We start from the raw sequence: 141,647 nt of genomic DNA, 5'->3' as shown, positions 1-141,647 counted from the left end.
TCTTCCAGCTTGAAGAACTTCCTTTAGCATTTCTTGTAAGGCAGGTCTGATGGTAACAAATTGCCAGTTTTTAAATTTTTTTATTTACTTATTTTGAGGTGCTGGGGATTGAATCAGGACCTTGCATGTACTAGACAAACACTCCAACATTTAACAATACCCCCTGTCCTTTTTATATTTTATTTTGAGATAGAATCTCCATGAGTTGCTCAGGCTGGCCTCAAATGTGCAGTTCTTCTAACTCAGCCTCCCAAGAAGCTGGGATCACAGGTGTGAGTGTGAGCCAATGCACCTTGCTATATTTATTTTAATTGACACATAAATGTATGTATTAATAAGATACAGTGGGATATTTTTATAAGAGTCAATGATCAAATCAGGGTAATTGGCATATCATCACCTCATATATCTATTTTCCCTCAGTTTTTGTCTGAAGTTTGTTTTGAATGTTTGTCTCCTCTCCAAAATTCATGCAAAAACTTAATCTCCAATGCAACCAGTATTGAAAGGTGGCCCATTGGGCTGGGGATGTGGCTCAAGTGGTAGCGCGCTCGCCTGGCATGCGTGCGGCCCGGGTTCGATCCTCAGCACCACATACAAACAAAGATGTTGTGCCTGCCGAAAACTAAAAAATAAAGATTAAAAAATTCTCTCTCTCTCTCTGTCTCTCTCTCTCTCTGTCTCTCACTCTCTCTTTAAAAAAAAAAAAAAAGAAAGGTGGCCCATTTAGGAGGTAGGTTGGTCAAGAGAACACCTCCCCCATAAATGGGATGAAGGTGCTTCCTGTCCTTTTGTCCTCTTCCATGCAAGGATGCAGCAACATGGTGCCATCTGGGAAGCAGAGACCAGTACTCACAGACTGAACACACTCGTGTCATGATCTTGGCCTTCCAGCCTCCAGAATTATCAGAAATAAATTTCTGGTGAAAATCAATTTGTATCCAGTCTCAGATATGTTGTTATAGCAGCGTAAACAGGCTAAGATAGCATCCTGTTTTCTCCTGGTCTATAAGGTTTCTCTAGCCCTTTGCCAGCCTTATTGGAACTCTCTCTTTTTTTTTTTTTTGAATTTTTTTTAATATTTATTTTTTTTTTAGTTCTCAGTGAACACAACATCTTTGTTGGTATGTGGTGCTGAGGATCGAACCCGGGCCGCATGCATGCCAGGCGAGCGCGCTACCGCTTGAGCCACATCCCCAGCCCCTGGAACTCTCTATATGAGAGCTTCAATAGCAGACTAGATCAAGCAGAAGAATTTTTGAACCTGAAGACGGGTCTTGGCTGTCTTCAGAATCCTTTTTATTTTTGATTTTTGACAATTTGATTATAATATGTCCCAGTGTATTCTTGTTTGGGTTGAATTTGATCAGTGATCTTGAATATTCCAATACCTGAATTTTACATCTTCCCCCAGATTTGAAAGTTTTCTGCTACTATTTCTAATTTGCCCTTTATCTCCCTCATCACCTTTAGGACCACTTGTATTTCAAATATTTGTTCCTAGGTTGCTGTCCTTTAAATTCCATAAACTATCTTCATTATCTTTCATTTCCCTCTGATCTGTTTCTCCTCCTCTGATTGTGTATTTTCAGGTAACTTATCTTTGGGTTGACAGTTTCCTTCTTTTTCTAGACATCCATATCTCTTCTAAGACCTGAGAAAACTTCTACAGTTTTTTTTTTGTTGTTGTTGTTAAATAAGTTTTCTGTGCTTTTCTCCATTTCTCCTCCCTCTGACAATCTCATAATGTGAAATTTTGTTCTCTTATTGGTGTGCTATAAGAAGTATAGAATAGTTTCTTCATTCTTTTCTCATTGTTTTTTCTTTCCCCCTGACTACGTTATTTCCAAAGACCTATCTTCAGGTTTGTAAATTCTTTTTTTTTTTTTTCTGCTTGATCTAGTCTGCTGTTGAAGTTTCAATTGAATATTTTATTTCATTCATTGAGTTCTTCAGCTCAAAAATTTTTTAAAAATATTTTTTAATTGTCAAGGGATCTTTTATTTAATTAATTTATTTATATGTGACGCTGAGGATCAAACCCAGGGCCTCACGCATGCCAGGCAAGTGGCTCAGCCCTCAAAGATTTTTTTTTAATATTTATTTATTTATTAGTTATTGGCGGACACAACATCTTTGTTTGTATGTGGTGCTGGAGGATCGAACCTGGGCCGCACGCATTCCAGGCGGGCGCGCTACCGCTTGAGCCACATCCCAGGCCCCTCAAAGATTTTTTAAAATGATATGTATCTCTGTCAAATGTCTCATCCAGATCATTAATTGTTTTCTTGATTTCATTGAATTGTTTCTGTATTCTCTTGTACCTTGCTGAGTTACCTCAAAATCATTATTTTGATTTATCAGGCAATTCATAAATTCCATTCCTTTGGGGTCAGTTATTTTATTCCTTTGAAAACAGGATGGATCTTAGTCTGCTTACACTGCTATAAAAGTGTCATGCTTCTTTCCTTTCATGTTTCTTGTGTTCCTGTAATGACTTCTGCACATCTGGTGAAACAGTTGTCTCTTCCAGTTTTAGAGTGGCTTTCATAGGGAATGAATTTCAGCTGCAGTTGGGTCCCAGGGAGTTTGTTGGGTGGTGTGTGTGCTCTGGAATAGTGTAGCCTTGGTGCAACTTTTTAATCAATGTCTCCAATGATGTGAAAGCCCCAGCAGCCTAGGGTCCAGAATTTTGTGACAACTCTGGTGGCAAGGTTTTTCCACAATGGAAAGAGACTTAGCCGAAGGACTCTGTCTTTGTGATGAAACTGATAAGATGCACACTTAGCTAAGGCAGCACTGTTCCAGGCCTTAGGTGCTTGAAGTGGCTATGGAGCTCAGGTCCAGGGTTCGGTGTCTTGTTGATCTACTGAGACTGCTGTGATATGGATACAGGCTCACTCTTTAAGGCATGAATGGATGCAATTCTCCCACAGAGCCAAGATTGTGACTCTGAGGAACTTTCCAGTAGCTTAAGGACATAATTGTGACTCTGATGCTGGGGTCAGGACCCAGCACTGGCATGGCTTCAGGCAGGAAGGTGTGCTACAGAGGCTCAGACCTTGAGGAGCAGGGCACATCTGCAATTTGGGTTCCAAAGCCAATAGGGCACAGTGGAAACTTGAGCACCAGAACAAAGCTTACTATATAGTGGTGACTATGGGACACAGCAGTGGCACAGGCTCTGTGAAGCTCCATGTAATGGCAGTGATGTACCAGGAATGGTGAAGCACAGTTGTGGCTTGCTCTTTGAGACGGGAAGAAATGCAACATTGCCTTCACTCCCTGTGACAGTGAGGTGCCTCAGCAGCATGGACTCTGAAGGGTAGGTCCAGACCCTTAGAGGTGGATGCTGTGCCTATTCAGTCCTGAGGGTGGGGACACAGGTCAGCCAAGGTCATGTTTTCCATGGGGGGGGGGGTATTGTGAGAGGATGGTTGCTATGCTAGTTCAAGCATCAAGGTTATGGTTGTTCCCATGGGCCAAAGATCCATTTCCCTGGGGTCAGGGCAACAGATTGGATGAGGCACTGAGGGGTCATGGCCGCTTCACTAGCTTGAATGTAGCTTTTCCACTGGGTCTGTCCATTCCTTGAGGGATAGGACACCACATGGGCTCAAGAGCTGGGGTCTCAGCTGTTCTGATGGGCCTGTGCTCCAAATAGCCAAAGGCAGGATGCAGCAGCAACTGGGATGGGTAGATGGAGCGTTTCCTAGGCAGCTTGTTACCAAGGCATGGGACAGCTGCAGGAACTTGGCTGGGGAACAATGTACTACCATATTGAGCATGGTGCAACAATTGCAGAACCTCAGGGATAGAGGTGCAGTGGCTCCTGTTTTCCAGTAGCAGTTTAGGTCCTTGAAGCTTCAGACTAGGATCTGGAGTATGGTTAAATGCAATGAATTGTCTCAGCAGCCTAGAGTGCAAACTAGCTCTTTGCTGGTAGCTGTGATATCTGAGATACAGGCTATCTGAATGCACCCACAAAGCTTGAGTATGTAGTACAGATATTTTAAGAGGGATTGCATCTCTGGCATCAGGGTCTATGAAGGGTTTGGAGACATGGCAGCTCTTTCCCCAAAGCAGCTCAACAGTACAGACAACTTCTGAGGGTGCAGTGAGGAATGTACAGCTTTGTCTCCCTCTCTAGGGTTCTCTGGCAGAAAAAGCTGTTGGGTACCCAGGAGCAAGAGATGCAGGTGTCCAATAAGGAGCAATACACCGGGAATACAATGGCTCCTGCTGAATGGCTAATGCAGATAGCCTATTCCTTTTTTAAATTTCTAGCTCCCCACCCTTGCTCTCTCTGGGCATTTTGTGAAAAACTGTGAGCGCGCGTGCGCGCGCACACACACACACACACACACCAGTGTTTATTAACTGCAAAATAATAACTTTAAAATAAAGCTATAGGTACAAAATCAGAATGAGTATGTCATTATGTTGGCCATACATAGGTGAGGGCATCTTCCTGAACTCTGATATTAAATTATTAACATCATCAAGTGCAAGGTCTTGGGTTTAAGCCCCAACAATGGGTAGGGGGGTCATCATAAATTAGAATGTGTTACCAGAGGCTGGGAGGAAACAGGAAGTGGGGAGTTCTATTTAATGGGTATACAGTGTTAAGTTTTATAAGATAAAAAGAGGAAGCCCATGCCTGTATTCCCAGTGACCTGGGAGACTAAGGGAGGAGAATCACAAGTTCTAGGCCAGCCTGAACAATTTAGCAAGATACTGTCTTAAAATAAAAAGGATTATGATATAGTTCAGTGGTAAAATACCACAAGAAAAAAGAATTCTGGAGATGGATGGTGGTGATGATTGTAAAACATTTTGCAGATTTTTAATATCACTAAACTGTACACTTTAAAACGGCTGATAGTAAACTTTATTTAGCAGGTCATATACATATATTTATTATGCATATTTTACACTACAATGAAAAAATGAGGAACAAATAAACAACATGAATGAGACAAAGCAAAATTCACTTTAAAGACAATATTTCAGGCCAGGTAAGACCTGGCTAAGAGTCTAATTAGTGATACTAACAGTAGAAATAGGCAATGTGAAAACACAGAAAAAGAAAACTTATACCAGAGATGGTGAAGGAGATTATTAATCTGGAACCAGAGGATTCTAGTCACTGAGAATCATTTTGTTACAGAGCAAGGATGGTTTACCAACTTCACCATGATCTAGAATATAAACACATCTCTCCACTCCAAAGCTGTTACTCTGACAAAAAAACTCATGCTGAAACCTCTGGACAGGTGAACTGACATGCAGAGTGTTTTGTTTAGAAGATACTGTAAAACAGGTAGGTATAATTTCCATCACTGAAAAGAAAGACTGCCCTTTGTAATTTAACGAGATGGCATCCTAATTTACTCATATTCTTCCTGATCTGGTGGTCAGAAGTCAGTTTCCCTTTCTGATCAACTCAAGATTGACTGGATGAATATGAAAAATTAACAGCAAAAAGTCCCTTAACAATGATGACCCACCAATAACCAATTGCAGTTAAGAGAACTGTATTATTGAAATATCACTCTCCCTTCCCCATAACCAAAACAGGACAAAATTCACTGATAAATAGCAAAAAGCATCAACAGAATACCAAATATTTTTAGAGATCTACTTTGTCAGTTTTCAAAGGAATAACAAAAAAAGTCAAGAGATCTCATTAAAAGTATTTAGACAGATCATAATTTGAGGATTCCAAACTACTTATTTTTCTTTTTTCTAAAAAATATTTATTTATTTATTTATTTTGGCGGACACAACATCTTTGTTGGTATATGGTGCTGAGGATCAAACCCAGGCCGCACGCATGCCAGACGAGCGCGCTACCGCTTGAGCCACATCCCCAGCCCCCAAACTACTTATTTTTCAAAGAAATATCCCAGACTTTAAAAGAAGAAAAATCATAAACAAAAATTAAAAAAAAATTCTTAAAAAGGTGAAGAGAAGTCACAATTTGGTTTCATTTTATTTGAAGCAGATTTTTAAATAAGACCATGACTACATCCATGGAAACTTTCTGAAAGAACAAAATTTTGTCTTACTGCAAAGATTAAAGCAGTTTCAGGAATCTGAAAAACACTCATTCTTTTATGACCACCTTTGCTTGCTCTTAATGTATTCCAAATTCCTGTTCCATATTGTACTTCAATGTAGAAACATAACGTTGGCAATAAAGTTCCATTAGATACTTCATGATAGTTCTGCTGGAGCAGGTTGGGGGACTCTCTGTTTTAGAAAATACAGATAGAGTCAAATGCTGCCTTAGAAGTTCTAGTTGAAACATGGTCCTCTGTATTAGACTCTTGAAGAAATCAATCAGCTCCCTCTACAGCTGTTGTAGCCACAGGTTTCACATAGTATGGACCTTCACTCAGGTAAGTTCTCAGTCTCAAATAATTTGGGTTCCCAAAGATTTCTGCAATTGTCTTGGAATTGGCAAGTGCTTTCACCAGTTCATATTTGGCATCCTTGGAAGCTTTATCATGCTCCACAGACCGGTCCACCAGATATTCTACAAAACCCGGACTGTTAAACATAAGTTTCTGAGCCCAGGGTTGGTTTGCAATGGCCTGAAATAGAAGACAGAAAAAAATACCTTTCTCTGGGCCTTGAAAAATTAAGTTTGTTAATGGGATGGAGTAGTATTTAGGAAGAAGTGTAGTAGAATGAACCTTTAAAATGTTACCTTTCAGATTTGGAGATTAAAATGAAGCAAATTATGTTACACATACTTACGAATACTGCAAAACAAACACCACTATTATACTATATGACTACAATGCACTAACAAGAAAATTTCAAAAATTACCTTTTCCTCCAAAGTAAATTACCTCCTGATAAACAAATGTAAGAAACCAATTCTAAATACCTGAAAGCTTAGTATACAAAGATGTTCATCACAGTGTGAAAGCTACAATATAAATGTGTAATAATGGAAGAATGATTAAGTAATTTATGTAGAAATAAAAGAAAACACCAAGACTGTTTACAGGGCTGGGGATGTGGCTCAAGTAGTAGCGCGCTCGCCTGGCATGCGTGTGGCCCGGGTTCGATCCTCAGCACCACATACCAACAAAGATGTTGTGTCCGCTGAGAACTAAAAAAAAATAAAAATATTAAAAATTCCCTCTCACTCTCTCCTCTCTCACTCTTTAAAAAAAAAAAAAAAAAAAAAAAAAAGACTGTTTACAAAGAATAGGCAAAAAGACATGGGTTGATGTGTTACATGACAAATGCAGATCCCAGTTATACACAAGGCATGATTACAACAGTGGAAAAACAAAAGCAAACTTAGAAGACTACCCTAAAAACATTCATACACATACCCAAAATATTTTTGAGAATGTTTATTATAGTACCACTTGTAACAGATGCTTTGGAATAATGCTTCATTTGGAGAATGATACATTGTGGATTTGTAATGAAACACTGACTTCTAATTTCCTCTTTTAAAATGTAAATACACACACACAGAAGCACTTTTTTTTTTTTTTTGTACTGGGGATTGAACCAGGGATGCGGTATCACTGAGTTGTATCCTCAGCCCCTTTTATTTTTTACTTTAGTTGCCTAGGCTGACCCTGAACTTGTGATTCCACTGCCTTAGCCTCCCAAGTAGCTGGGATTACAGGCATGCACCACTGTGCCCAGATCACTGATATAACATATTAAAGAGAAAAAGCAAACTGTAGAATGATATGACTAGTGTGATACCATTTACAAAATTTAAGAATATATAAAACACTATAATGTATTTTGTTTATATAGGCAACATGTAGTAGAAATATGAAATGACATACGGGCCTGGAAATCCTGAATTTGTGATCGTGATTACATCTAGGGAAGAAGGGGAATGAGATTGGGCAGAGGTAGTAAGGTATGACTGTTTGAAATACTTCAACCAAAATACATACATACATACATACTAAAACTAGATTGAAATACAACAATCAAACAACTTCATTTGATTTGAAAAATCTGTACTTCTCAGTATTTTCCAAATTTTAAATAAGCAACTTTTATGTTTATTAAAACTTCACCATTACATTTTAGTGAAGAACAAGTATTAAGCTTATAGTTTCTTTCTTTCAAACTTATTCTACAGACCAGCAGCATTAGCACAACCTGGAGCTTACTAGAAATTCAGGCTCTTAAGCTCCATCTCAGAACTACCATGCATCTACATTTCAACAAGATCCCTAAAGTTAATATTTAAGAAATACTGACCTAGATAACAATAACTAAGGATGAAAAGTGGACTTAAATAGCTATCCCAAAGAGAAAATTTTAAAAATTATCTCTACAGTCATGGCAAACTAAGTAGAGGAGGATAAGGTAGAATAGCAAAATCAAAATAAACTGATAATGAGATACCAATGGAGAAGCCAAATGCCCTTCTCATACAATGATTATAAGGGTGAAGTGGTCTCTAAAAGCAGATGTTCTTGAAGATGATAGGAATATCTGTGTCTTTCAAGACTCAGATCACAAAACACATCCTCAGGAAGCCTTCCCTCTCTAATCCCATCCTAGTTTAGGCCTAGTATGCTGTGTGAATCCCATTATAATAGGATTACCAAAGACATGACTACATTTCTATGAGCCCAGGCACCATGGCAAGTGCTGGGATTACAAAGACAAATCAGATATGGTCCTTCTCTTCACAAACTGCTTAATGGGGGAAGAGATTAAGTATGCAGAGACAGGTAATAAGTACCTTTACAATTACAAGAAACTTTTTTTTTTACTGCCTGGTTCTCTCAACAGACAAAAAGCTTCAAGAAACTTTTTTTTTTTTAGATGTTGATGGATCTTTATTTTGCTTATTTATATGTGGTGCTGAGAATCGAACCCAGGGCCTCACACATGGTAGAGCACTGAGCCACAACTTCAGTCCCAAGAAACTTTTAATCTATTTTATTCAGTGTTGTACCCCTCACACTTAGTAAAAGAAAAAGAGAGATATTTTCTGAATGAATGAATAAATGCAATGTATGAAAGCCAACATTAATGTTTTGTTTAAAATTTGCTTAAATTTTTTAAAATGTATTTAAAATTTAACACTGAGTTAATCATCAGTTTGGGCAAACTGTGCTAAAAAGATAACCTGAACTAGGTCTTAAAGAATAAATAAGAGGATAACAAGCAAAGTTAGGGAAGAGTGTCAGATACAGAAAGCACAGCAAAATACAGAGATTTGAAATAAGCAGGTCGGCATCCCTAGAGCATTAAGTGCCAAAAGAAGAATGTCAGAAAATAAGGCTCAGGAAGAAGCTGAGGGCTGGGTCAATTGAGTATGGTAGATAAGGAATTTGGAATTAATTCTGTGATCTCATAGCACCCTGTTCAAACTTCAAACAGAACCTAGCACATTTTTGTTTTGGGGGTGAGGGGGATTTAACCCCCCAGGGCCTCATACATGCCAGACAAGCACTCCACCATGGAGCCACATCCCTAGAAGCTAATACCTTTTACTGTTAATATCTTCCTCTTTGGTCTCTGAAGCAGCAGAGAGCAGAACCTGTGCTCTACACTGTGCATCCACAGGGCAAGGCACAGGATATGAATTCTAGGTAATCGTGGGTCAAATGAGCAGTCCCAGAAGGACAGATGGAGAAGAAAATACCTACCGTGAACACTTTTAAGGCAGCACAGTGTAGTTCAGGGAAGGGTTGATTACTGATACCACGAAAGAGGTCCAGTGAGTCACGGGATAAAGAGGAAAACCATGATTCTGTCATCCTCAGGAGATCATCAGTCTGCTGCTCCGGCTATAGGACAGAAAAGGAAAATTTCACAAGATTACTGTATCTGGAGAAAACCATGCATTTCAAAGCCAGAAAACCTGGGTTTACACATTCATTAATTTGCTGTGTGTTCTTAGTTTAGTCTGAAGCATTCATCTTCAAATCCAGCCCAGATTCTTCCCAGTTTGTTTGTTTGTTTATTTATTTTTAAGTTGTAGTTGGACACAATACCTTTATTTCACTTATTTATTTTTATACTGAGGGTCGAACCCAGGGTCTTGCACGTGTAAGGCGAGGGCTCTCCTGCTGAGCCACAACCCCAGCCCCATCTTCCCAGTTTTTGATGGATAGGATTCACCAATATCTATGGCCTATTTACTTCTGATATTGTATGATTCCACTTTAACTAAAAATGTTACTAGTCATATTATGAAGGTTCTCTTCTTTTACTAGAAGTGAGACAGACAACATTTACTTAGTCAGTGTTTACATTAACTAATGTTATGTTGACTTATACAGATAGATTTACTCTCCCAAACATATGACACTGTCCTTCATTAATTTCCCAGTCCACTTACTGGTAAATATAGAAGAGATGAAACTGCTTCCAAACATCTGATTTTTAGCTCTGTGGAGGCATTTTTTGCTTGATGTCCAATCCTCATGAGCAAGCGTTCAAAGCGAGTTCCTTTGAAGGTAACAATGAGATTTCGAATTTTTTTTAATATGGTAAAGTATACAAAACTTAAAATTTACCATTTTAACTATACATTTCATTGTCATTACAAGTACATTCATATTGTTGCAGAACTTTTCAACAACTCAGCTATAATTCTGTGCATATTAGCAATAATTCCCATTCCTCCCTACCCTCATCCCCTGATAACCACTATTCTTCTTTGTTTCTAAGAATTTGACTATTCTATGTACCTCATCTAAGCAGAATCTTATAGTATCTGCTTTCCATGCCTGGCCTATTTCATTAGCATAATGTCTTCCCACTTCCTTTGTGCTGTGACACATATCACATACTTTAATAAAGCTGAGTAAGATTCCACTGTAGACTTATTAACATTTTGTTCATTTTGTTTGCCCATTTATCCATCAATGAATATTGGGTTGCTTCTACTAGTTTGGGCTGCCATGAACATAGGTATACAAATCTGTTTAGGTCCTTGTTTTCAATACTTCTTAGAATATACTTAGAAGTAAAATTCTGGACCATACAGTACTTGGTTCATTTTTTTGTGGAACTTGCATATTATTTTCCACAGGGGTTGCAACATTTCACACTCCCATCAGTAAACAGGATTGTGCCTTTGCCACATCCTAACATCTGTTACTTTATAATTTTGTAATTTAAAAAAATTGATAGCATCCTAATGGATATGAAGTATACTTTCATACATTATGACCCCTACCAACCTAAATCACATAAAAATAGGCATCTAGTCAGAAACCAAATGACAGATCTAAAGCACACAATTATATGCAATGTAGCACATATAAGGCAAAGTGTATAGGATTGGAATCAAAGGACCTGGATTTGAGTAGCAGCTGCCCCAGTCTGTATGATCTTAGAAAATTTTCTTAACTTCTCTGAGTTTCAGCTACCTTATCTGTAAAATGAGAATGACAATGGTATGTTCTTTGCAGGACTGTAAAAGGATTATATGTCATAGGTACAAGCACTTAGACAAGTACATGCAGCAGGGATATTAGCTGCAATACATACGGCATATTAATGTTCAATATATACTTCAAAAGGGTTTTCATAACAGTGCTGCATATTTTATTTTTTGTGAAGAATTTGTTGTGCTGTTAAGATAATCACCGATGTGTCATAAAAGTATTTTCCTTAACATAAAAGCTTATAAGTATTTGTTTCCTTTCTGACATTACAAATAAAATTCATTAAATATTCACAACAATCCTGATAAGTCAATTGTTATGCCTTTTTTATAAATAAGGCCCAGAGAAGTGAGGTAAGTGATATTCAAAAAGCTAATGTTAATGCATGGGGTTGTGGCTCAGTAGTAGAGTACCTGACTAATACGTGTGAGGCACTGGGTTCAATCCTCAGTGCCATATTAAAAAAAATAAATAAATACATAAATAAAATAAAATTATTAAAAAAAAAGCTGTTAGTGTGGTCTTTGTATCATGAATACTATTCAAAGAAGACATACAGGAAAGAGTACTTGGTCCTAATTGGTTGGTAGAACACTGAACATTGAGAAGTAAGAAATAAAAGAGTTTTAGACTTTAAATTATGAGACTTTGAGAGATGAGTCCATAGTCATGGTGAAGACTACTACCAACAAAATTAGTTTCTACAATGCAATTAACCCACCAGCAAAAGAACTTGAGTTATTGCACCATTATGAAAAATAAGACACAACTAAAGAAAGTCAAGACAAGTTATACCAACCTGTTTTCTGTAAAACCTGTTTGCCTTCAACATTGGATCCCAAGATTCCAATTGTGTCTACAGCTACGCCAATCATGGTGGGGTCCTGACTTTCTGTCATTTCAAATACCTTTTCCACAAAGACAGGATAACGCTCACAGATCTGTTGAGGACTATCCATGATAGCCAGGTTTCCAAAAAATTTCACAAATCCTAAAGATATTTAGAAAAATACATCTTAATAAAAGAGTTAAACAGTACAAATTGTGGGCTCTATGTTTTCAAAGGAACAGTAATAAACTACAGGCCAGAAAGAGAAAGACTATAGAGTTGCCTGGAAACCTGAGACTATTCAGATATCCAAATGACTGGTGATATGTGGTCCTGAGAGAATAGAAACCTCAGGGTACCAATGGTGCAGAGGAAGAAGAACAAGGACAAACGGATTCAATTTGGAGTAAGGCAAGGTTAGAGTCATTATTGGGAAGACACTTTTAAATAAAATAAGGTAGTTACATAAGGAAGCAGTAAATCCCCAACTTCTGGGGAGTGCTAAGGATTAATTAATCAAGCCCTAAAACAGAATGGCTAGAGCAGATCCTGTATCATACAGATTCCAACTCACAGATGTGATCAATCTGTGATATATACTGTAAATGTTAGTATAATTATTTTTATTTACATTTCTTTTAATTGAGCTTCTAAAGAAAATAACCTTCATGCTTTAAAAAGCACTAATATTTCAAGAAAAGCAGTCAACAGTGCATGCATGGCTCTCAGAGCAATGGATTCTACCTACAAAGGGACTGTGGGTATCATTTTTTAAAATTAACTTTTTGAATTAACAAATTGCATTATGTATTAAGTGAACATATTTTGAATTACACATACATTACAGAATGACTAAATTGAACAAATTAACATCTTATCTAATACCCTTTTTTTTTAAATCTTTTTTTTTTTTTAAAGAGAGAGAGAGAGAATTTTTTTAATATTTATTTTTTAGTTCTCGGCGGACACAACATCTTTGTTGGTATGTGGTGCTGAGGATCGAACCCGGGCCGCACGCATGCCAGGCGAGCGCGCTACCACTTGAGCCACATCCCCAGCCCCTCTAATACCCTTTTTATGGTGAAAAATTTAAAATATATTCTTAATGATTTTAAAGAACATGATACATTGTTATCAACTAGTGTATATTTCTCCTAAATGAAATTGGTATTTTTTTTTAAACATCAAATTGTACACTTTATTTATTTTTATGTGGTACTGAAAGTTGAACCCAGTGCCTTGCACATGCCAGGCAAGCACTCTACTACTCAGCCACAACCCCAGTTCTGAAATCTGTATCTTTTGAAATTTGTTATCTATCCAACCCTGCCTCACCAACCCCTGTAATCACAATTCTATTCTCTACTTCTGTAAATTTGACTCCTTTAGTTCGTGTACTGTTGAGATCGTGTGGTATTATCTTTTTATGCCTTGCTTTTTCCACTTAACATAATGTTCTCTATCCATGTTGCTGAATCTAACAGGATTCTTTCTTTTTAAGGTTAAAGAGTAGTCTGTTGTGGATGTGATCCACATTTTCTTTCCTTTATTTTGTTCTGTGATGTGGGGATCAAAACCAGGGTCTCCTGCATGCTAAGCAAGTGCTCTTATCACAGAGCTATATTTATAACCTCTTATTTTCTTTATCTGTTATCTACTGGCAGTCACTTAGGTTGATCCCATATCTTGACTATTGTCAATGCTGCAAAGAACAAGGGAATGTAGGTATCTCTTCCACATATTGACTTTACATCCTTTGGATACATACCCAGTAAGATTGCCAGTTCATCTTCTAGTTCTCATTTTAGTGTTCTGAGGACACATACTGTTTCCCATTATGGTCATATACTAATTGGCATTCCCACCAACAGTGTGCAAGGGTTTCCTCTGCTCCCTGTCTTTGTCAACACTTGCTACCTTTCATCTTTTTAAATATAAGCCACTCTTAAATAGGTGTGAGATGATTTCTCACTGTGGTTCTATTTTGCATTTCCCTGATGACAAGTAATGTTGAACATTTTTTCATATACCTGACAGGCATTTTAAAAAAATTATTATATTTATATATATACATTTTTTTAGTTGTTTATGGACCATTTCCTTGCTACTAAATCATTTGCATTCCTTATATATTTTGGATACTCACCCCTTACCAGATACATGGCTTACAAACATCTCTCCCATTCCATAGGCTGCCTTTTCATTCTGTTGTTTCCTTGGCTATGCAAAAATCTTTTGGTTTGATACAATCCCATTTGTCTCTTTTAGCTTTTGTTGCTTGTACTTTTAAGGGGTCATGTTCAAAAACTCTTGGTCTAGAACAGTGTCATGGAGTTTTCTCCTATTTTTGTTTTGGCAGTTCCAGTTTCAAGTCTTAAATATTTAAGTCTTTAAAACAGTATGGGTTAATTTTTGCATATGGAGTGAAATACAAATCTAATTTCATTCTCTGCTTATATACATCTGGTGCCTTGACACCATTTATTGAGAAGGCTGTCCTTTCCTCATTGAATGTTCTTGGCATGTTTGTTGAAACTCAAATGGCCACAAATGCATGGTTTATTTCTGGATTCTATCTCACTTGTCTATGTGCCTGTTTCATGGCAGTACCATATTGTTTAGATTCTTATAACTTTGCAGTATATTTTGAAGTCAGGGAAGCATTGCTTTAAACTACTTTGGCTACATTGTGTTTCTATATGAATTTTAGGATTTTATCCCCCTAAAAACACCATTGGAATTTGGATAGAAATTATATTCAATCTGTAAATCGCTCTGGGTAATAGTATAGAAATTGAAACAATATCATTCTTTCTGATCCATATATCTGGGATATCACTCCATTTGTGTCTTTAATTTTCTTCACTAGTTATTTTACAGTTTTCAGAGTGCAGATCTTTCATCTTCTTAATGAAATTCATTCCTAATTTTATTTTATTTCTATGAACACTATCAAAATGGAATTATTCTATTTTCTAGTACTGGAGATTGAATCTAGAGCTTGAAGCATGCTAGGAAGTTTTCTGCAAATAAGCTACATCCCTATCCCATGAGAATATTTCCTTTTTCATATAGTTGCTAGAGTATGGAAATGCTACTGATTTTGTATGTTACTATTGTATTCTGCAACTTTGCTAAATTCATTCAGGCTTTTTTGGCAGAGTCTGTATTCTATATATAAGAACATGTGGGGCTGGGGATAGGGCTCAAGTAGTAGCACGCTCGCCTAGCATGCATGAGGCACTGAGTTTGATCCTCAGCACCACATAAAAATAAAATAATGTCTTCTTTTCAGATTTGGATACCTTTTATTTTTTTCTTTTACATAATTGTTCTAGTTAGGACTTCAAGTACTATGTTAAGCAGAAGTAGTACCAACACTTGTCTTGTTCCTGATCAAAGAGAAAAATTTTTAACTTTTCACTGTTGTGTAAGTTACTCCTTCTACACCTTTTAATAAGAGATTTATGAAAGAATGTTGAATGTGTCAAAATGCCTTTTCTGTTTCTACAAGCACAATCATATGAGTTTGCATCCTTCATCTGTTAATTTGTTGTACAACATTTATTGATTTGCATATTTAATCATCCTTGCATCTCTGGGATAAATCCTACTTGTGAATAATGATGCTGCTAAATTTGGTGGCCATGAGTATCCTCTAAAAGGAACTGGCTCAAAGTAAAATAATTCCTGGCCTCTTCTAGCCAATATAACTCAGAAGCAAAATATGCACTGTCACTTCCACAGGCACCACTATTTCTTACCTGGCAAATAGAAGCTAGAGAAAGGGTCAGAATCTGCCCCAACAATTATGTTAGAAATCTGGTCAATTACTCCTTCTTGAGCAAGGTATTGTCGTCCATGATGGGTATATGCTAGAGATGTCACCATCTCTATACAGGTGGCTCTATAAAGAAAGAACAAAAACAAGGAGTTTGTGCACATGAATAGGCTGATTTTAAAACTGTTTTCATACAGGTTATCTTAATCTTTTCACCAAATCTGAAAGGTTAATACCCTTGACTCTTCTTAGATAAGGACACAACACTTACAAGGTGAAAATGACATATTTGGAATATCACTTGTTGTTACAAGATAGAATTTATACTTAAATCTTGACTTTTTGACTTGAGGCCCACTATTGTTTCCACTATAACACAGTTGTTTCCTAAGAGATTTTTAGCTTTTATTTTGAAATGTCAAATACACACAAAAGTAAAGTGATTAGTACATTAAACTACCATGCATTCATAACCCTGATTTAATAACTATCAAGATTTTGCTTTACTTACTTCATCTTTCTTTCCCATTTTTTGCTGAACTATTTTAAAGATAATCCTAGTTATCGTGCCATTTACCCCTACACACTTCAGTATGCATCTGTAAAAAACATGAACACACCTGACTAGCACATCCTCACCAGTCAGCTCTCTCAGAAGCTGGGTTACCAATCCACTTGTGGTACAGTAGTTTAAAGATTCTGATGACACAGAAGAAATCTCCACAATTAGCTGGAAAAAAAAAAAAAAAAAGACAGAAAATGGAAAAACGTCAAAACAGCCACAAGCCTATTAGGTCTCATTTTAAATTAAATGCAGAACTGGGTACTTTATATGATTTGAGTTTTTAAAACTCCATTAATTTGTCCCTAGGAAAACTTCACTGAACACATAAGAAATCACTATGGCACCAAAATATTCCACTATATCTGTGTGTATCCGCACCCCCTTATCATCAATCTTGGCATAAAAGCCTAAATTAGCAAAAATAAGCAGATTATTTAAAACATTCATTCATGAGCTAGGAATGTAGCTTAATGGTAGAGCACTTGCATGGCAGTATGAAGAACTGAGTTTGATCCCCAGCACCTCAAAGGAAAAAATAGTTCATCAATTCAGTTACTTCTTCATTTAACAAGTGTGCCCTAAGGGCTTACTGAGAGAAAAATGACACTGAAGACTTTGAGAAGTGACAGAAACAGATATAAATTTTTTTTTTTTTAATGGCTGTGTTTGGTTTTAACTGTCTTTGCTAAGTGTTTAAGATGAAGCAGTCAATCTGACTTTTGTTTCTGTCTATTGTTAACAGTCAGCTGAATTTTTTATTTATTTATTTATTTTTTTTAGTGAGGGGGGGAAAGAGAGAGAGAGAGAGAGAGAGAGAGAGAGAGAGAGAGAATTTTAATGTTTATTTTTAGATTTTGGCGGACACAACATCTTTGTTGGTATGTGGTGCTAAGGATCGAACCCGGGCCGCATGCATGCCAGGCAAGCGCGCTACCGCTTGAGCCACATCCCCAGCCCCAGATATAAATTTTTAAAAGATCTTTTTTTTTTTTTTTTTTTGGTGCTGGTGGGGTGTACCAGAGAATGAACCCAGGGGCACTCAGCCACTGACCTGCATTCCCAGCCCTATTTTGTATTTTATATAGAGAAAGGATTTCACTAAGCTGCTTAGCTCCTTGCTGTTGCTGAGGCTGGCTCTGAACTCGAAATCCTCATGTCTCAGCTTCCTGAGCTGCTGGGATTACAGGCATGCACCACTGCATGGGCTAAAAGATTATTCTTATATACACTTCAAAACATCTTGCTATACATGATAAGTACATACAACTACATGTCAATTAAAAAACAGCATTCTGACTGCATGTAAGATAGATGAGAGATGAATGACAATAACAGATGAGGTAAGCTGCAGTGCTAAATTATCATAGGGTAGGGTGTGGGGATATACCAATGAAGAGAAATACACAAGTTTAGGTAAAACCAACACATAAGGCCTTATAAGAATGAACTCAAGGTCTAATACACAACTCTGTAAACTTTGGGGCAGGGCCAGTTTGTTACTGCTGTATTTTACTACAGCCATGGGGTAGATCAGGATTCAATTTGAGCATGAGTATGAGGGGCCTGGAATATGTCCACTGGGGCAATAGTTAGTGAGCAGTTGGATGTGAAGATCTTACTTCAAAAGAAAGGCCTGGGATGGAAATTTACATTTGAGTCATCATCACATAGGTGGGAACTGAAATCACAAGATAAATCAAACTAAGCTGTAGTCCCAGCATTTAGGAAGCTGAGGTGGGATGATCCCTAGAAACCAGGAGTTTGAGGCTAAACGGGGCAACGAAGCGAGGCTGTTATCAAAACAAAAAACAAAAAAACACCAACAACAACCTAGAAATGAGTACAGGGTACAATAAAATCTGGGGTTGAGACTTTGCCTTCATGAATGCAAACAATTAAAGCTTCTTGGAGAATAAAGAACTGGGAGATTAAGAAGAAATAGAGATGCAAAAGGAAAACCAGAGTAGTGTGGTATCAGGGCATGTAAAGTAAGAAAGTTTTGTAAAGAAGGAATTAAGATTGTACAGGGTTCCATTTTGAGTATGCAGCCTATTAAGTTTGTCTTTAGGTCAATTACTCCTTTGTTGAGCCTGGTGGTGCAGGCTTGTAATCCCAGTGATTTGAGTGGCTAACACAAGAGGACTGCGAGTTCAAAACCAGCCTCAGCAATTTAGCAAGGCACTAAGCAACTCAGTGAGACCCTGTCTCTAAATAAAATACAAAAAAGGGCTGGAGATATGGCTCAGTGGTTAAGTGCCCCTGGATTCAATCCCCGGTACCGCCCTCCCAAAAGTACTCCTTTACTAGTGAGATAATATTTCAGACCAGTTTCAATGCTATCTCCTCTAATAGAGTAATTATACTACACCATTTTTTGTATGACTCTCCCACACACCAGCTGGGAATTAATCCCTATATTCCTAGCACCTTGGAATAGGGCCTAACACAGATTATATATCCAATAAACACACATTAAATGAACCATCTTGCCTTCCATTTCAAGTTTACTATATTTTGCTTTGTAAATGTCCCATAGTTTTTAGTCTTACCTCATACACCCTGTATCGAACAATATCATTTGTTTTCATTACATTTTTCAAATCATCCAGTAGATTGCTTTCAAATAAAGCCTCAAGTCCAGCTTGAGTTAGTGATATTCTTGACAGGGATTTGATAGCCTTACAAGGAAAGAAAATATCTCTTAAGTCACAAAAATACAAAATATTTATATCTACTTCTTGACACTGATGTGAAAATCAGTGCACAAAATGTACTTGCCCAATGAGCAGTCATTACATTTTAGCTATTGTTATTTGTAAATAACTGGAAAAGATCAAGTAACCCAATGTAAACCCAATAATGTAAATATATGTATCACAGAAAAGAAAAGGAGTTCACTACTATGTATTTGATAACCATTTATTTATCTGATACCAGCTACATGAGGCTATAAATTCAGTTCCATCAATCATCAATTTTAACCCTTCACCTCTCAATTCATAAGGCCTTTTTTGACTTTAAGTCACTAATGTCTCTACATGTTAGTTGATGTGTTCTAGTAAACTCACCGCTTTAGCTACAGATAGATTCTCTCCACCAATGCAATACACAATTTGTCTTAGTAGATCAGCATTATTTAGAATCTCAGTAACAGCATCAGAATTTTCAACAATTCTTCCAATCTGAGAGGAAAAAAAAAAAAAACAGAAATACTCTTTCAAGGTATAGTAACGTGAATAAATGACAGTCTAATTTCCTTAGTGTGTAATTATTTTAGAAGTTACAGCTATAGGACAGGTCACTAAAAATTCATAATGACCCAAATTCATTAAAATGGTGTAGTAATATATTTAGCACCTTTTTTTTTTTAAAAAAAAAATATTTTTTAGTTGTCAATAGACCTTTATTTTATTTATTTATATGTGGTGCTGAGAATCAAACTCAGTGCCTCACACAAGCTAGGCAAGTGCTCTACCACTGGAGCCACCACCCCAGCCCCCACCATCTTTAGCACCTTTAAATGAAAAGGAAAAAAACGAACAAGACACCATGGGTACAGAGCATTGATAAGTTAGTGAATGTAAACAACTCCTATCAATTTTTAGTTGCACTGACTTTGGACAAATTAAATAACTTTTGAGCCTAATATCTTACTTGAAAAGTGGAAATAATGACACTTAATTCCAGGGTAGTTTTGAAGATTAAATGAGACTAAATAGGCAAAGTACCTACTGTGGTGTCTGGCACATACATGGTCAATGAATAAATTGATATCATCTCCCTTTTTTATTGAATAACACCTTAGAGAAGAAAAGGAAGAGCAGTAGAGTATTAACTAGACAACTGCTTAGTTCCTAACATTTCAATAACATAATCTTTAGCAGAAGCTCTTTATTCATATAGTAGGATTTTCTGGTTACCAAGATGGTAAGAGTTACTGTCTTAATTTTTTGGCTTACTGACCTTTAGGATAGCACTTATTTCATGTCACTACAATGTTAGGCAGAGCAGCTATTTAAACACCCAAGGATCTTTTTCTCTAGACTAGAAGCCTCTTATAAAAAAACAAAACAAACAAACAAAAACCCACGATAGATTTATGTGATAACTCCAACAGCACATGGCACAATGCCTGGCATGTCAAAGGAATTCAGTCATTATTTGGTGAGTGAATGATTAAGATAGTACTAAGTGAATCTTTTTTACTTCAGCTTCTATTTCTCAGGTTATAATTCATTAGGCACAACAGAATAGACTAGACATACCCTAGGAATACAGAGAGATTAAAACCCAGCATAGAACCTGCCCCAGAGAAGTTGGTTAATGTTGGTTCTTCTTATATAGTAAAGTTTCATACCTGGGACAGAGTGAGAATTTTAACAGAATCATCAGGGTGATTAAGTCCCCTTTGTAGGTCAACCTTGAGGTTCCTAGCCACGTGAACTGGTTCCACAGCTTGAAGCAATCTCTCCAGAATGGATACACACAAAGTAGTCTGTTCCCTAAAGGAGACACCATAGATCTCATTAGTTCATGTCCTGCCAGATTGGAAGCAACAGGCTAATAATAGTGAAGCTTGGCTCACTAATTTGTGCCATAAATACGTTTTTTTTTTTTTTTTTTTTTTAAATAGCAACTTCTATTTGCTCATTGAACATTTAGTAAGTACCTGTTATCTGCTTTGCATGTTTTGGGGCTACAACAAGGATTACGATATATTATTTAGTCTAAAGAAGTTCAGTCTAATGGAATATACAGAAAAATAAAAGGCAACTACAATCCAGGTAGATAAATGACATAACCTAGGACTAGAAGCTATGGGAGCTTTAAGAACACAAAGTATAGGGAAGGCTTCCCAGTTGGGTGACACCTGAACTAAGTTAAAAAAAAAAAAAAGTAGGAATGATCTAGAAGAAAGGTACTCTTAAGAAGAGGGAGTAGATGGAACTGCGGTTTTGGCTCAGCGGTAGAGTACTTGCCTAGCACATGTGAGATGCTGGGTTTGATCCTCAGCACCACATAATATAAATAAATAAAATCAAGGTATTGTGTCCATCTACAACTAAAACTATTAAAAAAAAGAAGAAGAAGAAGAGGGAGTAGAAGCACACGAGAAACAGAGGAAGAAAACACCTTGTTATACTTTCAAGGAACCACATGGGGCTTGGTATGACTAGGGTCAAAATAGGGAACAGATGTGGAGAAGGCAAAAGAGTGACATGAATAGCAAGAAATGAAACTGGAGAGATGCACAGAAGCCAGATTCTCAGAGATCCAGACTTTTTCCAGAAAAGCAATGGTAAGTCATGAGATGGCTTTGACAGAGAAGTAACAATGAGATCTAACTTATAGAAATCACCCTGGGCCTGGGTGGCTCAGTTGTACAGCATGTACTTAGCATGTACAAGGTCCTGGATTCAATCACCAGAAGAGATTAGAAATGAAAAACAAAACAAAAAACCCAAAATCCTTCATCCGCATTAAAGAAAGAATTTTCAACATGAAGGCAGTTCATGTGGGAGGTGATAAAGAAGTGGATCAGGGAAATAGCAGTGGAGATAGAAGAGGGGGGAAAGATACAAAAGGAAAAGATCCTGTTTCAAGATCAATTTTCTGTCTTTTAATAAACAATATAAATAATGGGCCAACATATTGCTAATAGGAGACTACAATTAAACTAGTATAACTTTTCTACATGACAACTAAGGAATACAAATCAAAAGTCTTAAAAATACATACACTTCCTTTAACTTAGGGATTCTACCTTGCATAACTGGGTCTAAAGGAGTACTTAAGAATGTTTTCATAGCTAAGAAAATTAAAAATATGCTTAGATGAAAACCTACATATTAATTCTCAAAGCAGTAGAAACAACCCAAACGTTGATAATGGATAAATACAGTGTGGTATAGCCATACAATATTCCATTTACCAATAAAATGGGAGGAAGTACTCATAATGCTATAATATGAACAAACCTTCAAGTATTATGTGCTAAAACAGACACAAAAAGCTTTTTTTTTTTTTTGGCGTGAGCCACATCTCCAGCCCTTTTTGTATTTTATTCTAAATAAAATACCCTATCTCTAAGATAGGGTATCACTGAGTTGCTTACTGCCTTGTTTTGCTGAGCCTGGCTTTGAACTTGATTAGCAATAATCGCGCCTCGGATAAACCTCATTGGCTACGATACTGCCACTGCGCAAAGCTTGGCTTTGAACTTGAGATCCTCCTCCCTCAGCCTCTGAGCCATTGGGAGTGCATGTGCCACTACACCCGGTAAAAGGCTTCTTTTGATGATAGGATTCTATTTACATAAAATGTTCAGAATAGACAAAACAATAGAAACAGAAAATAGGTTCCTGGTTGCCTGAAGGACAAGAATACAAGAGAAATGGGGAGTAACTACTTCTAGATTTGGGCTTCTTCTCCTTTAAAAAAATTGCTGACAAATTGGGAGGCTGAGATAGGAGGATCACTTAAGCCCAGAAAGAGTTCAAGGTCAGCCTAGGCAATATAGCAAGAATCCATCTCATTAAAAAAAAAGTTGTGATTACATATAAGATAAAATTCAACAATTCACCATTTTAACAATTTCTAACATACAGTTCTGTGGCAGTAAGTATAATTACACATTGTTTTTGCAACTATTACCATCATCCATCTCCGGATTATTTTTTTTATCTTCCCAACCTGAAACACTGTACCCACTGAACATTTTCCATCCTTTCTTCTCCCAGTCCTTTGAAACTACAGTCTTACTTTCTGTGTCTCTAAATTTATGTATTCTAGAGATTTCACATAAATGGAATCACACAAGATTGGTCCTTTTGTGTCCGCTTATTTCACTTAGTAGAAAGCCTTCAAAGTTCTTCTGTCAGAAATTCCTTCCTTTTGAAGGCTGCACATAAATACCCCTTTGTATTTATCTGCCACATTTTGGTTGGCCTTTCATCCTTTTTTTTACTTTAGCAATCTAGCAGATGTACAGTAAAATCTCACTGTGGTTTTAACTTGTATTTCCCTAATGACTAATAATGACATGACTCTTCATTTGCATATTTGCCATCCATACTTCTTCCTAATTTTGCCCAATTTTTGAGTATTTCATCTACTGCTATTGAATTTTTAATGCTTTATATATATCCTGAGTGTCATTCACCAGATATAGTCTTAGCAAAGACCTTTTATTTCCTCCACTGTCTTGTCTTTTCATTCTCTTTAACTGTGACCTTTGAAGAGCAAAATGTTTAATTCTGATGAATTCCAATTTATTCTTTTCTCTACCTGCAGTAGTAGGGATTAAAAGGGCCTCAAGCATGTTGGTGAGAGCACTACCTTTTTAAATTTTTGAGACATGGTCTAAATTGCCCAGATTGGCCTTGAATTTGCGATCCTCCTGCTTCAGCTTCTTGAGTATCTGGGATTACAGGTGTGTGCCACTGTGCCTGGCTTTGTTCTTCTGGTATCTTCTTGAAGAAATCCATTAAACTCAAGGTCACAAAAAGTTTTTCATATACTTTCTTGTAGAACTTTTAGAGTTTCAGGTTTTATTTTTAGGCCTATCATCTACTCTCCTACACTGCGGACAGGAATATAAAACGGTATAACCGCTTTGGAAAACAATTTGGCAGTTTCTTAAAAAGTTAAATATATATCTTCTACACACTATCCAACCATTCCATTCCTGGCAAAGACTTGTACATGAATGTTCACAGCAGTGTTATTTATAATATCCCCAAACCAAAAACAACTCAACGTTCATCAACAAGGGATGGAAATCTCAACTTGGGTACACTCATATTGTGGACTACTACTTCCCAGTAAAAGGGATAAATTACTCATTCATGCCACATGTATAAATCTCAAAATAATTACACTGTGCAAAAAGATATCAAACAAGACTACATACTAGGGCCGGGGCTGTGGCTCAGTGGTGGAACGCTCGCCTAGCATGTGTGAGGCACTGGGTTCAATCCTCGGCACCACATAAAAATAAAATATATTGTGTTCACCTAAAAAACTAAAAAATAAATATTACAAAAAAAAAAAAAAGACTACATACTACACGACTCCTGTAAATAAAACACCTTTTCTTCCACATTACCAAAATTCCAGCAAACTCATCCATAATGATGGAAAGTAGATCAGTGGTTGCCTGCCTGAGGTGGGGAGAGATTACCAAGGGGAATAAAGAAACTTCTGGGAGTGAAAGATATCTTCACTATCTTGATTGTGGTGATGGTTTCAAGTTTTATATCAAAACTTGTCAAATTCTACATTTTATTATATGCAGGTTCATTGTATGTAAATTATTCCTCAATAAAGCTGTTTTTAAAAAAGCAGTGTTAAGTTAAACTGCATAGTGTGTCAATTTCAGGTCACATGGGGCCCTCTGGTACCCAAAACCAAAGAGTTAATAACTTATAATCAGTCTTGTTTGACATCCATTTTATAAAGCAGTGATCTTAGGACTTAATTTCACTCACAAAAATACCTGTCAAGATTCTAGGATTAGCGGGGAAGGGAGGGGAGGATGGGAATGGGAAAGAGTAGAATGAATTGGACATAAATTTCCTATGTTTATGTTTGAATATATAACAAGTATAATTCTACATCATGTGCAAACACAAAAATGGGAAGTTATATTCCACCTCCATATGTCAAAATACATTCTGTCATGTGTAACTAAAAAGAATAAAAAAATTAAAAACCAAAAAGATTCAAGGTTTACATCTACAAGATCATACAACCTGAACCAATGTTCAGGATAATAGCAATGTATTTGGAGACTGCCAATATATTATCCAGAAAAGAATTATTCCCATAAACTGCAATTGGTATCTATTGTGTAACCAGTTCTGAACTGTTCTTAAAATTTCCATTAAAATTATTTCCTAAAATACTAGTCTATCATTCAAGGACTGTCTTCCCCATGGACATTATTCCTTAAACTCTCTGTCTTTTCAGTTTCAGCTGCTTCTCTATTGCCAACTTGTGGCATAATCTTTGAAAATCTCTTCATCTATAATATGAAGAAGTTAGCCTAGGGGCCCCTCTCTAAACTCTATTAACCTCACTTTGTATCAGGTTTACATACAGTATTGTATGTTGAGCCACAGATGAACAAAATATGACCTCTGCCTTAAAAATACTTACAAACTAGAAACACATACGTGGAGAAACATAACAAAGCAATTATATCAAGTGTCATTAACAGAAATGAAGTTGCCCTTTAGGATATCTTGAGTAACTGAGACTTTCTGGTAGGATGGCATTTTCGCTGGGCCTTAAGCAGCTGACAGAATCTGTAGAGAGGAGACGGTGTTTTAGTCAGAAGGATTGGATGAATTAAGTTAGAAAAGTGCAAGTCATGCTCTAGGAACATTAATGCCACATGGTAGATGGAACAGATGAAATATAGGTGGAATGAAAGAAAAAGATAAGACTGGAAAAGTAGGATGGAAATATATTATCCAGATGGTAGGATGGCATTTTCACTGGGCCTTAAAAGCTGACAAAATCTGTAGAGAGGAGACAGTGTTTCAGTCAGAAGGATTGAATGAATTAAGTTAGAAAAGTGCAAGTCATGCTCTAGGAACATTAATGCCACACGGTAGGTGGAACAGATGAAATGTAAGTGGAATGAAAAAAAGAGATAAGACTGGAAAAGTAGGATGGAAATATACTGTGAAAGGATCCAAATATCAGACTAAGAAATCATGATTTCAAACTGTAGGCAAGGGAAACCATGGAAAACATATGAGCTGACCTGAGAAGTTCCCTGTGCCTACAGGTTGGGAAGGAATAGTTAGAAAAGAAAACAAGAGGTAATGAGGATCAAGACTAATAGACCTATTGTATCTACAACAGACCTAGCAAGAGGGAGAGAATGAGCTTCGAAGAGAGAAAAAGGAGATTATTTCATAGGTAGAACTGAATAATGGAAACTAATGGATTTAATAAAGGGAGAAATCAAAGTCAAAGCCAAGAAAGCCCTCTGAAATCACCCAAAGTTATCCAGCAGTTCATTAACTTTTCAAGTAGAAAGATCACTTTTAAATCCTGTATCACATCTTAAAACTCCTTTCAATGATAAAATTATCCGTGTTTTTAATTGCAATTGGCATCTATTAAATGTGTACTAAATCAAAAGTAAAAGTTGCAGTTCTAATATTTTAACTTCTACTTCCATATTAGAAGTTTCTATTGTATCTCTGCTATTGACATTCCCATGTTATACAAGGTAAGCAAGTGTGTGGTAGGGTCTAAATTATTTTTTAAAATTACAAACAATGAGATCATAACTTTTGCTATTTTTTTTTCTCAATGGACTTATTATGAGAGGTCTTTCTATATCCACACCTACAGTCCATCTTCTCTGACTTCCATGTTGCAAAGCAAGAATCTTAGCACTTAATTTCACCACAAATAATTTTAAATAACTGCATAGTGTTACACGGCAATACCATATAATTAATTTATATTCCATTTTAATGAATATTTGGGTTGTTTCTGGGTTTTCTGCTATTACACACTACCTGTTATGAATATTCCCTGGACATATAACACATTTTATGCAAACATACCTGAAATCCTATAACACAAATGACTCAAAATGTGTGAAATTAAAATGGTGGTTACCAGATCAGGATCCTTTTTTCAAAAAAAAAAAATATATATATATTTTTAGTTGCAATTAGACATAACTATTTTATTTATTTATTTTTAAAATGTGGTGCTGAGGATCGAACCCAATGTCTCACTCATGCTAAGCAAGCGTTCTACCGCTGAGTCACAAACCCAGCACTGGACAGGATCCTTTTTTAAGAGAAGACAAGAATTCGTACACATGGTTGTGGAGTTTTTGTAGGTGGAGGACCTTGTTTTTTTCCTCCAATTCCTACTTCACGGATAAGGGAACGAGGCCAGACGACTGGAGAAAACACACCCAGGGGCTGGACTTGAGTCCCATCTCTCGCCTTCAAGCCCAAGATCCTTTCCTCTCTCCAATTTCGGCTAATTTCTGCTTCCCCAACATGGAAAGTCACTCTCCTCGCCTCCACCCACCCATCTGCATACTTGGGGGTGCTCACTCCGGGATTCTCTCACCCATGGTTCTCGTTAAGCAGGGAGAAAAGCGGGCCCAGGCGCAGCTCCGCAGCTTGCTCTCGAAGCTCGTTAAGAGGCACCGCCTGTATCACCGATTGCAGCGCACGCAGCTCCTCCAGGGGCGCTTCCAACCGAGCCACCTCCCTCAGCAGCGCCAGCGCCTGCGCCGCCATCTTGCCGGCTCCTGCCCGCCGGGCCAGCAGGTTCCCGAGGCGCTTCTCCAAGCCTCGCGAGATGGGTTGAACGCAGGCTCCTTTTCGGTCTGCCAAGTCTCGCGAGACTCCTGGAACGTCTCAGGTTGCCAGTGATCTAGCGCCTCGGTCTGACGTCACGAGGAACTGTACTCAGTGACTCCTCCCCCTTTTCCCAGCAGCTTGGTGAACAGGGGGAGTGGAACCCTCGTAGGATGCCCAGCCAGCGGAGCCGAGAGGATGAGGGCCTGTCGGCAGTCAGACGGCCTGGAGATGGCCTCCCCGCCAACAGACCAGACCTTTGGCACTGGAAAGAGCCGCCTTTGTGGAGGCCTCCCGGCTTTGGGCCTTGGGGGAACTTAGATCCTGGGCCACACGCCTGTCTGGAGGAGGCGGAGGGTTCTGCCTCGGAAGGCAAGATGAAAATTCTCGAGAAGCTGGACGAAGGCGTGAGTAATACGATCGTGGGGCGCCTTTTTGGTGTCGCCGAGTCAACAGTACTCGTGATGGAGAAAAACACGAGGGCTGTTTGGGCCGGCATGGAGAGTGTTTTGCCCGACTGCTCCAAGATTCCCGTGAGATAGACCCCAAGAAGACGGAGACCTCGGTAGCCTTTTGAGAGGAGGGGCAGAGCACAGAAGGCGGCCTCTTGACTGCAACGGCCTCTGCACCCAGGCCAAACGCATCTGTATTGCATGTGGTGGAAACCAGTGGTCAGGGCAGTTCAGATATGTTTCCTGCGAGCCAGGAATGGTTTGAGAAGTTTAAAAATAAATACTGTGAAATATAAAGTTGATGGGGGAAGGAAGAACCGTTAAATCCTGAGTTGGCACCCAAACAGTCCAAGCAATTGGAGCGACTCATCAGAGAGAGAAGCAGTGTGCCTCAGCAGGTCCTCAATACCAAGGAGATGAGCCCAGTTTGGAAACGCATGCCTTCCCATACTTTTAAGGAAATAGACAATAATCTGGAAAGCTTAGAGGAAACTTAAGGACAGGATTTCCTTCATTTTGTGTGTCAGTGTCTCCCGTGACAAAATGATGAATACATTGCTGCTTCACAAAGACCTTAATCCCACTTTTCTTTTGGAAAAAGATTTTTTACAATAACTTCTTTTTGGATTGGTTTTTATAATTAGATTATCCATGAAACCTAAGGTGCGTTTAACAGAAAAAAAAAAAAAAAAAAAAGCACAAAAAACTTGAATTCAGAGTGTTGCCAGTTGTGGAAAAAAGTCCTGGTTACCCGGACTCATTATTTGCTCATTATTTGATGTTATTGGGTTTCTTTCCTTGGAAGACACCAGCTTTCTCCAGCCCTTGAATCATGGTATAACTGAGGTATTACATCAACCATATGTTTGACCACCTTGCTGACTGCATTGACAAAAAGCTTACTTTAAAAGAAACATGACAACATTGCCACATTATGAAGTAGTGGTAAAAGAAGTGATGAATGATATAAAAACAGCCGTTTTTAATAAGGCTTAGTGGAAAGATTGGAAGGATGTTCGTTGAATGCGTATGCATGTTTCCCCAGAGCTAATGAAGAAGTTGAAAAAAAATCCGTCTGCATTAATATAAAGGAAAGTGAAAATAATGAATTACTAAAGTTCCAATCTTTGGGAATAATTTAGAGTCTATATCCATAGATGATGAAGAAGACCAGTCCCCAACTAGAGGTAAAGATAAATCTAAAGAAATTGCTGTCTTAAATGATGCCTCAGATTTCATTGATTCTACAGTTGATACAAATCCTTTCTTGGATTGAAGTTTGACATTTAAAAAAGATTTCAGAGCTGGTTGCCATTGCGCATGTCTGTAATCCCAGCAGCTGGGGAGGTTGAGGCAAGAGGATTGTGAGTTCAAAGCCAGCTCCAGCAAAAGCGAAGCACTAAGCAACTCAGTGAGACCCTGTCTCTAAATAAAATACAAAAAAGGGCTGGGGATGTGGCTCAGTGGTCCAGTGCCCTGAGTTAATCCCAATGCAATCCCCCCAAAAAGATTACAGTAAATTGCTGTTATGTCTATAGAGAGGTGCAAAAGAAACTTAAAGGAACTGAAGGAAGAAATAAACAATAAAGGAAGTGATAAGGGAGAAATAAACGAAGTAAATGATAGGGATGCGTGTAGTATCTGTGTTGCAGGGGAAGACTGAGTCTTACTCAAAGTCAGCCTGAATCAATTCCGTAGGGAGGAGGAGAAGGAAAGAGAAAAGGTATAGAATAAAAAGCTTCCTGGCAGTGGCACTAAGACTTGATAATAGCTGAAAAAACTGTCAAAGCTATAATTGGAGTTCTAAAATCTAACCTTGGAATTGAATTTGGAATGAGTAGAGGTGTCTGAGTTGAAGGACAGAGTGGATCCAGAGGTTGCTTCTTCCAAATAACACTTCATCTTATTATTATTCTCTCATTACCTCAATATCACCTTCATCACTACTATCATCTTTGTAATCACCAGACACATCTGTAACACTTAGTCATTCAACAGATATTGAGTGGAAATTCTGTATAGAGTCCTGTTCTAAACTTGGGACATCAACTCAGGAAATATCTGAGGTAAATGGTCATTAACAGTACTCATTCTTATGGATGATTAGTATGAGAGATCATGGCCCCAGTTTATTTTAGAGGGCTTAAAATACAAAGGTTTTCTTAGGACCATTCAGCCTCTAACCATATATGTTAAAATTTTCAGTTACAACAGGTGTTGGTGGTTGACATGAGACTGTTTCTTTTTGAAATGGTGACATGATCATACATTTTATAAAGCACTTAACATTAATCTGTTAATCCTTACTCCAGACATATGAAGGAAGTTATTAGCCTTCCATTTATCAAAAACCTCCCTTCAAACCCAGAGAGGTTAAGAAACTTGCTTGAGTCTGCACAGCTAATGTAAACAACAGGATTAGGATTACAAATGATTAACTACTTTGTCAGACATTTTCATAAGTCTATCAGGCCTTTAAGAATTTGTAGTTGTTTGATCCTCAGCACCACATAAAAATAAGATAAATAAAGGTATTAATATTAAAAAAAATAAAAGAATTTGTAGTCTTAGCCAGGCATGCTGGTGCATACCTGTAATCCCAGTGGCTCAGTTTGGGAGGCTGAGACAGGAGGATCTCAAGTTCAAAGCCAGCCTCAGCAAGTTAGCAAGACCCTGTCTCAAAAAATAAAGAGAGTGGCTGGGGTTGTGGCTCAGCAGTAGAGTGCTCGCCTCGCACATGCGAAACCCTGGGTTCAATCCTCAGCACCACATAAAAATAAATAAGTGAAATAAAGGTATTGTGACCAACTACAACTAAAAAATAAATGTAAAAATAAATAAAAAGAGCTGGGAATGTGGCTCAGTGGTAAGTGCTCCTGGGTTAAATTCCCAGTAGCCCCAGAAAAGGAAATTGTAGTCTCCACAAGTGAGACAGATGAACAGGTGATGAGAATAAACAGGGAAGCTATGAACTGCAAATCTGCAAACAAGATTTTGTTGTTTTCCTTCCATTTTGAAAATTTTTTCAATTGTTTTTCAGTGTTTCCTGTTTTGTGTAAGAAACTATTTACATACAATAGAATTCACCTGTTGAAGTGTCCAGTTGAATTTTTTTCATACCTGTGTAACTGCCACCAGAACAATTAAGATGTAAAATGGTTCCCTGAAACAGTTTACCTGTGCACTAAAGCTTTTCCTCTGTGCTAACTTGCCATCATTTTAAAACTGGGATATTTCACATTGAAAAGCTGCAAAGAGAAAATAGCATATGAAAATGTGTATAGTAAAGGATATAAATATGAAGGCATTATAATAAAAAGGCATATTAAAAATTTGGAAACTGTAATAGCAGTGGACTCTGCATTCCCAAGGGACAACAGTCAGCCCTTGGCTTGCTGGTTTTATGTGCCACTCTCCAAAACAAGCGTAGTGTATCTTTAGAAGAGGACTGAGATTAACTCTGAGAAAGGCTCCCAGGGCAGTTGGCCTGGGAAAAGGAATGAGTTTATTAGGAAGTGAAGAAGTGGGCAAGAGTATTCTAAGCCAAAGAGAATTAGGGGAGATCCTCGGAGGAGGGGGCAGTATGGGGGCCACATTGTGTAAGAGTTACATTCTGTGCTTCCCTTGTTTATAGGTAGTTTGAAGCTCTTTAGAGAAGTGTTTTGTGTATGTGTTTTAGTGTTTGTGTGCTGTGGTTTCTGAAAGTTTATGTCTTTATCTGTATATTTCTGGGGACATGCCTTTTTGTTTGTTGGAATGGAAAGAGAAAATAGCATATATTTTTGCAAGAGTTATAGGTCTGAGTGCTTAGGTTGTAAGTTTCAAGGGAGAGGTGTGCCCAGTGAAAATAACCTCCCTTTCCCAGTTTCCTACAGTGTCTTTGGCCAGCCTGGCTGGGGCGGGGCGTGCAGTGTGCAGACCAGAGGCCTTGTGGGGAAAGGGCAGATAAGGCCCTCAGTGCCCGCCCACCAGCCGGCATCCCGCCTGAGACTAATTCACTGCCACTGCCTTGTGCTAAATTACCAACAAAGCCATGGACAGGCTGGGATCACGGTGCCCTCTGCCAGGCTACTCGCGGCCCTCTGTCCTCATATGCTTTCTGGTGAGTCCTTAGTCTACAGGGTGAAACCCCCTCATCCTTAAACCTTTAGCCTGGGGAATGGAAGGAGAAGGATGGAGGAGAAGAAGGCATATTTCTCTTGACTGGTCCTGGGGTTTTAGTTGGGGGCAGGTAGGTAAGATCCTTTGGAGATAGCGGGGTGGTTCTCAAGGTTACCACCATACCTTTACTCCTGACTTCTAGGGACAGATGAGTGTGCTGTTTCTTTGCTAGAGTGGGGGAGGGCAACGCGTATCTGCTGATAAAGTCCCACTTAAGTGTTTCATGATAGATTCTTTCCTTTTCCTGTTGTATAATAGACTAATTTTTCTGGGACTGTGTTTTCTCATCTGAAATATCTTAAAATTGATGTTGGAAGTGAGAATGGGGAAAAAGCCTAGGAGAGGGTTAGAAGCCCTGGGTTCTAGCCCAGCTTACCCCTTACTTTTGGGAGTGATTGCTCCCATTCACTGATCATTATTTCCTTATCTGTCAAAATTGGCACAAATCAGTGGCTCTTAACTTTTGGGGACTGTAAATCTCATTGAATTGTTTTTTTGAAAGCTCTGGGTTTGTACTCCAGGAAAATGTATAGATAATCTCAATATTGCATTTGACTTCAGGGTATTTACAGATTCCTTGGATTACAGGTTTAGTGCCACTGGCTTTGGTGATTAGTGAGGCCCCTTCTGCCTGTCACAGGCTGTAAAGTCAACCATAGCCTCTGAAAGGCTGTGTACATATTCTAGGACAAAAAAAGGAGAAAGGTTGAATACAATAGGAAATTACTGAAAGGGTACATAAAATATTTTACAAGAATGTTAAATTAGATAAGGTATATTTAAAAAGACATCAATATGAAAAGGTGTATAGTAAAGGACATAAATATGAAGGCTTTATAATAAAAAGGCTTTTCTTTAAAATTTATGGTGACTCTTTTCCTATGATAGTAACTGTTTCTGTTTGGGAATGTTGTGATATGTATATTTTCCACTGGTTTCACACTCATAACATGTTACTTTTTAAAGTATTATAGTCCACTTTGGGGTCCAAACTGACCTTTCTTACTTCTGATATTTAACTGATGTGGCCCATAAACATTTCTCAGGCATATAGTCTGTTCCCAGATAGTAATGTGGTAGGAATACTCTGTATTTCATTGTATTCTGTGAATGGCACAACAGAAGGAGGTTTAGCAGCAGCCTTGTCTCCACCCACTAGATGACAGTGGTACCTCTTCCTAGTCATGACAGTCAGAATTGTCTCTAAGCATTGCCAGATGTACACAGAGGGGCAAAATCTCCCTGAGTTGAGAAGCACTGGATAAAACAAAGCTTCAAGGATGCCCTGAATCCATTCTTAGTCCTGCTTATTGCAAAGCATAAAAGTCAGAATGGAAGTCAGGGGTCTTGGAGGCAAGAATTGGTCTATCACTGAGTTTCTGTATGTTCTGCCTTGGTTTCCTTATTTGTTGAATTAAGGGTTGTCTTAGATAATACCTGAGGGCCCATCTACCTCTTGGTTGGTTATTTATTTATTTGGGGGGTACTGGGGATCACCAGGAGCACTTTGCCTCCTCAGTCTTTTTTTTTTTCTCTTCTTCTTCTTCTTCTTCTTCTTCCTCCTCCTCCTCCTCCTCCTCCTCTTCTTCTTCCTCTTCTTCCTCTTCTTCTTCTTCTTCTTCTTCTTCTTCTTCTTCTTTTTTTTTTTTTAAGACAGGGTCTTCATAAGTGGCCCAGGCTGGACTTGAACTTGCAGTCCACTTGCCTAGGCCCACAATGCCTGGCTGAATGCTCCTTTTCTTTAGAGTGGTGCTGGAAGCTTCTTTAGAGTCATGTAGCTGGAATACCATACAGTGTTCTGAAAGCACTGCTCATAGTGGGTGACCCAGAAGCCTTGCCTTCTTCACAAGGCTATTTAGTCTTAGCAACAGCATTTCACTTGTGTGCTACTAATTCACTAATCCACAAGTATTTATTGAGAACCTGCTGTGTGCCAGGAACTGAGGTGGGGAGAATGGTGAACTAAACACAGCCCTTCCTTTATTGAGTTAGTGATTACAAATTGCTTTTCCTATCTTGTTTGAACCCCTATCAGCTCTTGAGTTAGGCAGCATGAATGTCATAATCTCCAGTTTTTACATCAGGATTATAGAAGGAAGAGGAAGAAACTTGGCAGGCCATAGACAGCTATCTGTACTGGCACTAGGATTTAAATCCTGCCCTCTAGTCCTTCTATTTTTTCCTGCTGTGGTCCAATTGAGTTGTCAAAAAGAAATAAGAGTAAAAGCTTCCTTGAAAAGCCTGGTTCTTTTTTTCTTGCATGGTTTTTGGTTTGGTTCAAAGAGCTAATGTGAGACTGAGGCACTGTGGAGATAGTGGGAGGGAATGAAAAACCCAACCCAAAAGGCCTGAGGTCAAACTGCAGCTAAAGATATAAAACCACTACTCAGGCCCTGCCAACAAGTAGGAGCTAGGACAGAGGCGATAATGTAAAATGAGAAGGGAGGACAGAGGTTCATTTGAGCAAAGCCAGATCCCTGGCCTAGGAGGCAGGAGAAGCAGTTCTTGTTCAGCCTTGCTGAGTCCCTGCCTGACTCCTTGCAAGTTGCCTCTGTCCCTGTTAATAGCTCCATTATGTCCACCAAACGGAGAATCCTGGAATAGAAGGGATCTCCAGTTCTTTTTATTCCCCCCGATTTTGGATGTTTGTCATTAAAATAAAAAGAAGTTATATCTTGAATGCCTTTTCCTCTCACATGGTCAGTGCCACCTTAGTCCAGGATTTTTTTATAGGAATTTTTTTTAATATTTATTTTTTTAATTGTAGTTGGATACAATTCCTTTATTCCATTCATTTATTTTTATGTGGTGCTGAGGATTGAACCCAGGGCCCCTGTGCATGCTAGGCGAGTGCTCTACCGCTGAGCCACAATCCCAACCCCAGTTCAGGATCTCAATGTCTTTTTCTTGGGTTACTAAAATGGCTAAGTAGGCTGCCTTCTGATCATTCCCCATTCCCAGCCCTTTTATAATGCTACTTGGCTTGGCCATATTATTATTGTCTTACTTTAAAAACCTCTAAAAGCACTCAGTCACCTGAGTGCAAACCCCCAAATCTGTGGCCTGACCCTTTTCTTTTTTCTTTTTTTTTTTTTGAGAGAGAGAACTTTTATTTATTTATTTATTTATTTTTTAGTTTTCGGCGGACACAACATCTTTGTTTGTATGTGGTGCTGAGGATCGAACCCGGGCCGCACGCATGCCAGGCGAGTGCGCTACTGCTTGAGCCACATCCCAGCCCCCCTGACCCTTTTCTGTATAATTCTAGCCAACCTCATTTTCTCTGATTTACTCTTACTATCCCATGCAAATCTGGTACAGACTGGATATTTCATCTGTCCCTTGTACCTCTTGAGTTTGTACATATTATCATTTGCTTAGAGCACCCTCTTATAATCCTACTTATTTCATATCCAACTCAGATGACTTCTTCTTTTCAGTCCTACCTCATTCCTTCTCTTCAAAGCTTTTTCCTGCTCCTTCTAGCACAGCTTTCCTCTTGGTCCTCCCAGCACAGCAGCCCGGGTTACATTGTTTCAGAATTGATCTGTTCACAAGCCTACCTTTTGCACTAGATTGTCTGACATTCCCTAATGCATATACAAATGAACGCAGGTGAAATTACTCCTTGAAAATCAATAGATTTAAGAGTTTATCATTCATAATAATCTTCACATAATGATGGCAGTTCAGTGGATGCCAGTTAGTATCACCAGCAATAGGAGTTTTGCACAATAAAAAAGGATTTAAAGTCATCCAGGCTTGAGTCCAAATCCTGGCTTCACCAATTAAAGCTATATGATTTTGAAAAAGTTTTTTGAATTGTGAGCTTCCATTTTCTTTCTCATCTAAAATATGCAGAGGAAAATATGAAAACTCAATGTAGATTTCAGGGGTTATTTTATAGATGGGGTTGGGGGATGAAAAAATGATATCAGCCTTGGTTCTAGTCTGCTGGAGATGGGAGTCACTGACCTGTACTTTTCTTTTCCACTGTGTAGATCCTGGCAACTTCTTTTCTGATGTACCCCATGCTCAGGACCCTTAGCCTACAGCTTCACTCAGCCATCACCGGCAGCTATATCTCTGGCACACACTCCATCGTCTTTGTCAACTGTCCCAACGAGCAAATTGCTAGAGACATTGCCAGGTATAGTGTAGGGGCTAAGGTGCTGCCCCAGAAGACTTGGGAAGCTCTAAGAAGCTTGAGAGGGACTAATTTGGGCCCTTCTCTTGCTTCTCACAAACCTGCCTGTCCAATGAACTCTATAGCTGTCTGCTTGGGGTGATACAAGGAGCATGGCCAAATGATCCCCCAACTGATGCTGCTGCAGGGCCTAAAAATGTCAAGTGGTGCAGGAGGGCATAAAAGGGATCTGAGGCCCAGAGAGAGGTGGTTTGCTGAAGGCAAAGATAAGAGAGTTGTGGAACCCTGCAGGTTTGTAATCTAAGTCTCCAAATTGCTGACCCACCTCTCTTTGTTCATAAGTAAGGAGGAGGAGGTCATTTCAAGTATTTGGCTGTTTTCTAGAAGCAGCTGTGACATACTAGAAAGAATACTGGTTTAGGCCAGGGTTTCAATGTGAATATGCCATTTACTATGTATGTGATCTTGGCCGAGCTGTGTCTCTTCTTCCACTTCCTCCTTTTCCTCCTCTTCTTTTTTTTGGCAGTGCTAGGCATCAAACCTAGGTCCTTGAGCATGGTAGGCAAGTATGTACAGCCAAGTCACATCTGATTCCCTTCTTGAAGCATCAGTTTTCTAAATTATAAAACGGCATTATGCATCTACCTCACAGAGTGGTGGTGAAGATTAAATGAGATGAAATATAAACAGTGCATACCCCAGTAAATATAGTAGGTGCTCAGAAAATGTTTATTATATCTGAATTTTCCCCCTTCTGTTTATAGATACAGGTTGAAGAGAGTTAGTGAGGCTGAGAAGTAATGGCCGTGGCTCTGTGTTCCTTTTCTTCTTGCTTTACAACTCGGCCTTTTAAAGTTAATAGTAGACTAAAACTAGTCCAGTGTCACAATAACAATCAAATGCCTATAGGCAGCCAGGCACGGTGACACATGCCTGTAATTCTAGCGGCTTGGGAGGCTGAGGCAAGAGGATCACGAGTTCAAAGCCAGCCTCAGCAATTTAACAAGGCCCTAAGCAACTCATTGTGATCCCATTTCTAAGTAAAGTGCAAAAATGGGTTGGGGATGTGGCTCAATGGTTAAGTGCCCTGAGTTCAATCCCTTGGTAGAAAGAAAGAGAGAGAGAGAGAGAGAGAGAGAGAGAGAGAGAGAGAGAGAGAGAGAGGAGAAGAAGAAGAAGGAGGAGGAGGAGGAGGAGGAGGAGGAGGAAGAAGAGGAAGAGAAAAGAAAAGAAAGAAAGAAAGAAAATGCCTGTAATCAGGTAAATGAGAAGTGGGCTGGTGTATAATGATGGTGCTTCCTAGGCTTTGGGAGGAAAGAGCAATGGAACTGTGTTGACCTGAGAAGAGTATTTCATGCCTCAAGGGAGCAGCTGCTGCTCAGCTCTAGCGTGGCTAAATTTGACCTGCAGGCCCAATATTGGAAGATTCAGTTTTTTCTTTTTGCTAGAAGCTAGATAATCTGTATTGTTTGGGGTGTGAAATACATTCTATATTAAATATTGGTTAATAAAGCCAAGATTTTTTTGGGGGGGGGTACCCAAGATTGAACTCAGGGGCACTTGACCACTGAGCCACATCCCCAGCCCTATTTTGTATTTTATTTATTTAGAGACAGGGGCTCACTGAGTTGCTGAGGCTGGCTTTGAAACTTGCGATCATCTTATCTCAACTTCCTGAGCTGCTGGGATTACAGGCATGTGCCACTGCGCCTGGCCAATGTCAAGATTTTTTAAAATGTCATGAGGACCAACATGTATCTGCTCTTTGAGCCACTACCCTGTATGACCTCTGCACTTCTCCCTTCTGCTTCCTAAATCCTGAGCTCCCCATGTGTGGCTCTCTACTGGTCTTGAGGGTTTGTGTGTCTGTTTTAAAATTGAATTCAGTCAGCCTCTCTTCTTCCCTACTCTCTTTTATAATGCTCTAGGGATATATATATATATTTTAGTTGTAGTTTGACATAGGACTTTTATTTGATTTATTTATTTATTTTAAGTGGTGCTGAAGATCGAACCCAGGGCCTCACACATGCTAGGCGAGCGCTCTACCACTGAGGCACAGACCCAGCCCTTTAGGGACTTTTTGTATAAAACCCCTCCATATTAAAGACAGGTTGCTATTATTAGTTGCTGAGGAGTTCATATTTGGGAAAGGGCTTCTGAGGCAATGTGATTATCTTCCATGGGTGTGTAACTTGCTCCTTGCATTTGCTTAACACCGGGAGAACCAATTAAATGTAATTTCGCAGTGAGTGGTTGAGTGAACAAGGCTCACAGCAGTTGCTTGAACAAGTTTGTGTGACAGGTCTCTTCTTACAGTTGATAATTTTCCAAGAGAGTAACAGTGGTGATAATGTCACATGAATATGGAGCCTTAAATAGAATACTCTTCAGCTGGGGGCTCAAGGAAAAAGAAAAGAGGTCAGTTCTCTTGGTAATGGCTGAGGGAAAGAGGAATCAGTGAGCAGGGCTCAGAAAAGGTTTGTTTGGCTCGGTCCAAGCACTTCAGAGAACAGAGGTGAGGTTCCCTTGGTTTCCTTTAAAAAAGAAAGAAAGATGAAAAGGTCCTATATTTGCCAAAACATGATGCTTTTTTTTTTTTTTTTCTTTTTGCTTTTGCTTGGAATTGTATTAGTTTTGTGTGGTCACATGGGTATTTACAGTCAGAAGCATTTAGTGTCTCAGCTAGATTATCTTAGATGGTTAAAGGTAGAGGTAGCATAATAAAAGAAATTATTGGGAATAGGAAAGGTTGAAAACCACTGGCCAAACCAGTCTTGTTGTATAGCAGGTCAGGTTGCTTATTTCCCCAAAGCAGGAGAGGGACAGAAAGAAAGAACTTACTTAAGGTCCCATAGCCATCTTACAGCAGGGCTGGAAATGGAATTCGGATCTTCTTTAGGTCCAATGTTAATTACTGCCCAGACCCCAGACAGACTGGGCCTCTCCTTAAAACTTCCTTCCCATAGCTGCTTTCTTACTTCTCACCCAGAAAAGTACATAGAAACAGCTCTGTCTTCAGAGGTCCTATGCATGCTGTTTATGGACTGTTCTGAAGGGAGGTGATGAAGTGATGTCTGAGTCTGTTTTCTGTGGCAGTAACTGAATACCACAAGCTGGGTCATTTATAAACAATAAAGGTTTATCTAGATTATGGTCCTGGAGGCTAGGAACTCCAAGAGTATGGTGCTGATATCTAGTGAGGGCCTACTTCCTGCTTTATAATATGGCAGAGAACATCACATGGTGATACAGAGCAAGTATGCTAGGTTGGTCTCTCTCCCTTTTCTTATAATGCCACCTATGCCCTCATGGTGGTGCCATCCTCATGACCTCAGGTAATCCTAATCACCTAAAAGCCCCACCTCCAAATCCACTAACATGATTTAGGGAATTCTGGGGACACACTGAAACCATAACTTCTGCCTATAGTCCCCAATATCCATGTCCTCACATGCAAAATACAATAAACCCCCAAATTTTAACTGGTTCCAAAAATAATACAAAAGTCCAAAGTGCATTTTCTCATCTGAATCAGATTCGGGTGAGATTGAAAGCATGCCTGAGGCAAATTTAATCTACTGTGGCCTGAAAAATCAAAGGAGCTACACACTTCTACAGCGCAGTGGTGAAACAGGCCATAGGACAGATGTTCCCATTCTAAACAGAAAAGTCAGGCAGAAAGAAAGGAGTCACCAGCTCCATGGAGGTCCAAAACCCAACAGGATGAACAGCATTAAATCTGAAGGCCCTAGAACCATCTTCCATAATTGCATGTTCCCCTTCCTGGATATATTGGGACAGGGGTTATGTCCCCGAGGCCTTGTGCAGCCCAGCCTCCACCTCAGTACAGCTTCAGCTCACTTGGGTAAGCTGATAGCTCTTACTTGCCAGCCATATAGCTCTATAATCCCGGGTCTCTGTGGCAGTCCAACCCCTATGGCTCTACTAGGCATTGCCCTAATGGATCCTGTAGCAGCTTCAGCCCCACATTTCCACGCTGCTATTAATTCCCAAGAGCCTCACAAATACTGTTAACAGGATAAAATTTCTAACACATGAAATCTGGGGACTAAACCAAAGCAGGGGAGGGACATCCTAAATTATTTTCTACTTAGATTTAGATTTCCAAGGTAATTCCCAAGAACCCCTGTTCCCATCCTTCCTCTTTAGATCCTGGGACTTGCTCTAGTGACCGCTACCTTTTCTCTTTGCTTTAGGGGCATACTAGATAAGAAACTGGCTGCCTCTGTGAACATCTTGCCCAAGACATCTTCACTGTGAGTTTTGCTATGGCCAATAAAGGGGAATTGGGAGTCTTAGGGTCAGGTCCTGGCTGATGGAAAGAGCACTAAACTAATGGGAATTACCAAAGAATAACTCAAAGGTATTAAATTAGTCAGTGGTTCACAGTTGACTTATATTCAGAGGAGATCAATCAAGTAGTTTATCTCATCCAAGGAAAGCAAAAATATGCTGTTTATAGAGAGAGAAGGAAAAAGTAATGTTACTCTGTTATTGTTCACATCATCTATAGCAGTGGCTCCCAAATTTGGCTGTAATATCAATTCCCTGAACTCCAGACTAGATCTTTTCAGTTAGTGGGTGGGCCCAGGCCTTTGAATCTTTAAAAAGCAGAACAAGGGTTAGGGAGGTAGATCAGTAGTAGAGCATTTGCCTACATGTGCAAGGCCCTGGGTTCAATTCTAAGCATTAAAAAAAAAAAAAATGTTATAGGCGATTCACTATTCATCCAGTCTGGAAATGAGTGTTTTGTAACCAGAATAGAATATCAGCTTAGAATTCTTATATTTACCAAAGCTGTGACAGGGAAGGGCTCATGGCCTAGGTCATCTTAGATTTACCCTGGGTCAATGTACATCTCAGGCTAAATCTCCCCCTTTTCCCATGATGCTGTTCTCTTTTTTTAATATTTATTTTTTTAGGTGTATATGAACACAACACAATGCCTTTATTTTTATGTGGTGCTGAGGATCGAACCCAGGCCCCGCCCGTGCTAGGTGAGCGCTCTACCGCTGAGCCACAATCCCAGCCCTATGATGCTGTTCTTAAACTCTTTTCTTCTTCTCTTCCCTCTCCTTTTTTTTTGTACCAGGGATTGAATCCACTAAGCCACAACCCCAGCCCTTTTTTATATTTTATATAGAGACAGGGTCTCTATATAAGGGAGGTGATGAAGTGATGTCTGAGTCTCACTAAATTGCTGAGGCTGATTTTGAACTCACAATCCTCCTGCCTCAGCTCCCAAGCTGCTGGGATTACAGGCGTGTGCCACTGTACCCAGCTCTTACACTCTGTTCTGAACATCATCACTGATTTTATTTTTCATTTCTAGAAGTGTGTGTATCTTACAAGGTTTAATTCTCCTGAAGCCTTCTGAATTTTTTCATTCATCCATTCATGGGCACTCAGCTTTGAAAGTCAGTGATCATAGCAACACTAGTCAAAGGGTCGGGGAGGGGACTGGAAGCCATGAATATAGGATAAACATAGAAAGAAACAGAGATGAACTTGGAGGAGAAAAGATATAGAAGTATCTACAGAATTGTCCTGGGGTGGTTCCTCATGTAGCCAGTTGGGGAAAACAATGAGGTGACAGATGTCAACATGTGTCAAGAAAAAACATTTCTGGCTGGTAGAGAGCTTGCCCACATGCCTGAAGCCCTGGGTTTGATCCCTAGGACTGCATTTAAAAAAGAAAAAAAAAAAAGTCTCATGTGAAAACCTTTAAGTTCGAGGGACTTCTTTAAGAGATGGTGAACCTCCCACCTCCAGGAATGTTCTGGAAGATGCTAGATGCATGTGTTAGAATGATGGAACTAGATGATTTGTGGGGCTTTGACCAACTCTAGACTTCTTGATATGGACTTAGAAAGATTTTAGCCTCCTTCTTAGTAAGTCACGTATTCTGGCCAGGTTTGACATTTAATTCGCTGGGCTCCTTTTATGAGCTTCACAATTTGGTTTTGCTTTCTTTTCTAGTTTTTTTTGGAAGGGAGAAATAGAAGAAGCCACTGAGGTCTTATTGGTAAGTAAGGATAGGAGAAGAGGTGGTCTGGGTAAGGGAATGAGTAAGACTAAGACCTTTTCCCAGGTTCCAGTGAAAATTAACATAAATCAATTGACTGAAGGTCTTGCTCACTTCAGATGCATGAAGTTCATCTGTGAGCTCCTGACATGACCTGGTGACCTGGGAGGAATGCTAACTGCTAAATGGCTAGGTGAATGAGCAGGGCAAAGCTGGGGCTCAGTCCTGAAGAAGTGGTTTTTTTCTTCCTTTACAGTTAATAAAGACAAAAACTTCCAAGGTCCTCATGCTGTCTGGCTTTATCAGGTAAGACTAGCATCTCTTCACTCATTCTCACGACAGACAGGCAAATTCTTCTTCTGGGGACCAAATGAGTGAGCTTCAGAAGCAGGAAATCTGCAACCTAGCCATCAACTTCCCATATAACTCTGAGCAAGTCCCTGTCTCTTTCTGAATCATAGATTTTCTATAAAATAGGAAGGTAGAATGAGATAGTTTAAATCAGTGGATCTCAAAATATTGGTCTCAGAACCTTCACACTTTTAAAAGTTACTTAGACCAAAAAGAGCTTTGTTGTGGGTTAATAAAAAAAAAAAATAACTGTTTTGAGAGCATCATTTTACAAACTAATTTCTGTCTCCAGGGTCCATTCATTTCCCTAATAATCATATATACACATGCCTATCTCCCTTCCCCCTCTGAGAAAAGGTTTAGAAGCTTCCACTTCTAAATTTCAGACATGGTGTATGATTTTCATGTTTCGGAATGTTAATAAATTTTGTGTCTGTTCTCTTAAAAAATAAAAGTTAACTTTTTTAAACATTAAAGCTGAGCAATTTTTAAAATGTTTTAGGTCATTAAAAATAACAGTAGTAAACCATTATATATTAACACAAATAGTGCTATTTATTTTAGTGCTAGAGTTGGAACCCAGGGTCTCCTGCATGCTAGGAAAGCACTCTACCACTGAACTTCACCCCCATCCTAGTCCTATACATGCATTTTTATAGAAAGCAATCATAGTTTCCAAAGCCAAAAACTAGTGGGAAAAATAAAAGAACTGAAGATGAACTTGGAGGAGAAAAGATATAGAAGTATCTACAGAATTGTCCTGGGGTGGTTCCTCATGTAGCCAGTTGGGGAAAACAATGAGGTGGCAGATGTCAACATGTGTCAAGAAAAAAACATTTCTGGCTGGGGTGTAGCTCAGTGGTAGAGAGCTTGCCCGTATGCCTGAGGCCCTGGGTTTGATCCCTAGGACTGCATTTTAAAAAGAAAAAAAAAGTCTCATGTGAAAACCTTTAACATTTTTGCAAAATCTGGTTTAGTAAGATAGCTAGATCTCCTCAAGAAGCAGCTTTAAGTGGGCTGGGGTTGTGGCTCAGCAGTAGAGTGCTTTCCTAGCATGTGCGAGGCCCTGGGTTTGATCCTCAGCACCACATAAAAAGAAGTTAACAAAATAAAGGTATTGTGTACAACTAAAAAATAAATATTAAAAAAAAAGGAGCACCTTTAAGTATTGGGACAATTTTAAGCTTACAGTAATGAATTCAAATTTTTCAAAATTCTAATTTTGTCTTAGAACATAATTTTATTTATTTATTTATTTTTTATTTTTTGTAATATTTATTTTTCAGTTATTGGCGGACACAACATCTTTGTATGTGGTGCTGAGGATCGAACCCGGGCCGCATGCACGCCAGGCGAGTGCGCTACCGCTTGAGCCACATCCCCAGCCCAGAACATAATTTTATTAATGTTAATAAGTCATATAAATTGCCTTCATTTGAGTATTGGGTTCACTTTGTTTCTATTTGAGGAAATGTCTTCCTAATACTCAAGACTTCAGTTATAGTTTGTAAAAATGACAGACAAATTACAGTTATTCAGATTTGAAAGCAAAAATGTTATGCAAAAAAAAAAAAAAGAAAAAGAAAAAGAAAAAAAGTATGTCTAGCTGGGCATGGTGGTACATGCTTAAAATCCCAGCAGCTCAGGAAACTGAGGCAGGAGGATTGCAAGTTCAAAGCCAGACTTAGCAACTTTGCGATGCCCTGTCTCAAAATAAAAAAGGGCTGGGGATGTGGCTCAGTAGTTAAATGCCCCTGGGTTCAATCCCCAGTAAAAAAAAAAAAAAAAAAAAAAAATATGTCTAGTTTAGCTTGTGACTCAGATTGTTTTCAATGACTTTTTTTTTTTTTTAAGAAGTTTTATTGCTTTGCTAGCAAAGGAGAAACACAGGGGACTCCTGTTCTAGAGGCTGTGATTCTGCTCATCAAGGAAAACTGAGGACTTTTTTTTTTTTTTTTTTAAAGAGAGAGTGAGAGAGAGGGGGACAGAGAGAGAGAGAATTTTAACATTTATTTATTCTTAGTTCTCGGCAGACACAACATCTTCGTTTGTATGTGGTGCTGAGGATCGAACCCGGGCCGCACGCACGCTAGGCGAGCGCGCTGCCGCTTGAGCCACATCGCCAGCCCCTCAATGACTATTGAGCCTAGGTACACAACAGAAATGCCTATGTGTACTTCCTGTTTTGCCATTCAGAATATTAAAAAGACATGTATTCAAAGGTCAAAAAATAATTCAAAAAAAGTAATTTTTACCACTTCAAAAATGTCTGACTTTTTAAAAATGCAGGTGTGAGGGCGGGGGTTGTGGCTCAGTGGTAGAGTGCATGCCTAGCATGCATGAGGCACTGTGTTCGATCCTCAGCACCACATAAATATAAAATAAAGATATTGTGTCAACCTAAAACTTAAAAATAGATATTTTTTTTAAAAAATGCAGGTGTGAAGAGTACAATGATAGTGTGGTTTGGTGCCACTGCTTGATATATGTAAACATGCAGGTAGTTTTACCCATCACTGCTTTTGCACCACTGTCACAAACATTGACATAGTAAAAAGATGAATGACAAATTAGTGTTATTATATAAATAGTTTTGACTTCTTAGACCCCATGGAAGAGTCTTGGAGACCCCTAGAGGTTAGTGGACCTCACTTTTAGAACCAGTGGTATAACCCTATATCATTCAAAGTGTAAGTTTTGGAATTGATATCACTGGACACTTGCTAGAAATGCAGAATCTCATGGTCACCCCAGACCTATTGAATCAAACTACATGTTAGTAATATTCTCCAGGAATTCCTATAGTCTAAACCAGTGGTATTTTTCAAACTACCACTTTAAATTTGTTTAGGATGGGAACAAAGTATGATATTATTATTGTTGTTAGTTTTGAGACGGGGTCTTGCTATGTTGCCGAAGCTGGTGTTGGAACTTCTGGCTCAAGTGATCCTCCTGCCTCAACTGGTCCTACAGGTGCATGCTGTTGTACCCAGCTAGTATGGTACTGTTAAAAAGCACCCCAGGTTGACTCGAATGTGCAGCCAAAGATGTGAACTACCTATTTGGATGATAAAATTGTTTCCCTTCACTTTTTAGAGAACTAGGAATCTGTGGCTATAAGGCTATAGCTAAGTCTCAAATGTTGCTATAGAGAAGGCCCTTATGTTACCATCTCAACAGAGTTGAGGGAGTAAGACATCTTGGGTAGAACCTACACTGTCAAGAAATAACTTAACACATCAGGGTTAAGAGTGAGAACTCCAGAGCTTAACCTCCTAATGTTGAAATGTGGCTTCCCACTGGCTAGTTGTACCATAAGTACATGCAGAATATCAATACTTTTTGTGCCTCCACTGTCTTGTCTTTGAAATGGTGATCATAGTCATGTGTTTTGGAATTAATATGTGAGGTATACATATGAAATGATGCTTTGTCATCAGCAGCTCTTACTACTAAAGTGCTTATTAAAATATGCACTTTGGCCTCTTTATGTTTGTTTATAAAAACAGTTACCTAGATGTCCATGAAAAAATTCATTATCCTCAGGAACTGGATAAAATTTATCCAACTTACTCCACATGTTTAAGCACCTACACCCATGTTGTGATTTGTTAATCAAGTTATGTCATGAGAACTTTAAATTGGTTCTTTCAGCAGCAGAAAGGACATAGAGAATTATTATTCTGTTTGACAAATGGGAAACTGAAACCAAGTTCTCATGTTTCTTCAGTCAGAAAGTGAAGAGAACTTGTATTGTGTGACAAGAGCCAGGTGAAACAGGAGAGAAGGGAGGGATTTCTGTGGCCTAGTGGTCAGTGAGGATCCCTTAGAAAAGGCTAGTGGTTGAGCTGGACCTTGAGGGAGAGAAAGGCTTTTGATTGATCAGCAGGAGCAGGAAGAACTTTCTATGTGGGGAAGAATACAGAGGAATTGTGGGAGGGAATTTAGAACAGTGTGTATAGGAGACTAATGAAAACAGAGGCTAACATCTAATAGAATGTGTGCAGTGCCAGTTGGTGGACTAGGTAAGTGCTTTATATACCTTGTCTTATTTAGTCTTCAGCAATCTAATTACATAGGTATTATTTTTATCCCTAGAAAATGAAGTGACTTGTCCATAGTCCTTACAGCTAGTAAGGAAATTTAGAATTTGAACCATGTCTGTGAGACTCCAAAGCCACCTGATCCAGCTTAGCTTGTTGACAGCTAAGAAACATGGGCTCAGGAATGATGGGCTATGGCACTAGCCAGGTAGACTGTCGCAGATTTCAAAGGGCCTTTCAGGAGGCTGGCTAGTTGGATCGTATCACATGGGTTGATTCACAGAGCTCTCCCTTCTTTCCAAAGGTTGGTGCATCCTTTTGAAATCCCAGAGGTCTTCAGTCTTCCCATGGACCAAGGAGATGTGCACTATTTAAAGTGGCTTGAGGAGGGCATGGAGGAAGACTGAGTAGGGAAGCTTCTGGTGCGTGCTGCTGGCTGCCTCTGTCCCTCAGCTGCTGAACTCTGGGTAAGAGCAGGCCTCTTTCTACCTCCCAGCATCTGAATTCCAAGTTCCTGTCAGCAAAGAGGAGCAGCTCTGTGGGCTGAAGGTGTTCAAGGCTCCTAAGGCTGGAGAAGGCTGGACCAGTCATACCAGTAAAAACCCAGTGGATCTTGTCTTGAAGTACTACTTTGTTTAAAGATGGCAGAGAGTGGGAGGGTGAGGATAGTTCTGTGTAGAGGCCAAGGGAAAGTAACAGTGAAAGTGAGGTTTGTCGTTTTTGGTTACTGGACTGACCTAGGGTGCCTAGGGTGACCTTGAATGCCTAGGGTATTATTATGCCCCAGCTTCTCCTGTGGAAGAATGGACCCAATGACCTTGTTCACTTGGAAGTGTGTGCCTCATTCTAGAGCAACTGGAAAGTACTCAAGTACTCTGTTCAAAAGGATGCATTATAATGGTGGAATTTCAGGGATCAGCAGGATTATTGCTCCTAGTTAGACATTTTTATTGTTCCTGAGTCTTGAAGAGGCGAGTCTGGGAGTATGTGTGTGACTAGGGGAACATTAGTGCTTAGACACTGCTTCATGGGTTGCAGTAAGTTTTGACTCCTTCCTAGGCTGAATGTGACAGACATCGGAAGGTACTGTGCCTTGCTCAGTGAAGAGGTTCTGTTCCAGTCAGCTTTTTTGTCATTGTATCAAAATACCTAATAAGAACAATTTTAGAGGAGGAAAAGTTTATTTGGCACTCACGGTTTCAGAGGTCTCAGTCCATAGATGACCAACTCCATTGCTCATGGGCCTGAGGTGAGGTAGAACATCAAGGCAGCTCAGGACATAGCACTAGGAAGCAGAGAGAGACTCTCACTCACCAGGAACAAAATATAAACTCCTTCAACTATACCCTACCCGCTTCTAGTCACAACTCAGTTAATCCATTCAAGTGGATTAATATACTGATTAGGTTAAAGCTCTCATAACCCAATCATTTCACCTCTAAGCTTTCTTGCATTGTCTCACACATGAGCTTTTGGAGGATACCTCATATCTAAATCATAACAGGTTCTAAGCATAGAAATGGAACCCTGGGAACCTTCTAGACCAGTATTTTTCATATTTGCTGTATGAAGCTTTAGTAACCTGGATTCCTGACCGGTAGAAAGGGCATAAGATCCCCCCATCCCACACACATACCCATACTTCTACCAGTGCAATTGTGCCTTCACTTTGGGGTAAGTTCCCTTGTAAGATTTGGAATGTTTTGAAAATTTTCCTTATTGACAAATTTTAAATCACTACTCTTAAACCAGTCTCCATTTTATAGATTACTCAAGAAAACTGAACTGCATGGAGATCCAGAAAAGGGGTGGTATGCTGAGTTCCACATAGTACAACCATGACTGCTCAGCTGTGTTTGGGACTCTCCTGGGCCTGCTCCATGAGTCTCTGGTGGAAGAGAGCAGGGGATGCTGAGCCCTAGGTGGTGAGCTCCAGAGAGATGGCTCCAGCCTCCTTCATGAATCTGTCACAAAGTAGCTCCATTCTGAGGAGAACATGGGTGGTTTGGGTGGGAACTGAAAGACAGATGTGGTATCCTGGTCTCTCCTAGAAAGAGGGTGTGTGAGATGGGTAGTGTCAGGCCCTCGTTCTGAAACCTGCTGTGCTGCTTCTACCCTGGAGTCCTCCAGATATCAAATGGGGAGGATCTCAAAGGCCCAGCCATGAAGACATTGTAGAGACTGCAAAGTTTTTTTTTTTTTTTTTTTTTTTTTTTTGAGACTGCAAAGTTCTTTTGCTCAATTTGAGATACAAATCTTGATGAGGGAAGCAACATCACTGAAACAAGGTTTTTGTTTGGTTTTTTGTTTTTAAAGAAAGTGAAGCTATACTTAACTCTGTATTGAACAAAGAAATTTCCAAAGAACCATGTAGTTTTCACTTTCTTGTTTTTTAAATATTGTTTTAGTTGTTGGTAGCCCTTTAATTTATTTATATGTGGTGCTGAGAATCAAACCCAGTGCCTCACATATGCCAGGCAAGTGCGCTACTGCTGAGCCACAACCCCAGCCCCTTAAACAAGGTTTTATTAGAGTTTATGCCCAAGCACAAAGGAGACAGCACATGGGACAGGGTTTCTAGAATGGCACCATGTGGAAGTGACTAATATAGTCTCTGGTGGCTGGTGTGGGGGCCCTGGTGGGTACTGCACACAGCTTAGGACTTCAGCACACATCTTGTCTGTTTTCTGCTCTCAGCATCAAGGTTTGCGTTTGATGTGGCTGTGTGCCCCTGTGCAATGGGTACATTTGCTCTTGGCTCCCAAAAGGTGGCAGAGGTGCTCACAACTGCTGCCCTGTACAGGCTGCAGGAAACTCCCTCAGTGAGCTTTGAGGGAATTTGGTGACTTTTAGGTCTGGCTATTTGCAAAAACAATTTATGCCTAAAAGAAACACAGAAAAGCACAGAAAAATGGAATAACACCCTCTGGGGAGTGTTGGACCCCCTCCTATTGTAGCTTACTTCTAAAGGTCCAGAGGATGCCAGTGGTAATTTCAGGGGCTGCCTGAAAAGAGGAATAGAGCTAATGATGATGTCCCTTGTTGATTTTTTTTTCTTTTCTTTTTAACAGCAGATCAGCTTCTGATACTTAGGCAAATCTTGTATAAAGTAAACCCTACTTAAAAATGTACTGAGGACCCCAAATGGACTGACTCTATTGCTTTTAGGATAAAGTCCAATTTCTAGGTCTGGCCTTCTAGCCCTTCACAATCTTTACTCACCTTTTCCATCATCCCCCTTGACCTCTCCTTTCCTACTCTGGCTAACAGATGGCTCACTGTGCTGTTGATGTTATTCCTGTGTTCATGCTATCTCCTCTGTCTGGAATGCCCTCTGCCTAAATGCCTATGACATGTGACTGCTCCTTTGTAAGACCTTTCTGAGGCCTTGCCAGCTGTAAGGACTCTATCCTGCCTTGGTGTTCCCTTTATCTTTCTGCATCAAAGTTGGCCTTGTATTGCAGGATTGTGAGTTGCTGGAGGTCAGGGGCACGACTGAATCTACTTGACCTCTTGCACAGGGTTTGGCAGATATTTCTGAGGCTGATGTTCCAAGGATTTAAATGATCAAAGCTTTCTCTACTGTACATACTCACTATTAAGTTGTTGAATTGGCAAAATTCAACTTTTCTTTGAATTTCTTAAAGTGGGACAATTCCAAAGAAGATTTTTCTATCTGTTGTCTTTATTGAATCATCTTTTGTGTTATTATATTGCAGAAAACTTGCTTGGTAGCCTGCCTTTGTCTCAGTGTCCAAAGTTGACTATGTAGGACACTGGAGGGGAGAGGGACATTTACTAAATAGCAGCTGTGTCCACTATGTACTGCCCTAGCTTCTTAACATTATCTTATAAGAATATATATATATATATAATATATATTCTTATAATATATTCTTATACTATATTTCAGTTGTTCTTATTTGTTACCCTCATTTTGCAGATGAAATCTGAGATCAGAAAGTAGCACTTACATATGAACCCAATCTCTGATTCAAAACTTAAAGCTTTTACTTTACATCGAAGGAGGCTGAATAGATCCCTTTGAAGGTCACAGGCTCAGAGAACCTGCTATAGCCAGCTCTAAAGGAAGAGTTATTTTTGTTTGGTTTGGTACTGGGGATTGAACCCAGGTGCACTTTACCACTGAGCTACACCCCTAACCCTTTTTATTTTTTGAGACAGTCTCACTAAGTTGCTGAGACTTGCCTGGAGCTTGGGATCCTCTTGCCTCAGTCCCCCAAGTTGCTGGATCATAGGCATGCACCACTGCACCCAGCAGTTATTAGTTCTTAAAACATAGAAGCCAGTTGCCCTGGCCTTTGGGCATGTATTTCACTGTGTACTCCTTACCACAGATCTGGCGGCTCATGACCCATTCCATAGATGAAGGAGTAGAGGTGTCCAGTGATGTTTAGGGTCTGTGTAACTCCAGTCTACATGGTGTGGCTGCCATCCCACACCACCCTCCCAGAACGATGCTGTAGAAGCCAGAGCTGGGTCCTAGACCAGAGTCTCCGTATGGGAACTCCTTTCCAGAATTTCTTAGATAACATGTTTTTTTTTTTTTTTTAAATCCAGAATCCCTAGAAAAATCAATTGAGGAAATGAGGGAAAGTATCATAATTACCCTGTGAATACTAAAGCTTATTAGTATGGAAAGATTACTGATTTGAAAGAATCCACCTTGGGGCTGGGGATGTGGCTCAAGCGGTAGCGCGCTCGCCTGGCATGCGTGCAGCCCGGGTTCGATCCTCAGCACCACATACCAACAAAGATGTTGTGTCCGCCAAAAACTAAAAACAATAAATATTAAAAACAATTCTCTCTTTCTCTCTCACTCTCTCATTAAAAAGAAAGAAAGAAAGAATCCACCTTAATTGAGCAAAAAACAAGAGCAGGGAACACTAACATGCTGAGCTGAAGAGAGCGCCCAGGCCTGGCTTGTGAGAGGGAAACTGTCGCCATCGAATTAGTTGATCTTGCTTTTTGGTTGTTGCCATGTTAGAAGTGTGTATGTCTGGTCCTGTCTGCTGCTATCAGGGAGTTTTTCTTGTAAATAAAATAATTTTGTACACATAGTATATATTATACAAATCCTGTGAGTGGTGCTCCAAAAAATAAACTTTAGATGCAAAATAAATTCTTAAGTTAGTTATTTGGACATGTGATTGATTTTAAGTGCTGTTAACCTTTCTAGGTAGGATATTCAAATGTCACATTATTTGGATAGTTTCGAACAGATGCTCCAGCATTTAATTTTCCCTACAGGCTAGTCCTTTGTAAATAGTACTAAGCTTAATATGCCTACTAGACAAAATTTTGTCAGATACTGAGAGGAGTATGAAGAGTGAAGTATCTTAAAAACATTTGGGATTTAGAATTTCTAGAAATTCTAATCTCTCATTCCTGAATTCCAAAGGTAAATGCTGTGAATTGGGAAACACTGCCCTAGACCACAGAGAAGCAGGTACCCTCCAACCCCAGAGGCCCACAGGTCTCAGGTGCATCTAGATAGCTGCTCACAGAAGAAACCACCCCTCCCCTGGCTCCCACTGTGGCTTTATTTCCAGGACAGCTAAAGGGTGGAAGCCAAAGGAGCAGTACTGAAGACATAGGGTAGGAGTTATCAGTACACCTAAGCAGCCCTCCACTCAGGATTAACAGGGCACACTTCCACCTGGAACCAGATGAATTTATGGGTGTCATCTCCCTGAAACAACCTTCTCCCTACACCTTCACATTTTTTCTCTGTCTAAACAATACTAAAGAGATTTATTTTGAAATAATATTGTCATATATGTGAAGGGTCCCTTCCCAACCTTGGGGAGCCAGGTGCTGTGGCAATTATTGCTGGAATTTGAAGGGTGAGAAAATGGAAGGAATCTGACTAGTGCTACTGTTTGAAACCATCAGAGCTGGGTTCTGGAACTCAGTTTCTAGAAGTGTGTGCCTGTGTGTGCTGAGCAATGTTTGCAGTGTCTGCACTTAGGCATTTTAGCAGGTTCAATATCTAAGTTCATGTTTTATCTTTTACCTGTAGCCTTCAGCTAGGTTGTATCCTTATGGGTCATGTACTCAGCAGATAAAAGGCCCTACATTTTCTCTGACAATAAGGGTGGGAGCATTACTGAATGTTATAGGGAGTGGTAAGGTGGCCACAGGATGGGGTCCTGCCATCCTCCTCTAAGCTGCAGGAAGCCAACTGCAGAAGCCAGAATCAGTTCTTCTGTGTTCAGCAGCTGGCAGTTCACCACTCAGTAGAGATAATTCTCAAAGAGAACTTTTACATTGTAAACCAGACACATTAATTATAAATTTAATATAACAAAATGTTATTAAAAGCAGCAATTCAAAACCATGTATCTCTTAGAAGGTGCACAGGGTTATAAGGTGAGTTGGCAGTAATGCAGCTATTATGTGGTATGAATGAAAAGCTGGGGTGTAGGGTCAGTGACCTCATTAGGCCTTGTGCTGTCTTCCCAGTGGGAAAGGTTCTTTTGCCCTGCTCTTCAGGCCCAGAGCCTCTCCCAGCCTAAGTGGGAAGGACAGGCCTTGCTCATCCTGGCTTTCTCAGAACCTGGAAGTCAGACCTCGAGGTTGCTGTGCTGAGGCCGGCAGGAAGCCAGTTTGAATCCCAGGTCCCACACCCCTACTGGGCTAGGGCTGGCTTCTCAACTCCCCTTCCCTGGGTGCCTCAGTGGCAGCAGCTGTGGGGCTAAGAACTGGGCCCATGTAGGGGAAAGAGAGGGAAGTGGGCAGGCTATGCGCAGGGGCTGAGGTGAAGTTCCTTTGAAAGGCACTGTAGGAGCTGAGGTTTAAGGCAGGGCCATCTAGCCTATCCCAGGGCTGAGTGCTCATGGTGGGGAGGAGTTTGGCATAATCTCAGGAAATCTGGCTCCTTGGGCCTGCTGCCTCATTCTTCCCATCTTCGCCTTCCAGCTGGTGACCTGCAAATCCAGCCAAGGCTGGTCCCAACCTGGTGCCCAACCCCCTCAGTCAAGGCACTTCTTCCCATTTCCAATCAAGTGAGTCAGTTTCTAATATCTCTGGAAGCAGCAAAAATGAGGGGTCCTGGCCCCCTCTCAATTTTGGTTTCCCTCCAGATGGGGCTGAATCTGAATGTCTGTTCTAAGAATTCTATTTCAAGCCCAAATGACAAACACATCCCTTTGAGGGGGCTTAATGAAACAGGCCATTGAAAAATCCCGACCTAACTCCAAAAGTGACGATCAATTTTAGAGCAGGGCTGGGGAGCTGGGGGAGAGTAGGAGCCTTCTGTGCTTTGACCTCATGGGGCCAAAGCAAGTCCATATGTTGGAGGAAGTGGGCAGGAGCTGGACCTTCACATTCACCTGCAGCCTGTGCCCCTGGAAGGGACAAAGGGGAAGCCAAAAGAAGGAGCCAGGCTGCCCCGACAGGCCATGTGGCTGTGTGTGGATGCTGGGAGATGTGTGAGCCTGGTGTGTAAAAGCACACACATGGAAGCTTCTGGGCAAGAGCATGGGTGTGGTTTGGCTTTGGGTGGTGGCTCCCTTTCCACTGCTTCCCCCCCGTCTCCCTGGTTTTCGTGGATGTCTCCATTCTAGGAAGAGGCCCAGCTCTGTGGCAGCTAAGTGGTGTGAGGCTTGGCACAGACAAACTTCTTGGACCTTCAGAACTGAGGCCAGCAGCCTTCACACTCAGCCTTAATAAGGGGGCCCAGAGGCTGGTGCCTTCTGCTGCGGAGACCCGGTTCTTTGCTCTCTAGGTGCTGAATCCCAGCATCTCTGCCACACAGACTTTCCCAGAGTCCTCTCACACCACCCCCTTTCCAGGGGTAGAAGTGGAAGGAAAAGGGGGCGGGGGAGAGAAGCCCCCACTGACCTGTTCTCCTTCAGAGGTTCCCGATCTCAATGTGGTCCTAGGGAGGAGCAGCCCCCATGGGTCAGGTGTAAAGGATATCCAGTGGAGGGACAGATGTGCACATGGAGGATGTGTGAACACACACCAGAAAGCAGTGAGAGGTGAAGGGACAAAGTAATGGGGACAGAGAAAGATTTGGGCCTCAGGAGTTAGAGTCACAGAGCTGGGTGGGGGGTGGGATAGGGGTGGACACAAACTCAGGAAGAACCAATCAACAGTGTGAGGGGTGTGGAGTGTGAAGACACTAAAAAGAGCCAGTGGGACCTTAGGGAGGCCATGGACCAAGAGCAGAGCAGAGCAGAGCTGGCACAGCAGTGGCGCAGGCTCAGCTTGGCCTGCTGGGCAGCTGGGCAAGGCCTCTCCAGGCCCTTGCCACTGTGCTGCTTCCTCCCCCACCCAGCCTGGAGGAAACAGGGAAACCTGTGCCCTCGGCTGTCCCTCTGGTTTTCAGGGCTCCCTGCAGCCCCCGAGGGGTAGTCAGTAAGGGGTGGTCCCTTCCCATTCCACCAGGTACTGAACCTTGCCCTCTGGTGTGACCCTCCGAGCCAACACCTGGTACTTCTCCCCACAGGCCAACCGCCCTGCTGCGCCAAAGTAGGTGGTGATAGATGACTTGAGGTGTGACAAGGATGAGTCGTCTTCACTGATGCTCTCAAATGTGTGGCTATCGATGCCTTCGTCTGGCCGCTCGGGGCCCAAAGTCCCCTCCGCACTGCTGTCTGAGGGGCAGCGTCCACCCAGCTCAGCCGCCCGCCGCTTGGCCCGCAGCGGCATATATGCCTTGGCCGCCAGCTTCCTCTTGCGGCTGCCTACTGTCCGTCTACAGCAGGAGTGGAGAGAGGAAGATGATGGGAATGAGATGGGATGACCGTGACAAATCCCTTGCTCCCAGCAGTCTCCTGGGTACCAGGCACCGTGCCTGGCCCGGGTCCTTGCAGTAACCCCATAAGAGGGAAACTGAAGCTCCAGGGGAGAAGCAGCCAGCTGGGGAGTGGCAGAGCCAGGGTTCCAACCTGGGTCTGTCCAGCTCTAAAGCCCGGGCTCTTTGGGTGCCAGAACCAGAACTGCTAGAGTACAGACAACTGTTCTCTGCGCCCTCTGAGGTCATGCAGCATAGAGGCCTTGTGTACGCTGCTCGTCTGTCACCTGCACTCATGTGGAGCTAGCTGAGCCAAATAGGGATGAGGACAGGGTCAAGGACTGAAGGACAGACCTTGTACTACACAGGAAGATGTGTTAGAGAAGGGACACAAGATCAGATTCACATCCACAGATGCTTAGAAATGGAAGCCAAGACCCAAAGCACTAGTGGAAACCAAAGAAACAGGAAGAAACAAAATATAGGGCTGGGTGTAGCTCAGTGGTAGAGCACTTGCCTAGCTTGTGTGAGGTCCTGGGTTCCATCCCCAGAACCAACCAACCAACAAACAAAAAACCAGAGGCAACATTAGAAAAAGACACATGAGAGACTTCTGCAGACTAAGACTTCAGGACACAGGTCTACAAGCGTTATGCTTTTAATTCTACTTTTGCAAGGGCTTCACATGTCCTAAAATAAAGGGGCCTGAGTCCAGAAGAAATCCTTCTGCTTTGCAGACCACCCTCCCTGTGCTGCTGACCACCAGCTCTTGCCAAGCAGGCCAGCCCTTCAGCTTGGGCCCCCTGGAATTTGTCCTCCACCAGACCCTACAGTTCACAGGATGCCATCCTCCCTCTACCAGGCTTCCCTACACATGCTCTTCCCTTAGAGGCCCTGGAACTCAGACAGCCAGAAACCAGGGTTAGGGACCCCACAGCCTGAGAAGCACAGGCCTGCAAAATCACTGCACACAGAGGCCAGGAACCCCTAATAAAAGACAACCCCAGATTGGAACCAGCCAGCGAGAGATGTCACATTGTTCTGCAGCAGGTGAAGAGCATTCCAAAGGGATGTGGCCCCAGCATTCTGGATGCCTGTCCTTATCCCACCTGAACCCCAGGGACTCGGAACTAGAGGGTCCCAGGGCCAGACTCTTAGAATTGCAGAAGGCCAGGTCCTCCAGCCGGGGGCTCAGGTATGCAAATTGAGCCCCACAAATGTAGAAGTGGGAGGTGGCAGCCTGGGAAGAACGACGGTTCTTGTGAAGCTTGAGGTCAGGGCTGACCTCTGGGAGCTCACCTGGAGTCATAGGAGAGGCTGGTAGATGCAGAGCCCGAGGTGCTGGCAGCGTCCGTGGAGTCCACGTCTGAGAAAAAGGTCTGGCCTGAGCTGGCACTGAGAGAGGGGGCAAGGGTGAGCCTGCCATTGGTCCAGCCGAGCAAAGTCCTGCTGACCTGGCTCCTGGGGGCCCTGGGGGCCCCTGGAATCTCTCCAGCTTTTCTCTGCCTCTCTGGCATGCATCCTTCATTCCCAGTGGAGGCCCATCTTTCCATTGCTGAGCTTCCCACCACCACACCTGCCAATTTCCCGCCTATCCCCCTTCAAAGTCCAGGAGGCAGGAGAGCCTTCCCTGACCACCTTCCCCTCCACTAGGCTTGTAAATAAATGTGACAGAAGCACAGATAATGATACTTAATGAACCGTGAGGCACTTGTGCGACTTTACAGGTCAGTGTTTCCATTTTCAGTATCTTGTTGAAAGAAAACATCAGGAGGTTCAAAGAGGTTAAGAAATTTAGCTGATGCCACATAGTACTGGTAAACAAGGTCTGGAGCTCAGCCTGTCTCAATCCCCGACTCTTTCCTCCATGGCTTTAGGTAAACACTGAATGACTTCTAGTGATTTTGGAAATCAGATGACAAAAGATGTAGACCCTCCCCTTGAGTGTACCCAAGCACACACAGAAAGGTATCCAACACAGCCTGGGAGGATCTGTGTAGGCTCCTTGGAAGGAGCCAGGTCCTGGGTTTTCAGATGGGATGGGGTGGGCAGGGCAAAGGGCCTCCCAGGCAGAGGGAGCAGCATGAGTGAAGGCAAGGAGGTGTTAAACCACAGTGTGGGATAACCACAGAAACTGGTGTAAGGTGGCGGGCAGGAAGAGGCTGGGGAGCGGGGGGCACAGCGAGGCAGCCTCAGTGCCATGGGGGTGCCATGCTGAAAGCTGGTAAAGGCCCTCCAGGCAGCCCATGCCACAGGGACCCTTTAACCTGGGGTTTCAGAAGTACCCACTCCTCCCTCAGAATACTTTCTGCCCTTCCCCCTTCCAGAGCCTCCTGCCTGGCTGTGCGGATGCAGGGAGCCTCCACACCTTTTCCGTCCCAGCCTCCGGAGCAGACCTTTCTGCTGGGCCCCTCACTGATACCTTTTTAAACTCTGAATTTCATCCAGCGTGAAGTCAAATATGCTAGCCAGGTGGTGGTTGGTGCTCCAGGCCGAGGTGAAGTCACTCTGTGGACACAGAGGAAGAAGAGAGGATGGGTCAGTCAGCGGGTATCAAATCCGCCTTCCCCAAGCACCTTTTGCCCCAGCTGAGGGCCACACCAGCCAGAGCTGCCAAGTGCTGGGCCTCCCCTAGGGTAAGGCCTGCCACTTCCTCTTTATTCCAAGTCCTGACCAGAGAGCCAAGTCACCCTGATTCTAGTCCTGGTTTTGTCTCCAGCCAGCTGGATAATGCTGACCCCTCTGGCCTTAGTCACCTCAACTGCAAAATGGGGGCAAGAAACCCTGCCCTGTTTCCCTCTTAAAAGGTGTCAGGATGCCCAGAAAATTAAATAATGGCTATCAAAGGCACTAAGTAATGCCTGTAAACTGTAAAGTGCTGGGGAGATGATGCATTGTTAGTATCACTGCCCACAGAGAGGGCTTCGGTGAGGGTGCCAAAGAAAAACAAATGCCCTGGAGCCCTGGTTCCAGGCTGATGTGTGACCTCAGGAAAGTTATTGCTCAACTCTGTCTTTGTTTCCCCACTTGACAAAGGGGACAAGGATACTACTGCCCCCGGGTTCCTGGGAGAACTTGGGGAGGCAAGGGAGAGGTACTGGAGCACCTAACTTTTCCTTGTTTTGCTAAATAGGAAATGGGACATGGGAGAGTTCCCTGGGCTTGGGGGACTTCATTTTCTGCACAGGAATCCCTAATATGGTGGCGGTCCTGTATGTGGAAGTGGAGGATGAGAAAACAAGGAACTAACACTGGGAATAGCATCTTCCAGCAAAAACTTTGATCTTTTTCTTCTATAAACTCGCCTTTTCTGCTGCTGGAATTCGTGAGGCAACAAACTGTGGAGACAGAAAAGGGAGAGGGTGGCTCAGTCAGAGCCTGAGGGCCAGAGGGGGCCCCAGAGGAAGGAGCCTCAGGAGCACAGGGGCAGGGGCCAGTAGCTGGGGTAGGGGTGGACTTGAATGAGGGTGGATGGCGGCACCTTCAGGAGGAGTCTGGGGAGGAGTGCACTTGCTTTGGGGCAGGAGATGCAGGAGAGTTATCATGGGTAGAAAAAGAAAAGGTGCCTCTCTGGGCATGTGTGTCCAGGTACCCTGCCCCCAACACCCAGGAGGGGACTCAGCTCAGCCGAGAGGGCAAGGGCACCGTCCACACCCAATTTCCCCTTCTCTTCCCCTTAGGGCTGGGGCCTATGATCTGGCTTTTCCTGAGAGGCAATAAGGGGGCTGCAGAAGGAGCCTGGGAGCCACTGACTAGCTCTCGGGGAACCTATGCTGGACTAGCTGTGGGGGCTCTTGGTTTATGCAAATGTCACCATGCTCTCAGATCCCAGGCATGGCCCATTGTCCTGGGAGCTGGGAGCAGAGAAACCAACTGGGGCTGCAGCCCTAACCCCTAGGTCCCCAAGCACTGACCCAGGCTTGCTCTTTCCTCTCTTACGAAGCTCAGAGGAGCTAGAGGAGGCGCCGTTTTCATTTGGCACCAGACCCTTGTCAGGCAGCAGCTTCCCCGGTGGGTTGGGGGGGACACGGATGCGCAGGCGGAAGATGCACTTCTTCTTCTTGATCTCTTTGCCGCAGAGGAACCTGGGCATGGGCAGGGGAGAAGACCCAGATTCAGTCCATCCTCCTGGGGAGTGTTGGTGGACATTAAACAAGGTTGTCTGCCTCTCTGGACCCAGACCTAAAATCCAGAGTGGCCCCTAGGGACTAAGTGGGTCCTAGCTGAGGATGTGGCTGGTGGCTCCTCCATATCCTTCCTCCAGTACATGTGGGGTTTCTTGCTGTTCCTCTCCCTTTTCTTCTCTGCCTCCACCAGCTGCAAGGCCACCTTCAGCTCACAGTGGGACTCCCATGGTCAAGACACTGATTCCAACCCATGCTGTCATCTGAACTCCCCCAGAAGCTGGAAGCACCCCCAGGCACTTCCTTCCTTCTAACACTGGCTGCATGGCCCTGAGCTGCAGAGGCAGTTCACACCCAGGCCTGTTCTTGGGGACTCTCTACTGGGAGGCATAAGGCCTTGTACTGAGGAGTAGACTGTGCCTGGGTCCCAATCTATTGAATGTGAAGGTGAGTCCTTCTAGAGGCATCTGGAAGCTTTTGTAGAAGCAGGGACTTGTCTTTTCCCCCAGCACCTAGACAGGGCCTGACAGCGCAGCAGCTGATAAATACTTGCTGATGGAACAAATAAATAGAAGGGAAGGAAGAGCATCCTAGGCTGGGGGAAGATGATGAGCAAAAGCCCTGGGTGGGGAGCAAGGGCTCAGTGGGGCTGGCACCAAGACAAAAAATCAAAGAGACAGTGGAAGATTTGCAGGCAGGGCCTGATCAAAAGAGTCCTTGAATGCTGGAACGGGGAGCCCAGGCATCCCCTGTGTGGTGAAGGATGTGGCCAGCTATGTGTGCTCAACTCAGAATGGGAAGACACTGGCTGGGGACAGGTTAGAAGGCTGTGACACACCTGGAATATGCTGACTTGATGCCTCACTGAGGGACCCAGAACCCCAGCTGGCTCAGGCAGGAGGGACCTTCAGAGAGCAGGAGCACATCCCCCTATGGAGCTGCGCCCAGTCCCAAACTGAGTAAGGCTGCTGGGTGCTCAGGAGAAACTTTGCAAAAGAAGGTCCCAGGATCCTTTGTTCCCTGGGTCGTGAAGGATGGGAAGGGTATAGGTAAAGAAGGAGAGGGAGACCCAGACAGGTAGGAAGAGCCCTTAGCTTGAGATCCCACCTGCTGGGGCGGCCCACAGTACTCCCTCCCACGCTGCACGCACCGGCTTTTGTAACTGTTCAGAGCATTGAGGAGATGCGGTCCTCGATCCGTCACAGGGGTGCTGGTGAGCTGGGGGAGCAGGCCAGTGAGACAGTCAGACTCAGGCACCTGGCGTCTTAGGAGGCCCCACCCTGTCCCCTGCCTGTCCATCTCCTTCCTAATGCCTTTGAGTCCTTCAGGTGAGGACACTGATCCATGAAATCTCAGACAAGCCTTTCCCCTCTCTCAGAGGAAAATGGAGAGAAAAACTCCTGGCCTAAATCTATTAAGATCTTTAAAAAATACATACTTTGACCCAGTAATGCTCTCCCAGGGGATCTATGGTACAGATAGGACACGGGACTCAAATAAAACTCCACATACAAAAATGGTCCCAATGGCACATTTCTAATGTTGGAGAGGAGGGAAAAAAACCACATGCCCAACAGGAAGGAAACCAGTGAACTACGGTAGAAACCAATGCCGCCATTAAAAATGTTCATGACAAAAAGAAAAACATGTTCACGAAGATTCTTCAGGAATATGGGAAAGCATTTGAATTATGACAAACTGAAAAAAGATAAATTAAAATTATATATACATACTGTATCATCCAAATCATGTAAAAATAAAAAAAAAAACCAAGCATAGAAGAGAGGCTCAAAGGAAATGTACCTATGCATTATTTCTAGTTATTTCTGGGTAGTGTGATATGCAAATGTGGATTTTTTAAAAAGTACACTTCCTTATGTTTCTTGGTAACTTAAAAATTTTCTACCAGTAATAAGTATGATTTTTTTTGTAAATCAGGAAAAAGAGTAAAAAAAAAACAGTTTAAGGCTTTATAATATGTATATCTTATAAATTATCCAATACTATAAATGAAGATTTCATGTGAAAAATTTTTTTGCAGGGGCTGAGGATGTGGCTCAGTAGTTAAGCAGCCCTGGATTCAATCCCTGGTACAAAAAAATTTTTTTCTTTTTCTTTTTTCTTTTTGCAAAGCATGTAGGCTACTTAAGAAAAAAAAATGGGGCTGGGGTTGTGGCTCAGTGGTACAGTGCTTGCCTAGCATGCTTGAGGCACTGGGTTTGATTCTCAGCACTGCATATAAATAAATAAAATAAAGGTCCATTAACAAATAAAAAATATTTAAAAAAATCCTTGTCTCATCAAAGAAGAGCTTGGGGTAATCAGTAAAGAAGTAGGCTCACTTGCATGTAGTAGCAAGGATTCTGAGTGTCATTAGGGACAAAGGGGCTCATCCCCACTCCAGAAGTGGCTAGGAAGGTCCTGATCCCAGCCTTGGCTCAGGTGGCTGACCTTAGGCAGGCTGTTCTCCAGCTCTGACATTCTAAAGTCTACATTTGTTACTTCAACTAACTCATGGATCAGATGTGCCCAGGCCCCTGGTGACCCACTGTTCAGAACAGCATGAGCAGGGACAGGCCTACTCTACTTTTCATCTTAGCTAAGAAATCTGAAGTGGGCCAGACACCTCAGCAGAGAACCTGCTCTGGCCAGATTTGATCCAGGGCCCCAGCTCCCAGAGGCTGAGTTGGTGAGTCCCCATATGCCCACTGCCAAAATCAGAGACCAGAGGCCTGGACTCAGGATGCAAAGTGAGAGCTCAAGACCCTAGTCCTCAAGGCACAGCCCTATAGAGACATCTCTGTCTCTGCCACTCTGACAGCCCACTGCCCTGAGTACCTTGCCAAGCTGCAGGAGCTCCCAGTGGTGGTTGACAAAAGCCAGAATCTCCTCAAAGTCAAAGTACTTCTTCTTGCTCTGCACCCCAAGGTTGTAGAGGGCCAGGTGAACCACATCCACCCTGAGCAAGAGGGCAAGGGGTGGGGCCAGGTAAGGGGCGGGGCAACCCCCAGGGAGGAGATAATGGAGGAGCTGGCAGGGGTGAATTTGAACCAAGCCCCACCCTCTCACCATCGCAGGGGCAGCCTCTCGATGTACTCTGGGCCCTGGTTACACACGGAGCAGAAGAACAGGTAGAACCTGTGGATGGGTGGAAAGGGGACCTGTGGTGGGTTCACGAAGATTCTTCAGGAATATGGGAAAGCATTTTTGGTGGGTGGGGCTCTGACATCCCACCCTAGGCCAGCTCCCCCCACCTGCCTCCTCATAGTCAGACTTTCATTCCTGGGACAGGTGGCCTCTGGGGGGTTGGAGGGCTAAGGACAAGTCTGGACAGGATCAAGAAATACTCCTGTACATTCAGTCCCCTTCCCAAATACCACTGCCCTGGAGTGCCTTGAGGTTCATAAGAGAGTGACCTGAGCTATGCTGGACTGTCATAGTTACCCTCCTCCCCTAATACACACACAATGACAAATGACACAAAAAACACATAATATCTGGTTTGACATGTAGCACCTTCCATTAGCTTAGCCCTATTGCTTAGAAGGCATCCATTTCTTTTGGTGGTTCCTACAACTTTTCTGGGCAGGACTGGGGCAGGGACTGTGTCACCATTCCCTCCCCAGACACTTGAAGAGACTGGTGCTTAGGGAAGGTAAAGATGTGCCTGAAGTGCTCACAATTCCATGGCAATTAGGAATGCAGCACAGCATAGCTGTGTCTCCTTTACCCTGAGCGGCCTCCTGTGGATGGGTACATGCTATCATGGACCCCCTATATGGGCCTAGCAGGCAATCCTAAGGAGCTGCCACTCTGAAGGCCCAGCTGGACCAAAATAGCACTAACTAACCTGTCTCCAAACATCATAGGCTCATTGAGGCATTGTGTGCAGGCCTCGTGGAACCACTGCCTGCATCGATAACACTGCAGCATCCGCAGATACCATCTGGAGAGGAAGAAGAAACACGGTCAGCCACGTTCACAATTAGGCATGAGGCTCAGCAGCTGTGCCCTCCACCCAAAGAGAAGGAAGGGAACTCCCAGATACTAAGAACTCAGACTGTGCCTGGAGGTTCTGGGAGCCAGGCGTATGCCACTTCGTTGGACCTTACCATCTGGCCGAGATAAACATGCCCCCATATTACAGATGAGTTAGAGGATAAATGGCTTGCTCAAGGTCACTCAGAACATGGAAGATGGTGACTCAAATCCTGGTTTCCTCAATTTCAAAGCCCATGTTCTTCCTGCCATGCCATATCAGAGCCCCCACCTCTGGCCTGTGTTTGTTCCCCAAACATCACAGACATCCTGAGAAACTCATGGAAGAATAATGGTTCCTGTAAAGCTACATGGGGGCAGGCCTACACCTATTGTTTCTCACCTGGTACTGTAACTACTGCATTAGGGTTATTCAACAATTAGTATCTGATTGTGAATGAAGGCCAAAAAGATATTCCCTTAACAGCCAACATTCTGCACTTTGTCAGGTGTGGTCCAGGATAACGTGCAGGTTCCTTGGTCCACTTCAGACCTTTGCAATCTTTGGGGAAGCCTCCAGGAGATGCATCCTTAGCAATCACCCATTAAACACTGAAACACACTGCCTTAAGGCCATAAAGGTTTCTGTAAACATTTCTCAATCTTCTATTGTTAGGCTGCTCAACAACCCAGGATCTATAGGTAATTAAGGTAACTAAGCCATTTAGAGAGTTTTAAAGTAGTTCAAATGATTTGCCCGAGTTCCCAAATGGGCTCTAACCACAGTCTTCAGACCTCTAGTTCTTGTATCAGATGGGGTATGAGATTAAGGACATCAGGGGGCCCTGCAGACTGTTTCCTGAGGCAGAAACCCAACTTATTAAGTCTGAGGTTCCTTTCACAATGCCTGGGGCAGTCAGTGCAAAGAAGCAGGATCAACTAACCATGGCTATAAGGGGAACCAGGAAGAGTCAATCAGACACTGGCACAGTAAGACAAGAATGCCCTCTGCACCATCCCCAGCATCAGGCCAGCTCTGCTTGCACTTCTCTAGGGAAAAGAATCTTTGTATCTCACTTGTTTCATTGGCTCTGACAATGAATAGGTAATCATAATTTCCATGCAGTAATGGCACCATCACCAGTACCTCACTTTTTAAAAAATATTTATTTCTTAGTTGGACCCAATATCTTTATTTATTTTTATGTGGTGCTGAGGATCAAACCCAGGGCCTCGAACATGCTAGGCGAGCGCTCTACCCCTGAGCCACAACTTCAGCCCACCTCACGTTTTTTAAATGCTTGCCAAGTACCAAGACCTGTGTATGCCTTTACTGGTATTATCTAATTAACATCGTGCACAACTTCCACATGGTGAAAACAGTAAGCAAACTGAAGCTTGGGGGTTGCACAGGGACAGAGCCTGGATTTGGACGTCCGGGGAGGACCTTGAACGAGTATCAGGCCTAGGCTCTTAGTTATTCTTCTATACTTCCTCCTTTCCTCCAGGTTCCAAGAGAACACCCCTGTCACCCCCGTCCCGAATCCCCCAACTGCCGGAAAGTGTCAGACGCCACCTAGAGGCCCAATCTTCAGGTTCTCATCTTGAAGTCCTGCCCCCTTGCACCCCACTCCGAAACCTTACCTTCAGGGGCTCCTGGAGGCCCCTTGGCGACTCTCCTGACTCACCCCTGTCGCAGAATGCACCCCGACCTATCCTGCCTCCCTGGGGACCCCGCTCCCACCTCCCACACAGCGCGGCTCACACTCCGGGCCTGCCCCCGCGGCCCCGCCCCCGCGGCTGACACTCTGGGTTGGACTCCGGGGGCTGACACATCGGGCCCACCTCCCGAAGCCCCGCCCCCTGAGGCCCCGCGCCCGAGGCTGACACATCGGCCCCGCCTCCCGGGGCCCCGACCCACAGAGGCTGACACTTCGGCCCGGACTCCCGCGGCCCCGCCCCCTGAGGCCCCGCGCCCGAGGCTGACACATCGGCCCCGCCTCCCGCGGCCCCGTCCCCGAGGCTGACACGTTGGGCCCGCTTCCCACGGCCCCGCCCCCGGAGGCCCCGCCCCCGAGGCTGACACTTCGGACCCGCCTCCCGAAGCCCCGCCCCCTGAGGCCCCGGCCCGAGGCTGACACTTCGGGCCCTCAGCCCCGCCCCTCGAGGCTCACACTCCCAGCCCTGCCCGTCAGGCCCCAGCCGGCAGTCAGCCGGCCGTCTCCCCGGCGGCCCTGTCCCGGTGGCCTTACTCTCCGGGCCCGCCGCAGTAGCAGTAGCATTGCTGCTGATTGGTGCGGTGTGGCGAGTCCCACTCGAGCTCCTCAGGTTGGTAGGACAGCACCATCTTCACTGCCTGCAACGTCCTGGCGATGGCGCCCTTCTTCAACGCGCCACCTTTCTGGGGGAAGACGAGGGCCCCAATCACCTGCTGCACTGGTTGGGCCACAAGTGTCATTACACGACTATCAAGGGAAATACTGCCCAGGGTTTGGGGGAACCCACAGAAGTTCCAAGACAGGAAGGCAAGGAACTTTCCTTCACCAATCCTCAAGCCATCTCTATCCCAGAAGGATCTTCATTAATAATATTAAAGGCAATAAGCACAATACAGGTCATAATGACCTATATGTATTAGCATAAGCATTTACAGGGATTTTCTCTTTTAATAGCAAAGCACCATCTATCAGGGGCCTAACACCAAACCGTGTCTATTTTACAATTGGGGAAACTGAGGCTCAGTAAGGATCTGGAATTTGATCAAGGACATACAGCTCCTAAGTGGCAGAGATACCATCTATCTCTGAAGCCCAAGTAGGGTCCTTCTGCTTGGAGCTCAGAGTCTGGTATGGGGAGTCCGGCCTGGGCCCAGGGGTCCTCTGGGCTGCTGGACTGAAGGAGGGAGAGGCAGGGTCTGACAAAGACAGAGGCTCACCCGCACGGCCAGAGCAAAGATGCAGCGTCGACAGAACCAGGGTGTGAGCAGGGGCCTGTCAGCACTGCCTGCTATGGGAATGTGGCACTGCTGGTGGTAACCTACGACAGAGGAGGGGGTAGTGAGTACCCAGGACGAAGCAGTGGCTCAAGGCCAGGAAGCTCAAAGGCAGCAAGGCTGAGAAGGTGGCGGAGAGCCCTGGGAGCTCTGCCTGCCAGCTGCTAGTGGGCTGGCTGGTGATGCCCACCCAGGCAGCCAAGTTGGCATCCAGGCTGGGGACGAAAAGAAAGCACTGGCCAGAGGGGGAGGCACCAAGGCCTGGCTTCAGCACCTGTACCGGTTCTTTCCCACTCTTCCTCGCTACCTAAGTGGGTACCAAACTGCATGTTCCATTGTATTTTCTCAACTTCCCCAAGGTCACCTCCCTGGGCCCTCATTCACAGAGACTGGCCCCCTTTCATCCTGGAGCTCAAGAGAAACAGGGAGCCACCAGGGGTCCCAGCAGTGGGGAATAGTGTCCATCAGGCCAATGCAGGGGTAGACTCACAGGATGGGGGCTTTTTAATGACTGCTCACCCCACTCACCCAGGCCACACTTTCCACAGATGAGGATCTCATTCAGGGGTCCTGAGGTCTTCCCCAGGCAGATGTTACACTTGGGCTCCTCCCCTGGAACACCGGCTGAAAAAGAGGGCCTTCCAGGTCACAACTGGCTCACAGCAATTAGAAGAGTTAAAATCAGAGTCCAGGTCCTGGTTTTCTGGTGCATACTGGACCTAGCACCAGGCCTCCAAGCCACCCCACCGCATCTGTCCAATGGGGTATTACCAATACCCCATTCTAAAGATGGGGAAACTGAGGCTTAAGAGATTAAGTTCCTTGCTAAGCTAATAAAAAGTGGGATTCAAATTGATGGCTATTCAACAAATCTTTTGTTCTTTTGACCACAGCATGCTCTCTTCTAATTCAACTTGTTTGGTTGACATTTTTATGCTAAATAACATTTAAAAAAATTATTATGGGATAATAATGGTATGTTACACTATAACTCCATGTTCTCATAAATAATCATGAACTCAGAGCTAATCTTATTTTGACTAGGTTCCCACCCACTTCTCTCTCTTGTCATTATTTTGAATTGAGATCCAGATACCAAATCATTTTTCCATAAATACTTCAGTTGTATCTCTGAAATATCAGGACTTCTTTTTGTTTTTTTAAAGCGTCACTACTGGGTTGGGACATAGCTCTGGGGTAGAGTGCTTGCCTAGCATGCATAAGGTCCTGGATTTGCTTAGCATGCATAAGGTCCTTCCCAGCATAAACAAAACAAAACAAAACAAAACAAAAAAATCGCCACAGAGCCTTAATATCAACAAATTCAGTTAGTGTTCATTTTCCCAACTGTCTCTCAATAAAAATGTTGTCATGATTCTCAGGGCTAGGGTTGTGGCTTAGTGGTAGAGTGCTTGTCTACCATATATGAGGTCCTGGGTTCAATCCTCAGCACCACATATAAATAAATAAAATAAAGGTATTCTGTCCTCCTACAACTAAAATGTTTTTAAAAAAATGTTGTCATGATTCTCAATTTGTTTTTTGCTTTTGAATCAAGATCCAAAAAAGTCTATACATGATGACGAGTTAATAGGATTTTAGAATTGTTTTTCATCTATTGATTCCCTCTCCATTGTTTTCTTTACATTTTAACAACTGAAATGCTTGAACGGATACATTAAATACATATTGATGTGTGTTTCTGTCTCATTTCTCCAATCATCTGAGGGTTTGGTGTTTTGTTTTGTTTTTGTACCAGGATTGAACCCGGGGCATTTTACTACTGAGCCACATTCCCAGACCTTTTATTTTTTATTTTGAGACAGGGTCTCACTAGGTTGCTCACAGCCTCATTAAGTTGTTGAGGCTTTGAAACTGAGATCCTCCTGCCTCAGTCTCCTGAGCTGATGGGATTATAGGCATGTGCCACCACCCAGTGTCATTTTTTTTTGTTATAGTAGAAATGGTGTCATTTCATTTTGGTATCCCCAGGACCTCATATGGAATACATACAGGTGTTTAAGACATGTTTGTTGAATAAATGGTCAAGCAGGGACCTGTTTCTTCCTGAATATGCCCCAGGGGTGTGGTACCTACAGTGAGTCTCAGTAAGTCCTCACTGGCTTAATGAAGCAATGAGATGGATCATAGCTTAGCGTGTCCAGCAACACCAGGGGGCCACCATTCTGCCCAGGAGGAACAGTTTTCCGGCTGAGGAGACAAGCTGTTCTAGGAGAGCACGATGGTACCTCCATGGTGTCCGGCACACAGTAAGCCTTCTAGCAAACCCTGCTAAAACTAACCATCTTCTCTAGCTGGCTCCTTACACTTTCAGTAAAAGGGTAATAGGAGAGGAGATCTTCATGGCTTTGGATCTTTATATAGTAATTCTAGGGTAAGAGGGGCTGGGAAAAGGTATCAGTCTGTCTTGGCCACAATTTCTTGCAGAAAGGGGCTATTTAAATCGTCTTTTATAGTGTTACTATAAATTCTTTGTTACTGTATATTCTTTGAAACTGCTTCCCTGTGACTCAATAGCTTTTTACATGGCTATCTCACTTAATCTTCCTGACCACCCTATGAAGCCAAGACTTCACTCTCCTTCTTTCAGATGAAGAAAACCAGACTTAACAACCCAAGGCTATGCATCTAGTAATGGCAGAATTAGAACTTGGTTCAAAGTCCATATGATCAAAAAACCTCCTTTGCCCCCCATTCTCCTTTTAAGCATGGGTGGTAGCTAATGGGAGTTCCATGTTAAAAATCTATAAGCAGCTGGGCATGGTGGCCCACGCCTGTAATCCCAGCATCTCAGGAGGCTGAAGCAGGAAGATCAAGAGTTCAAAGCCAGCCTCAGCAAAAGCAAGGCGCTAAACAACTCAGTGAGACCCTGTCTCTAAATAAAATACAAAATAGGGCTGGGGAGGTGGCTCAGTGGTTAAGTGTCCCCAGGTTCAATCACCAGTACTACCCCCCTCCCCCAAATCTGAGTGTTGTGACTGACCACTGACATGGGTCATGTGGAAGGGAGAATGGCAGCAGAATGCCTAATCTGCCATCTCCATAAGACACTGTCAGCTCTCTGCAGTCAGGGACGGGAGGAGGCCCAGCTCCACCCAGGCATGTCCACCTTCACGCTGACTGGCCCATCTCTGTGCTCTTCATGGTTCCTGACTCCTCACCCCAGGGCTAGAGCTGCCTCCACTAGTTTTCTTCACATGCTGATTTGGGGCACTGATTAAACCTACAGGTGACAATTCTGATTGCTTGGCCTCCTCCTCATTCCTAGTCCACTAGACCCAGAGCTTTAGAAGCAGGAAATAAAGTACAAGGACACAAACACATGCCTGAGATCTAGTCCCAGCCTGCGTGGTACCTCCGTGAGCCACTTTCCCATCTGCCTTGTCTCCCTTATAAATATGAGCACTCAAGGGGAGGACACAGATGTCACACAACTGGTAATCTGATCATCACCTCAGGTGGGCTTGGGGGTTCATGAACCAGGGCAGATGCCAGGAAAAAGAGATGGAAGGACTGATGGTGTTGGAGGAGGGAGAACAGGGGAGGGGATGGTAACCCAAATCTTAGGAATACTCACCATGCTGTATGTCCTTCCACAGGACCCAGTACTTGGAATTATCTTCGAAAGTCACAAGGCAGCTTTGCTTAGAACTGCTGACCTGAGGCACGAGGGGAGCAATGTGAGAAAGAGCTGGGGGGACAGCCAGACCGGGGCCCAGTCGTCCTCCCACTTCTGTCTCCTTGGGCTTCAGAAAGCAGAGCTAGGCTAGTAGAGGAGCGGGGGTGGCAACTCCTGGAGGCCCTGGAACTGGACAGTCAGGGACAGGGGGACAACTTGGTAGGAACACTGAGGGCAGAACAGGCCAGCAGGTCACCCCTGCTCCTCTCCAGCCTTGTTCAGTGTGCTCTGTAGGCGCTCAGAGCACTTTTCTAAAGTTCTGGCTGATGTTTGTTCCAAGGAAGGTACCTGCAAACTCAGGCTCTGGCTCTTTCTCTTTTCAGCTTCTGGGCATGGGGGACAAGAAGGGAACTTGCCAGCAATTCCTGTTCCTCCATCACTGGTCTGAAAGTCAGGCCAGAGGACCAGCAAAGATGCCAAGCCTGAGCATAGGGACCAGAGAGGAGATGCCTACCCTCTTGATCTTCCCGAGGTAATACAGTCCATCTGTCCAACGGCACAGCACGTACTGGCCCTCTGTCAGCTTGGACATCAGGTCTTTGAAGTTGTTCTTGGCCTTAGCCAGGGCCCCCTTGTTGGGGAGGTGGCTGGTGGCACCATAGGAATCCCGAGTCCCTGGATCTAGAGCCCGATTTTCCATTAGCTTCTGCTGGCACTGGGGAACAGAGAGAACTGAGTTTTACTTCTTGCTTCCCTGCTCCCCAAACCCCATCAGGGGAAGGAAGAATCTGGTATGGGGAGTCTTTAAGTGTCAGACATGTTTATGATCTCACTGAATCCTCATGATGAAGCTACAGTGGGAGACATTATTACTCCCATTTTGCAGTTAGGGAACTGAATTGTGACAAGAAGTGGGTGATGGCCAGAGGCAGAACTCTGGTTTATAATCAGGTGAGCTGATTCTAAGTCCTGCTCACTTGCCTATACCATGCTGTTTTAAAAGAAAATGAGTCTCTCAATTAACACAGAGCAAAGCCCCAATGAGCCTGACCTGCACTCTCTGACCTAGGAGGCAAGGCATTTATTATCCCTTAAGCAAAAGTACTCCATGTTCTCCAGGTCCAGGACCTTCTCCAAGGGAGCACCTGGGAAGTTTTCACACACACACTCTCCCAAGTCTACCTTGAGATCCATCCAGAGAAAACAACTAGGAAGGAAAACTCATGGGTCGCTTGTGACTTGGCCATCTAAGTCTCTTATAATCTGCTTTTCTGTTCTCAATTATGGACTGATTTAATGGAAACCAATTCTGTGAGATTTAAACCTGCCAGTGCTTTTACCCTGTTGTACCTTCGCTCCAAGAGTTAAGTCACCCCCATGCCAGCCTATCACCATGCTGTTACCCTTTGCCTTCTTTCAGTCTGCTAATGGTGCTACCATGGCCCCCCAGAAGCCCCAGGCAACTCAGACTTAAACCAAACCTGTCACAGGTCATGGTCTACTTTGGGCACAATGAATTCTAGCATCTATGCTCTCTTTTCCATCCTTCTGTCCTGGTCTGAGTTCAAGCCTGGTCTTTTCTTGAGCCATTCATCACCCTTTGGATACCTGTTACCTGAGCCTGGGGCTCACCTATGCTAGGCACACAGGATGGGCAATGGCACCACCAAGAGTCCCCACTCCTGCTTTCCTGCCTCTCCACTAGACTTTTCCAGAAAACTTGTGACTCCCTAATGCCTTCACTGGTGTTCAGTGCGCCCTCCTCCCCTCTCCAGCCTCCCCTGGCTCCATGCCCCTCCATACACTCCCCACCACAGCCACACACAGCCTTGCCGGTTCCCTGCACCTCCTACTCTGGTCCCCTCCCCCCCTGCGACTGCTAGGCAGCTGGTGTCGTGACTCTCTGCTGACAAGGATGAGTCCGGTGCGAGTTTCCGTGTGCGTGTGTATGTCCTCCGGTGAGACTGGTACCATAATGTCGTTGCAGTGTGCACGTAAGTGTGTGAAAGTAAATACATGTGTGTGATGTGAGGAGCCCTGGGACAGGAAGGGCACTGCAGGGGTCTTGGCTTCCCACAGGTGGGTGGCCACGTCCCCATTCACGGCGCCTGTTCCTCTTTTTTTTTCAGGGCAGAGCACACAGGCACCGGGGCCGAGGGTGCCATCGGAACCCCTGCCTTCTCCCCGCCACCTGGCTCCCCCGGCGCTGCGAGGTCCCCGCCCGCTTGGCTTGTGGCCGGCCAGGGCCAGGCCGCAGCAGGTTCACAAACTGACACTTCCTCCCCGCTGCGCCTTTGGGAGCTGGCCCGGTGGCCGCGCCCCCCTCCCGACCCGGCGGGGGCCCCCGGGTGGCGGCCCCCACCCCCGCCTCCATCCTCCCGGAGTGGGCCCCCGCGGTCTGTGATTGGCTGATTCAAACCCATCTGCAAAGAAATGCCTGTTTGCGGGTTCCCGTCGGCGTCCAGTTCAAATCCGCGGCACCCGGAGCGCGGGGCCGGGCGGGGGCAGGAAGCAAGGATGATTCATGCGCCGGGGCCTCTCCCAGGGCGGCCGTTGGCTTTTTTAAAAGGGTGTTCAGGAGGGGAAACTTGCAGAAGTGCCCCCTTCGGGCGCGAGAGCTCCTCTCCTCCTTGGCTCCGACGCCAAACCTCCCCCGTCCCCACCCGCCGCAACCTGACTTCGGACGTGAGCAAAATCCCAAATGCCCTGTCGGTCCTCCCTCCACCCTCACTAACAGGAAAGAAGTTTGGGGACAAGGAACAGCGACCTGTCACCCACGACCCCCACGGCTCGGAGACCTGCATGGGCTTCCCGCTGCCCTGCGAGCTCCACTCACTCCCTATCCCATCCCCCAGTTGCGCGGCTCCGCCGGACTCTAACCCCCTGAGGGCGTTCGACCCGCCAAAGTTCAGAGAGGTTTCGGAAAGAGAGGGACCTGTGCAGGGAGAGGAGCGAGTCGCCGGGAGTCCCCGGCCGGGGCCGGCTGCCCGCAGCGCGGAACTTACCGCGAGGCTGTGTGTCCGCCGGTCCCACTTGGAGTCTGGCCACCAGGCGCATCGGCGGCGGAGGCGGCTGCGCTCGGCCCGCGGCTGCCTGGCCGAGTGTCCGCTCGTGGGGCCGGGGTCGGGGTCTCGGCGGGGGCGGGGCGGGGCGGGGGCGCCGCGGGGAGGAGGGGAGGCGGGGGAGGGAGGGGCCGGGGCGCTCAGGAAGGGGCCCCCCGGGCGCGGGGCGCCATCTTTTTCGCGTTTTCCCGCGAATTATTGACGTCCCGCTTATGTAATTAGCAGCGGCCGCGCGGGCCTCGCCATTGGAGCCCGCGGCCGCGGGGCCCCGCAGCGCCGCCCGCCCCCGCCTCCGCCCCCGCCCCCGGGCCGCCGCCCGCGCGGGCGCAGACGCGCAGAGCCCGCGCCGGACTCGGTCCCACGGCTGAGGCGGGTCACCCGCCGCACACCCCAGGAGCCGGGCGGGGCGCAGCCGGCTCCCAGTGCAGGAAACACCGCTCCGGGCTCAGAGCCGGCGCGCAGCTTAGGAGACACGCGGCAGGCAGCGCGGACGCCGGGTGGAGCTCAGCCCCAGAACAACCCGAACGGGTCGCCCAGCACCTTGCACTTTACAGCCCAGAGATTCGCCCAGACGGACCCGCAGCAGTGCACAGCCCAGCCAGCTCATCGTTTACACGACACACACAGTGAAGCGGATTACTGTACACTCGGTGCATAGACACAGACACACACAGGAAAGGTGTAGGGCCCAGCCCAGACCCAGAAGAACGTGCACGCGAGGCAAGCCTAGCCTCAGCACAGTGAGAAGGCAGACACAGCAAACTGCGCACACACGTGCACAGACACGATCACAGATGCCATTGCACATGCCGCATACACTAATAGGACCTATAATAAAATGACACACAATGAAAGACAACACAGTCTCGGGACAGCAGATTGAGGCAATGGGCAAAGCTGCAACAGATAAGGACCCAGTCCTCTGGGGAAAAGTCAGACACGTCCCCAACCAGACTCACTCTTAGGGGCAGGACTGGAAAGAACCCTGGGCAACAAATCCTCACCTGCATCCCCGCCATTAGCTCCCCTTGCCCATCTCACCTGCTGCCATCACATTCTGCAGACACCATCAGGAGGCTGGGGGAGTGTGCGCCTTCATGGGTGTGGCCGGTGGACAGCACCTTCCCCAAAGAGCCCCTTCTCTGCTCATGTTCACCCTTGTCCTCTCTTTGGGGTATGGTCAGTACAGCCTGCAGGCCTATCGCCTCCGCCCCCCACCCACTTCTTCATCCCGAGTCCTCTCGGGCACTCCCTCACTTTTTCCACTACGGGGGCTTGCTGCCCTTCTGTCTTACTACCCCATTCTGGCTCCTTGGGCCAACACAGAACCTGCCTCCCTTCTGCTGAAGCCTGGGTCTCCCGTCCTGGAGAGTAAGTCTGCAAGTCCCAAAGGGGCCCGTAGGAATGTGCTTGTTACCCACATTCTACAGAGAGAACATGTGTCCAACTGGGGCAGGACTGAAGATTCAAGTAGGACACTTCCATCAGCTTCTAAATTGGCCAGGTCTGCCTTTAGGACTGTCGGGGAAGTGTGTCCCTCTGAGGTTCATAGACCAGCTCCACCTATACTGGCTGTGGAGCCCTGATTGTCCCTTCAACTGGTAAACCTGGTTTCAGAGTTGTTGGGAAAGTTAGTTTATGCATGCAGAGCTGGGGGCACCTAGTGGGTGTACAGAAGGTGAACATTGTTCTTTCTCAAGAATTCTGTACTCACTGATGCTCCCTGTGTGGAGCTAGAACTAGGGGCTGGGGGCTTACGAGGGAACAGCAGACAAGAGGCCCACAGTCTCATGAGTGAGTCAGTGAACAAGCAGGTGGCATCAACACATGTATATAATTAAAAGGGATGTGTGCAGTGACCCGAACATGAAACTGGGGGAGTCTCAGCTCTGAGCACGCCTCTGCTTCTGAGCCAGTATAAGGTCTTGGGCGACTTAGTCCTTGTTGACACCGGTTCCTTATCTGTTCTAAGGTGGTAACAATACTACCTCATCTCCCACGGCCATTGTCTAGATAAAAGTTAAAATAGGATAATGAAGGAGCAGGTGCTTTGGTAAACTACAAAGCTGTCTGTAAAATGAGAAGTTGTTACAACTATAAGACAGGAAATTACAATGCCACAAGAAAGGTAGATTGTCATTTGTGGTCGTTTAGAGGTTATTTTATGGAGGTGACATTTAGAAGATAGGATGTAGAAATAGGGAGGTGGATATTCCAGGTGGAGGAAGTTTAATGAGCTGACAAAATGTCCAACTTTAAAAAAAAAAAAAATTGGGTGAAGGGCATCAACAGGTAATTCACAAAAGAGGAAGTCTCAATGGCCTGAGTAGCCAAAAATATGAAAAGATGTTCAACCTCATTGGTCTTGTAAGAGATGCAAATGAAAAGAACCATGTTACACCACTTCACATCCATCAGACTGGAAAAGAGTAAAGTTTGTCAATTTGGGGGCATGGGGGTGGATGTGGGACGTCTGGACCCTCATACTCCTGTGGTGGAGATGTAATTGGCACAATGACTTTAGACAACATTTTGGCAACATCTAAAAAAGTTGAAGATGCTCACATCTACAACAGAATGGCTTCACTCAGCATATAACAGTAAAAATTTAGAAACTGAGTGTCTTATCAGTGGCAGTCCAGATGAATAAATTCATACAATAGAATTATATACTGGGAACAAAACTAAGGCTCCTGGTATATTGTTTAACCAAGGTTACAAACCTTAACATAGATACACTTAGGGGAAAAGGAACATCTAGTTGTAGACAGTACAGTGTGATTCAAAAAAGTCTTTTTAAACATGTGCAACTATGTTGCCTATGTTTTATGATACAGTCAGGTAGCATGTAGAAGTACTGAAACTTGCAAGGGAAATGAAAGACACCAAGTTTAGAAGGGAGGAATGGGAATGAGATGAGGAAGAAGCACATAGAGAATCTAATGTTATCTGTAATGTTTTATTCCTTAGGAGAGAGAAAAAGAGAGGTCTGAAGTAAATAGAGCAGAGTGTCAAGATTTGACCCAGTTGTGTGGCTGGTCCGTAGTTGTTCCCCCTGACCCTTTTCCTTCCCTACTCTCCAACTTTTCATCTATTTTCTGTGTGTTTGAATTGTTTGGTCTTCTTAAAGTTGAGAGAAGCTGGGAGACAATGACAGTGTGGTGCAGAGGATGTTTTGGATACAGGGGTCACAATGTCCTCTCATGTCTGGCATTGGTGACCCTCCTGAGTCTTGTCACAATTCTCAGAGTGCTGGGAGCCAATTCTCAGAGTGCTGGAGTGATTTCCCAGGGTCACACTCAACAGCGTATCAGGACACCCTGTTGACCTCTCCTCAGCTGTATCTCAAAACCTAGCTGTCAAAGGAGACCACCCAAAGGCCAGGGAACCCCATGGAAGGTCTCCCTGTAGTCCACCCTATCAGCTTTACTGAAGTATAGTTCACACATGATAAATTCACCTATTTTAGCGGCACAGCCACTAACTTATTCTAAAAGAACATAATGTTGTTTTGGAAGCATTTGTTCAAGCATCTGAGCGTCTATGAAAATGCTCTACCAAGCAAGAACATGCTTTGCACAAACATGAAAAATTTATTATTGAGTACAGTCTTTGGAAATACTACAGCACAGGTGACAGTTAGAAGGGTCTGCGTTTCATTGCCTGAACTTGGGCTCAGTTTACAATGTCCTTGGCATGCAGGTGCTGAGAGTTTTTCCAATTATATTAGAAAGCCTGATCATCAACACTGTTTAAAAAAGTGGGCAGGGGCTGGGGATGTGGCTCAAGTGGTAGCATGCTCGCCTAGCATGTGTGAGGCACTGGGTTTGATTCTCGGCACCACATGGAAATAAAATAAAGATATTGTTCCACCTAAAACTAAAAAATAAATATTTTTTTAAAAAAGGGGGCTGATGGGGTCACACTGTGACCTACTGAAGTGCCTGTGGCTCTGGTGATAGTGGTCAAACCATAAACACCTGTACCTGTGGTTTTTGGGGGAAATGAGAGAAGTGTCTATACTGGGTGGGAGCCCAAGAGGTTTAGTAGAGAACCTTTACCAGGGGCCAGGACATCCTCTTGGTCACCCCACCGCCTTGCGGTGAAACCAGGGTAGGTCCCTTCCCTTCTCCGAATTTCAGTCTCTCCACCTGTTCAAAAAGAAAAGTGGTCCTTTATTCATACTCTCTACATTCAGTAGCTATTTAGGGAACTGTCCTGCGGGCAGGCACTCTGCTGGGAGCTGGGGTGTGCCACGAGGCTTCGGAAAAACCAGCTCCCCAACACCAGAGCCTCCTGGTCCGGAGCTGGTGTGTGGGGTTGGGGACAGACACATCAATAGGTCACTGTTAAGAGATGGGATCAGACAAGGAGTGTCAGCTCTGAGCACATCCCAAGGACCTCTAAGGTGGCCCCGATGACAAAATTATTTGATCCTGTGAACTTAGTTCAAGGTTTCTGGGTAACCTTCAATAAGACACTATAAAGTTTAGGACAAATGAGTTCCTGACCAATCTTCATGAAGAGTCTTACCTCAAGATTTGACCAGCCAAAACATTGCGTTGTAAATTTGTGTCTTGATTTTATGAATTAGGTCGACCTAGAGATTCAATCAGAGCTTTTAGTTGGTGTAACAAAAACAGATGATAGACAGATTTCTAACCTAGGATATTGGGTAATTCGTTCATGCTCTTTAATAGCAGATGCTTCCAGAGAGGGTTGAAAATATCTTTCAAGTTGTCCCCACATTAAAATACAGAGGAGCCATTTTATTAGTGAACTCCAATATTTTACAAGGCATCTTTTCTGGACGAGCAGTCCATGAATCAATCAAGTTGTGGTGGCCGAGCTCCCAGCCCCAAGGTGGACATAAAGCAGGCAGGGTTAATGCAGGAGAACAGGCCCCAGCGAAGGAGGCAAGGTATATGTGCAACTGGTCAAGACATAATTGGGGGAGAACAAACAAGAGTGGGCACAACATGGTCTTTCAAAGGATTCAGCTGGTAATGAACTTGGGCCCTAAGTATTCAAAAGCCAGTGCTCACCCCATCGTCCTCTCTGGCCCCCACGTGCCATTACTGATGATTATGGTGATCCCTGGTGTGGACATCCCCAGCAAACCACATGCCAGGCACCACCCTGGGTCCCACCTGTGCTGTTATGATCCCGTTTTACGGATGAGGAAATGGATAAATGTGGCAGAACTGAGCAGAACCCAGTGGTCTCACTCCCTAGCCTCTAGCCACCACATCTCTCTGGCCCTGTGAACACTGTTTGGTCTTAAAGGTCCTTTAAACATTCTAGACGGCCTGCGATGATACTTCATTTTACAATCATACTTTGGATCTGAATAGCTTTTTCCTTTCCCATCCTGCCCCCACCGCAATTTTGCAGATTGAGAGAGGCAGGGGATACGACCCCCTAACTTTGTAGATGAGGAAATGGGGCCTAAGGGGGCTAAGGGATGTGCCAAGGTCACACAGCTGGGAAGTGTTAAGACACCAGACTTGGGTCAGTGGTCACCTGAAGAGGACCTTCCAAGGGTCACCCAAATCCTTGTTTTCAGATGGGGAGCTGGTGTCTAGAGGACAGACAGAAGAGGCTTCTTCAAGGTCAAGCAGGAAATCAGAGGATGAGACAAAATTTGGTCACAGTCTCTCTCTTGCCAGAGCTGTGTGGTGTGTCAACTGTCAGATCTCCTCTGAGTTTTTAAAATCCCTTGTGCTGAGTGTTCTGTGACACATCGAATTCTCATGAGTTTCAGAGGAGATCCCTCCTGGGTGAGGGAACACCAAGTCCCCTTCAGGATCTCTTTCTTCTTGGAGAGGCTGTGATGCTGTCACCAGAATTCCACGGCTCTTCAAAGATAAACTTCCCTCTCAGAATAAACTCTGAGGTCTCCTCTCTATCCTTGCCTGTTCCACTCCCAGGCTTTGGGCCCAGGTTGGGGCAATAGCTCCACAAGGTTTAGCTGCGACCCATACACCTGCCTGAGAGTCGCTTCTCTGAAGGTCATAATTCAGGTTCTGTGTGCCTCCCTCTGCAGAGGGAAGAAACATCTGGGCTGGAGCTGCATGCAGGGAGCCCGGCTTGCGTGAAGACGCCCTGGGGTAGAAGCTTCATTCCAGATGGGGTTTAGACCACTGTGAGGCTTCAAACGGCCAGGGTGCATGTGTGGTGGCTAGAAGAAAAGGGCGGGGGATCTGGAGCAGTCAGCGAGCCAGGGAGGCTCTAAGGGGGTGTGTAGGGGAAGCAACATTTGAATAGACATCAAACCAAAATAGCTACCAAAGTCATAGGCAAAAAAAAAAAAAAAAATGGGGGGAGGGGGACTGCAAGAGACAGGCATTGCTGCAAGAGGCTTTATCTGTGCAGGTCACAGGGAAAGCAAAGAGAAGCACAGATTCAAACCAGGAGTCATGTACTCCACCCCCCTCCACGGCCAGCCCCAGGGTTTCGCAATGCACTCTTGGCAGGACTTTGGAGACAGGTCCTCCTCATGACCCCATGGCAGCTGGTCCATCATGGCTGCAGCCACATTTTCTGATCGTCACAGGAACCATCATCTGGACCAACTTCTCAGTGTGGGTCAATATTTTGCATTGACTTGGCTGAGCTATGGTTTCAAACACGTGGAATCAAATAGCAGTCTGGGTGTCCCTGAGAAGGAATCTTACGATGTAGCTCAGATTGACCATCAACGGACTTTAAGGAAATTACCTGCCACGGTATAGGTGGGCCACAACCAATCAGTTGAAGGCCTGAAGAGCAAAAACTGGGTCTTCCTGGAGAAAAATCCTGCTTCAAGACTGTTAATTCCTGGCTGAGTTTCCAGCGTTTTGACTGCCCCACAAATTCCAGACTTGCCAGCCCCCATGAGCCAATTCCTTAAAATAAATATGTCTTATGAATCATATATGTCCAGTTGGTTCTATTTCTCTGGAGACTGACTAAAATATCCTCTCTCAGAGTCTCGAGGACAGATGCTCAAGTCCCTCCTGCGCATCTCCTGCCACCCATGCAGGTGTCTCTAATCAGAGCCCTCCCACCCCCAGCAGGTCCCAACCAAGGCCTTTATATCAAATTCACTTTTATACACAGGCCCCTAAAGGCCAGAAGGGCCCAGATGGGAATGGAGTGCCAAGGAGAGCAAACCTGAGGGCAGCAGGAAGGACCGCCAGGTGTGGAGCCCAGGACAAGACGGGAGGAGGAGAGTCGGCCTGGCTTCCAGGACACCACCATCTACACGCCAGGCTTATCTGCTCCAGTGCCCAGGCCTTGGCAAGACAGAGGGGCCAACATGTCACAGCATCCCCAAGTGCCCCCAGCACCTGGGAGGTGGCTATTTGCTGCCAGCTCTGTAAACAGGATGGAGAGCGATGACCTTCTGTCTGTCAAGATTCTTGGCCATCAGCATCTCCATCCATCTTGATCAAAGAGGTGAATTTACTGCAGGATCATGAGGAGCCATTCGAGAACCCACTAGAGGCTGGAGAACAGTCTTGGACAAAGGGCAGAGCCCCAGGTTGCTTCAGGAACTCCATCCGAAGGAAGGCTGCAGGCACAACCCGATCCAGGGTCTTCTCCAAGGGTCCCTTCACTATTCACTCAAGAATCAGCTCTTAGAATGCGTGTCTGGTTGGCTGAGGTCATGTTTCACACATGCCTGTCCAATCTCCAGGCAGGAAGACATGCTGGGGAATCATCTGGATCCACTAGGCTCTTATAGTGAAGGTGGGTGCTAGTTCTTCCTTCTTCAAAATGGGGATTCTGCAAAAGGGAAACCAGAGATTTAAAGTGGACCTAGATGCTGGGCAGATTATAAGTGATAGTTAAACCTCTTGGAGCTGTGACCCAACTTAAAAACCAATAACAGATGGTGTTCAGGAGGAATAAGAGGCCAGGTGGCGCATGCCTGTAATCCCAGCAACTGAGGAGGCTGAAGCCGGAGGATCACAAGTTCAAAGCCAGCCTCAGCAATTTAGTGAGGCCCTAAGCAACTCAGCAAGACCCTGTCTCAAAATAAAAATAAACAGGGCTGGGATATGGCTCAGAGGCAAAGCACCCCTGGATTCAATCCCCAGTACCAAGAAAAGAAAAGAAGAAAAACCTCAGATATGGACTTGGATGACCCAAGGTCAGGTTCTACCACTTTAACATCAGGCCTCTGGGCAACATATCTAATCTCTAAGGCCTCAATTTCCTCTCCTGAAAAATGAGGTAATAACTGCACCTACAGCTGGAAATATTGGCCTATGAAAACACTGGAAATGATCAAGTATTTTCAGCCTGGAGGGCCGAGAGGAGGGACAATCGTGCCTGAGATAGCCTCATTCGTGGTGCCCAGTTCAAGACCTGGCAGCCAGTCAGTGTCCAGCCAGGAAGCGTTTTCTGAGTGAATCAATAAACAAGTGATTATTATCATGGGTTTAACCTGACCATCAGCTTTTGCAAAAACTAAACAGAACAAAGAGGAGAGAGAGAGAGAGAGAAAGAGAGAGAGAGAGAGAGAGAGAGAGAGAGAGAGAGAGAGAGAAAACGAACCTAACCAGATGGGCAGATGCCCCTGGACCCTGATCCTGGCTTGGTGAGCTGAGGCCTCACAGTGAGCTTTTTTTTTTTTTTTTTTTCCTTCTTAGCAACTCTGACATTTTCATTTTAATATGTGAAACCTGGCTACTTGTCTCAGGGAGCGTTTATGGAAAAAGAGCTTCCAGCTGGCTTTGGAGAGGCCGTAAAAATGTACTGAAAACTTTGACCAGTCAGAAATTAGGAACGGTTGGAGGAGGGGACAGTGACGCCAGAGACCCCCCTGAGGCCCTGCTGCATTTCAGTAATTAGCTCTGGGCAAGAGGGTGCAGCCTTCATTCCTTCCTGGTTCCTAGTCAAAGGATGGGGCCCAGAATCTGTTAAAGAGAAACCACAGTTTTCAAATAACAGACAAACCCATCTCCAGCGCAGGCCGCCTGTGATTCAAACTGTTTCAAAGGGCGTGGGGTGGGGGGAGGGTTTCCGCAGCTTTAACTGAAGCGGCTGATCAGAACCCCCACTTTCCTGGACTTCTCCCTGGGTCACCTCAAGCCCAGGCCCCTTCAGGAAGCCCTCCTGGGTAACCCCTGCCCGTCATGGGTTTGTTCACCCCTATGACTCCTAGGTCCAAAGCCCTGGGGTGGGGGTGGTCTTCCTAGCTTCGAGGTCAAGTTCGGTCTCCTTAGCTTGGCGTACTAAAGGCCCTGGTGATGGGGCCTCTTCCTGCCTCCGTGGCCTCTTCTCATACGCCCCACCCCCACACCTTGACCCAGCTGTGCCTGACGGCCTCTGGCTCCCCCGGCCCCCTCTATCTGGGCCTCAGAGCCTTGGACGGTATTCTTTCCTTGGCTGGGACTTGCTTTTCTTTGCGTGGCTGGATGGTATCATTCCTAAACCCAGCCCAAGCCTCTCCTGGGGATGGGGGGTCAGGGTCTCACAGGCTGGGTTAGGTGTCCCTGCTTGGGGCCCCCAGAGTACCCCCATGTTCCCGCTCATCACTCTTTTAACAGCTCCATGGCCCACCTGCCCACACCTCTCCCCTCCCCTGGGGGTTCTTGCTCATCCACAGTCAAAACTAGACCTGGGCCTGAAGAGGACGCTCAGTGTTAAGCCCTGCTCCCCACATTCAGTTGTGCACTGGGATCATCCGGCGTCAGAGACTCCCAAGTGGTTCTCTTGTGCAGCCAGGTGGAAGGCACTGATTTATAGCATGTGATTCAGGACTGCCCCAGCCACTTAGAGGAGCTGCACTCCGGGCACCCACCTGTTGGGGAACATGACATTGAACTCCAGCCTCATTGTATTCACCAAAAGTCATGCTGCAAGAAAACTATGCATCTATTTGTCTGGGTCCATGGTGGTGATATAATTGTGTGCAAGCCCCACCTGGCCCTCCGTGCCCCTTAGGAGAGACCACTCATATCAGTCACCTGCAAGGAAGAGGCCTGTGTGGTATCGTCCCCCCCACACACACACACCCAAATCCAAGGACCATGACGTAGGACCTGAACTGGTGACTCTGATGCCCTCTGGTGTGCCCCAGCTCAACTCCCTATGACATGCAGAGCCAGGTAGGGATCATGAAGGCAAAGAAGGACCTTCAGGGAGCTATGGAGGGAGGAAATGGCCTGCTCCAGCTAATTCTTGTCCTTTGAGAATTTGGACCCCCCCCCCATTGTCAGATCCTTTTTTTTTTAAGAGACTGACAAAAATATGTATTTTATTTGTGCGTTAAAAAACAAACAAACAAACAACAACAAAAAAACCCCACTGCGTCAAGTTGACAACTCATTCAGATCATTGAAAACTCAGGCCAAACTGCATTTAGCAGTAGCATTTGCTACGAGTGTGTGGCTAGGAATAGTCCTGAGGCTTAGCTGAGAGAGACATGCTCGTTTCAGGCAGGGCAGGCATAGAGCCTCTCCTCAGAGCAGCCTTCCTCTATGGGATGTGGGTCAGCTTGAGGGGGGCTCAGGAAATAGCCCCCAGACTTGAGCTGTACCTACAATTAGAAAGCTGTTTGGGGACATTACTTTTTACATTCAACAGCGTTCTCTTCATGCCAACTCACCAGGAAAAGACCTCTTTGGTGTCAGGGCCTCTGGAAGTTTTATTTTTGCCTCTGCAACTGGTGCATCTGTGGTTTATGCACACTGTCAACTGTATGGGATCAAGTGTCAGCTGCTCAAAGAGCAGTTTGTGACCTGTCCCCATAACATGTAGGACCACAGGGAATGCATTATGCATACCTGTCTCCTTCCTGGGTTCTTCTGATCTTTCCAACTTCTGTTTTCCATTTGTCTCTTGTCACATGGCCACTCCTGTAAAATTTTATTCTCTTGTAGATCAACTAAAGAAGTTATGTGCTTTCTGGAATAAGTCTTGCTATAAATAAATAAACCCATAAAAATAGTAAGTGCTCAAAAAAAAAAAAAAAAAGAAAAGAAAAGAAGAAAGATGATTCAATAAGTGACTACTTGAATGATTCATTTTGCGGTCCCACCCGGGACTTTGCACAGAGCAGGTGTTCAGGAAATGAGGGACAGGACGATGGTGGCTTTCCCTGGCAGTTTAGAGATAGGGAGATAATAGCCCTGCCATTTCCTAGAGACCCGGACCCCAGCCACATGGTCTAACTTTTCTTAGCCTCAGTTTCCTTGTCCACAGAATGGGGGTGGTCTCAGCGCCCACTTAGTGGGAGTTGTTGGGAAGTTTGGAAGAGATTCTACATCTGTTTATAATAGGCATTTCATAAGTGGAAGCTGTGGCAATTTTAATCCAAGTACACCTTGATATATGAATGTCACCATTTAATAACCTAGTAAGTGAGGTGTGCCCCCCGAGGGAGGACACTCTAGCTCTGCTCAAACTGGTAGGAGCCTGCAAGAAAGCCTGGTTCCCATTACTCCTTGTCCCGGGTCTCTGCTTACCACACCCAGGACATGGCAGTGACAGGAGGTGGCTGGAACAGAATGTCACTCTCACTCTCCCCCCAGCAAGCTCCAGTGTGAAGGCTCTTCTTGCCTGACTCACCACTGAACTTGCTGGACCTTGCCACCTACTCCCTTTTCTGGAAGCCTCTGGCAGTTTTTTTTTTTTTTTTTTTTTTTGCAAGCTTCCCTGTCCCTTCCCCAGCCCTGAAGTGGGACAATTCATTTTGAAGAGAGCTGGCTTCACCGATGCACTTATACTTCAGAAAGCATGTGCCACGTGGTACAGGGGGAACTGGCAGAAATGATTAAGTGCGGCATCTGGGGGTCACTTCTTTGAGACAGACAATTTGGAAGCTCCCTTTTCAAGGGAGAAACTTCCTTCTGCTGAGAGAAGAAGCTAAAGGGGCTGCCACCCCCCACCCTGACAGGCACCAAGACTGGGAGCAAGATTGCCCCCCCCCCCCAGGCCTGTCCACCCCAGGCAGAGGGAATCTACGCATGTATATCTCCCTGCTTTGGGTTCCCTGACTGCCTCTTTAAAAAAGTTCTGCTCAACTTCAGGAATTTCAGAGAAAGAATCTTTGAAACATATGAGCTTCTTCTGTCTTCCTTCCTTCAAAGGGGGGGGGGTGGGGGACAGGGTGCTTGCAGTGGCCGGCGCGATCCAGAATAGGCGCCTTCGAGAGCAGAAGTGCGCGTTTGAAATGCAAGTACAGTTCCATGCTGTCCTGCAGCAAGGACCAGACCCTGCGGGCCTTATGGTAGGGGTGACTCGGTCAAGCAGCCCTGTCCCTTAGCCTTAGGCGCGTCCCCGGCTGCGGAGATGCGCTGTGCCGTCCACTCCCTCCTCACCAGCTGAGCTCTCCAGGAGCCCAGCGCTGAGCCTGCGGGAGGCCCCGGAGGACCTGAAGGGTGAAGGCGGAATGGACGCCTTGCTGGTGGAAGGGTTAGTGGGATTCTGCCCCTGAACACACCAGGCACACCGCGGAGGCTCAGCTTCAGTCAACACTCCCGAAGCCAGGACTTGCCCTATAGGAGTCCCCTCAGCTCTCTGGGTCTCTCTCAGCCTGTGAGGCCCTGGGTTCTGTCCCCAAGAACCAAACAAGCAAACACATTTATCTGATGTCTACAGTTGCCGGCATGGATGCTTAGGAGGGCCCAAGGGCATACCCAAATCGCCTCCCTTAGCGCCCTGCTGGGTGGGGACTTTTCTCTCCAAACTTGCCCAAGATGAGAGTGGGGCTCAGATCCAAGGAGCAGGTCAACATCTGAATCCAGGGCCAAGGACTCCAGGTCCAGGGCTCCTTGTGTGCAAGTCCCAAAGGGAGGGGGCCCCTGCCCAAGCTGGAATCCACCCTGGCCTCCTGGGTGATTTCCTCCCTGGAATCCCAGGGTCTCTAAGACTCACAAAGCCAGGAACTGTTCCTTTAGAGAAACAAAGCATAGAAACCTCCAGTAAACTCTCCCTGCCACCTTCTTAGAGGGCATTGAGCTTCAAGTTCAAGGGAGCACCGTGGCCTCACAGAGGGGCCAGTGATTTCCAGTGTTGCTTTTATGTGACAGATACAATGGCACTTTAGTATGTAATTATTTAGATGACTTTGTTGAAGTACCATTTACTTCCCATGAAATGTACCTTGCTTTACCTTATTTTAAATTAGTCTCTATTTTGTCCATTTAAAAATAAACTGGTATTTTGAAAACAGCATCTTGTTTGAAACTACAAATAAGACTTGCACACTCTCTGTTGGATTGATTTATTGTAAGGAATTGACTGATATGATGGAGGGGCCTGGCCAGATCATTGGGACACCCCCAGGGCAGGCATCGGCAGGGAAGGGGGTACTCTCAGGCAGGAGCTGACACTCTGCCCACAGGGGACTTTCTTCTCTAGGGAAACCTCAGTTCCATTCACAGTGCCTGTCAACTAACTGAATCAGGCCCACCCAGACCAACCAGGAATCTCCTTTACTGAAAGTCGACTAATTACAAACATTAATTGCATCTACAAAATACTTTCATAGCCACACCTAGATGATAATTGGATTGAATAATTGGAGACATAAACTCGCCAAGCTGACACACAAAATTAACCATCATGTGGACGAAGGTTCTATCTCCTCAGGCCACCGTGATGCACAAGGAACTGAGGGAGGCAGCCTGAGCTCAGGAGGGGACCAGGATCGGGGCTTAGACTTGGCCTGGGGGTGGGCGGTACCATCCTGAGGGAGGAGTCAGTAAGGGGCTAGCCAGGTATACCCCAGGCCCAGCAAGACACACTTTTAAATCAGGGAACCTGGATTTCTTTCACAGCCTCTTGATGTGACAGCTTAACTCTGAGCGTGTCCCCTCAGCTCTCTGGGCATCACTTTCCAGGCTTTAAAAACAGGGCTGTGTTTTTTTTTTTCCACTTGTATTATTTTTTTACCCCTCCTTTCCTCTTATATGTAATTTTGTATAACCCTGAGGATCACCTTCCATTTCCATGCGATTTCCCTTCTCATGATATATTAAGAACTATGTAATGTTTTGAACGACCAACAATAAAAAAAAAAAACAAACAAAAAACAGGGCTGTGGACGGGAGCCTGACAGTGCCACTCATGATCAGTGTTATCACATCCACTGTACTGAGGGCTGGGGGTGTAGCTCGGGCAGGGCGTTAGCCTGTGAGGCCCTGGGTTCTGTCCCCAAGAACCAAACAAACACACACATTTGTTTGGCTTAAATGTTCCATTACTTCAGGAGCCTGGGCGCTTAGGAGGGTCCAAGGGTGTAACAGTAGTGACTAAGATCTGGCAAGTGTTCACTGAGTTGGGCAGGTTTGAAGTGCTTTATATGGATTAATTCATCAAATCTTGTACCAGCCCTATAAGGGGGCATAGCTGCTACCCACTCTACAGACATGTAATCCTCTGCACATATTTGTCCCTTAAAAAACATGAACAGAACGTCCATCTCCTTCCTTCTTTTAAGGGAGCAGGAGGCAGGGTTCACATCAGCATTTCTTTGTGTCCCATCTTACAGCTTGTGTGTGTGTGTGTGTGTGTGTGTGTGCGCGCGTGCGCGCGCGCACACACACACACACACAGTACTGGGAATTAAACCTAGGGGAGCTTTACCACAGAACTTCAATCCCAGTCCTTTTTATTTTATTTTTTTTTATTTTGAGATAGGGTCTCACTAGGTTTCTGAGGCTGGCCTTGAACTTGTGATTCTCCTGTCTTAGCCTCCCAAGTAGATGGGATTATAGACATGCACCACCATGCCCAGCTCACAGCTCCTTCTCATACCAGGGAAAGAGGGAGAGAGAGAGGCAGGAAGAGAAAAAGAGAGAGAACTTTAACCCAGTGGGTAGCACTGAATTTCAAACCCAGGCTACCGGTGGTGGCAATAAGGAATGGTGCAGCCACCTTGGAGAGCAGTGTGGCAGTAGCTCAAAGGGCTCAACATGGAGTTTCCAGCTAACCAACAATTCCATTCCTAGGTGCCCAAGAGCACTGAAAACACAGGTGTGCATGTGAACTTGAACACTGATATTCACAGCAGCAGTATTTATATCAAGCAAAAGATGGAAGCAATCTATATGTCCATGAATGGCCAAATTGAATAAATAAAGAATATATGAATGAAAGGGTAAATGTGGCCTATCCCCCAGTGGATTTTATTCAGCAATGAAAGGAATCATGTACAGATACACACCACAGCATGGATGAACCTTTGAGAACATCCTGAAAAGTGAAAGAATGTGCAGAATAGGCAAATCTATAGAGCCACAGAATAGCTTGGTGGTTGCCTGGGGCTGGGGCTGGGCTGTGTGTGTGGGGGGTGGGGGGTTCTGGTAAGGGTACAGGGTATCTCTGGGTATAAAATCATTTGAATGATGAGGCAGGGATGGGAAGCCAGGTCTTCCTGATACTAGCACTTGGGTCTTAACCACGAGGCAATCCTGGTTTTAATCTAGTTTCTGTGTTTGTATGAATCTTTTTTTATTATTTGGACCCACTTCATTTGGAAATGTTGGCTGCATACCCTGGAGCTAAATTGATTGTGCAGCGTTGGGTGTCGAACTCTATGAACACACCTTGTGCCTCTGAATGCACACTGTAGGTGAGTGAATCACATGGTGTATGGGGTTACATGTTCCTAAAGTTGTTACCCCCAAACTCCCCAGCCGTGTGTCCTTGAAGAGTGGCCTCACTTCCTTTAGCCTCAGTTTCTCTATCTGTGAAATTCATTAATATCAGCAACTCCCCCGTGAGTTGTTTTGTGAGTTGATTTTTCCTGTGGTACCGGGATCAACCCCAGAGCCTTGCATTTGCTGGGCAAGTGGTTTGCACTTATTGCACCCTTGGCCCCACGATAGCTTGTATTTACTGAGAACTCTCTAGCACAGATGCAGTGCTAAGCGCTTCTGTCCAAGATCTCATTTCATCCTCTAACCACTGTCAAGCCAGTGATGTAGTGGAGGAGACAGAGGCTTAGAGGAGCCAAGCCACGGAGTGCTGGAGATGAGACAGGAATGGGAACCCAGGTCTTCCCAGTGCCAGGGCTCGGGTTCTGAACCACAACCAGGCAACCCTGGCTTTGGGTAGTTATTATGTTTGTATGGATCCGTTTTATTATTCTGACTCACTTCAACTGGAGATGTTGGGTTGTACAACCTGAAGCCAAGTCTCATCTACCCACCCACCAAATCAATTGCTTGCTCTTGTCCCACTTAGAATGCTTTCCTAAGGCTGGGGTGTAGCTCGGTGGCAGAGTGCATGCTTAGCCTGTGCGAGGCCCTGGGTTCAATCTCCAGCATCATGCACACATGAAGAATACTTTCCAAGGCATAGAACACCCCCTTAGAAAGCCTACGTGAGACTGGTAATCATTCAGAGTTAAGTGGGCAGCACCCACAGTCCCAGTCGCTGGGAAATGTTGGAGGAAGCCTCAGTCTAGAACACCTTGCTTCCAAGCCCAGCTCGGCCACCTCCTGGTTTGATTCTATCATCTGAAAACCTGGGGCTTAAGATCATCTATACCTGCCAGGGTGTTGGGAGCTTGCTCACAGGCCCTGGAAGGCTCCAGGCCATGGAATCAGGTTCTCTCAAGACCCCCATTAGCAGGCAGATGGAAATCCCAGAGCTGGCGCACATCCAGCAAGCTTCAAAACCAGCTGTGCTGAGGCTGTGAGCACTAAAAATAGCTGTCACATCTCAGAAGGACATGGCCTGATCCAGATGCAGATGGGCGTGAAGGAGAGGGGGTAGGAAACAGGACTCCTCACCTGCAGTGGGTGTAGGGACGGGGGGATTCCTTTCCTAGGGAAGGTCCCTATCCCCAGTTCCAACAGAGCTGGCTGCAGAACACTGCTCCTCCTGGCTGAGGCAATGAGAAAGACCCTTAATGCTGTCCAGTGGCTACAGATGTAAATCTAAGTTTTCTAGAAGGCAAGTTAAAAAAAAAAAAAAAACAGGTGAAGGTAATGTCAATAATATATTTAATCTGTCAAAATTTTTATCATTTCAGCATGTCAATATAAAAAATAAGCAATAAGTTAAATTCTCTTTTCTATGGAGTCCTCCAAATCTTTTATGTGTTTTAGACTTACGCCATCTCAATTTGATGTAGCCACAGTTTGCCATGGGCATCAGTGTTCCGTGGCTGCTGTAACAGGACCACAAACTTAAGGGCTTAAACCTGTAACAATCTATTCTCATAGTTCGAGAGGTCAGAAATCTGACATGAGACTTATGGGGCTCAAGTCAAGGTGCCTGCAGGGCTGCGCTTCATCTGGAGGCTCCGGGGAGAGTGTTCCCTGCCTAGGCTAATCTGCATCGAGCCACCAGTGTGTAGGTACCTATTTATCTATAAAGGGGGTCTAGTGGCAGGTTAGGGGTGCTGCTGCCCCGTGCAAAAGACCTCAGTTCAAGGAGGGGCCCCAGGGACCATATGGTTCACCTGCTTCATTTTACAGATGGGAAAACTGAGGCCCAGAGTAAAGAAGAGCTTGCCAGAGGTTCCAAGTGAGTTGACAGTCCAGCCGGTCCCACCATGCCACATTCCCCATGCCCTCTCTGAGCTTTGGCTCCCTGCCCCATGGCAAAAAGGCGGACAGGGCCAGAAATGGAGCGCTGTGTAAAAGGGTCACAGAGACACCCGACATTGGAGCTATGGCTTAGCTGTGGCCAAGGCTGATCTGCCTTTAGGGGCGAGAACTACTGCACCCCGGCTGCCTGGCCTGCAGTGCCCTGGACAGGATGGAGAACCTTAGGTGCCTGCAAAGCCCACAGAGCCTTTTGGTCCCCTGCCTTCTTCTAGAAAGCCTTGGGGACAGCAGCTAGCAGGCTTTCCCTCCTGGCAAACGTCCTGCCCAAAGCTCAGCCCTCCCCCAGCTCTGCTCTTCCTGTGGGGCAGTGAGGTGGTCTGATGGGGGCACAGGATCAGGCCAGAGCCTTTTGAGACTTTTGGGAGAAGACTGAGCCTGGGGCCTGGTGCTGGCTCCCCTGAGCTCCTCGTGCACCTTCCCTGTGCCCAGCTCCCAGTGGGCAGGTGGCTGGAGTGAGACTCTCTGCAGGTTCCCTCAGGCCTGAGATTCTGGGTGCTCACTTCACAGTCTCCACAGGTGCCCCCAGAAAGACTACTGCTGAGCCAAAGTGTCATCCACACTAATGAACAGGGCCAGCCATGGGCAGGAGCCAGACAGGAGCAGGAGGGGAGCTCTGTCTCTGTCAGGTCCTTCCTTCCCCCCACCCCCACCCTGCATTCCTGCTCTACCCCAACCTAGGCTGACCTGCAAAGAGCCCTTGGGCAGAAGGACAGGGTCCAGGGCCACGCGGGCTTTGAAAACACCTGATTGCAATCCAAAAGGAGCGCTGGGCACATTGCCCACCCAGCTCACCATTAGGCAACATCAGCCCAGGGGGTGGGGCATCTACTCCCTCTTGGCCAGCTGCAGATCAGGGCTTTGCAGAATCAACTTCCGAGGGACTGGGTGCCCAGCCTGTGGAATAGCCCTTAGTCACTGCTTCCTGAATGTCTGGCTCTGGGCCATTTCTTGTGGCCTGGGGTGAAGAGGTTGTGGTTCCTACCCTCTTACATCTAGGCGGGTGGCCAAGGCCCTGCAAGGGGAAGGACCAGCCTGAGGTCAGCAGGGATTGGGAGGCAGAGCCAGACCATTGGGAAGGGGGGTGTTATGGTCTTGATTTCTGGCTCCCATCAGTGGGCTGAAGGCCAAGGGTTGAACTGGTAACAGTGGCCGTGGAAGTAACAGTAGATGCCATTTAGAAAGCTCACCAAGCTACCTCTACCAATTCTTGCCGTGCACTGCCTGACTTCAACTCCTCAACACCCCTGTAAGGGTGGAAGTTACTAGCACCATTTTACAGATGGGGAACTGAGGCCTAGAGAAGTTACATAACTTGCCTGAGGACGCTAAGTAACAGAGCCAGGACCAGAACTGGACTGTTGGACCTATTGGACTCCAATGCATTCAATCTCGACCAGACGCCAGGCTGAGGCTGGGGATAAGGTCTCAAGTGATCTGCACATCCTGACCCCAGGAACAGAGCCATGGGCTGTGAGGATGTTGACCAGTGGCCCTGTGAGGGCAGGCAGGGCCAGATCCTAAGCTCCCCAAGATGCAGGGGCCTGGGCGGAGCAAAGACCCCACCAACACTCCCAGTGGCAAGAAGCCTCCCTCAGTCCAGCAGTCAGTGCCCAGACTCCGGCGAGGTCAGTGCAGCTGGCCTGCATCTGCCACCGCCCACCGTCCACAGTGGAGTCCAGAGATGGCAGGCGACTCGCCAAGTCCATAGCAGAGAGGACGGAGTCTCTGGACACTGAACACTCTGATGGCCATGAGGCTGCCCTCACCACCACCAGATGTGCATGGGGACAGACAGGTAACTCCCCAGGGAGGACAAGCAAGAGAGGAGCTTTTACCTTACCGTCCCGGATGTCCGTGCCTCGGCTCAGCTATGAGGTGGTCCCCCAAAGCTCATGTGATAGACAACAGTGAGGCATTCAGAGGTGAAGGGATTGGGATAGGAGAGCCTTAAGCTAATCAGTGTATTAATCCACCTGAATGGGTTAACTGGGTGGTCACTTAGGCAGGGGGGGTGTGGATGGAGGAGGTGGGGCATTGGGGACATGCCATTGGCGTATATATTTTGTCCCTGGTGAGCAGAGTAGTCTCTCTCTGCTTCCTGCTGCCATGTCCTGAGCTGCTCTCCTCCACCATGATGCTCTGCGTCACCTCGGGCAGAGGGACGGAGCTGAGACCTCTGAAACCAACAGCGTCAAATGCGCTTTTCCTCCCCTAAAATTGTTCTTGTCAGGTCTTTTGATCTCCCAGACCCTGCGCTAGGGGAAACAGGCAGGCAAATGACCCATCTCACAGATGAGAACCCAAAGCCCTGAGGATTGAAGTCAATTGCAGCCCCAGTAAGCCATCGGGGAGGCTGCAGGAGTGAGGGGTCAGGGCCTGACCTGATGCCCTAAGTGGCATGGGAAGTCTCAGGGCCCCTGGGAGGTGAGAAGACAAGCAAGGGCCACCAACCCACTGTGACAGGCAGGAAGCTGCAGGGGCTCCTCTTTCCAGCCCCTCCTGTGTGTCACCTGCCTTGAGCATTATCACAGAACCCACCACGGGAGGCAGGCTGGGGAGGGTCTCCCCATTACAGAAAGGAGAAGACTCCTGAGGCCAAGGGGCAATGTGCCTGTGGCACAGCGGCCTCTGATGCCACCCGCAAAACTGGCTGTACCACCTCCAGCTCAGTGACGGCCTTCTCAAGTGTGGCTTGGGATGACCACGACTGTATACTGGATGAAAACCTCAAAGAGATTTGAAAAAACATTCTTTCTTTGGTTGTTATACATATTTAAAAGGTCAACCTCTGCCCGGTGCCCAGCGGTCCTGATTAGTCAAACCTGAGAAGTGAGTAACTTGGATAGTGAACTGGACACAGGATTCTGGAAAGCCCCGCAACGGGGGCCTCCAGGTAGGGGAAGTGGAAAGCGGTCTCTGCCCCCTCCTCTTCTCCACATTCAACGGCTGCTCCCCGGAGCCTGCAGTGACCTGGTCTTATGAAGGGAAGGGGGGCTCTGGCTGGTGAAGACACCAGACACAGGGGCTGTGTCTGCTCACAGGGGAAACCAAGCTTCCAGGCCCCAGGGGAGGTGTGGGCCAGCTCAGCCCGCCTGGTGGCATTGAAGGTGACGGAGGGACCCAAGGGCAGGAGGCTCCTGAAAGTTCCCAGGAGTCTCTGTGGCACTAGGCTGCCCTGGGCCAGCAGGTGTGGAATGGGGCTTCCTTGGTTCTAAGAAACATTAAAGGTCCGCAAATGCAGCCTCCAGGCTGATGCCCTTTCCCTCACGTGGTCCTCTGGTGACGAGGGCCTCAGTCCAGGTCTGGACAGACTGAACCCACTTTGGCTCCTGCCCCTTCCCCTGGTCCTTGTTCTGGCCCTGAGCAGGGAGTCAGCATGTGGCCAGTTCTCCACTGGGGCCCTGCAGAGACCCTCCTATCCTGCAAGCTTCCCTGCTCAGGCTCACTGGGCGCCCCTCGGGGTACATCAACATTCAGGGTGGAGCCGCTCCTGGGCCTACCAGTGTTGCACGGGCTGCAAGGACGGGAGCACCCCGCCCGCCTCCTTTAGTCCTCTGCCTGTACGGCCCAGCCCAAGGTCACGCCATCCTGACAGCGGCCACGGTGAACCTGCCGGTCCTGCACAGATCATGTCAGTCTTGGATCATCCTGTGTCCCGGGGTGGTGGGTGCCAGGCCCCCAGTCTCAGCTGGTCCTCCCTCAGGGGCCCTGCCTGCCCTAAGCACTGGTCTCCACGATGCACTTGAGGAACATGGTGTCGTCCTTCACGTAAGCGTGCTTGGGCGAATGCAGCCTGTTGAGGGGGAAGAAGAGCGGGCAGCCGCTGGCCACGTTGGTTTCACTCTGAGGCCGCTGGAAGGACGCTGAGCTCAGGTCGGGCCGGAAGGCGTCAATGGCATGTTCACGGTTGTTCTGGTCCAGCAGCATGAAGGTGACCTGCAGGGCAGGGACGGGTGAGAGATCAGGCCTGGGCAGCATTGGGGCTCAGTGGCCCAGGTGGGGGGCTCTGTGCCCGTTGCCTGTGTGGCCCCAGTGACACTTAGCCGGGTCTGACTAGAGTCAAAGAAACCATGTAAGGACACTCTCAGGGTACAGCATGACCCCTGTAAACAGAAGCACCTGGTATTCTGGGGAGATTCAGGGGTTGTCCTAGATTAGGATCAGCTATCCCACCCAGCAGGCAGGCTGGAGGATGTCCCAATGCCACAGTCAGGTTTACTGGGCCATTAGGGCTGAAGGTGGGGCAGGAGGCTGGACTCAGTATCCTAAATGTGCCCGATGGCTCAGAAACTTCTGACTCATCAACCACAGCTGGAACCTCTGGGTCCAAGCAGAGAGGCAGGAACAGACAGGGCTGTCAACCAAAGCCCAGTGACACTGACCTAAATTCTGGTATTCACAGAGCAGATGTGTGCTCTCCTAAGAAGCAGATGAACCCCTCTCCCTGGCACATGTCCCTGAAATGTTTGTCGGGAACTGAAGCTGCTTCTCCTACTGAAGTAGTTCTTTACCTTGGCTGCAGGTTAGAATCCCTTCGGGGCGGGTTAACTGTCCTGATGCTCAGCACTTACCACTTGCTGGAGCGAATCTCAGTGCTGGTGTTTTTAAAAAGCATCCGAAGTAGCTTTGGGAACCACTGCCTACTGACCCGTACCCAGACCCACCTGGCTCGCTCCCTACCTCAGCTGAGCTCTGCAGCCTTGACACCCCTCCTCACTAGATGCTGCTGTTCACCTGTGGGGATACCCAGCCTCTCCTGACCGTCCTTTAAACATTTTTTTAAATTTATTTTTTTAGGTGTAGATGGACACAACACAATGCCTTTATTTTTATTTGGTGCTGAGGATTGAACCCGGGTCCCGCCCGTGCTAGGCGAGCGCTCTACCGCTGAGCCACAATCCCAGCCCTAAAAATTTTTAATACACTATTATTTAGAGCAGTTTTAAGTTCCCAGAAAAACTGAGTGGAAAGTGCAGAGATTTTTCATCCCCAGCACTGTACTGGCACCTCTCCTGCTATCAAGACCCTGCCCCAGAGAGGTGCACCCGCTACCAAAGATGAATCTGCTCGAGCACCTGTTGGCCACCAGAGCCCGTGGTTCACATTAGGGTTCACTCTTGGTGTGGTGCATTCTATGGGTTTTGAGAAGTGTAGAGGACGTGTGTCCATCATCACAGTATCATATGGAATAGTTTTGTGGACCTCAAAAATCCTCTGGGCTCCATCTCTTCCTTCCTTTTTCTCCCCTACCGACTGGAAACCACTGATCTTTTTTCCTGTCTTCATGACCCACAGTGGGGATCAGACAGTACGACTGGCTTTTCAAGACTGGCTTCTTTGAACAGCAACACACACTTAGGCTTCCACGTCCTTCCGTGGCTGGACAGCGCATGCACATGGAGCAATGCTTCGTTGTCTGGATAGGCACTGGCCCGTTCTCCTGCTGAAGGATGCCCTGCTTGTTTCTAAGTGTCAGCAGTTAGGTATAAAGGTGCTATGAACATCCAGGACATGTTTTCACCTCCCCTGGGCAGACACGGAGGAGCATGACTGGGGGATCGTGGGGTAAGGGCATGCTAACTTTTTAAGAGACTATCACATTGTCTTCCAAAGTGGCCACGCCATTCTGCATTCCCACCAGCATGGCATGGGCTCCCCTGCATGTGGTGGTGTCAGTGTTCTGGATTTTGGTCATCTTAACTGTGGCGGCGAATCCGCCTCTGTCCTAGCCTCAGAGCACCTCCTCCTGGACGTTTTCCTTATCAGGCCACTCTGTGAATTCCACTCGCACGCTCCTGCCCTTGGGGAGCTCGCTGTTCTGGACATTTTAGCTGCTGGACTCAGGAGCTGGAGGGAGCCTTGACTAGATGCAAACTCAGCTTCTTGTTTTAAAATAGGGGGAACTGGAAACACGGGGGCAGGGGACGTGCCCAGGTCACTTGGCCAGTTCATGGCTAAACAGGTTGTCTGCCCTTCCCCTCACATTCGCCCAGGCCCATACCTTGTTCCGAAAAGGCCAGGACAGCAGAGCATCGTACTCCCCCCTCATGATCACGATGAAGAGTGACAGGTGGGTCCTCTTCCCGGTGCCGTCCCCATTCAGGTACAGCCGCAGGCACAGCTTGTAGCCATACTTGGCAGTGTAGAAGGCTGCAAGGCAGAGCAGGGGTCAGCAGAGCCCGGAGGTGGAGATGAGGAGACCCGGGCACTGCGGTTAGATGCACCCAGGGTCAGCAGCTCAGAACCAGGCAAGCTCCGTGGGAGCCCGGCCGCCTTCTCAATGAGCGAGTCAAAGAGGGATGGGCTCCCTGAGGTCGGGCAGCCTAATGGCTGTCGGCTGGCCTTCTGTATCACAGACGCAGGGCCACCCTCAGCTCTGGCTCTGTGGTGTTGGTGAGGACGGAGAATCTGCACTCTGATAAACTCTCCAGGGATACCAGAGAATAAGCTCTGGCTCTAGGACCCTCTTGGAGAACCCTGCTCTCACCAGCCTGCATGTGATCTAGGAGACCAGCCCGCGAAGGAGAATGGCTGCCGTGACTACTGGGTGCTGGGGGCAGAGCAGGACCCCACCTCCCAACACTGGTCCCTTCTGCTGTCCTAGGCCAATGGCTGGGCTCTCGCTCTGGGCAGCTCTAAAGGCCATCCCATCGGAACCAGTTCCCACCACAGCTGGCAGCTTGGTGGCACCTCCCTGGGCAGAGGCAGGGTGTGGGGCAGGCAGGAAGTGGTGGAGGAGGGGCAGGCTGACTCATCACTGGGTGTTGGTGGAGCAGGAAGCCAGAGGCAGGCTGGCTTGTCCCCTCTGTGGAAAGATGGAGGAGGAAAGGTCTAGCCTCACATGGGGGCAGGAGGTGAGGCTACCCCATGAAGAGGTCCACCCCGCAGAAGAAACGGCTTTGGGACCTGGTCCTGCTCTGGGGTGTAGCACTCTGCTGCCTCGCCATTGTCCCAGTCTCCTGGGGGAAGCATCTTCGCAGGTGACCGGTGGGACTCCTCCTCCTTCTTGGCCCCTCCCTGATCACTTGGATACACAGGAGTGACATGGCGGGGGGTGGGGAGGGGGAAGCACACGCTCCACATCTGGCTTCTGCAGCCTTGGTGGGATCTAGCCTTCCTGGGCTTCAGTTTGTTCAACTACGGAATGATGTCGAGGAAACAGGCACCAGGTGACGGAGGCTCTGAGTGGTGGCCCAGTCCCCAGCACACGGTGCAGTGCAGATGGGGCCGAAGCCACGTATACAGGAATGGGAGTGTTATATGCACAGGACATGCACTGTTACAGTGACAGACGTCAGTGAGTTAAGGAAACCCAGGGCCCAGCAGTGAGCAAGAACGGCTCCCCTCACACAACCCGCCCACTCGAGCTGCCCACAGTCAGACCAACCGGACACCAGCGCGAGCCGGTCTGACCCAGTTCCCTCCTTGTCTAATTGCAGACCAGGGCTCTCCATGGGGGGGATCCCACAGAATCCCCCTCATTTGCACGGGCTGTGGCTCACGTTGCCCTTTCTTTCACACAGAAAGCCTCCGGGTTAACGATTTTTATTCCTATTTTCAGAACCACTGACTGCTGTGTGTGGCTGAGGGCCAGAGGTCAGGGCACAGCGTGCCCACTGTCCCCGGTCCCAGCATGATCCTGGGCCCTGGCCTATTGGGCCCTGTGGACTGTCTCAGCACTGGCTCCTGCCCACCTGGTCTCTGTGCCCTGTTACCTGGGGAGAAGAGGCTGATGGTCCTGCCACACGCGGACTCATGGCACCGCCTGGCGACGTTGGTGATCTTCCACAGGAAGGTGCCGTCGTAGGAGGCCTCCTCCATGAGGTGCAGGCTCTGCTCCAGCTTGCCCAGAGCCTGGTCTTTCTGGGCCAGGGTCTGCTGCAGCTCCACCACCTGCAGGAAGCCCAGTCAGGCAGGGACATCCCGCCATCCCCACCTCATGGGGATGGCGGGATGTGGATCGGACGTGCCCCTGACCTGCTGTCCTGCTCCCCACCCCCCGGGGCACACACATCTGCATTGGCACGTCTCCTGCCTGGAGTCCCTTTCCCTTCCTTTGCGAGGGGCCAACTCCTAGTCATCCATCAGGAACCAGCTGCCCTGTCCCCTCCTGGGGAAGCCTTCGCCCTTGGCCCTGGCTCAGCTGGCCTCTCCTCCACATTCTCACAAGGCTCTGACCGTGGTCTGGGAGGCCTGATTGCTTGCCTTTCCGACCAGCTGGGCCTATGCTCACTTCATCCGTGTTCCTATTTGGCAGGGGGCCAGCCTGTAAAAGGACAGCCAGGAAGTTTGCTGGGGAGAAGACAAGGTCCTCAGGAGATGTACCTTTTCCCTGCGGCAAGTTCCATAAATAAAGGCTTTGTTTGGCCACTCTAAGCAGTGCTCAGCCTTGCTAGTGGGATTGCCTAACGAAATCTGAAAGAACAAAACTATCCTCAGGTGAGGGAGCCAGGGATTGAAGTGAGGGCCCTTAAGGAAAATTCAACCCCTAATTTTACTGATGGGGAAGCTGAGGTTCTGAGAAAGTGACTTGCTTAGAGCTACTCTGCAAGTTAGTAGTGGAGCCAAAACTAAAATCCAGGCCTCTCTCAGTATGAGACAATGATGCAGTGTTGCTACAAAATAAAAAGCAACATTAGCATAGTGACTGGATATGACAGGAAAAGTATAAGCTCTGGAATAAAGGAGGAGACAGATGGGTGGATTATCTGGAGTCAGTCTGGGACCTGGGACCATTATATTGGCTCCAAGCAATTATGATCCTTTAGAGACTGAGCCCATGCATATGAAGACCACAGGAAACAACAGGCTCTGAAGGACAGGAGAGACCCTGGGCATTTGGCCTAAGGAAGGAAAAGCTGGTTAGGACATAGTCACTGACTATCCTTCTCTGAAGGGACTTGAAGCTGAACTTGTTTTGTGGACCCAGGGTGGGGGGAAGGGCTAGGAACAGTGCAGGGGAGACACAGAGACATGAGCTTAGTAGAAGAAAGAACTTTCTCATAGTGAAAAACGTCCAGCAACAGAATGAGCTGCCCGGAGCAGGAGGGAGCGCCCTATCCCAGGAGCAGCTCGGCAAAGGAACTGAAGCATTGGATGGGGTCAGGGTTGACCTTGACTGGGGCTTCTGACCCCGGGCTCTGCCTGGAAGGTCCTGGGGCCCAAGAGACGGGGCGCCTCTGCTCTGTGAATGTTAGGGGGAGGCCGGCCTGCTGCTCTGGTGATGGGTGGCAGGGGCCTCCCTGAGCTGACCCTGAGGGCCTCTCACCCTCACCCTCTGCTCCAGGCTCAGGATGTGCTCACGGTCCAGCTGGCTCTGGTGGAGGGAGGCGGCCAGGGCCAGGTGGGAGGCCTCCACCTCCTTGTTGAGGACGGCAACGATGTTCTCGAACACACGCAGCTTCTCCTCCAGCTCGGCCAGCAGCTTCTCCTTCAGGAAGTGCTGCAGGGCCAGCTCCTCCTGGCTCTCGGAGCAGGGGGCGCGGTAGCAGTCCACCTCCAGGTCCCCCGCCACCTCCACGGCCGCCTGCAGCTGCAGGTCTGACAGGTTCTGCTCCAGGGCCATGGGCCCAGAGCCCAGGCCAGGGCCCAGCTGGGCCTTGCAGTGCTTCATGAACCCCAGCAGCAGGCTCAGGTGGCTGGCGTAGGAGGAGGCCTCGTGCTCTTGCACGGCCTGCGGGCTCCCCTGCCGAGACAGAGGCCATCACTGGAGAGGGGTGGATGGGCCAGGAGGGTCCTGGCATCAAAGGCCACCCAGGAAGTCAGACCCATTTCCCCAGCCCAGGGGATTGGCTCTCTGTGCCGTGGGAGGGATTCAGGAGGACCCGGCACCAGACGCGCCCATGGTGAGCCACATGCCTCCCAGCCTCTACAGAGCCATCCTCCCCTGCCACACAATCCCAAGTCAGGACCATGGAGAGAGGCGTGGGGGGTCACTTTCATGACCTGCAGCAAAGTTTGGGTGAGACATTAAGAACTTCCCTGAGTACTATGATGACTTAACAGAGAGACCTGTCATTTGGAAAGTCACTGGTGTAAGGGACATCCAGAGGAGCAGCTTGATGTTATAGGAAAATGTCAGAGGGGTTCAAGAAGGGAGACCCAGAGGACATGACCACAGTGGACACACGCAGATGCTTACCTTGAAGGAGCAGCCAATAGCACCAAAGGGACACCCGACTCCAGCCTTAGCCACCTCAGGGTGAACCTGGAAATAATAACGGTGTCACTGAGGACATTTTATGGGGATCCCTGTGGTCACCCTTAGGGCTCTCAGTACAGCACCAGGCTCCATCAGGGCAGGAGGTGGGCTGGGCACATGACTTTGCACATGCTGTTCCCTCTGCCTGGACAACTCCTTTCCACCCTCTGAGCCGCAGCCCTTTTATGACCTTCCTTCAAAACAGAACCAGGGCCCCTGCTGTCATCTTCAGCAGCACCAGGACCCCTTGTACACGGACGGCTCTGTGCTCATCATTCACTGTGTGATCGGCCCCACTGGTCTGGGGGCAAAATACTCAATGGCTACTTCACCAAAGAAGACGTATGAATGACGAATCAGCCTGTGAAAAGACGCTCTGTGTCACCAGTCATCAGAGAAGGCGAATTATAACCACAGTGAAATGCCACTCCCCACCTGCTAGAGCAGATGAAATTAAGCTGTGATGAGATCGAGTCTTGGCGAGGAAGGGAAGCAGGAGAATTTTCTCATGCTGCTGGGTTCAGACACCGTGGAGGCATCTTATCAGGCTGAACCATCCTTCTAAGATAACTTATGTCCAGCCCAAGAATGTTCTTGATAGCTCTGCTCAGAACAGACCTGAACTGTGAGCAATCTGATGTAACCAAGTGGTGAACAGATTAATAAAATGTGCATCCATACTACAGAACACTGCTCATCCACCAGGTGGAATTAAATAGTAACAGAGGAGTCACCATGGGTGAACCCTGAAACATTACGCTAAATGAAAGAAGTCACACAAAAGATGACGTACCATTCTACTCTTTTTTTTCCCCTGATGTTAGGGATTGAACCCAGGGGTGGTCGGCCCCTGAGCTACATGCCCAGTCCTTTTAGTTTTTTGAGATAGTATCTTGCTAAGTTGCCAAAGCTGGCCTCCAACCTGTGATCCTCCTGCCTCAGCCTCCCAAGTTGCTGGGATTACAGGTGCATGCCCCCCACCAGGGCCCTTGATTCCATTCTTAGGGATTCTAGAAAAAACAAGGCTACAGTGGTAGAAATTAGATGGGCTGCTGATCCAAGCTGGGAGGAGACAGTGCAAGGACACGACAGCTTTTTCCAGGGCAGAACTACCGTTAAGATGGTGTTATGCTTTAACCAGGATTCATCAAACTGTATACTTAAAACAAGTGAATCTGACTGCATGTAAATAATAGCTCAACTTTTCAACAGCTTTATTATTTTGATTTGAAGGAACAAGTCTGTGGGGCACAGTGAAAGGGGATCTGGAAGAACAGAGGAGGACACCAGCCATCCCTGTGCACAGGAAAACAAGCAGAGGGCTGTGGGCGTCATGAGCAGCTGGCCTGGGACTTGTGCACCACCAGTCGGGGCCCACCCTGCCCCACCATACTGGGCTTCAGGGACAAATTGTTCCCAGCCAAAAAAAGAAAATAGATGCTTCATGGGAGATGGGCAGAGGGCGGCCTTGGCAGGGAGACACGGGCTCTGGGGAGTCAGCGGTAACAGAGCCCCCCTCTCCTCGCAGGTCCCTTTGATGACAGGTGGGAACCAGGAGTCTGATGCCGAGGGGCCCGGGAGCTGGGCACATGACCTGGGGGATCTCGGGGTCTGCGTTTCCGTACGTCCATGATTCAAAGCCTCTGCAGTTCTAAGGTTGAAGCTTGGAGTGAGTCATCAGAGGGGTAAGAAGGTGACAGTGGCCACGCTAGCGGTGGAATCTGAAGCATCCCCTGAGTGAGGTGTGTCCTTCTGTGGCAGAGCCCTTATGGTGTGGATGAGCAGGGAAGCCAGCTTGGGGGTAAAACGCCAAGCGGACATCAGGGTCGCACTCTGACGTGTGTGTACAGGTGTGGGCTGTGACCAGTCGAATCCTGGAGGAGGAGGGGCAGGGCGACTCGAGGGGCCTCGGAGATCAGCCAGGCTGCCCTGTCTCATCAGCCATCACTCCCTCCTCAGAGAGTAAGGGCTTAGGGGTGTGGGTTGGGGTTTGCAGCCTGTTTTGTCACTTCACATGCTAGCCAGGTGGCCCTGGGAGAGTCATTAACTTCTCTGTCTTAGTTTCCCCATCTGTGACATGGGGACCACAGTGCTCGCCTTTAGAGTCCTTGTGAAGATTAAATGAGATACTACACTTGTGTGCTAGCATCAGTTATCTATTGCAAAATAATACCATGAGTGTTTAATGGTTTAAAACAACACAAATTTATTATCTTACAGTTCTGGAGGCCAGAAGTCCTAACACTGAGGTGTTGGCAGGACTGCGTTTCCTCTGGATGTGGTAGTGGGGAGTCTATTTTCTTCCTTTTTTCAGCTTCTAGCAGCTGCCATAGCTTCAAGCCGTAGCTTGGGGTCCCCTCCCTCACCTTCACAACCAGTGCACAGCATGGCTTGCTGACTCTCATCCCCCTCTTGGGAAGACCCCTGTGATCACGCAGGGAGCCCGGGGTAATTGCCCCACCTCGAATCCTGCATCTAATCATAGCCACAGCCTTCTTTTGCCACTGCCATGAGCTGAGGGGCCCCCGCCATTCACATGTTGGGGTTCTAGCTGCCCCTCCCCCCCAGCATGTCAGACTGTGGAGACAGGGCCACAGGCTAAAATGAGGTCATATGGTGCAGCCTTATCGGACTCGTACCCTTACCAGAAGGAGACATTTAGACGCAGAAGACCAAGTAAAGATGGCCACCTACAAACCAGAGAGGGGCCATGGAGGAATCCAGCCCCGCCAGCACCTTGTCTGGGACTTCACAGCCTCCAGAACTCAGAGAACAAATGCGCGGGGTCTGCCCACCCCATCTTGGTGCTTAGTTAAGGCGGCCCTAGTAGAGAACAGCCACGAGCACCATGGACAGGTTCAGGGATATGATGCCGACGTCCCTGGCACATTTTTCTGCCTGATACCACGTTCGATAAATGTGAGCCATTAGCAGTAGCATGACTGGTATTAACATTCTTCCTGCAGATGACCGGCCTCTACCCAGTAGCACATGCATCTCTTTTAACCCCCACGACTCAAGCTTGTGACAACTAATTCTATGAAACTCTATCAGACTTCTTCAGATGGGTAAGAACGTCCCTAGATGTGTGTGTACCCAGAACGTCCTGCAATGACAGAGGACTGAGGCATTTCTGCATGCTGTCTCGCGGGTCCCGGCACCGTCCTTGGCAGCAGGCGGGGCTGGATTAGCTGCCGCCTAGCCTCACACGTAGACTGAGACTGGGCTGAGCCGCCAGCTGAGTCTGGGTTTTCTCTCCCACAGTTCCAAGCCTTGGCGAGGCTGCTGCTCTCTCAGAGCTGTGTAGCTCTGGGGGCCTAAGCACTGCGAGAGGGACAGGGCTCTGAGGAGGAGGGGGTCAGGGACTCACAGGAGGCAACAGGGCCAGGTGAGTACAGCCCAGAGCCTGAGGGCCACGTCCAGGTCCTTTCTCCCCATCACGGAGCCTTCACCTCACCTGAAGGCAGGGACCAGTGGCACAGAGGGTTTCAGAGGAATAACAGGGTACGCCTGGAGCCACAAGTGGACCCTACGTGAATGGCCTCACTGCTTGCAAATTGCTCAAAATAAAGTTGGCAGTGGAAGTTCCTCTGAGGAGGAAACACAGAGAAAACAGAATGCCAGCCCCCGGGGAGCCCGTGCCCTCTGTGTCTGAGGAGCCTCTGGGTGTGGGTATTCCCCACCAGCCTGGTACCCAGGCCCTTTGGGATCGGGTCACAGAAGGTCCCCGTGGGAGGCCCACACTCAGGGACCTGGGGGCCCCCAAGAATGTGTTAGGAGGGTGCCAGGAGCTGAAGGGCCACCTCTGTGCAGCCACTGTGTGGAACAAGGAGGCTCTGCATGTGCCAGGTGCTGCCCACCATACTAGACTGGTCACAGAGACTGGCCGAGGATCTGGAGGCCCGGGGCTGGGTGTGTGTGTGTGTGTGTGTGTGTGTGTGTGTGTGTGGTTCTGCTCAGCCTCAGCTGGTGCTGACCGGGAGGCACCCTAGCTCCAGGGGGACTTGGCTGTCTGTTGCTGCTCGTTCCTGCCCTTCCTCTATATCTGGGCCAGTTCCCTCTCTGCTGTCCTCAGCTCTAGGAAGCCCTGCCTGATTCTCCTGGTCGAAGGTGGCCCTAGCCAATCCTGACCTCCACAGCACTCAGTGGGTTCTAGCACTTAAGGCTGACGCACGCACAACACATTTTGGGGGTATGGGTAAGCCCCCATTTGGAGACCGCATAGAGAACATGCCTCCACCACACACCACACAGGATGCCTGCTGGTCAGTGAGCTTATAGATGTAAACTGTCAGGGGTTCATGTCCAGGCATCACACTTCAGGGGACATAGATGGAGGACATCTGCCCCAGAGACATACAGATGCAACAGGGATGTGGTATGTGTCTACCCCAGATCAGGAAGGGCCCTGGGGACAGGAGGCTGACTTGCCTTTTGTGGCCCTCACAGGAGACAGATTTTAGCTCAGCACAAGTAAAGAAAAAAATCACTGCAGTTGTCAGAGTCCCCAGCGTGGAGAGGTTTCATGGAGTAGCAGCTCCCTGTCTTTGGAAGGACATGAAGCCTCACGGCAGGGGTCCGGCACGGTGTGGACACTGAACTAGACAGCTCAAACGCCTACCATCTTCAGACTCTAGAAAAAGTTAGGCACAATTGCGAGCCCCTGGCATCAGATGCCAGCTTGCTTTTGACCTTTGTGAATGGGTCAGAGAGGGAAGGGAGCGAGAGAAACACTCCCATCGTGGGGGTTTGGCACACACAGAGTTCTTTTCCACTCACTGGTTCGTCCCCTACTTCATTGTTATTTCTTCAGAAAGATGACTCCAGGCAAGAACCAAGTCTCTAACCAGGTCACGTTAACCCTCTAATACGTGTGACTTACACCAGGTGCCGGTGCAGGACTCTAGACCCCTCTGAGGGAGGTATTAATCTAATAAGTCAGAGGATGCAGACGAGCTGATAAGCGGATGGCGTGTTTGCAGGGGTGGGCACCTTTGGGCCTCACTCCCCTAGTCTCCAGCCCGGTCCCTCTACCCTGTCTCCACTTTTTGGCTTCCCCCAGATACACAGGCCAACTTAGGCATCACCACAGATGCAAAGTATCCACTGATAACCACCTGCTTTCCCTTGGTCAAAAGTCCCCCAAAATTCCCATCGGGGCAGGAGCCAGAGGAGTCCCTAGTCTTTCCACTCTGTGGCTTTGTGCAGGTGATTAGCCCACTGACTCAGCCCCACCAGCTCCTTCTCAGCGGGGCAGACAGCTGCACTGGGTGGGGAAGCCAGAAGGGAGGGGGGTCTGCCTGCATCTAACAGGCCTTTGCCCCTATGCCCAGAGCCTGTTGGAACACCCGTTGCTCCACCACAAACGTCGTGCCATCTAGTTCAAGGCAGCAAGTTGCACACTGGGTTGTGCAGGGCCCTTGGAGTCCCCAGAGTCTAAGCCTCTCTCTAGCACGACAGCCAAATAGGAGGCTCAGGAAGTTCTCCCATGGATCAGTGGTTCAAATTAATCCTTCCTACATGGCCCAAGAAAGTGTACCTGATCCTGCCACAGGAGGGCTGCCGAGGAAGGTTCGGGAAAGCCCTCCAAGCCAGAGCGGGGTAGGGCAGGAATTTCCCCCGAACTTTCTGAACATCAGGAACCAACCAGCACAGAGAAGGGAGACGCACCAGCCTTTGGCTCAGCAAATGCAAAGAAGAGCTCTTGGGCAGCTGCTGACCCATAGCCTGGACATCACAGATACGCAGAGGCCCCGCAGAACCAACCTGACATCTTCACTTTACAGAGGAAGAAATAGCGCCTGGGATTTGCCTCCAGCCATTCAGTGAATGATCCCAAACCATCTTCAAATGCCAGACTCACAAATAAATGAGGGGGTTGGATTTTGAGCAGTGATTCCTACCTGTTTGCATTCACAGGCCCACGAGAGTTTTGTTGCTTTACTTGGAAGATTACATTAACGTAAAGATTGCTATCTTTTTATTGTACCTGGTAAAGGTTTTACCAAAAACTATCATCTACTATTGAATTTTGTTTATACAAAGACATATACAGGAAGGACACAGTCTCAGAGTATAGTTAGTTGATTCTATAAATGGAGATAATTTAGCTTTATAAAAATTCACTATGCTTATTTTTTTAAAAAATATTTTTATAGCAGATGGGCACAATACCCTTTTTTTAAAATTTTTATGTGGTGCTGAGGATAAAACCCAGGGCCTCACATGTGGGAGGCAAGTGCTCTACCCACTGAGCTATAACCTCAGTCCACTCTGCTTATTTTTAATTTTTTTCATAAACCGGTGGATGGGATGTAGAAACTTCTGGGCTGTGCAGGTACCCGGCAGAGTTCTACTAGTTTGCAGGGGCAGAGTTCTAGATGGTGGTGTCTGAGAACATCTCCTTACCCCTCACATTTTAAAGGTGTCTCTTACTTCTAGAAGCACAGCTTGGCAGAGCCGAAGAGGGGGAGCTGATAACGATCTAACCCTGCATCAGGAGGCTGGCTAATTTATTCCATTAGAGCCTCAGAGTAACTATTTTGGGCTTCAAAGTCTCGTGGCAAATACTCTGCCGTTGCAGGGAGAAAGCAGCCACAGATAATATGTAAATGGGTGGGTGTGACTTTATTTATGGACAATAAAACTTTATGGACACAGTGGTTTGAATTTCATGTCCTTTTCATGGATCCCCAAATACCATTCTTCTTCTGATTTTTTTTCAACCACCTAAAAATATAAAAATCATTCTCAGCTTTTGAGCTGTGCAAAAACAGGTGGTGGCCGGATTTGGCACCGGAGCCACAGTTTGTGGACGGCTGGTCTAGACCGTGGTTCTCAGCCTAACTCTATCACAGACCAGCCAGGTGGCTCTGGGGAAGACGCTTCCCCACGGTGAATGCCAATCTCCTCGCTGCTCATAAAGTGAATTCAGTCCAGACTCAAGATAAAAGAGGGTGCACCTGTCAGGGGACAGCTGGGCAGCTGCCTTGTCGGCTTCAACCTGAACAAATCAAGAGAACGATGCTCTTTCCTGGCTGTGCCAACATACCTTCTCCTGAGTCAGAAGGCTCCTTGGGCTTTCAGATTGGAGGTTGTCCCCTCTGCATTTGGGACAGATCCCATCTGGGCTGTTCCTGGGAAGACATGAGCAAATGCCCTGAGTGTGGCGTCCACTCCCTGCACCACTCACTCTGCTGGCAGCTCCAAAAGCCCAGGCCTTGCCCACCATGGTGGCTGACAGCAGCGGTCACACAGGTCCAGAATCCTGGAGCCGCCATTCTCAAACCTCCAAAGCCTGGGGCACCCATATTTTTCTGTGGTTTGTGGGAAAATTCTTTGGCAGCCAAACCTGACCTGAACTGACCCTTGCTCGTTCCACTTGGTGTGACTACTTGTATGTTTCACTGTAGAAACATCAAAGTGCTTGATTACAGGGTGATGCCCCTATCCCTGCTGGAAGAATTATATAATACACTGACTTGCTTTTCTAAAATGTGAAAAAATTCTGAATTCCAAAATATAACTGGCTCTGGGAATTCAGACAGGGACTGAGGACATGTAATTAAGTCACTCTTCTCAGCACCTTCTATTGCGTTTTGGTTTCTTATATCTGGTGATTACAGATGATCATGGCCTATTAGATCAAGAAGGGGGTCTCAGTTATCATCTAGCGTGGAGTTAGGACAGGGTGTCCGATTCTGACTTGGGTCGCACATGTGTCTTTATGAAGTCCCCAGGCGATTTTTGACTCAGTGAATTTTACTGACTTAACCCATTTTACAGGTGAGAAAATTGAGGCCTTGGAGGCCTATGGATGGGCCAAGGGTGGAATGAGTTCTGAGCAGGACAGAAGCCTCTTTGTGCTCAGGGGCTTTGTGCCTTTCCCTTCCCCACCTGCCCTTTCCACTCTCGGGACCTTCTGCCCCCTTCCCACACCTCCTGCCTCCCTCTTCTCTGTCACATTTGAAATTTTCATTCAGCTCGATTCAGGTTTCCCACCTTAAGCTGAAAAGTCCCAAAGAAAAGGTCATGGTCACAGCATATGGCTGCTCGAGAGCACATTTATGCCAGGAAACTGACCTGGGGCAAGCGGACTTCATCTCTCTAGAAGGCTTCAGGGTCCTCATTTGTAAAACAGAATTATAATAGTACTCACCCCTCGAGGTTGTTCTGAGGGCATAAGGAAAGAGTACTTGGCATATAGCAGGTGCATAACAGTTGCTTAAGGCAAGATGCTGATGTACTACTGATGCCATACACTTCTGAGTGGTTCAAATTTTAAATATAAATGTTCTACATAGATATGTATTTTTATCTTATCTTTGTCCCCTTTAAGGGGTTTCCAGCCAAGTACTGAGATATATTTGTTGAACCATTTGTCATTCACCAAGGAGCTGAATACTCAATATTAGAAGAGCTTTTTGGAGTATTGTTCATTAGGTCTTGTAACAATTCTGCAAGGCAGAAAACTGCTTTACAGACAAGAAAGTTGGGGCTCAGAGATGCCCGGGCCCCACAGTGAGTGCAGAGGTGGGCCTGGAGTGTGGACACTGTGGGGCTGAAATCTTTCTGTGGCTACTTCTCTTTCTACCCACAGCCACAGGGGCAGGGTCAAGGAGAAAAGGGTGTGGACCCTGAGGCCCAGAGAGGTACAGTCACTTGTCCCACGTCCCTGGCTCCTCTCAGCCTCCCTTCCATCAGGGGTCCCTCCCCAACACCTTCGTCCTGCCCACCCTCTGTTTCTCGTCCCCTCACCTCAGGTTCTCAGAGAGACAGGCTGTGCAGCAGAGGGCCCTGGGTTCTGTTGGGTCCTGGCAGACAGTGCGAGGGCACCCGAAGGGAAACTCATTCTCATCAGGGGCCTGGTGGGGGCTGCTGGCCGAGTTGGAGGCCATCTCGGGGGCCGTGCAAGCTGCTCCAGGCCAGAAGGCAGCCCTGTGGAGTCCGTGGGGAGAGGAGAGGAGGGTTCTGGCCTGGGCCACCCTCTCTGGTGAGCAGAGTCTCTGGTGATTTGATCTTTTCCTCTCTGGCTGTGTGTAGTTCAACGTCACAGCTGAGTCACAGCAGGGATGGAGCAGGAATTACCCTTCGTGGTGAGAAAAATCCCCTACATGGTGACCAAAAGCTTCAGGAGTGTCCAGTCATTTTTTAGAGTGAGAAAGAGCAAGAGAACGAGTCAGAGAAAAAGGAGCATGTCACAGACTTTCAGGAGCCAGAGTTCCCCTTAGAACCGCAGGCTGCTGCTGGCTTCCTCTGCCTCCTCCCTGGGGCATATCAGTAGAAGCCACAGCTGGCCACTTGTCTTGTCCCCTGGGACCTCTGAGCAGTGTAAAATTCTCAGTGGGGTGCTCACCTTCTGGTGGAAATCCCCAGGATCCTGGAGGCTGGTCCCAAATTCAGGTTCAAGGTTCTTTAGCTCTGCCCTGTCACTTTTACCTGGGTGACCTCAGGGAAAAGTCACTTTCTCACTGTAGGTCTTCGTTACCCCATCTGTTTAAAAAAAAAAAAAGCAAGTTTCAACCGGTGGTCTGTCTCTGGGCTTTAGGATTTGGCAACTCTGTGACTAAGCCTAGAAGAGGGAGCAGAAATTCTTCTGACAGCCCAACCCTGCCGGTGGCATGTTGCACCAGTCACAACAGTGACAAACAAAGCCCTCCCCTTCTTTGAAGTCCAAGGCCTTAGGACCTCAGACTCCGCTGGGCCCTCTCCCCACAGCCCCACTCAGGAAGTCATAGGTGGCTACATGCTCGGGTCAGGCGCCACCACTTCCCTGCTCTGAGAAGAAAGCACCAAACAAATAAAGATCTTAGGGAGTGGGGCTCAGTAGCCAATGTAGATACATTTGCAGGAAAAGTGGACCGTGGGAACCGTGCTCCTGGCGTCCACTGTGTGCTGGGCAGTCTGCTCCCTCCAATCGATACAACAACCTGCTGGGAATGCCTCTGCAGTCACACAGAGGTTCAGAGAAGCAAGATGCTTGGTCTGGAGTCACAGAGTCTCTAGTGGTGGAGTGGGATTCGCACCAGGGCTGTGGGTCTCCAGGGTTTGAGTTCTTCAGCCACAGAAGAGTCATAAGCAAGGCAACTGGGTAGAGCCTCCAAGCCGAGCTCCCCTTGCTGATCAATGGAAAAGATGACCCTTGCACATCTGTCTATTCCACTGAGTTGCCACTGGGGTTCTGCACATATTCAAAGTGATTTCCAATCGGGGGCTTTGAGGTCAGACAGACCTGAGTTGGGATCCTGGATCTACCACTTACTAGCTAAGAGTCCTTACACAAGGGCTTTACTTCCCCGAACCTTAGTTTCTGCATCTATAAAAATGGGGATAGTGATACCGCTTCACCCAAATGTTCATGATGAGTGAATGAGCTGGTGGGTGAGAGTAGAACACAGTTCATGGTCCAAGTGATGTGCTCGGAAGGCTTTGACATTTTACTCATATTATGGCCATAGCCCCTTGACTCCTCAAAATCGGGGAAGAAGATGAAATGGTAAATTACACAGAGTATTTTTTACATCTGTCAACTTAATCTGAGCCTCCCAAGTGGGCAAGGCAGGTTGGATGTTGTCATCCTGCCCTCGATAAACCCAACGGCCCACCTTTCCTGGGCTTCCAGGGGCTGTTGGCAAAGAGGTCACTGTGTCCTATGGCCATAGTGTAGATCAGGACTTCTACCCTCACCTGAGCCTGCCCAGCACTCTCAGCCCACCACTCTAGTTCAAACTATCAGACACTTGACTGCATGCCCCAACATGCAAACTTCCTCCATTCCCACCTGCCCCTCCTTCCCTTGGTTTGGGATAGAAGAGGAACCCAAGCCTTCTCTCTCCATGCAGCTTCCATCTCTTTCTGTCCCCTCTGACAGGCCAGTTGTCATCCACTCCCTCTAGCTGCACCATCCCAACAGCATCAAAATATGCCCGAGCTGCTCTAATAAGTTAAAAAAAAATAAAGGCATTACTTTTTAGCACTGTTAAGTATTTTACATACACCATCTCATTTAATTTTCACATGCCCCCCCCCCCCCCAGAGGCACATATTATCACCATTATCCTCATCTTACAGATGAGCGAACTGAGACGGGGAGAGGTTAATCAGTGACTCGCCTTAATAAGCGCAGGTTAATAGAGGTTAGGAAGCACAAGGTCCTCAGTTCAGTAGCTTCCAGGGCATGCCTGAGCCCAGAGCCTTGCTCTAATCACATATGCTTTAAAATTGTTAACCCTCATTCCAAATCCTCCTCTCACAACTATTTTTTTCTCCCCTCTCGACAGACCTTCTAGAAAAGACTGTCTACACAGGTGCCTGAGTCTCCTGGGAACCATTTCCCCAAGATTACTGACTGCTCTCGGCCCTTCCTTCTGGAATCCTTTGCTTCCTGGCTTCCCCCACCCCTTTGGATGGAGTCCTCCCTGCGTCTCTGGCTGCTCTCCGTCGGTCTCCTTGCCCACTTTCCCTACCACCTTGAACCTCCATCGATTCTTCTCCGTGGATCCACCCACGGAGATCCGCGCACGCGGAGTCCCCAGCGTCGCGTGCCCCAATCTTCCCCACTGGTCCTGGGGCGCGCTGGGCCCAGACTCCGCTTCCCTTGGCAAGTTTCAGGGGCCACCCTCGGGCGCGGGGCTTTCCATCCCATCGCGCCCCGCTGTCCTGGACCCAGCCCCTGCTGCCCTGCTCCGCGATGCCGGTGGCCAGTCTGTCGCCCCTAGCCCTGCCCATACGCCCCCCAGGGCAGGTGACTGTCGTTTCACCACAGTCACAATTTCAGAAGCGCGCAGAGCTCCGCAGAAACACCAGCCCGAGTCTGTTTCAGGACAAACGGGCCCCAGGGGTGCCCCAGGCGCCCGCAGGAAGGGCCAGGACCGTGAGTTGGGGACCGGCTTGGCAGCGCGGGTACCAGGGTACGGCGCGGCGAGGCCGGCACTTGGGGAGCCCCGCCCGTGCGAGCGCAAGCTGGGGCGTGCGCGGCTGGCGGGGCCGGAGCCACCCCGCGGTCCCGGGTTGCGGGGGAAGGCAACCAACCTCCGCGTCGCCACGACCTCCCCGCCACCGGCCGGGAGCTTCCGGTGGGCGGCCCCAGACGTGGCCAGGCTGGCGGAAGCCGCGGTCCCCACAGCCCCCGCTGGCTCCGGGGGCGCCCCGGGGGCGGGCGGACGCTCCCCGAATGGGGAAACTGAGGCCGGCGGCCGGCACCGAGCCCCCGTTGGCAGTAGTCAGTCCCCTCCTCCGCGCGCCAGCCGGGTGCAGCGACCGCACTTACTTAATAGCGCAGCGCCCGCCGCGGAAACCAGCCCACCCCGGGGATCTGGACCCGCCGCGGCCCCTCGCCCGCGGGAATTCCCGCCCCCCGAGTCTCACCGGCTCGTGGATTCCTGCAGAGAGCCCAGGGCACTGCCAGGCTTGCCCAAGTTTAGACAGTGGCCGCAATCAGGACGCAGCCCGCCCTTAGGCGCTGCGCATCTACAAAACTGGTTGTATGGAGGAATCGTTTCTGCTTTTTAATCCAAACACCGCGGGTGTGCACGCACACCCACACCCCCACGGCTACTTGTTCCCCATGAATTTGTGTATATGAAGCAAAAGAGTTATGGAAATTAGCGTTGGTGTAGAATATGGGTTTAAACGGTAAAAAAAATAATTTTTTTTTTTTGCGAATCACTGATTTGACAGGTCTCCTCTTTTATCAGACCTCTAATTCCTGCGGACCAGACTGCCCAGGGTGGAGGAGGCCGCCCACCTTGCTGATTTTGTTTGACCTTCCTGGGGACACCCATGAAACTCCCTTTGTGTGTTATGATCCCTGTTTTGTTTGTTTTGTCTTGACTCTAAGGTGGAGTTTTAGAACTGGGAACAACCTTCTGCTTTTCTCTTTTAACCTGGGGTGTACTTAAGTCTCTCGCCCATTAGAGGCTGAGCTGCTGTCTTCCAGTTTCAGGCAGACAGTCTGGGGCTGCAGCTCAGATGGAAGCAGAGAGGCTCTGGCACAGGAGGACCTCGGGGTTCCACCTGGAAGGGAGATACCTGCTTGAGGACAGAGGTCCCAGGAGCCTCCTGGAGATAATCCTGTAGGAGGCTGACCACAAGTGGCCTTTTCTAAGACCAAAGAATTCAAAAAGTTCCTTCCATCTCTGACTTAAAGATTCATTGATTCTCAGTCCAGTCCCTGAAATGGAGTTGCTTAAGGATGTGGGGCCTATAAGAACCATTCTCTGGTCCCACTTCTCTCCTGCCCGGCCCTCCCTCTCTGCCCTAAGCCAGTGTAAGTGAAAGGCAGGCAGTCTGACCTCACTCTTCATGTGCCACATCCTGTTTTCAGATTAGTGAGCTCATTCGCTGGAAATTTACCAAAGGAAATAGTTTAATTTTGGAAAGTACCAAAAACTTATTTGTAGTCACTCAACATCATTTTGGGGGCTCTTGGAATAGAGGGGGGCATCTCTGGAGGACCTCTGAGTGGTCAGGGAACAGTACGGCTACAGAAATTGAAAGTGCAGCTCTGTGAGGCTGAACCTGATTCAGAAAGGAAATAAAACCTTTTGGGAACCACTCGTCTCTACGGAATAGATTTATTTTTTCTGTTCTAAAAATGGCCTTAGATTGAGGTCAGAGCATGGGACCACAATGAGGAACCAGAAAGCAAACACAGGGAAATGAGATGTTGGAGCCTCAGTAGGCTCTCTTCTTATCCATGGCTGTTCCCCTTGTTCTCAGAGGCAGAGAATGACTTTCATTCTTCAGTTTGCCCCAGTCCTCCAGCTGTCACACTCTTGACACTGAAGTGGCCTGACAGGTCTCACAGTCTCTAGAGCCTGTGGCTCCTGCCAAAGAGGCAAGGACTGATGGTCAGGAGGACTGGATAATTAAAGGGCCATTCTGTGTCAAAGATGGTAGAGTACAATTGAATCCCCGGAGACTTGCCTCCAAGAAGCTGACCACCTCTTGGCCTGGGGAGTAGGTAGGAGCCACCTGATTCCTTAACCCAGCCCAACACACCAGCCTGCTCTTTAGTCTCTTAATTCTGGACATTGGTTTATCAAGAGACTAGTCTATAAGTCATAGTGACCTATCTTTCCGTCTGAGGATGAGGAGGAGTCTCTCCTGGGAGCAGGTTGGGAGACAAGGCACTGGAGAGTCCAAGGTGGGGGAAGGCGAGGCTCCACGGAGGGGTGAGGGGATGCAGGGTGGGCTGCAGTTGCTGCAGACATTATTGTTTACTCCCCCTGCCCCCACATTTATTGAACACTTGTACCAGAGTAGGCCATCAGCACACTCCAGCTTTTAGCTGTGAATGAGATGACAAGGTCCTCATATCCTGATGGCCATCCCTAGAGCAGGATGATGTAGGAGAAGTGAATCAATCCAGCCAGACAACTACAGCTATTTGCACCTACCCCTGTTTGCCAACAGCCCTTAAAACGGGGAGCCCCAGAGTGGGCTGCCACTCCTCCTATTTAATGCCACATGTTCCTCGTTTTGTCCTTATGTTCTTTCTTATCATCACCAGCAGGCATGTCCTCTCTCTGTCATGCTCACGGCTTATATTTGGTAAAAACAATTATGATCAGGTTTCCTGATTAGCTCATCTTAATCTCTTATGATAACTTCTGATTCAGGAACGAGGAATTTTTTAATTTAGTTGTAGATGGACAAAATACCTTTATCTATCTATCTATCTATCTATCTATCTATCTATTTATTTTAAGGTGGTGCTGAGGATTGAACCCCGTGCCTCATACATGCTAGGCAAGCGCTGTACCACTGAGCTACAACCCCAGCCCATAAACCAGGAAATTTAATAAAACACATGATTACAGGCTATCTGCAACCTACTCCATTAAAAGACCAAATAGTGCTGGATTCTTCAACCCAAATTCAATAGAACTGATATCCACAACAGAACAAAGAAACAAAACAAAGAATTTTTTTATCAAAACAATAGCCTATCAGATGTATTTTTTGCATTAGTGTGATGATTAAACTCGTGTTGAGTTTCTGTTCCTCCCTACCTTGGTTTTTCTTATACTTATTATAACTGGAAGTTTGAAAAATGTACGTGTCTACAAGGTTTTTTCTTTCTGTCCTAGTAGAATAGACAAGCTAGAGAAATGAAAGGAACACATGAAATTAGGCATATGAATACATCAATTACATAAGACAAAGCCATAGAAATAAAGCTGTGTCTGACTTTATTTCCCCCGTTGAGCTGGAGGCACTGGGGTACTGTCAAGAAATAAATGTTCCCTGACCGACTAACATGCTCCACACTGTTCATGAAAATGTTTGCTTCAGGTAACAACAGTTAAGGATGATTTCACCACAACCAGGAAACATTGATTCAGTTTATCTTTGACCTGGTCTTTTCCGGGATGCTGCGAAGTTAGAAAAATCTGAAAAGAAATCCAGGAATGTTTTGTTGAAGGGAGTTTCTGTGTCTCAATAGATTTCCAGATTTTAAGTCAAAAACAAAACAAATGAATCAACCAACCAAAAAACCCACCTCTGAAGTTCTTTGAATTACAGGCACTGAGAGGTCCCTGGGGTTTTTCCGATGGTCTGGGACTGGCAATGGGATTTCAGTTGATGGTGGGGCAGCCAGGGACGCTCATTAGTGAATGAGGTGGTCCAGGGGAGAGCTTGGCTGATAGACCTTTGGCTAGGGACAAGCTCTGGGGTGACCATAATGGGAAGGCCTCAGTGCTGGCCCACCTCTGCTTCTTTTTGCCATCTCTGCTCACCCATGTGCCCTGTTCTGAGTCTTACCTTCACCATTGTCAATTCCTTTCTTTATGGACTCTGGAAGCAAATTCTCTCCCAAAGGTGGATGCTAGACTGTGGCCTTTTGCTGGGCTACAGAATTTCTGTTCTTCCTTCACTCTCACCTCTGTCAGGCTTGGATTCCCTGGCGGTTGGCTCCTGCAGGATGAGAATGCTTGTGTTCTACAGCGGGCAACATCTGGTTGAAGCAGGACGCAGCCTGGTGGTTAACATCTCACTCCGTCCTGAGCTCCTCCTCTGTGGTTGACTGAAGGACTGTGGGAAAGTTCCTCCCAACCTCGGCCTTATTTTTCCCATCTGCTAAGTGGGAGAACAGCCTCAGAAGAATCACCAAGAACCCTTTAATCATTTAGACTTTGATCATTCAAACTCTGGTGCTGGGGAAGGGGCATACCCTTCTCTTTCTCATCTGGACTTGGAGAGGCACCAGGAACCCTGGTAAATGATGCTGGGAGATTCTAGTAGAAGCTGGTTATTTTGGACTCCAGACTCTTCTCTCTCTCTCTTTCTTTTAGGGAAGGTATGTGAAAAACCTCTTCTGATAGATTTCTTTCAGAGCTGAAGCCAGATGAATTTTACCAGCACAAGCCAATCCTTGGGAGCAGCAATGTGGGGTAGGAGTAAGAGTCAAAAAAGGAGGGCTGCGGCCCTTGTTCTTCAAAGAATTCCCAAGATGGAGGCCAGGAGGGCTGTGAACATGGGGTTGGTGTTTACTTATCCCTTCTGAACTCCTTGTCTTACAAAAGGGGAAATGGGCCCAGAGAGAAAAGTCAGCTCACCCAGACGGCCCGAAGTGTCTTTCTCCATGTTCCTCTGTCCGTTTGTCCCAGAATGTTCTCAGTAATACCCTGTTGTCCCTTTGTTGCTGCATTCATTTATCTTCTCCTATCTCTGCAACTCTGAGCTTCCTGAGGCCAACAGGCAGGGCATACACATCACTGTAACCCCTGGGGGCCCAGCCTACATATTGCATACAGGGAGAGCCCCATTAATATTTATGAAGAGGGAATGATTTGCCATCCTAAGAAGACTTCGCGATACTAGGAGAAATATCAATCAACACTTTTCACACTTGTGGGCTCCTAAAATGTGTTTAACAAATGTGTATTTAGCTTCTACTGTGAGCCATTTGCTCATTTTAAAAAGTATCCTTGCATAAATATGTAGCATCACTTTCTGGGGAGGTCTAACTCATTTCAGATCTATACTTGCAACATTTTTTAAATGCAAAATTGAACAGACAAGAAAAGCTGTTGTGTCTAGTTGTCATCCTTAGTTACTGTGTTCTGTAACTAGTGTCCAGCTGCACAGCCAGAGAGCCTTGGGTTGGGCCTGCAGCTCCCTTTGGCCCCTCTACTGAAACCAGAGCTGCTGGGGGAGGCCCAGGGCCTGGCACCAGCTCCTGCCCCATCCTGCTTATCCTTTCATACAGAACATGTCGGCACACAAGCTCTCCTGAGCCGCCTTGGAGTCCCTCCAAGGACAGCCCTGGAGACTGGCCAGGAGGGACGGTGCCACTGGGAAGGACACATCTAGCAGGAAGCAGAGACTGTGGCAGGCAGGCACAGACATGCACATTTGCAGGGTGGCTGGATCTTCCAAGGTTTGAAAAGAAACTGGAAATCTGGACTTTGATGTGAAATGTCTTGATTTTTAGAACATTCTGTGAGCCAAAAAACAAACCCAAACCACATGAGATTCCCCACCAACCATGTCTGTGGGCCACTATTTTCAACCTCTGGTAGAGCCTGGCACTCCATAAACACGTCCTGATCAGACGTGTGAACGTGCTGACATGGACCTCACCCGGCTGCACACATACTGTACGCGTTCATCCAGATGTGGACCAGGTGCACACGATAGGGACTGCCATTGAAAAGCGACACAAGCAGACTATTTCCTAGGATGTGGTTTTAATATTTGCATTTTCCAGCCGAGGAGAATGAATGTCAGAGCCATCTCCAAGGTCATGTAACTAGAAGGTGGTTGGACCAGAATCCCAGGCTGCCTGACCACAAAGCCTGAACCACCACACAAACCGCGCCCCTGTCTCTGGTCTCTGGATTGAAACTGCCAGTTATTTTGCATCCCTCACTAAGCGAAGCATTTGGAGACTATGTCCCCATTACCTTTCACTGTGTCCAGCACAAAATAGAAGGTGCTCGATAAATTGTTGTGGGACCGTACCCACAGGTGTACACAAACACATGTATAGGCAAGGCATATGTGCACACCCATAAAGCCGCCATCCCCAAGAACACGGCACACCCATGCTCCCACACCCACTACCACCCCTGTTCCACCTCCCATGGTGCTGGAACCTAAGCTGTACCTCCCTGAGCTCCCTCTGCCAGCCTCCTGCCAGCCTTGCCCAGAGCCTTCACAAATAGTTTCCTGGAAATCTCCAGGCAGATGTGGTGTTCTGTTCCCCTAACTCAGGAGACAACTCAGCAGTTTTGTTTTTCAAAGTCTGGGACTCATAAACCTGGAATCTTTTCTTCATTTTTTCCACTAGAATTTTTCTTGGCTTGTTGCCTTTCCCCAGGGCCGTGGCCAGGAGGTTACTCTTGGAGCGCCCTCTGCTGGGGACCCTTCTCCCAATCTAGTGGGTAGTTGCAGAGACCTACCTCAGACTGCTTTGCTGAAGGGGAAACCAAGTCAGAGGGGTGGTTGGGCTGGGAGAGACTGGGGGATGTGGCTCATTCTAAGTGCATGACAGCATGTGTTACTAATAAGTGTTCTTTTTTTGCATTATTGAAAATAATAAAAGAAACAGTTCCCAGAACTCAAAGAAAGGACCTCTACTCTCCCTAGGGTCCTTGTGTGGAGCAGGTGACAGAGATTTTGGGACATCACCTGATTCGACTTTATCCTTGAATGCCCACCACATTTAATAGATGAGGCAGCTGAGACACAGATCTTGGGGGGCGGGAGAGGCGGCATATTTACTGAGCATCTGCCAGTTGCTAGTTATGCTTGCAAATCTCTATCATTTAATCTCTGCAAGCAACCTTGTGAGGTGGGTGCTTTTGCTTTCATTTTACGGATTAAGACAAAGAGGCTCAGCAAGGTCTCCAGACCAGAAAGGGAAGGGGAAGAGCTGGGGTTTGAATCACCCTGGCTGTGCTTCTGGCTTTGCTTCTTGGCTTTTTCCCATTTGGCTCCAGGTCTGAATTCAGTGAGGCCCAGGGCAGAGTCTGAGGCAGGACTCATTGGAGGCGAGGGCTCCTTGGTCAGAAAAGGAAGGCCCTCTCCTTGGAGTCTTTAGACAGCTGTGTGCGAGGGCCGCCTTGTCGACAGGCAGACCCACCCAGCTTTTGGAGCCTGGGGCCAGAGAGTGAGTTCCTGGCACTGGCAGCGGTGCCAAGGTCCCTTAACCAACAGTGACAGCAGGATTGCATGGCTTCATAAACGGAACCCATGAGAGACTCCACAGGGCAAGAGTTTTCTTGGAAAAGAAAGTGGGTCCTGGAAGGTTTTTTGTTTTTCTTCTTAATGGGGCCCTGGTTAACGATTCAAGGAAATGAAGAACATGTTTCACCAACAGTTAGTCATCGTCCTCCCTCGTCCATCATCCACTCTGCTGCCCTGTTCAGAAACTCTCAAAACTTTTCCTGCAGGGAAAATTCCAAACATCTTATCTTGCTCGTTTTGGTCCCACTTTTGGTCTCTGCTACTTGTCTCATTTAAACAAACCTTCTAAAGGTCTGTCCACATCTCCCTTGATCCCCATTACTGGGCTTTGCTATATTATTTCTTACTGAACTGACTTTACTTCAATGGATCCAAATCTGGGTCTTTCTCTAAGACCCAGCTCAGAGGTCATCTTTTTTTCTTAATTTTTAAAATTGATTTTTAAAAATAAATGACAGCAGAATGCATTACGTTTCTTATTCCACATATAGAGCACAATTTTTCATATCTCTGGTTGTATATAAAGTATGTTGACACCAATTCATGTCTTCATACATGTACTTTGGATAATGATGTCTATCACATGCCACCATCATTGCTAACCCGCTGCTCCCTCCCTTCTCCTCCCGTCCTTCTGTCCTATCTAGAGTTCGTCTTTTCCTCCCATGCTCCCTCTCCCTATCCCACTATGAGTCAGCCTCCCTATATCAGAGAAAACATTCAGAATTTGTTTTTTTGGGATTGGCTAACTTCACTTAGCATTATCTTTTCCAACTCTACCCATTTACCTGCAAATGCCAATGATTTATTCTCTTTTATTGCCGAGTAATGTTCCATTATGTGTATATACCACATCTTCTTAATCCATTCATCTACTGAAGGGCATCTAGGTTGGTTCCACAGTTTAGCTACTGTGAATTGTGCTGCTATAAACATTGATGTGGCTGTGTCCCTGTAGTATGCTGTTTTTAAGTCCTTTGGGTATAGACTGAGGAATGGGATAGCTGGGTCCAATGGGGGTTCCATTCCCAGTTTTCCAAGGAATCTGTCTCCATACTGCTTTCCAGATTGGCTGCACCATTTTGCAGTTCCACCAGCAATGTATGAGTGTGCCTTTTTCCCTGCATCCTTGCCAACACTTATTGTTGTTTGTATTCTTAATAGCTGCCATTCTGACTGGAGTGAGATGAAATCTTAGAGTAGTTTTTTTTTTTTAGAGAGAGAGAGAGAGAAGAGAGAGAGAATTTTTAATATTTATTTTTCAGTTTTCAGTGGACACAACATCTTTACATCTTTATTTTATTTTATTTTTATGTGGTGCTGAGGATCGAACCCAGCGCCCCGCGCATGCCAGGCAAGCGCATTACCACTTGAGCCACATTCCCAGCCCAGAGTAGTTTTGATTTGCATTTCTCAGAGGTCATCTTCTCCCCCTACCATCTTCTGATTCTCATATTGTCAGGTTGAGGGACTTAATATTGATGTGCCTTTGTTGCAAAGTCTTGGATGACAACCACATTCTGATTCTATGAGATGCTGCTGACTGTAATTTATAACTACCTTGTGCCAGGCCTTGGAGTTAGGATGACCTCTGTCCTGCAGGGCTCAAGGTGGGATGGAGGAATGTGGATAAGCCATCAGAAGGCTGTGGGTAGCCAGAGCTCTGGCCCAGGTGTGTTCACAGAGAGCGCTTATTGGAGCCTTCACATACACGGTGGAACAAACACAGCCTGCGGGATAGTGACCTGCATCTTAGCTCAGCCCATTCGGGAGAGTTGGAACTGTGATTGGAACCCAGGTGGTTTGGTGCCTGCTCCTCATCCTTTACCTAGTTATTATATAGTGGCATCACTGGCTTTATAATGATTCTTTTTTGAGGTGGCATAATATTTCATGGAATGTCGTCCATCCATTGTTTATGTATTATATCCCCCTCTTAGGCCATCACTTTATTCATAATATTTAAAAAATCATCTAAAGTACCTCAATAATGTGTGAAGCATTCGTTTATATACCCTTATTCTAGACTCAGATCAAATTGCTACTTGATATCTCCACAAGGATGTCTAAAAGTCTTCTCAAATAGAGAAATATCCTTTTCCTACCTTGTGTCGGTTTGCAAGGCGGTGGTAATGAAATATCACTAACAACAGAGATTCAGTCTAGAGAATAAATTTATCCTGTCAGAATTCTGGCGTTAGACGCCTGGAATCAAAACGTCAGCAGGACTGCGTCCAGGAGCTCTGAGGAGAGCCCGCTCCCCATTGCTCTCCTCGCTTCAGTGACAGCAATTCTTGGCGTTTCTTGGCTTGCGGATGCGTCACTCTGACTTCTGCCCGTCTTCATGTCTTCTGTTATCTGTGTCTTCTCATGATGGTCACTCTGTGTCCAAATTTCCCTCTTCTTATAAGAACATCAGTCACATTGGACGAAGGGCCTATCCTATTCCAGGATGACTCCTGTCTTTAATTATAACTTGATTTCAACAACTTTATTTTCAAATAAGGTCACATCCTGGGCATTGGGGGTTAGAATGTCAGTACATCTTTTGGAGGGACATGGTTCAAGCCCTAATATCTTCCTTCCTTATTTTCCTGAAATTTCACCTTCTCCTGTCTCCCCAGCTGTGTCAATGGCACCTGTAGTGGCTCAAGCTTAGGGTGCAATCCTTGGTTCTTCCACTTTCCTCACCCCATGCCAATTCCTTCAGCCCAACCTCCCAAATTATCCTGAATCCATCCATTTCTCTTTACTCCGATTTCTATGGTTCTGCTTCAAGCTACTCTCACCTCTTACTAGGAAAGCTACATTAGCTCCCTGGCCGGATTCTCATCTCCAGTTTGGTTGATGGCCCTTGCTTAATACTTGCAACTGAATAACATCCAAATACTTCATAGCTGCTTACAAAATCCTATTGATCTGGCCCCTCCCACCTCTCCAGCCTCATTTGCCAGAACTTGGTTTCTTTGCTCCAGTCACATGGGCCTTCCCGCTGTTCCCTGGACCACTGGGTGTTTACCTTCACTAGCTTCCCTTCTAGAAATCTCTTTCCTGCACCTTCATATGGCCGGTCCCTTTTGTTATGAGAATCTCAGCTTAAATGTCACCTTACATAGTGACATTTAATACACCTTCTCTGACCATCCAATCTCAGCAGTCACCTACGGTTCTCCAGCATAAACCTTGATCTTAATTCTCTGCAAGGAATTTAGCAAGTTATATTATTTTTCTCATTTATGTGGGTATTGTTTTTTCCCCACATTGGAAATCTCCAGGAGAGCAGAGGGCTTGTTTATCTTGATTACACCACCTAGAACTGCATCTGGCTTGTAGGAGGTACTCAATAAATATTTGTTGAATGAATAATTAATCTTCCACAGAAGACCTTTGTGTATAAACCCTTTTTTTTTCTGTTTGGAAATTTAATCTACATAAATAATTCATCAGAAGGAGGGTTATTGGATCAAGAGATTTAAACATATTTTGACTCTTGAAACGTATTGTTAAATTGCTTTGCAAAGAGGTAAGATCAGTTTTCATTTGTTAGGCAGCTTTTTAAGTCCTAAGTGCCAAGCTAATGATTTCTGGTATGTGGGGGGAGGAGAAGGGAGGCATGCACTGGAGGAGGGGGTGGCCTGTCAGAGCTGCTGCCCTGGAGGGTCAGGGAGGGAGCTGCAGTGGCAATGAGCCAACTGAGCAGGTCTGGCAGGAGGGCAGCAGCCTGGTCTAAAGGCCCTCATAGAGGATAGAGGGTGCTGCTCTGTGAACTTGGGCCAGAAGAAAGCCGACAGCGCACCTGCTCTTAGCTCAGTGAGGCCTGTCCTGCATGCCTGGTTGGGGACAGAAGTGAGGACACAGAGTAGGGCCTGGATCTTTTGCTTGAAGGCTCTTTGTAGGAGGCTATTTTTAGATTGGACATGGGGTCTGGGACATAAAGTGACACCAGCGCCCATGTATAGAAGCCTCTAGGAACCAGAGACCTGCTTTACACTATTTCACACGGCCAGGCCTGTTCCACAGGGCCCTGCCCTGAATCCCTGCTTGGCCACTGGAGCAATGGCAGGAAGACAAATGTTCCATGCTCGTAAACGGAAGCTAAAATAGTTGACTTCATAGTAGAAAGCAGAATGGTGGTTCCTAGAGGCCCAGAAGGTTGGGGACAGAGGGAGGTTGGATACAGATACCATAATGCAGGCAAGGGCACCTCCTCACAGGTAGCTGGTTGTGCACATGCTCTGTAAATGGAGGTGCTGGGCAACTAATCGGCTTGCTCACTGAATAGCATAAATACTGGAAAAAGTTCTACTGGGTCTCTCTTGATTGGTGAGGGAGCCTTGGAACTGCTGGGGGTGGGCACAGGTGCCTGGGTACTGGGAAGATTCTTGTTTATGGTGTGGTGTGCTTGGATGGAAACCATGGCATCTTTCTTGCCTTAGTCCACCTTATGCCGGACACTCCCTCTGTAACTCCGAGTCCTACTGCACAAACAGGTCTCTACTTTGACGCCGCCTCCTTCCAACCCAGTCCTCTCTTCTTTGGTCCCTGGCCCCAATATTCCCTGGATCTTTCAACTTCTTTCTTGCAGGGCACGTCCCTCCACACTCCTGGTCATCTTCCTTAGGATCTGCTCTGATTTAGGTTCCCCAGTAACTTGTGAGGCTTGGTTTCCCCTCCTTCCTTCACCAGGGCCACAAGCCAGGATGCTGCCCACAAGCCAGAGCCGAACTCTCCCTCAGGGCTGGCTCTGTCTCTCTGCTTCTCCCCTCCTGGTGTCTGAGTGTCTCCATTCTATCTTTGCAATTGCACAATGCTTTGGCTTCTGTCTCTGTCTTTCTCTCTCATGTCCCTCCCTATTACTGGGCCTCTGCGTAGGAGCAGTTTCCTTGTACTATTATTGTGGTCAATAAATATTTAATGGCATAAACAATGTTTTTAATTTCAGTAGTCCCTTCCGGAGCCCAGCATTTTTGTCTGGCCCCTGCTGCATCTTGCACATATTTGCTGAATGTACAATCAGCCCAAACCAGAGACTGACACTTCCTAACACATCATCCACTTCCAAACTCCTCCATGGTGCCTCTCCACTCTAAACAAAGGCCACACTCTGAGTCATGACCTTGAGGCTCTGCATGACCCCCTTACTCTTCTTACCTCTCAGCTCCTCTACCCTACCAAGGGACCCACCATACTGTACTTTTTCTTTCCTTCACATCTTTGATGCATGGTCCCACTTTGCTTTTGCAGCTCTCTGTGCTCAGGTTGATCTGTTCCTTTCCCTTTGCTCCACTTCTGTCCTCTTCATCTGCCAACTCCTCCTACTTCAGATATGAGCTCAAATACCACTTGCCCCAGGCAACTAATCAGCTTGCTCACTGGATGGCTAAATGCTAGAGAAAGTTCTAAACTGGGTTCTAAATTCTGGCTGGACCACTTACTAACTGAGTGACTATGGGCAAGTTACTTAATCTCTTTGTTTCTCTGTTTACTGCTCTATACAGGAATTATAGTTCCCATCTCTTGGATGGTTTTGTAGATTCATTAATTTGGTGAATGCAAAGAACAGTGCCTCACATATAGAGGGCATTTGGTGAGTGAATGGTTAGTTCACGCCCAGACCTGGCCTGCACACGTTCTGCACAAGGAACTGAATTTTCCTTTAGTGCCCTCATTTTTCCTTAAGACCTCTTTGTGATTGTTGTCTGTTTTCCTTTTCCCTAGTGTCCCTAAGCTTTTTCTTCTGCAACTAATTCTTGAAAATCCTGTGCAGAATTACTCTTAACTAAGGTATTGATTGTTAAAGGGTTATTTTTCTTCATATAGAAAACTCTGTCTTTATAGAACAATCTAGAACCTTGTTGTTCAAGGTTCAAACACCAGTTCTCTCTGGGCATCAGGTAGATGTGGAGGCTCCAGCCTACTCCAGGCCCAGAGAACCAGAACCTGCATTTTCACAAGATTTTCAACAACACTTCTTAGACTCTGATGTACCTGTAATTTTCTTGGAAAGCTTGTTAAAATATAGATTTCTAGAGCTCCCTGGGGTGGGGCCTGAGGATCTGCTTGCTTAACAAGTCTCCAGGAGAATGGCAGCCTCCAAGCATCAAAGGAAGACGTGCTAATGGGGAGATTGAGGGCACTGGGGGACATCTATTTTCCAAGATAGTAGCCTTTCCCCATCTTTTAAAATCACCAGGCAATCTCTGCCTGTGGTTTTGTGGCACAAAAATGCTTGTGATTATTGCTGCTATGTCCATTTCTATTTAAAATTCCACAGTTTAAAAGTTCTTAACATCTTTCATTTTATTTCCTCCTTGCAACAATTCTACCAATTGCACAAGAAGAAAATTCTTAGCCTTCTTTTTAAAAGAGCCTGATCATGTACAACCAGACGAATGAGAAGTTATACTCCATTTATGTATGATGTGTCAACATGCATTCTACTGTCATGTTTAAGTAATAGAACAAATAACAAATATATTAAAAAACAGCAAGAGACTGAGATTAAGAGAACTCAGAGAGGCAGAGGCTCACAGCTACCAGCTGCCACTGCCACCACAGGTGGCATCTCCTGGGTTGGCACCTAGCGTTTCTCTAATACTTACAACCTTTACTGCTGATAACATCACTTCCACTTTACAGGTGATACATGGAGGCTGGATGAGGTTCAGGAACCTTCTCAGGGTCACAAGCCAGGGCAGCTCCACCCTGGTAAGCAGGTAGTACAGAGCAGTAGTTCTGCTTCTAGAAGGGAATGTGGCCCTTCTGTTTCCTGGTCAGGATCTTAATTCTTCATTATCTCATTACTCATAGTAACAGCTCCTTTCTGTCATCATCTCTGTCTCTATCACACAGTCTCTCTCTCTCTCTCTCTCTCTCTCTCTCTCTCTCTCTCTCTCACACACACACACACACACACACACATACACACACACACACACGATGTGTAGGCCACCGATGGGCCATTTAAATTTCTACCTCCATTTGCCCTTCTGCCTTTAGAGGTGAAAGGAGCCGGGGAGGAGGTATGAAAGATAACCCCCCTGCCCAAGGCCCCGACAGATACAGGAATCCATCCAGCTTTCTCCTCCTTCTCGGGCCATATTATCTTTCTCTTTCTCTTCCTCTACTCTCAGAGAATTACAGTCCAGTCCTGGCTCTAATTTCCTACAGATTCTTTATTTAGAAAAAAAAAATTAAGCCAAACAATCTATTCCTTAACTTCAATTTCCCTTGTCTCATTGGGTTTCAATCCCCTTTCCACCTGCATACACAACACGTACACACAGCCAAAACTCCAACCAAGAAACTCTGATTTTTTTCTCATCAGACAGTTCGGATTTCTCTCCTGTTGCCCGTTAGAAGTGCTCCCCTGGCCCCCTCGCCCTCCCCTGAGGCCCGGCTGGCAGGAGGACACACCAGGCTGCCAACAGAAGGCAGAGGAGCTTGGTGCTGCGGTTCTAGGCCCAACTGGGCTGTGGAGCCCTCAGAGAGTCCGTGCTCCTCCGCGTGGAACACGGGCCGGTTGGTTAGATGACCTCCAGGGAGGCCTCAGACATCAATATTTTATGATTCTAAGTGGAATGTTCACAAGGAAAAACTTTCATGGCCTTTATTACCTATGGCGTGCCAGGGACATGTTGTCGGGCAGCCAGAAGTTACTTTTATTGTGCCAGGTACTGTGCTAATAATTTTACATGCATTATCTGAATTATCTCATCTCAGTCTCACAGAAACCCTCCAACCTGGGAATTATTAGTACTTCCGTTTCTCATATGAGAAAACTGAGGCTTAAAGAAATGTTTTGTTTTCCTGAATATCAATGGTCTCTCACAGATGAACAGAGGTTGGACTGTTATCAGGGCCAGCCCCTCACCCTGAATTGTGCCTGCCATATTTCTGGAAGGTGGTGCCTGGACTCTGCTTGGATTTCCCCAGGGCTGGGGAAAAACTTGGTTTTTTGGAATCATTTTTTTTGGTTCCATTTTTGGAACCACTTTTTGAATGGTTCTGAGTATAAGAAAACTCTTCTTCACAGGGAGCCCAAACTTCTTTCCTTGTAACTTGTGCTACTCTGTATGGTGGAAAGAACGCGGGGCTGAGAGTCACAGGCCTCGGGCTAGTATCCCAGCCCTTCACTGAGCACCATAACCACAGGCAGGTGGCTCCTCTGGGCCTCAGTTATCCCAGGTGAACATGAAGGGATGGGAGGAGTTGAACTTGGGGTCCCTTCTGGTTTGGACACTTTAGGATTTTTATTATATAGTTCATGATGGAGGGTGTAACATACACCTATCTGATCCCAATCATGGAAACAGTGAAGGAGTGAACATTGTGTTCCAAGAACAGGTCCCTTTCTGCCAAAATGTCTGTGAAGGTGGCAACCCTGCCAGCTGAGATGAATCCAGAAGGTTCTTATAAATGGAGTTCTTGTCTGGTCTTAAAACCAACTCCCTCTTCTCTCCCTCCTTCTTTTCCCTCCTTCCTACTTTTTTTCTCCTTCCTTCCCCCACCCCCCTGCCCTCCCTCTCTTTCTGATTTAGAGAATGTCTCTAAATGTGGATTACTGTAATCTCCCAAAGTTAGAGATCATGTCCCTGGCAACACACTTCTCTCATACGTTAAACAGACAGAATCAATCCTTTTCAGGAGTAGAGAAAAACCTGCAGAAACATAATCCAGAGTTGTTTCATGTCTCTTGAGAACCTTTAAATTTGGCTGCTAAACTCATGGCTGTTGGGATAACAGTTTTCAGTCATGAAGTCCCTGCACAACTTTTGGGGGCCTCTGGAATAGTATGCCTAGGTGTGCTTTGTTTGTGAATGTGCATTTTCTGGGGAAAAGCATCTGTGAAAGAGAAGAACAGCCTTTGACACTGGGGGTAGCCTTGGTGTCTCTAGGAGTTGGCTTGGTGTTCAGAGCTGGGCTGTGGTGTTCTCTGTATCTGATGTCACAGAACACCAGCCGTCAGACAAAATGAATCAAGACAATAAAAAGAATACTCCATAATCATGTTTGAGCAGAGAATAAAAATAAGAACATTGTCCAAGCCACAAAAATGACCACACATTCCCCTTTCCTGGCCAATGGGAATGCTGCTTCCCTCTCTACCTGCTAGAAAAGAATCTAGATGACCCATTATGATATCGCTCCCGTTTCTCAACTATTCAGTCCAGAACAAGAGCTCCATTTCCTTGAAGCTTCCCTGAAATGATCCACCACCAGCCCAAATCCTATAAGGAGTCTGTTCTAACAGCCTCTTATTGAGAAGCCTCCTGAGTCTCATGGCATATGCTCTCCCTTGTTCCACTGAATAAACTTGACCTTGTCTAGTGGCAGGTGTTCCCAATTGCCTTGACCACAGGGAATCGCATGTCTATAGCTTTTCAGTATCTGAATGGGACTAGAGAAAAAGCCTACAATCCATGCTGACCAGTCTCATTTGAAATTCATGACTAGAAACCCCAAGTGGACCCTGGAGTCAGAGAGGCAGTTATATGGCAAGTCCTTAGTCCATTCGGTCTTCCTGTCTTCTAGACAATTTTTCCTCCCTTCCCTATCTCAGATGGCGATCTTCCTGCCTAGTTCTCTGAGACAGGGACTTGGCGTCATCTTGTTGGGTTGTATTATAGTAGAAATATGGGATCAGAAATTAGTAAAAAACAAACGAAAGACTGTTAAGTAAATTGTTAGAGGAAGGAGGCATCTCAGTAAAATCAAGAACAGTCAGGGCATACGCTGATACAATACAAAAATGTAGCCCATGGCTTTTTAAGGAGGAGTTGTTAAATATATCACAGTGGGACCATCATGGTGAAGATTTAAAAAGAATAGAAAAGAAAAGCCCAGGAACTCTGCCAGTTAGCATATTGACATTGTGGGCGTTGGTATCTGGTTTGCTTAGTCCAAAGCCTTCAGTTCAGACAATGGTAGAGGAAAGAGAAGACATATTGATTCAAGTAAAAGAGAAGGTCTCTCAAGTTAGTCAGAAAGAGGAAAAGATTCAAGTAAAAGAGAAGGTCTCTCAAGTTAGTCAGACAGAGGAAAAGATTCAAGTAAAAGAGAAGGTCTCTCGAACTAGTCAGACAGAGGAAGAAAGTGTAAAGCAGAAAAAGCCATCAGGGGAAAAGTTACAACAGGAGACTGCTACTAACACCTTTCTATCAGAGGGCGTAAGTGTCCAACCAACAGCACTACCTCTACAGGAGACTGCTACTAACACCATTCTATCACCAGAGGGCATAAGTGTCCAATCAACAGCACCACCTCCATATGCTAGGAGGCTCCCAACCCCCGCAGTTGATAGTTGGGATCCTGAGACAGGATCTCAAGTATTAACATGCCCTGTATTTGAGGTAGGAGGGCAGCGAATTTACCATGCTTTAAATTTCAAAACAGTGAAGCAGCTAAAAGAGGCTGTAACAACCTATGGTACTCAAGCACCCTTCACTGTAAGCTTGGTCGAATCCATTAACAACTTGAACATGACGCCAGCAGATTGGGCTAATATGTGTAAAGCTGTGCTAAATGGAGGTCAATACCTGTTATGGAAGGTTGCCAATGAGGAATTTTGCAAGGAGACGGCTAGGCAAAATGCAGCAGCTGGTTATCCTCAGAGAAATCTAGATATGTTGTTAGGAAAGGGACCTTATGAGGATCAGCAGCAACAAATTGCATATGATCCTGGCGTATACTCACAAATTGCTGTAGAGGCGATTAGGGCATGGAAGACTTTACAAGGACATGGAGGTTTACAAGGTCAATTATCTAAGGTAATACAAGGAGCTAATGAACCTTACGCTGAATTTGTAGATAGGCTTATTCAAACAGCTACCAGAGTTTTTGGGAATACAGAACAAGCAATGCCATTAATAAAACAACTGGCTTATGACCAAGCAAATCGTTGGTGCAGAGATATCATTAGACCATGGAAACATGAAGATTTAAACACATATATTAAATTATGTAGAGACATTAATGAACAAGAACAAGTTGTTTACTGCAGCTGCAGTAAACCAGGCTTTAGATGCCAGAGACATTAATGAACAAGGGCAAATTGTGGCAGCTGCAGTAAAACAGGCTTTAGATGCCAGGCCAAGAACATGCTACAATTGTGAACAGGACATTTTAAAAGGAATTGCCCCATAGGAGGAGGGTTTAACAAAACTAGGTATCAAAGGAGTAGAATACCGGGTATTTGCCCACGATGCCGTAGAGGGAGACATTGGGCTAATGAATGCCGTTCTCAAACCACCATAGAGGGTACTCCATTACACTGGGCTAATGAATGCCATTCTCAAACCACCATAGAGGGTACTCCATTATCAAAAACCGAACAAGGACCAGGTGTTTATCCACGATATTGTGGAGAAAGGCATCGGGCTCCATTGCCAAAAAATGGACAGGGGGGCCCAATGCTCCAGGGCCCACAACCACAAATATACGGAGCACTGGAGGAACCCAGCAACCCCATCAGGGTAGTGCCCAGGACACATTGTCCATCAGATCCCTCATCAGACAAACCAGAGGGAGCGCAGGGTTGGACATCTGCGCCTCTGCCAGATCAATACTAACTCCAGAGATGGGAGTTCAAATCATTCCCACAGGGGTGAAAGGACTTCTTCCCAAAGGAACAGTAGGCTTATTATTGGGACGCAGCTCTTCTACTCTAAAAGGACTTATGATAAGTCCTGGGGTAATTGATCCCGATTCTGAAGGTGAAATAAAAATTATAGCCAGTTCTCCAAAGGGTATATCATTAATTTCACCAGGAGATAGAATAGCACAGTTACTAATAATACCAAGCCTATATGATAAATTTTCCAGTCGTGCTGTAGAAAGAGGTTCCAAGGGATTAGGCTCCACAGGTGTAGATTGGGCTATGCTTTCTTTAAATTTAGATTCTCACCCCATGCTAAAACTAAATATTCAAGGACATGAATTTAATGGGCTACTGGATACAGGTGCAGACCTTAGCATCATCTCTCGTCAAGAATGGCCAAAACATTGGCCATTACAACAAGCCACTCAAACGCTTCGAGGCCTAGGAGTGGCAACTAATCCCCATAGAAGTGCAATGGTATTAGATTGGAGGATCCTGAAGGATGTGAAGGAACTATACAGCCATATGTATTGGATCATCTTCCCGTAAATTTATGGGGACGAGATGTCCTAGATCAATTAGGTTTGACATTAACAAATAACATCAATCAAAATGCACCCACTATTATGGCTAGACAAGGTTTTAGGAAAGGAAAAAGATTAGAAAAACAAGAACAAGGTATAGCAGCACCAATACAAATAGATCAAGGAACAGACAGACATGGGTTGGATTTTCACAAAGGGCCACTGAGGCAATAAAAATTACATGGAAATCAGAAAGACCAGTATGGGTTCCTCAGTGGCCCCTGACTAAAGAAAAGATATAAGCAGCCCATGATATGGTCAAACAACAATTAGTGGAAGGACATATACAACCTTCTGTATCTCCCCATAATACTCCCATTTTTGTCATCAAAAAGAAATCTGGTAAATGGAGATTATTGCAAGATTTAAGAGCCATTAATAATGAAATGAGATGGTTATTATGGGACCTGCTCAATCGGGGGATTCCTCAATTGTCTGCTTTGCCAAAAACTTGGTATGTTTTAGTTATAGATATTAAAGATTGTTTTTTTTCAATTCCAATTCATCCTGAGGATAGTCCACGTTTTGCATTTACTATCCCTGCACTGAATCATGAAGGTCCTGATCAGAGATATGAATGGAAAGTACTCCCTCAAGGGATGGCTAACAGCCCAACTATGTGTCAAATTTATGTTAACAAAGTAATCCAGCCACTTAGAAATCAAAATCCTGAACTACAAATATTTCACTATATGGATGATGTATTATTAGCACACAAAACTAAAAACACATTGCTAGAATGTTATGCCACACTTACAAACTTATTAAAAAATTATAATCTAGAAATAGCAATAGATAAAGTACAATTAAATTTTCCAATTAATTATTTAGGAGTTCTATTATCCTCAACCATGGTCCGTCCACCAAAAATTCAAATACGAGTAGATCAACTCAAATCACTTAACGACTTTCAAAAGTTATTAGGAGACATAAATTGGATAAGGCCTTATCTAGGTATACTAACAGGAGAGTTGGGACCTTTATTTGATATCCTAAAAGGTCCATCAGATCCAAATTCACCCCGAATGTTAACGCCTGAAGCAAGAAAGGCATTAAAAATCATTGAAACATATATGGAAAATATGCATTTGGATAGAATTGATATAAGTTTGCCTTTATTATTTATTGTACTACCAACAAAAAATATTCCTACAGGAGTATTTTGGCAAAAAGTTGCATTATTATGGGTACATTTATCTTATTCTCCTAACACTATTCTTACTAGGTATCCTGAGGCTGTAGGACAATTAATACTCAAAGGAATAAAAGCAGCAAAGGGAGTGTTTGGAATTTCTCCCAATAAAATTATTACTCCATATACTATGAATCAAATTGATGAATTAGCTAATGAGTTAAATACTTGGGCAATAATCATGTGCAAATATAATGTTTCACTTGATAACCACTTACCATCTAATCCTTTATTGTCTTTTTGGTCATTGCATCCTGTAATTTTTCCAAAAATGACAAGAAAAACACCTATTATGAATGCTCCAAATATATTCACTGATGGGTCAAATAATGGTACAGTAGCAATAGTTACACCTGATCAAACTTTTACATTTTTAGTACCCAAACAATCAGCTCAAAAAGTAGAGCTTAATACAGTATTACAAGCTTTTGTGATGTTTAAAGATTCTGTATTTAATTTATTTTCCGATAGTCAGTATATAGTTAATGCTATAGTATTCCTTGAAGATGCTGGTAGGATTTTCCCTTCTTCTACTGTTTTCTCTTTGTTTTCCACTATACAAAGTCTAATCTGGGACAGAAAAGATCCATTCTTTATAGGACATATCAGGGCACATACAGGATTGCCTGGAGCCCTTAGTCTGGGCAATGATTTAGCAGATAAAACTACACATGACATTCATATTTTCTCTACACTAGAAGAAGCTATAAATTTTCATAAAAGGTTCCATGTCAATGCTAATACTTTACAAAAGCATTTTAAAATAACCAAGGAACAAGCTAGACAAATAATAAAACAATGTCAAAATTGTGTGACCTTTCTACCGCAAGTTAATCTTGGAGTCAATCCTAGAGGATTGATACCTAACCATATTTGGCAGATGGATGTCACACACTTGCCAGAATTTGGAAAATTAAAATATTTGCATGTTACAGTTGATACTTCTTCTGGATTTTTGATGGGCTCCCTTCATGCCGGAGAAAAAACTAAAGATGTTATAGCTCATTGCTTACAAAATTTTGCCACTGTGGGCATTCCAAAACAGTTAAAAACAGATAATGCCCCTGGTTATACTTCTACCTCTTTTAAACAATTTTGCTCATCATTTGGCATTACTCATATAACAGGAATCCCATACAATCCACAGGGACAAGGCATAGTTGAAAGAGCTCATCAAACTATTAAAATGTACTTATTAAAGCAAAAAGACGGAATTGGGAAGGGGTATATATTCCCCAAAGATAAACTTAAAATAACCCTTTTTACTCTAAACTTTTAAAATTTGGATTCATCAGGGCTTAGTGCTGTGGAAAGGCATATGTGTCCAAAAAATGTGCATAAGCCCAAGGTACTTTGGAAGGATATTCTAACAGGATAATAGAAAGGTCCTGACCCAGTAATTGTCTGGAGTCGGGGGTCTGTTTGTGTGTTTCCACAGGAAGAACAGCAGCCAATTTGGATTCCAGAGAGATTAACTAAAGTCCTGACCCAGTGATTGTCTAGAGTCGGGGCCTGTTTGTGTGTTTCCACAGGGAGAACAGCAGCTGATTTGGATTCCAGAGAGATTAACTAAAGCGATTTCTACAGACCAAAAAGAAGATGATTTGGCTCAAATCCATAACAGCTGATACCCAAAACTCCAATTTGGCTATTCTTACATCTGCACCAGAACCAGTATGCTTTTTTCAATATCTATTTTATTATTGCCCTTTCCCATATCATGAAGTTCTGTTTTATTTTTTGAGCTCATACAGACCTAGGTTAATGTTTTGCTGATCAGTCCTATTTTTTGACTATAGAGTTTTTAAACATTGCAATGGAGATTTCACCTGTAAAAAGTTATAAGGCCTTTACTATTATGTTATGTGTTGTGTGCACACTTGTGTTTTGTGTTATATGTTTGAATGTACGTATGTCCATATATCATATATGATGAGCACTCATGAAAAAATGAATCCAAATATTTTTTTTTATTCACGTGATTTAGATGGTTTAATTTAAATTGGGTAAACAACTGTTGAGGATTGTTTTAATATGTGAACACAAAAGGAGGTTAACAGATCTGTTTGTTTACTTTCACCTTTCCTTTTCATTATATTTAATAATTCTCTTCAAGATAATGTAAATTGTTAAGAAAATTGTTTTCTTTTAGTGCCTTCTGGAATGTTACACAATTTTTTCTTTAGCCATTATTGCCAGAATTCCTATCTTCATCCCAGTGCCAGTGAAGACAATGTAAATTGTTAAGAAAATTGTTTTCTTTTAGTGCCTTCTGGAATGTTACATAATTTTTTCTTTAGCCATTATTACCAGAATTCCTATCTTCATCCCAGTGCCGGTGAAGACAAAGATAAAACCAATCTACAGCTTCTGCAATAGCCATCACCGAACTGCTTGCAGAACTTGCCTAAACTATGTGTCACTTGTATGCATTGTGAACTCACTTGTATGCATTGTGAACTATCTTTTGGTGCAGCAACTTGTGGTAGTGTTGGGGTATTTTTGCTGATGATGTCATCGGTGGTACAAATTTTCCAAAAGGAGCCATCAATTGGCTTGGTGTATCTTCCTCCCTTCTGCTTGTCATGATCGTTCAGCTAAAATTTGGGGGCCAACAGAGGTGAGGCAAAGAACCTCACCCCCCTGCTGGTACAAAGACCTCTCCACAGGTGTGGCTGTATACTGGACCGGTAATCAGTGACGGGTAAGATCCAATTGCGATGGTACCAACCTAAGACAGGAGGCTGACGCCCTGAGTTCAGCTCATCCGATGACAGGTAAGGACCATATGTAGTATTGGACAACCTAAGGCAGGCACGGTCCCTAAGCCACATGCTTGTTGTTTAAACAGAGATGGGGAGATGTTGAGAGCCACAGCCAAAGGGGCCCCAGCAAACTTCCAGCTGCCAGCAAACTTCCAGCTGCTGGCTGATGATTGGCTCACAGCGGCCCCAGCAACATCTAGCTGATTGGCTCCTCTGCGGTGATGCTCATTGGGCTGTTTCCCTGCCCTTTCAGACCACGGAGCTGCTCATTGGGGGACTTCTTTGGCTCCGCCCACGCGACCCAGCCAATCGGCCTCAAGAGCAGGAGGATTGTGGGAGGTGGAGAGGCTGGTGTTGGGGAGAGAGGCTTGTGGGAAGCCAGTGGTGGCAGTTGGGCTCTGAGGGTTTTTTCCTGAGGAGCTGCTTTGTTTGGCGTGTGTAGTTCTAAAAATAAAGTTAGTTTCTTTTGACAAGTGGCTCCTGAATTGTACCCAGCCAGACTGTGGCACATCCACCCACCTTCCAGTGTCTGCCCATGTACTCTCGCTCTCTGCCTACTCTCGTGGATCAGGGATGGGTACACTGCTGCCCAGGGCTAAATCCAGCCTGCCCACCCCCTGGCCATGCTTATTCCCTTATGCATTATCTATGGCAGCATTTGTGCTGCAATGAGAGAGTTCAGCGGTTGCAGCAGAGACCTTGTGACCTGCAAAACCTAAAATGTTCACAGATATTTTAATGCATGGCTCATTACAAAAGAAGCTTGCTGACCCCTGGCATAGATGAGCTGGCAATGCACTTGGTTAAGCCTCCACTTGTACTCTAGATCCCCTGCCTCCAGCCTCTTCCAGGACATTCCTCTATCAATCATCTTTGTCTCTCCTGCAAGGTCAACAGTTTCCTGTCTATTGGATCACTCCCTTCATGCACAAATGTGTTATTTCTCCTATCTTAACTTTTTCTTCATTCTACTCTCCCAAACCATTTCTTTTGCTCCCCTTTGTGGCACAACTTCTTTAAAGAATTTATCCTCCCTGTCCCCAAATCCTCTCCTCCCATCCACTCCCCTGCCCCCACCCTGCCCCATATTGGGGACTGAACCCAGGCGTGCTTCACCACTGAGCTACATCCTCACCCATTTTTACTTTTTATTTTGAGAGAGGGTCTTGGTAAATTGCCCAGGCTAGCCTCGACTTTGTGATCCTCCTGCCGCAGCCTCCAGAGTCTCTGGGATCACAGGTGAGAGCCACTGGGCCTGGCCCATTTGCTCTTCATCCATTGTAATTAGGCTTCTGTCTCCACTACTTCACCGGAGTGGCATTTCTCAAAGTCACCGATGCTAAACCCAGCGCCAAGCCCTCACCCCCTTCTCCTTTCAGCAGCGTTGGTTCAGTCCAGCACTCTTCCTTCTTCCTCCCCAAACTCTTTTTTTTCTTTCACTTGGCTTGTAGGGCACCCTGCTCTCCTGGATTTTTTTTCCCCCTTAACTCTGTGGATCCTCCATCTCTTTTTCTCCATCAAATTAATATTGGGATGCTTCAAAGGTCTAGGCTTGGTCTTCTTCCCCCCTCTTCTATCTATATCCACATTCTCCTTGATCTTATCCAGTCTAATGGCTTTAGATAAGAACTCAGATTGATATCAGCTCAGACCTTTCTCTTGAACTCCAGAACTGCCTGACCAGTAGTCTCATTGCCTCCTTCACTTGAATGATCCATAGTCTATTCTACAACTCGACACACCCAAAACAGACCCCCGCCTCCCGCCTCCTGCCTCCCTGCAGCGGCTCCATTGGCAGCCTTCCCCACCATTGTCAATGGCAACTCCATTCTTCCTTTTCTCAGGTCAAAATCTTGGTGTCGTTCAGACTCCTCTCTTTCAAACTTACTTCCAGTCTATCAGAGAATCCAACTGAATTTACGTTGATAATATATCCAGAATTCATCTGTGTTCCAATACGCCCACAGTACCTCTCTGGGCTGAAGCGTGAACCCTCGGGTCTGGCCTCTAACTCGTCTCTACCTCCACCCTTGCGTTATTTCAATGTGGCAGTCAGAGTAGTCTTTTAACATGGTTAGATAGATTGTGACACTCCTCCATTCAAAACCTTGCAGGGGCCGAAGCCCCTTCCACTGGCCTGCATAATCTGGACTGTTACCCCAGCCTCCCTACTTGTGCTGTGCCACCCGTGCTCCTGCTGTAGGCTCCTGCTGTAGCTACCCACAATACTCTTGCACTAGTACCCATTGGCTTACTTTTACATCCTTCACATCTTGGTTCACATTTCCCCACTGAAGCCCACCCTGGCCTGACCCACCCCATGTAAAATGCAGCCCCTTTCCCCTCTCTCAGTCCCCTTGGTCTACTCTATTTTCTTTTTTTCTACATTTCTTATCTTCTAACATTCAAGATCAGTTTCCCAATTGTTGTCCTTATTATTTCTTGCATGCCCCCCGTCCCCTGGAGTCCCACAAGGTTAGGGATCTTGACACCAACCACCTAAAAATGGACTTGGCCTACAGTTACCTTTCTGTAAATATTTGTCGCATGCTGCTGAATAGATTAAAGACTGACCATTGCTTTGGTCCAGAGTTTCTCACTGAGCCCTCGAACTTGGGTCATAGTCAATTCTATGCATTTCCTTAGTAGAGAGTTTCCTAGGCTTGGTATTTGCATGCCAATCTCTGGATTATTGCTCCAAGCATAATCTGTATTTTTATTTACTTTATCCTTTTCCTTAATATAGACTTATTTTTTGACAACTAAATTAATTTTATCAGAATATTTCACATCATGGCTCTGATGTACTAGTTCCGTTTCTCCTAATACATTAAAATAAACATATAGCTATTAAATGAAAAAATGCTCATTTGTATTAACTGAGGTCATCTTGCTTAGCTCTTGTGGTGACCTGCCTATTCTTTTCCCTTCCATCAGAAAGGCCTCCAGCTTCTCCCACCTCCTCAAATCCCACCGTCCTTCTCTAGGAGGCCTCGGGAAGCTCCTCCAGCCTCCTGCTCTGAGCTCCCTTCACACTTACAGACAGAATGCTTAACCCAACATGTGGATGCCGACATCCTAGTATGGTTGGGCTCATGTGTTGAAGGCATGTTTCCCAATGCAGCAAAGTTCAGAGGTGGGCTTTTGGGTAGTGAGGGACCAGGAGGGCTCTGACCTCATGAGTGGATTAGTTCATTGATAGCTGAGTGGACTACAGGAGGTGGTAGAAACTCTAGGTGGTAGAGCATGATTGGAGGAAGTAGGACACTAGGGGCATGCCCTGGAGAGGTATTTCTTTTTTTTTTTTGGTACCAGGGATTGAACCCAGGGATGCTTAAAACCACTGAACCACATCCCCTGCTCTTTTTTAATTTTTTATTTTGAGACAGGATCTTGCTTAGCTGCTTAGGGCCTCATTAAGTTGCCGAGGCTGGCTTTGAACTTGTGATCTTCCTGCCTAAGCCTCCTGAGCTGCTGGGATTATAGGCGTGCGCTCCACGCACCGCTCGAAAGGTATCGATTGACCCTGGCTTCTTTTTCTTTCTCATAAGCAGAGTAGCTTCCCTCTGCTGTGCCCTTCCACCCTGGTGTTCTTCTTCCTTGTCTCTGGCCCAAAGCAATGGACCCAGTTTGTAAAAAGCTGACTAATATTCCATTTGGTTTTGTTTTCTGTTTTGCATCATAGGATAATGAAAGATCTTCCTAGAGCTATACATAAAAGAGATGTTAAGAGTGCTCGACTTCCTTATTTTACAGACTGTCAAGGACATTAAGGGGCTTTCCCCAAATCACTGCTAAGTAGGGGAAAAGCCAAGTCTTGGGTCTTCTGATTCTTCACTCTCAGAGGGGGAATCCACCAGCACTTGCTGGGTCCCTGTAATGTGCAGGAGAGAACTGTGAATAGAACAGATTCAGGCCTTACCCAGAGCTTACAGTGTGCTCAGGAAGACATCACTACACAAACAACCTACATGATTAAGCAAATCACCCGCTTTGGGACTGACAACTCAGCTGCATTGTGGGTTAATTAGGCCACTCTGGTCTCACCTATTTGCCACTGTGCTCAGGGAGAAGGCAGCCCAGGAGCTCAGGGACTCTCAGCCTTAGGAGTAGCTCCAGTTTCCACCTTGCTGCATTCAGCTGGATGGTGACAGGAGAGACTGCCAGGTCTGCTCTGGAGACAACCCCTCGGTTTTCAGAGTTTGGGCATCTTGGACATTTTTTGTTGTTGTTTTTGGTATTGGGGATTGAATCCAGGGAACTTTACCACTGAGTTACATTCACAGCTTTTTTTTTTTTTTTAATTTTGAGACTGGCTCTTGCTAAGTTGTTGAGAGTCGTGCTAACATTCTCAGACTGGTCTTGAACTTGCCATCCTCCTGCCTCAGCCTCTCAAGTTGCTGGAACTTTAGATGTGCGCCACAACACGCATGTTGGTCATTTTTGCCGAGGGAGTGCCTATGATGTGGCTTTGATGTGTAAAAAAAAAATCCTGAGTTTCCGGAAGTGGAAACTCTTAGTGTCATGTGTGAGGCCCATTGCAAAGCCTCAGGTAGCTTCACCTAACTGGTAAAATGCAGGTTCTTCTAAAGAGGATGCACTTTTGTCCCCGTTTTACCATTATATCCAGAGCTTGTGCATTTCCTTGAGATCGTTCGGTGGGGCTGGTTAACCCATGCCTAAGAAACTCCAATTCCATCTGCCTTAGTCTTAGAAAATTAAACCTAACAAGTGATGTGACATGTAGTGATCTGGAACAGGGGTGCATTTAACTGAGAAAGCACTGGAGGCTTCAGCTCTGATTCTACCTCTCGTGAGGCTAGGCAACTGGCTTTGTGTTTCTCAGCCTCAATTTCCGCC

General features: G+C 45.8%; 5 protein-coding genes across 29 annotated transcripts; 2 read left to right on the top strand and 3 right to left on the bottom strand.

Moving 5' to 3' along the window:
- Positions 1 to 5,885: 5,885 nt before the first annotated feature.
- Positions 5,886 to 27,920, bottom strand: PSMD5 (proteasome 26S subunit, non-ATPase 5). Its single transcript, XM_081266237.1, has 10 exons — positions 27,696 to 27,920; positions 20,941 to 21,085; positions 19,652 to 19,765; positions 19,133 to 19,261; positions 16,639 to 16,748; positions 16,002 to 16,144; positions 12,208 to 12,399; positions 10,355 to 10,464; positions 9,660 to 9,800; positions 5,886 to 6,599 (listed from the first exon to the last, which is right to left on the bottom strand). Exons 1-10 carry the CDS (start codon positions 27,866 to 27,868, stop codon positions 6,342 to 6,344), a joined length of 1,515 nt encoding a protein of 504 aa, XP_081122363.1. The 5' UTR covers positions 27,869 to 27,920; the 3' UTR covers positions 5,886 to 6,341.
- A 4,281-nt stretch (positions 27,921 to 32,201) lies between these two features.
- On the top strand, positions 32,202 to 65,648 carry LOC308633473 (protein CutA homolog). 11 transcript variants are annotated; one of them, XR_014018789.1, is made up of 7 exons: positions 32,463 to 32,611; positions 36,543 to 36,691; positions 40,909 to 40,968; positions 42,692 to 42,737; positions 42,994 to 43,043; positions 60,213 to 60,466; positions 65,506 to 65,623. XR_014018789.1 is itself a non-coding variant. In XM_081266303.1 (6 exons), the coding sequence occupies exons 1-6, from the start codon at positions 32,414 to 32,416 to the stop codon at positions 60,331 to 60,333; spliced, it is 495 nt and encodes a 164-aa protein (XP_081122429.1). In that variant the 5' UTR covers positions 32,202 to 32,413; the 3' UTR covers positions 60,334 to 60,952. The 11 variants fall into 11 exon arrangements, 8 of the variants coding, with proteins under 8 accessions (XP_081122429.1, XP_081122431.1, XP_081122432.1 ...); XR_014018790.1 differs by lacking the exon at positions 65,506 to 65,623 and adding an exon at positions 62,061 to 62,407; XR_014018791.1 differs by lacking the exons at positions 60,213 to 60,466; positions 65,506 to 65,623 and adding exons at positions 47,436 to 47,598; positions 48,898 to 51,403.
- On the bottom strand, positions 53,863 to 73,882 carry PHF19 (PHD finger protein 19). 8 transcript variants are annotated; one of them, XM_081266245.1, is made up of 15 exons: positions 73,635 to 73,882; positions 71,144 to 71,344; positions 70,588 to 70,669; positions 67,518 to 67,613; positions 66,933 to 67,033; positions 66,250 to 66,398; positions 63,870 to 63,965; positions 63,089 to 63,157; positions 62,858 to 62,978; positions 61,170 to 61,237; positions 59,810 to 59,980; positions 59,146 to 59,233; positions 58,318 to 58,403; positions 57,195 to 57,290; positions 53,863 to 55,856 (listed from the first exon to the last, which is right to left on the bottom strand). In XM_081266245.1, exons 2-15 carry the CDS (start codon positions 71,327 to 71,329, stop codon positions 55,514 to 55,516), a joined length of 1,752 nt encoding a protein of 583 aa, XP_081122371.1. In that variant the 5' UTR covers positions 71,330 to 71,344; positions 73,635 to 73,882; the 3' UTR covers positions 53,863 to 55,513. The 8 variants fall into 8 exon arrangements, 7 of the variants coding, with proteins under 7 accessions (XP_081122371.1, XP_081122372.1, XP_081122373.1 ...); XM_081266248.1 differs by lacking the exons at positions 53,863 to 55,856; positions 59,146 to 59,233 and having other exon boundaries at positions 57,237 to 57,290; positions 73,635 to 73,752; XM_081266246.1 differs by lacking the exons at positions 66,933 to 67,033; positions 71,144 to 71,344; positions 73,635 to 73,882.
- On the top strand, positions 67,212 to 73,623 carry LOC308633517 (uncharacterized protein). Its single transcript, XM_081266370.1, has 3 exons — positions 67,212 to 67,300; positions 71,013 to 71,161; positions 72,759 to 73,623. The coding sequence occupies exons 2-3, from the start codon at positions 71,022 to 71,024 to the stop codon at positions 73,039 to 73,041; spliced, it is 423 nt and encodes a 140-aa protein (XP_081122496.1). The 5' UTR covers positions 67,212 to 67,300; positions 71,013 to 71,021; the 3' UTR covers positions 73,042 to 73,623.
- Positions 73,883 to 90,512: 16,630 nt separating the features above from the next.
- On the bottom strand, positions 90,513 to 113,899 carry TRAF1 (TNF receptor associated factor 1). Of its 8 annotated transcripts, none has more exons than XM_081282611.1 (9): positions 113,481 to 113,752; positions 112,231 to 112,385; positions 110,208 to 110,942; positions 108,502 to 108,586; positions 101,391 to 101,456; positions 100,518 to 100,934; positions 98,965 to 99,142; positions 97,251 to 97,399; positions 90,513 to 95,185 (listed from the first exon to the last, which is right to left on the bottom strand). In XM_081282611.1, exons 3-9 carry the CDS (start codon positions 110,345 to 110,347, stop codon positions 94,967 to 94,969), a joined length of 1,254 nt encoding a protein of 417 aa, XP_081138737.1. In that variant the 5' UTR covers positions 110,348 to 110,942; positions 112,231 to 112,385; positions 113,481 to 113,752; the 3' UTR covers positions 90,513 to 94,966. The 8 variants fall into 8 exon arrangements, with proteins under 8 accessions (XP_081138737.1, XP_081138735.1, XP_081138736.1 ...); XM_081282609.1 differs by lacking the exon at positions 112,231 to 112,385 and having other exon boundaries at positions 110,208 to 110,577; positions 110,806 to 110,942; XM_081282610.1 differs by lacking the exons at positions 112,231 to 112,385; positions 113,481 to 113,752 and adding an exon at positions 113,817 to 113,899.
- Between the last annotated feature and the right edge of the window lie 27,748 nt (positions 113,900 to 141,647).

Source organism: Spermophilus citellus, assembly GCF_964194105.1.
Source record: "Spermophilus citellus genome assembly, chromosome: 2".
Lineage (NCBI taxonomy): Eukaryota > Metazoa > Chordata > Mammalia > Rodentia > Sciuridae > Spermophilus > Spermophilus citellus.
Note: the sequence above shows the minus strand (reverse complement) of the source record. Positions and strands in the feature narration are given on the sequence as shown.

Bases quoted from the DNA above. Each gene is read 5' to 3' on its own strand.
- PSMD5 (XM_081266237.1), bottom strand. From the start codon at position 27,868: ATGGCGGCGCAGGCGCTGGCGCTGCTGAGGGAGGTGGCTCGGTTGGAA. The intron at 10,465-12,207 runs GTTGGTATAACT...TTACCTTCAAAG, and splicing joins ACAGGTTTTACAGAAAACAG to GAACTCGCTTTGAACGCTTG. The intron at 6,600-9,659 runs GTAGGTATTTTC...CTTCTATTTCAG, and splicing joins CTGCCTTAAAAGTGTTCACG to GCCATTGCAAACCAACCCTG.
- LOC308633473 (XM_081266300.1), top strand. From the start codon at position 32,540: ATGGAAGGAGAAGGATGGAGGAGAAGAAGGCATATTTCTCTTGACTGG. The intron at 40,969-42,691 runs GTGAGTTTTGCT...TTTCTTTTCTAG, and splicing joins TTGCCCAAGACATCTTCACT to TTTTTTTTGGAAGGGAGAAA. The intron at 43,044-60,212 runs GTAAGACTAGCA...TGCCTCCACCAG, and splicing joins ATGCTGTCTGGCTTTATCAG to CTGCAAGGCCACCTTCAGCT.
- PHF19 (XM_081266245.1), bottom strand. From the start codon at position 71,329: ATGGAAAATCGGGCTCTAGATCCAGGGACTCGGGATTCCTATGGTGCC. The intron at 59,981-61,169 runs GTGCGTGCAGCG...GCCCATGCCCAG, and splicing joins CTGAACAGTTACAAAAGCCG to GTTCCTCTGCGGCAAAGAGA. The intron at 58,404-59,145 runs GTTAGTTCCTTG...CTGTGTCCACAG, and splicing joins TGGAAGATGCTATTCCCAGT to AGTGACTTCACCTCGGCCTG.
- LOC308633517 (XM_081266370.1), top strand. From the start codon at position 71,022: ATGGGGGACAAGAAGGGAACTTGCCAGCAATTCCTGTTCCTCCATCAC. The intron at 71,162-72,758 runs GTAATACAGTCC...TTTTTTTTTCAG, and splicing joins ACCCTCTTGATCTTCCCGAG to GGCAGAGCACACAGGCACCG.
- TRAF1 (XM_081282610.1), bottom strand. From the start codon at position 110,347: ATGGCCTCCAACTCGGCCAGCAGCCCCCACCAGGCCCCTGATGAGAAT. The intron at 108,587-110,207 runs GTGAGGGGACGA...ATGTCTTCCCAG, and splicing joins TGTCTCTCTGAGAACCTGAG to GAACAGCCCAGATGGGATCT. The intron at 97,400-98,964 runs GTAACAGGGCAC...TCTGCCTTGCAG, and splicing joins CATCAGCCTCTTCTCCCCAG to CCTTCTACACTGCCAAGTAT.